The sequence below is a fragment of the Schistocerca nitens genome, chromosome 4 (assembly GCF_023898315.1).
Source record: "Schistocerca nitens isolate TAMUIC-IGC-003100 chromosome 4, iqSchNite1.1, whole genome shotgun sequence".
Classification (NCBI taxonomy): Eukaryota; Metazoa; Arthropoda; class Insecta; order Orthoptera; family Acrididae; genus Schistocerca; species Schistocerca nitens.
This window is the reverse complement of record NC_064617.1, coordinates 263,246,396-263,390,574: the sequence shown is the minus strand read 5'-3', so window position 1 is coordinate 263,390,574 and position 144,179 is coordinate 263,246,396. Positions and strand designations below refer to the sequence as shown.

Here is a 144,179-nt window from a genome sequence, read left to right as displayed (position 1 = left end):
AAGATAAAACTTACTCTTTCTGTGAATTGTAGCCGCTGTTCCCTTATTACGAGTTTTGTAAAGGCCTCGTCGCTACTGCTGTGGAGGTCTACAGTTGTTACAGTAGGCCGAGTTTGCGAGTTCGTGAAACGGCTTCTGGTACAGTACACCGCTAAGACAATTTCTCCCCGCCACTATTACACAGCTATGCTCCAGAGTCAAGTAACAGGATAGGAGAACGAAGGTTCTACAACACTCCAACAAATTAGTAACAAAGTAAGACCAATGATTTAAAAAGGTTTACTTATCTTTGAGGCTTGTTGAACAATAAAGTCTTCAACATTGCTCGTAATATAGCACAAAAAAAGCTCTCAATGGTTAAGTGCACATAATCGTCGGTACACTTCACAGTACATAGCAAATGCAATTTACAGCAACTATCTGTTCAATTCTAAGACTTCACTAAACGACGTTCACTGTCTAAGCCAGCCCTAGATGATGATCTATAACCAAGTGGGCGAGAGCTGCTCTTCTGTCTCACCGAGTAGGCCTCTGTCCGTTGTCGTCCGGTCATTGGCGGACTGTACTCGGCCGGCAATTGGCCGAGGGGAAGTCGATATCTTCATCTTCAGCGCCGCCCGTGGCGCTGGTGGAACTTGCGCAAGTGGCGAGTCTCTATGCACTGACACCAGCTCGCATCTTTGCACCTGTGATGCTTTCGCCCTGGCTGTATCTTGTTTGAACGACACAACAACGAGTTACGTTCAAATTCTAAGGTCTCTGACTTTCTTGCTCACGACTAGGAGTAAAAAGAAAAAATGTGTGTGTTTTTTTTTTAAATATGCAAACTCTTGGTACTCGTATATTCGTGATACATGCGTGATACAGATGTCAGCACTGCATGGCACACAGAACTCTTTGTGGCTCTGACGATAGTGAGGAATGACTTTGATATTATAAATGGTAACGTTTTTATTATACGAAAAACGAGTGATCATACGCGTCCATAAAGGAGGGTAAATGGGGGCGCTTGTCCCCTCCTGGATTCTGGGTACAGACTTCTTCTTAAATACAGAATTCTGACGTATTTCTAAAATTGATTCTCTGTGACGCTATTAATGTTAAAGTTTTTGTATTTCTGAATGTAGTGGGTAGCGCAAAGGCTTCATCGAGCACAACATTACATGGGAGGGGTTGTTTAGGTGTCAGTCTGTCACGATAAATTATACCGTTCCCTTGTTGTGGCGTCGTTTTCGGCACTGGTTTGCTGTCATGTAAACACTTACACTGCCGAAACAGTCCCCAATCTTTCCTCTGTCACTTCATCATAGAGCCCTTCACGAGCTCCACAGAGGGGCAGTTCGAACACCGAGCATGAAATAAACAAGTTACGGAACACCTGACAGACATATAACCTCAGTTTCCAAACAGGCTAAAGGGCTTCAGTTTCCCTACAACACACCTTAATGGCAAAAGCAACTTACCCTTTGTATGGGGGGTAAAAAGACTTCTCAAGGCTTTCTGAGAATATATTAAGTTTTATGCACCAGAGAAATTGTAAGAGGCTCCAAAGAACACAGCCATCTAAAACTCCAGTTGTTTTCATATTGTAGTGTCTTGGGGGTAGGACGCTACTGTGGGTGCTGCCTTGAGATCTGGAGACTGACCGAGTCCCACCCCCAGACATATGGGTTTGCCTGCTCAGAGCATAGCTGCCTGGCTGACGCCTGAAGGTATTATGTAACAGTATTACACTATTACACATCTACTGTCCACCAGCTGATGCTACGGTGCTCAGGCAACCAACTTGGGCAGGCTGGTGGCAGCGTACCGCTGTGGATTGCGCTGGTCCACCCTCGACACACAGACGGCAGCGTTTTGGCTGAGCGGCCACGACATCACGAGACTGGTCATCTCACCTGCAACAGCCCTCAGCTGTGTCCACGCCAAGTGCAGCTGGGACATGTTGGCCAGGGCACCCATGAGCCTGTGGCAGGCAGCAGACAGGAAGGGCGTCTGCCAGCTCTGCTCAGAGTACATGAAGTAGTGCAGAGTGGTGCCATGGCCTCCTGTCAAGAGACAGAGCCTGGCGCCATTGAAATCTGCCACATGAAGGGAGGCAAGCGACAGCAGTGGTTTGCTCACATGATGATGGCTGGAGATCTGCTTCTGGGACCTGCTGGTAAGGTCTCCAGAAGGACTATCAGATGGTGACTGCCACAGGTCGCATCAGTCTTGGTTCGGTAGTTGGCTCTGCAGCTCACAGCAACCATATCCTCCAGACAGGACTTGTTGCTGCATAAAAAATTGAAGGCAGAGGGTCAACCGACGTAGGCCCTCCCTCTCAACAGAATGACTACGAACTGAATAGAACTCCATGAGAACAGAACTACTGTTTATGCAGGATGGGTTCATGTACTACCATCAGGTGACAATGACATCATTCATTCTAATATGTCAAAAATCCGCCTCATCTGCGAAATGTTACTGGTCTCTACCCAGGTCTCAGCTAGAGTAATCTAGCCTTCTTCAGAAGCATAAAATAAACTAGTACATGCCAGAATAAGGCATCGTCAAACATAAAAAGCTAAAGTACAGTGGTACCATGTTAAGCTACATTACTTAGCTGAGGAACAGCCCCGGCCCCACTTCGTGGAAAGCGGTCGGTTAGCCGCGGACGCTACTTTGAGTTCCAACGTAGCGTCAGCGGCTAACCGACCGCTTTCCACGAAGTGGGGCCGGGGCTGTTCCTCAGCTAAGTAATGTAGCTTAACATGGTACCACTGTACTTCAGCTTTTTATGTTTGACCGTGCCTTATTCTGGCATGTATTAGTTTATTTTATGCTTCTGAAGAAGGCTAGACTCTAGGTGAGACCTGGGTAAAGACCAGTAACAGTCCGCAACTGAGGCGGGTTTTTGACATATTAATTTATCACAGTTGCTAACAGGGCTGCAACATGTTAAAAAATTTTATCATTCATTCTAGTTTCCCGGTTTGTCAGCTCTCTTGGTCGCTTCAGGATTTCACAACTTCGCCTTTCAAACGTTCTTTTCTGCCACGACAGTACACTGAAAAGTTCCACTTGCATTGAACTTAAGTTATCTTGTGACACTTTCTGTAGTCACCTTTACGTTGACTTCCTTTGTTTCCATGATTTCATTTTGATGTGTTGTTTGCTCGGTTGCTCAGCTCAGTCAGTGTGTCGTAATAGCTTCTGTGTCGAGACTTACAAGAAAGACAGGCCGCGGCGCGTACGTCACGAAGGTAGTCCTGCGCTCGCTCGCTCAAATCAGCAGACAAACTACATTTCTACACCTGTTAACTCGCAACTAGGCGTGTCCGTATAAACGAAAACTGAATCTTCTACTGGAATCCGCTGTTATGGTATCTTACTGTTTTTAGTCCAATAATGATGTGAAGTCCATGGGCCCACTTATAATTTGTTACGGCTGTACTGACGTACAATAAAATAAAATCATGCTAAAATGATGATCAGTTGCATAAGGCACGACTTCCAACATGTAATGAGTACTGTTAAGCAGAAGAGACTAAATGCTATAAACAAGCAGTTATACCATTTATATCGAGTATTGACCTTAAATTAAATTTTGCTGTAGTACTGTTAATCAGTAAGACTTCATAATAGCAGATTCCAGCGGAAGATGCAATTCTCGTTAGTACTTACACGCCCAGCTGTCAGTTAACAGGTTTAGAAACGCATTTTGTCTGCTGAGCTGAGCGAGCGAGCGAGTTCAGGACTACCTTCGTGACGTAGGCGCCGCGGCCTGCCTTTCTCGTGGGCCTCGCTTCTGTGTTTGCTGCGGCACTATCAGTCATTCTTCCTTGCTGGAATTCTGCGTGCCTATTAACTCTTTCTGCTCTGCCTCTGGCGTTGTTGGGAAAGAATTTTGAAATTTTTTCTGGCTGCACCAAGTATACAATTCTGATTTGCAATCGTCTATACACTACTGGCCATTGAAATTGCTACACCAAGAAGAAATGCAGATGATAAACGGGTATTCATTGGACAAATGTATTATACTAGAACTGACATGTGATTACATTTTCACGCAATTTGGGTGCATAGATTCTGAGAAATCAGTACCCGGATCAACCACCTCTGGCCTTAATAACGGCCTTGATACGCCTGGGCATTGAGTCAAACAGAGCTTGGATGGCGTGTACAGGTACAGCTGCCCATGCAGCTTCAACACGATACCACAGTTCATCAAGAGTAGTGACTGGCGTATTGTGTCGAGACAGTTGCTCCGCCACCATTGAACAGACGTTTTCAGTTGGTGAGAGATCTGGAGAATGTGCTGCCCAGGGCAGCAGTCGAACATTTTCTGTATCCAGAAAGGCCCGTACAGGACCTGTAACATGCGGTCGTGTATTATCCTGCTGATATGTAGGGTTTCGCAGGGATCGAATGTAGGGTAGAGCCACGGGTCGTAACGTATCTGAAATGTAACGTCCACTGTTCAAAGTTCCCTCAGTGTGAACAAGAGATCACCGAGACGTGTAACCAGTGGCACCCCATTCCATCACGCCGGGTGATACGCCAGTATGGCGATGACGAATACACGCTTCCAATGTGCGTTCACCGCTATGTCGCAAAACACGGATGCGACCATCATGATGCTGTAAACAGAACCTGGATTCATCCGAAAAAATGACGTTTTGCCATTCGTTCACCCAGGTTCGTTGTTGAGTACACCATCGCAGGCGCTCCTGTCTGTGATGCAGCGTCAAGGGTAACCGCAGCCATGGTCTCCGAGCTGAAAGTCCATGCTGCTGCAAACTTCGTCGAACTGTTCGTGCAGATGGTTGTTGTCTTGCAAACGTCCCCATCTGTTGACTCAGGGATCGAGACGCGGCTGCACGATCCGTTACAGCCATGCGGATAAGATGCCTGTCATCTCGACTGCTAGTGATACGAGGCCGTTGGGGTCCAGCACGGCGTTCTGTATTACCCTCCTGAAACCACCGATTGCATACTCTGCTAACAATCATTGGATCTCAACCAACGCGAGCAGCAATGTCGCGATACGTTAAACCGCAATCGCGATAGGCTACAATCCGACCTTTATCAAAGTTGGAATCGTGATGGTACGCATTTCTCCTCCTTACACGAGGCATCACAACAACGTTTCACGAGGCAACGCAGGTCAACTGCTGTTTGTGGATGAGAAATCGGTTGGAAACTTTCCTCATGTCAGCACGTTTTAGGTGTCGCCACCGACGCCAACCTTGTGTGAATGCTCTGAAAAGCTAATCATTTGCATATCACAGCATCTTCTTCCTGTCGGTTAAATTTCGCGTCTGTAGCACGTCGTCTTCGTGGTGTAGCAATTTTAATGGCCAGTCGTGTACTTTCTCTAGGGACTCAAATGTATTAGTCGAAATACCATTTCCTGTGCTGGAATAGAGAGTAAAAATATAGAACAAAGAAATATTGCGTGGATAACCATAAATCGTTTCAAATTCAGTACCTTTTCTATTCTTCTTGGGAAATTAAGTTCTTAGGACACGACTCAGTTGTGTGAAAAATGCCAGTTTTGTAATCTTGCTTCCACTTGGTTGAATTTCTGCAGGTGCCCATTCAAGTACTCATTCGTTTTCTTTACTTGCGGTATGTGAACCCATTGAAATTCTCGCCAGTTGAGTGAGACGTGTGTTGATGGTGTTGTGAAGGTTACGAATGTGCATTCATGGGTGCGACATTTCAAAGGCTGAATGTTACTATACGACGAAACGAAATAACAGCCTCTTCACATCATCTGGTCTGATATCATACTTGCTTTATGCAGACATTTATTTTTGAGAATCTCCAACTGAGTCTGGAAGTTATCACCTCTGTAGTTGGCATTTCCATAAGATCAGTAATACAGCCGTCCGTGATGATCAGAAATTGTGGAAAGTGTCATCCAGGTTGATGCCATGTATGCTGATTGATGACCTCAAGGCTGAAATTCCAGGTGATATTGACACTTGATGACGGCATGAATGGGACTTCCTTTTCAAGTACTGTGCCAACGGTTGAGGCAGGTATGTTGTTTTTCAATCCGAAAATGAAGGCACAGTCAATTTAGTGTAAGTACGCAGACTCAGCACCAGCAATTTGGGTAAAGTCTAGTGTTGAAAAAAGGATGGTGGGCTTGTTTTGGAACAGCGATGGTGTAATTCTTATACATTGTGTAACAAAGGGATCTACGTTGACAGGTGTGAGATAACAAGGTTGTTTTAAGAACGAGCACGTTCCAGCATGGAGAGAGAAGCGGCCAGAAAAGCTTTCATGTTAGCTCTTACATCGAAACAATGCACCAGCGCATTGGGCAAAAGGGACGCAGTAGTTCCTTCGTGAAAACAACTTTGAAGCGGTTTTTCATTGTCCTTACACATTTGACCTCATTCCTACCGATATGTGGCTTTTCCAGCTATGGGAGACACACACCATAACCGAATGTTCTCCCTTTGTGCCGCTACTGCAACAGCAATTTTCCAGTCGTCAAGATACAATCCTAAAGAAGCGTTTGTAACGGCCTTGGAATCATGTCGGCAACGTTGTGAAAGTATGCATAGTTGCAGGAAGATAACAGTGAGAAATGATGAAAGTTTTGAAATTTGAGTTCGACTTTTTTGTGGAATTGAAAATCAGAGATCTCGTGTTTCATCCACAATACTGTTTGCGACACCCATCCCACGTACTGCTGATAAAAGGTGCTGATCGACGGCCATTCGAGACGGCTACTCGATTGTATTCTTCAGCTCACAAGCAAAGACTGCAGTCTTATAAATTCATCCATCATGAATATCATAGCGCTGAATACATCAGTCCATCCATAGTGTATTAGTGGAGTTTCTTGCCACCACCAGTAATGATGTATACTGATGACCGTCTATGAGGGGCGTTCAGTAAGTAATGCAACACATTTTTTTCTGAAAGGATGACGGTTTTATTCAGGATTCCAATACACGATATTATTCTCCACTCTTTTGGCTACAAAACCCTATTTTTCAATACAATCTCCGTTCAATGCGACTGCCTTACGCCACCTACTATGAGATGTTGTATGGCAACATGGCACCTATCTACTGGTCGACGCCAGAGCCAATGTCTTGCTGTCCCCATCATCCATGTACTGCTTCCCGCAGAGTGCATCCTTCATTGCGCCAACTCTTCGAGTAAGTCTTTGTGGTCTTCTATTAGGCGGCAAGGAACCCAGCACACACACACCTTTGAGTACCACAATCAGAGGATGAATATGACATCTCTACCAAAACAGAGGTCCAGTTGAGCAGTGAGGTGTTTGATTGGTATCCATCAATCACGTCGAAAGAGTGCCCGCAAATTCCAACGCTACAGGAGTCACAGCTGTGTACGGCCAGCCACACCTATTCCGGCAAGCGGGAGATCTGACAGGTTTGTGCGACCTTGTTGTGACAGTCGCCTCGCCCAACGACCCATCGTGCTTTTGTTCACCGCTAGATCTTCGTAGACATTCTGCAAGCCCTATGAATATTTGTGATGCTCTGGTACTCTAACAAAGATACTCAATGACGGCTCTCTGCTTCATATGCACCTCTGTTACAGACGCCATTTTGAAGGCTACATATAGTGCCGTTACCTATCGGAACTTCACGGAACTATAGGGGCTGAAACGGAAATATTTCACGATGTCTCACAACAAGTTTCGCATTTTTTCAACCGAAACTGTCGAGAAAAAATGTACCCATGGGACGCAATACAGCAACGATTCTGCATGGCATGTTTGAGAAGTCCCTCGCAGATTTCGGAGGTATGAGGCACCAGATGTATAAGCACAGGTGATGCAACTAACGTAAATTATGGACCAGTAGTTTTTCTGCACGGAGATAGTGCCGATGGCATCGCAGATGTGTTCCGTCAGGTTCAGATCAGGCGAATTTGGTGGTCAAGACATCAGTTACCATGCTCCTCAAACTACTGTATCATAGTTATTGTCTTGTAACAAGGACAGTTATCCTGCCGAGAAGTCCTGTCACTGTTGGTGAAGACATAAATAGATGCAGGTAAGTCCACAGTAAAGTTCACGTAGGCCACAGGTAGTTCCCATGGTACCTTTGATTGCTCCACAGATCCTATGGAAGCCTAGGTTTCTCACCCATAGCACAAACTCCCATTGGCCTGAGTCCGTGGCACGACGCATGTTTCGAGCAGCGTATCCAGGCACGACCATCGACTTTACGTGACAATAAGCTTGAGTCATCCGATCAGGCGATATGTATCCACTGATTCATGGTCCAATCTCATTAGTCCCAAACCCATTGCAGTCGTAACTGATGATGTCATTGGTTCAACATGTGAAGATTCCAGTGCTCAACAGTGTGCACTATAAAATGTACGAGTATTCTTAAACACATGTGTCTGAATGAGCACTGTACTCTTTCGTCAGATCTGCCACAGATGTCTTCCTATCCTGGTTTACAGAGTGGGCTAGCGTCCGTCCTCCATGTTCTGTGATCAGATCATCTGCTCATGATTTCACCTTCCTTCATCCAATTTCCATAGATGCTCACGACAGTAGCGCGTGAACAGCCGACTATCTTCGCTGTTTTCGACATGCTCGTTTTCTGACGCCGGCCCATAGTAATTTGCCTTTTGTCAGAACTCCTTCTGTCAAAGAACTTCCGAATTTGCAGCCTGAATCGTCATTAAAATCATTCGTCAGCCGACTCTGCTCTGTTTATACATTTTCTTTCCAGCATCACATTCCCATAACACCAATACAAGCCGTTCAATCCGGTGGTGTACAGTGGTAATAATATGTTGGCTCATCAGTGTATGAGGGTCGTTTATGCCTGCCCTACGATGTTAGTAGCGATGTACGTAATAAATCAGTTCATTACATCATAGGAACAACGCTTCATAATGTGCTCATATTACCTGGCTCAGTTATCCCACAACACATTTACCTTCCAACTCAGTCGCGACCGGAAGAGGCTTATTTCTAACGGGTTCTGTTTGCTAAGAAATCTTCCATTCAATCGTTAATTTTATCTGAAATTCCATAAACGGGGATATTGTTTACTAGGTAGCAGATTGAAAGAGTGTCGAAGACTCTCTGGTAGTCAAGACACACTGCAGTAATTCGGACTCCACTGTCTAAGGCCTTTACGGTCTTTTGCATCTTGCGAACAAACAGAGATATCGTCACAGTTTGGTTGCAAATTTCAAGAAATTTTAAAAAATTAAACTAAAAATCAATAGGTAAAGGCCAAAATTATGATAATAAACAAATCAAAAACGAAAGGGACACCTAATGTCAAAACTGAAAGAAATAAAGCATATTTGTGTTTCCCAGTATTTAGATACAGAAAATGTCTTTTTATTTTCAGATTCACCGATGTTGAAAATTAACTCTGGTTACTTGTCATTTATTTAAACAGATTTCGCTTTCTTAATAATTACGATTCTGTTCGTTTTCTACGTTCATAATATGTGACCGTAGAGGAACATCAAGTTTTTGACGACTCATTGCGATACTGTAGACCTACCACTTACCTATGCTAATTAAAGAATCTTGTACCACATTTACAAGTTCAATATTTCCAATAAGATTTGTGTGTTGGAATAGCATCATCAATATATTTCCCAATCCTTCCAAAAATCGTAAGTCGTGGATTACAAATGCTTTACTAATAATAGTTTTTCTTGTTGCAGTACTCCTGCCCCGCGTATACGGAGTTAGAGGTCATCGTTCATGATTGGTTCGGTAAGACTTCAGCAGGTTAATTGTTTATAATACCGTTGCTGGCATTGCTAAGGTATTACTATATCGCTGAACCAACACAGCCCAGGTAAAATGACTTGATGATCTATCTCAGTGTTCTGCATGTTCCACTATGTGACCAAAAGGTCCCTGGCTTCCTTCTGAACGCCAGGTTTTGGAGCCGAGTGTACTTCAGTACAAGCACAACGTAACGTCATCCAACATGTGATTTATGCCAGCATTTCTTGGCTTTCGGTAATCATTTTACTCGGTACCACATCAACGCTCATTAACGATCACATGGGGTGTAAAGAGAAATTTGTGACTGGATTTCGGATTTCTTCGTATGGAGGACGCAACATGTTACTTTGGGTGGAAAGTCATTTACATAGCCTATATGTAGAAGTAACTTCTTAGGTGCCCAATGGAAATATGTTTGCCCCTTTTTGTTGATGTTGTATATTAATCGTCTGGAAAGGAAAGCCAGTAGTAAAACTCAAACTTTTCGGCGATGGTGCTGTTATCTATAATGATGAAACTGCACAAGTACTGACCATATCAAGTTACCGCTAGAACATACGCAACACCTCTACCAAGTGAAGCTCGATGATAGAAAGAAAAGCTTTCACAGTGGTCTGACATCTTCCATCTCTTCACTAATCTCTGCAATAGACTGCAAAATACTTCGAACCTACAACTTTCTGCTTAATACATCTCATAACTGAGATCCTGCATCACACAGATGGATGCTACGTAACATCAAATTCTCTTCTTCCCAAAATTCCTCTCAATCTTCCATTTTTTCTGCTTGAGTCTCCTCGACAAGATCGCCGTTTAACAATCAGAGCAGTGTCTGAGTTAACAGGAGTTGACAAGGAAAGTGTCGAACAAGTTTACCAATTTTTTCAATGTTTGCATCAGTATTTGCTGACAATGGTCTGCCAGTGCGAGTGTCATCACTGGTGTCTTCGGGGCCATCTTTAAATTGTTTAAACCACTCAAACACTTGTGTTCGCGATAAACAATCATCGCCGTACACTTGTTGTAACATTACAAACGTTTCACTTGCAGATTTTCCTAGTTTGAAACAAAATTTGATGTTAACACGCTGTTCTTTCTGTACACTCAACATTTTCCGACGCACAGACAAAACGTCAACTACTTAAAACAGACGCCACGGGCAGACTGAGTGCAGGAGGCAGATGAAACTCGAGCAGTAGGCGGAGCGAGAGTCACGTGACAGGCTACGCGACTTTCAGCCTTATTGCATTCGTTTTATTGTTTCACCAGTACTAGTCCGGTTTTTTTCTAGCCACACCTCGTAGATGCCTGTTAGCGAAGATCTCGTTTTCGATTTTACATCTGTCATGAGCGAAAAAACTGCTCACAGATGTATGTGCTTCCGAACAATGACACCTGTTGAAGCGCTAATGTGGACAGGTTGGGATACTGATTGGGTCTGATACGAGGGTCGTTCTGAAAGTAAGGCCTCCTATTTTTATTCGGAAGTATGTAGTAGGGTCTTATGGGACAAAACTGCTGATGTCATCACCGCGCGGCCTATTTTTATTCATGGAAACTACAGGAGATATATAAATCACAACATCACAGCTAAATAGAGCAATATTTCAGCTACAGGCTGCCATTTTTCCACATAGTCACCACCATTCGTTATGCTCTTTTACCAACAATGAACCACAACCTGCATGCCGCGCTTGTAAAAGTCAGAACCAGCGGAGGCTAACCATTTCCTTACAAGTTTGACAACAGCATACGAGTCTTGAAAATGTTCGCCACATAGTCCATCTTTCAGAGGTCCATAGAGATGGAAGTCTGAAGGCGCTAAATCGGGTCTGTAAGGTAGATGTGATAAGATAATCCAACCGAATTCTGTAGTGAGTTGCGTGGTCGCAAAACTGGTGTTAGGCCTGGCGTTATCATGTTGCAGGTGAAATTTGCTCTTCTTCTCTTGCCTTACCCAGGAAATTCGAGCTTTCAACTTACCCCATGTCGTCTTTTAGCGTGCAGAATTGACAGTTTCTCGATGTTCCAGGACATCCAAAAGAACCACACCCTGCCTATCCCAGATGACTGTGCACATCACTTTGCCTCCAGATGGCTACGTCTTGAATCTCTTCTTTGACAGAGAATTCGCGTGTCCCCATTCTATGGACTGTCTTATGGATTCCAGCTCGTAGTAGTAACACCACGTCTCATCTCTGGTGACGATTCTATTCAGAAAATTATTACCTTCAGCTTCATATTGGTCCATCAGAACCCGACAAATTTTCATTCGTTGAGTTTTTTGCTCTTATGTAAGCATCCGCGGGACGCATCTCGCACAGACTTTGCGAAAACCAAGATGTTCCAACATTGTTTACAATGCATTGCATCTCTGGTCGTTATCCGCCGATCATCACGGATGAGCTGATCAAGACGGTCTTCATTCCGAGGAATGATAGCTGTGCAGGGTCGACCGGGCCGTGGCTTTTGATGCACCACCTTCAAAATCCTGTACTCATCACTTCACACTGCTCACGTCTATTGTAGCGTTTCCACGCACCTTCAGCAAGCGTCGATCGGTTTCAACCTGTGCAGTTTCTTCAGCAATGAGGAATTCAGTCATACATCGCTGTTTTATACTCGCGTCCATATCAGATTCCATTTTGGAACTCTCCTCTGCTGGCGCCAGCTACTTAAGAACAACGTAACCACCTGATAATGAAAGAGGAAGGTTCAAGCGTTAGTACTACACCAACGACATCTGGCACTGACATCCAAAGTCACCATAAAAAAATAGGAGGCATTACTTTCTGAACGACCCTCGTATTATCATTCCTCTATGCAGGCAACTATGATAGGCTGTTTTAACATTTTCATTACTTTTAAGTTCAGTCAACTCCATTTGTAGGTGTAACATGGAACACTTTCATATAGGACTCTTGTTTTTTTTTTTAAATCTGTGAATCTTTCCTCACATTCATTCCTCAATTTTGCAGCAAAGATACGATAATGTCGAAATACAGTATCTCTTGATTTCCCATAGGCGTGGTCTCCCAATGACCCAACTGTCTTTCTCCTATCTGTTTCTCGAGCAAGATAACCTTTTTTAATAAATGTGTGAATATGTCCACAAATTTCTACACATCATTCATTTTTATATTGGAGTTTTAGATTTAGGTCGGCGAGATATTTAGTTATGTCAACCGAAAAACCCATACCATTCAACCTTCGTTCATTTTCCAAAACTCTGATAATTTGTCCTTCACCGATCATAAAGGTTTTATTTCTCACAACATAGAATAAAATCGTGTGAGATTCGCTGCTCTGCTAAACCAGCGAACTCGACTGTAGTATACAGGGTGTTACAAAAAGGTACGGCCAAACTTTCAGGAAACATTCCTCACACACAAAGAAAGAAAATACGTTATGTGGACATGTGTCCGGAAACGCTTACTTTCCATGTTAGAGCTCATTTTATTACTTCTCTTCAAATCACATTAATTATGGAATGGAAACACACAGTAAGAGAACGTACCAGCGTGACTTCAAACACTTTGTTACAGGAAATGTTCAAAATGTCCTCCGTTAGCGACGATACATGCATCCACCCTCCGTCGCATGGAATCCCTGAGGCGCTGATGCAGCCCTGAAGAATGGCGCATTGTATCACAGCCGTCCACAATACGAGAACGAAGAGTCTCTACATTTGGTACCGGGGTTGCGTAGACAAGAGCTTTCAAATGCCCCCATAAATGAAAGTCAAGAGGGTTGAGGTCAGGAGAGTGCGGAGGCCATGGAATTGGTCCGCCTCTACCAATCCATTGGTCACCGAATCTGTTGTTGAGAAGCGTACGAACACTTCGACTGAAATGTGCAGGAGCTCCATCGTGCATGAACCACATGTTGTGTCGTACTTGTAAAGGCACATGTTCTAGCAGCACAGGTAGAGTATCCCGTATGAAATCATGATAACGTGCTCCATTGAGCGTAGGTGGAAGAACATGGGGCCCAATCAAGACATCACCAACAATGCCTGCCCAAACGTTCACAGAAAATCTGTGTTGATGACGTGATTGCACAATTGCGTACAGATTCTCGTCAGCCCACAAATGTTGATTGTGAAGCCTCATCCGTAAAGAGAACATTTGCACTGAAATGAGGATTGACACATTGTTGGATGAACCATTCGCAGAAGTGTACCCGTGGAGGCCAATCAGCTGCTGATAGTGCCTGCACACGCTGTACATGGTACGGAAACAGCTGGTTCTCCCGTAGCACTCTCCATACAGTGACGTGGTAAACGTTACCTTGTACAGCAGCAACTTCTCTGACGCTGACATTAGGGTTATCGTCAACTGCACGAAAAATTGCCTCGTCCATTGCAGGTGTCCTCGTCATTCTAGGTCTTCCCCAGTCGCGAGTCATAGGCTGGGATGTTCCGTGCTCCCTAAGACGGCGATCAATTGCTTCGTACGTCTTCCTGTCGGGACACCTTCGTTCTGGAAATCTGTCTCGATACAAACGTACCGCGCCACGGGTATTGCCCCGTGCTAATCCATACATCAAATGGGCATCTGCCAACTCCGCATTTGTAAACATTGTAATGACTGCGAAACCACGTTCGTGATGAACACTAACCTGTTGATGCTACGTACTGATGTGCTTGATGCTAGTACTGTAGAGCAATGAGTCGCATGTCAACACAAGCACCGAAGTCAACATTACCTTCCTTCAATTGGGCCAACTGGCGGTGAATCGAGGAAGTACAGTACATACTGACAAAACTTAAATGAGCTCTAACATGGAAATTAAGCGTTTCTGGACACATGTCCACATAACATCTTTTCTTTATGTGTGTATGAGGAATGTTCCCTGAAAGTTTGGCTGTACCTTTTTGTAAAACCCTGTATACGACATAATCGTGCCCTGGGCCTGCTTCAGACATGAAGATCTGAAACTGTCTATGATTCAGTCCTCTGTCACGTACTAATCTGACAGTCCATATTACCTTTCCGATCACATTCTTCAAATCAGGGAAATTGGCACACTGCTGTTCTTGGTGAATAATGCAGTGGCGTTTTACAATCGTGTGTCATGCTATTACTCATCAAAGTCACAAATCCGTTTGATCTTCCCATCATCGCTGCCGCACCATCTGTTTTTAAGCTGGAAAAATTTTCGCCCAGAAGATCAAACTTTGCGATTCAACTTCTTACGTCTTCATATATGTCTCGTCCTGTTGTTGTACCTTCCATCGAACTCAAGTCGAGCAATTCCTCGGTGAGGGTGTAGTTCTCTGTTACTCCTCTCACAAAGACTGACAATTGGTCTGTGTCTGAAGTATCAGCGCTTTCATCGAGCGCTAAACTGTAAAATACACATTTAGTTAATAGTGCTTTAAATGCAATTTCAATATCTTTTGCCATGTCGTCAACTCGTCGTGCTATGGTTCGATGTGACCAGCTTGCTTTTTTTCATTAATGATATCCGTTCTGGACTTGCTGCCAGTGCAAATATTTGCAAACATTCTTTGATGATAAAAGATAAAGTTTTCCACTTTTGGTAGTAGCTTCCGCTATCTTTAAACTTAGTTTTGTTAGTCTGTGAGTTTTCTTTAGTATTTTAAACGTGATATGCCTACCGATCCTTCTTTCTTCTCTCTATTTTTTTTTTTCTCAATGAACTGATTTGGTCGTTCCTTATTTGGCCACTATATTCATCGTACTTAGAAACATGTTTCGTATAATAATGGCACTTTATGTTGCATACCCTGCAAAGTGATATTCTTTAATTACAGATGAGACATAGTATGTTTCCATTTATTTCAGTCATAAAATATGCTTCAATCTAACTCTGTTTAATACACCATATTTTGTGTCAACTTTCTGTATTTTCATGCATGACATGACTGCGTTAACATTCCTGGATTATTGATTGGTGATTAATACATCCAACAAATATACCGATCTTCGTAATCGCGTGCGTCTTCTGGAATAAAATTATAATTATTTCCATAAGTCTCATTGGTCGATCAAAAATCAAAAAAAATACGGACAACTTAGTAGTGAAGGGGCAAAGCCGCATTTTAGAAACCTGGATTATAATACTCGTAAAACTGAATTCTTCTTCCCTAACCCTACGCACGTCAGATAGGAACAGATATATGTACAGTTTGACGTCAGATCATACGATTACAATGCACTATCAGTTTCCGAGACTTTGGAGCTTGTACACATTCGCGCAACGTTGGTGCCATCCATTCCAAGTCAAATCATGGAAGTCAACGCGAAACATCCACGGAAGAAACAAACGAATTTGAAAGAATGGATAACAAACAATAGTCGCTGTGCATGTTCACCGAACAAGCGATATATCGGCAATATCGCCGTCATTCCAGGCATGTCGGCAGCTCACATGAATCCCGGAAACATTTCGAGCATAGGTCAGGCAACCCAATCGTACTGCCTACCCCTAAGGCCATATTGCCGGTCAAACATTACCGGAAAACTTATGCTCGTCTACGACCCCATTACAAGTACACAAACAAGTGACCACACATACAGCCATCCACACTATGCCACACGCAAGTGTCGCTTTCGGGAATAGTGTGTTGACTAATTAAACTTTGTGTACATATCTTTAATCACCCGCACGCGAACGGCAGGAAATACGCGACCTTGGGAGCTAACTGTTAAGCAACGCCCAACCATTGCAACAGCACAGAGTTGGTCTGACTGATTGACTGAACTGAAAAAAGGAGCGAGCGCGGGTGATGACGCCATCGCGTGTCGCCGGTGTGCCCAACGTAGACAAAAAAAAAAGCATGCGCTGGAATCAATGGCGGAGAAACGCGTGGCTGACAACATATATGGAAGAGAACGGCTAGTAGGTTAGCAGGAAAGCAACCAACCCATCGTCCCATGTGCATGTTTGCACCCGCACACAAGACAAAGCAGATTAATTTTAAAACTTTTTGCTCAGTTGCTAGAGTGTCTGAAAAAGCAACAACCTCATCCCTCATCGGGCTACGGCGGGCCAGATTCAACGCGACTGTGGGCCAAGTTGTGGGCGGTGGGCTGTGCGTTGAACAGTCTTGCACTATAGGGTTTAGCTACGGTGAGTACTCAAGCCATTCCATACGTTAACTTTCCAGTATGTCCGACACCTCAGGGATCCTCTGTGGGTGGGCTTTGTTGTCTACAAACAGGAAGTGGGGGCCTACAGCAGCGCTAAACAGGGCGACATGATACAGAATAATCTTCCTGCAATACCGCTGTGCTATAACAGTACGTCGCACAAAGATATTCAATAGTGTTGGGCCATTGTGCATAATACCTACCTGCACCGTAATGACTAGGCCATATCGATGACGTACGTGAGCAGTCTGTGGTGTGTAACGTGTTCCTATCTCTACACACTGACTGGTGCTCAGAATCACTTCCCACGGTGAAACGGTATTCGCCTGGGAACATCTGTCTGACCCCCGACCAACATGCTCCTCTCACCAACGAACTCTGTCCCGATAATGTCGTGGTTGAAGTGGGTGTTTTAACAGGCTTCCAAGCATACCAGCTAGCCTGGTTAAACACCGTGAGATGGATTTGACAAGAGTCACTATACTGGTAATGGTTGCATGATCTGCATCATGAGTGAGATGTGTCTTCCTTTTTGCCACTAGGGCTAAGCATCGGCCCTCTTGCGGCGTGGTGGTCCATCTAAGACAGCCAGCATGTTTTCGCATAGCATTTCGACTTCCAGTGGGCTTTTTTAATCGCGATATGAGACTTCTGGAAACACCCATTAATGTGGCCACATTAGTGACACACTGACCGTCTACGAGCAGTCCAACTGCTTGTCGACGATCGTAAGCACTCAAACGACATTTTGCAGACATGTTGCAGTACCACACTGAATATAATCGGTTAAACAACAACAATTGTCAAACAATGTACTGCGTGTACTATCGAATGCATACAGAGCAGTCGTGCACAGGCTTCACTACAGTTAACACGTCCCGCTCTCCACATTTCCTTTTACTGTGATTGGCCTGGTTTTCTGTAGTAGTTACCGTTTGTTCTGTAGGAATTGGCAGTTGTTCCTTAGTAAGCATCAGTTGTTTCTTTGCAATTGTCAAGCAGTGTATTTGTTCACAAGGAATGAATAAAGCCGGCGAACAGATGGCAAGTATAATGCGACAGTAGTAGGCGGAGCAACACTAAGATGCAAACCATATAACTCAAATCCGTAAAATAAATGCCTACAAACAACGTCTACAATCACTGTGAAATGCATGGTAGAGGTTACGTGCCGTTGTACCTATTATTTATGTGCTTTTCTGAACCATTCACATATGGACCGTGAAATGTAGCAGTTAGGACCTTACTGCTTCTTTAAAAAGTTTGTTGTCAGCAGTGTCTCACTCGCATTAATTAACTGAAAAGCTAATAGCATGTCAACAACAATCCTAAGCATAGCCAAATATTAGCAATATCTGTAATACTATAATTTGGGAACGGTGATCACGAAATAAACCTACACAATATATTTATTTTACCTCCAATAGACACAGTTATAAGTAAGAATACTTAAAACCATTTTATTCTCTTAATATAGCTAAAATCCTGTTACCATCATTGATGATAATACATTTCAAACATAAGTGGTGTGAAACTAATCAAAATCAGTCAAATTAAGTTATAATCATTATCGGTGACACATAGTATAATATTAATGTAATTCAAAAAACAAAGGTCAGAATCCAAAGTCGCATGAATGATTTGTAAGCAGTCTCCTTTTGTAGAGCCTTATACCATAGGAAACAAGGGAGAGGATGTTGTTTGGTGGCCAGTATCCTCTTTCTACAACACAACTGCACACATGGATTAACAGGGTTCTTTATATACATGAACAGAAAGCTACTTATCTTGATAAGTGTCCATGTGTTGTGGTACAAGCTCTTCTTTAATAGAGAAAGTCAGCCTCACTACTGGTGAAGTACAACTTCCGCTACGCGATGGATGACAGACGCCAAACTGGAATATGGGTTGGTGCATCAGTGACTGAGCTAGTGACTGAGCGACTGTGCTACTGACTGAGACTGAGCTAGTGACTGTGACTGACTCTCCAGTCAGTGGTGGCGATCTAAATACTTGTAGTCGAGAGGGAGTTGGCGGATTGCTGCTTGCGAGTCTGTCTTTGGCCTCTCCTCCTGACAGGCGCGCTTGATTCAGCGCCTATTGTCTGTCTTCTTGCAACATCTTGGCCCCCCAACCACCCCCCCCCCCCCTGAAATATTGAAATGCTGCACTGTTGTCATGTAAAGAAGATGCGAATGACAACAGGGAGGGAGGCAGGGTGCTGGATGTAGAGATGAGCCAGGAGCTATGACTGTGGATGACGGTGTCTGTACCCCTCCATCTGGCTTGCGAGGCAACAGGAACATCCTCTTGAAAACTGCTGCTAGGGCACACGTCCAGGCCTGAGAGTGTGTCCTGGGGTGATGACGGCGACGGCAATGCCGAGGGCGGGTCCAAGTCCATCGGGTCGGCGAGCGGGGACAGCGGGGGCGAGGGCGCATCATCCATCCGCTCCTCCTGGGGTGCCCTGGTGGCACCAGCGGGCGGCTGCGAAGGCCGCGCGGTTTCTTGAAGCCATGAATCTGGGCGAAGAAAAGCAGCAGAATCTCGGGGCAAATGACACGAACGAATTTGGTTCTGGTGGCAGCGCTGCAAACCATCTGGACCTGCAATTAAGTACATAAAAGAGCCAATGCGTTCCTGGATCACGCCTCTTTCCCAGCGCCCACGGTTGCTTTAACCCTACGACGTGCATTCAAGTTCTGAGGCCTCCGATTTTTTTTCTAATTAACTACTCACCCGAAATCGATGAAACTGGCGTTACTTCTCGATGTAATCGCCCTGCAGACGTACACATTTTTCACAACGCTGACGCCATGATTCCATGGCAGCGACGAAGGCTTCTTTAGGAGTCTGTTTTGACCACTGGAAAATCGCTGAAGCAATAGCAGCACGGCTGGTGAATGTGCGGCCACAGAGAGTGTCTTTCATTGTTGTAAAAAGCCAAAAGTCACTAGGAGCCAGGTCAGGTGAGTAGGGAGCATGAGGAATCACTTCAAAGTTGTTATCACGAAGAAACTGTTGCGTAACGTTAGCTCGATGTGCGGGTGCGTTGTCTTGGTGAAACAGCACACGCGCAGCCCTTCCCGGACGTTTTTGTTGCAGTGCAGGAAGGAATTTGTTCTTCAAAACATTTTCGTAGGATGCACCTGTTACCGTAGTGCCCTTTGGAACGCAATGGGTAAGGATTACGCCCTCGCTGTCCCAGAACATGGACACCATCATTTTTGCAGCACTGGCGGTTACCCGAAATTTTTTTGGCGGCGGTGAATCTGTGTGCTTCCATTGAGCTGACTGGCGCTTTGTTTCTGGATTGAAAAATGGTATCCACGTCTCATCCATTGTCACAACCGACGAAAAGAAAGTCCCATTCATGCTGTCGTTGCGCGTCAACATTGCTTGGCAACATGCCACACGGGCAGCCATGTGGTCGTCCGTCAGCATTCGTGGCACCCACCTGGATGACACTTTTCGCATTTTCAGGTCGTCATGCAGGATTGTGTGCACAGAACCCACAGAAATGCCAACTCTGGAGGCGATCTGTTCAACAGTCATTCGGCGATCCCCAAAACAATTCTCCCCACTTTCTCGATCATGTCGTCAGACCGGCTTGTGCGAGGTTGTTTCGGTTTGTTGTCACACGATGTGTTCTGCCTTCATTAAACTGTCGCACCCATGAACGCACTTTCGACACATCCATAACTCCATCACAACATGTCTCCTTCAACTGTCGATGAATTTCAATTGGTTTCACACCACGCAAATTCAGAAAACGAATGATTGCACGCTGTTCAAGTAAGGAAAACGTCGCCATTTTAAGTATTTAAAACAGTTCTCATTCTCGCCGCTGGCGGTAAAATTCCATCTGCCGTACGGTGCTGCCATCTCTGGGACGTATTGACAATGAACACGGCCTCATTTTAAAACAATGCGCATGTTTCTATCTCTTTCCAGTCCGGAGAAAAAAAAATCGGAGGCCTTAGAACTTGAATGCACCTCGTAGAACAAGATCGCGCGGCACAACGCGATACTTGCGGACCATTGGCGGCGCCGGATGCTGCAGTGGGTGTAGCAGATGCATCAGCGTCCGATGGCGGCGGCCATGCAGAAGTACCGTCGGTGATGGTCTGTCTCTTGGGTGGGAGCATAGGGGGCGAGGAATAGTTGAAGCGCCTGTTCCCATGTGAGGCTGGTGTGAAGCTTGACCATCTGTTGATTAAAAGTGCGTACGAATCGTTCTGCTTTTCCGTTGGACTGTGAGTGAAACGGAGCACTTGTTAGTTGACGAATGCCATTTCGTTTACAAAACTGTTCAAAATCCCGTGAAATGAACTGTAGTCCGTTGTCCAACACAAGTATTTCTGGCAACGAGCAAAGCTTCGATGCAAAATATGGAGGACAACGTTTTAATGGTGCTACGTGACGTATTAGAGTTCATAAACACCACAAATGGGAACTTGCTAAAAGAGTCTACCACTATGAGCCAACGAGTGTTCCGAAATGGTCCTGCAAAGTCAGTGTGCACTCGTTGCCATGGCTATTGAGTCTTAGGTCAAGCTGAGAATGTCTGGCGGAGCGGAATGATTTTCTGCACGTGCGCGACATTTTGAGCATCTATTAAATGTACACCAGGAAGCAGGAAATGAGCAGGTGTACGAAATACATACAGCAGATACCTGAGCCAACGTTAAAGGAAGTAAGAGATGCAATCAACAAATTGAAAAACCATAAAGCACCAGGATCAGATTGCATAACTGCAGAATTAGTTAAAAATGGGGGACAGAAATTGGTGGAAGTAGTTCACAAAGTGATAACTAAAGTATGGAACTCAGAGATGATACCTGAAGAGTGGCAGGAGTCGATTCTGATCCCAATTTTTAAGAAAGGTGACAAAATGGATTGTAGTAATTATAGAGGGATATCGCTATTACCAGCATGTTCCAAAATTTTCTCGAATATTCTGCTAAGCAGGCTTACACCATATGCAGATGAAATTGTGGGGGATTACCAAGCCGGCTTTCGGAGGAACAGGCCAAGCTGAGAATGTCTGACGGAGCGGACTGATTTTCTGCACGTGCGCGACATTATGCCGTCATCGGTTCAATGTGGGCGTCCATGCACTGCCAAGTACAGTGCCGTCGCGCTAACTGTTTAGTGTGTTTCCCCAATGTCCTCGGTGGAGCAAAGGCAACACATCCTTCACAATACTTTGGAAATAAGCACACGCGATTGTCCACTGTCATTTTCAGCTAGTATCACCCTATTGAACTGAAAGGTTATGCGTGAAAAATATCGGCGCACAACTGAGTTCTCGATACTCTTCAGTGAACGAGGCCAAGACGTGCGAATGTAATGCAGCAAAATCTTGAGATCTGGGTCTGCTTCCGTGGCTTGTACAATTTTTCTGTGGTGCAAGGGAAAATATTCCAGCAATTCAGAGTCCTGCGCATCGATTTGTGCAACAAGATGCGGAAGATGCATCAAAATCAGTGTATGGGCCAATCGGAAAGCGAGGTAAGGCATTTGCATTGCCACATTTTGCGGTAGATTTGTACACAATTTCAAACCGATACTGTGAAAGCAACAAAGCCCAGTGTTGCAATTTTTGAGCAGTGTGTGTAGGAACCGGCTTTGACAGATGAAACAAGAACTGCAAAAGCTTGTGATCTGTTACTAAAAAGAACTAGGGACAATAGAAATAGTGACGGAATTATATGAACAAAATGGCACTTTTGCAGTCGGCTGTTCCAAGTAACGTTGAAAAATGAATGGTGCGGAAGGGCAAACGCAAATACCTGAACAGTCCTGATGTGTATTTGCAACAAACAGTTTATGTGATTTTCAAATGGTTCAAATGGCTCTGAGCACTATCGGACTTAATATCTGGGGTCATCAGTTCCCTAGAACTTAGAAATACTTAAACCTGACTAACCTAAGGACATCACACACATCTATGCCCGAGGCAGGATTCGAACCTGCAACCGTAGCGGTCGCGCGGTTCCAGACTGAAGCGCCTAGAACCGCTCGGCCACAGCGGCCGGCTATGTGATTTTCATCCAAAGGAATTTGCAAGTAGACATCATGCAAATCTATCCTAGAAAAGTAACGTCCTGCACCAGGCACCATGAGTTCTTCAGGGCGAGGTAAAGAATAAGTATCAACTACGGCTTGAAGTCAACACAAATGCGAATGCGACCAGATAGCTTACCCAACAAAACGAGAGGACTTGCCTATTGTCTAGCTTAGATGGGCGCAGTTACACCATTATCTTGCAATTCTTTCAATTCACTGCATACTTTGTCTCTTAAAGCAATTGGAACGGGGCAGGCCTGGAAAACTTAGACTGTGCATTGTCTTTCAATGTAACATGCGCTACAAAGTTATTAGCTTTTCCCTTTCCTTCTGAAAATAGTTCAGGGAATTCTTTAAGCAAGCTAGTTACATTGTGTATTGGATCAAGAGCAGACACTGAAAGTGCATTGTCTTGGATGCTAAGTCCAAACAAATCGAAGGCATCTAAGCCGAATATGTTCTCACTGTCTCTTAATTTCAAAACACAGTAAAATGTACTGTCCTAGTGTGAGATTTGTAAGAGGCAGGCAAACTACACTGTCCAAAGCACTGTAGTTTCCTGTCGGTCGTAAGCTGTGAGGTGCTTGCTAGATCTACGAAGATCGTAGAAGGGCGTCGTGAGCCTAGCTGCTCGTACGTGGCACGATTAAGCAAAGTTACTGAGGCACCTCTATCTAATTGAAAGTTCACACGACGACCAGCAGTTCGCAATGAGACAAATATAGAATCCTTTGTAGATTTTGAGAACACAGCATTCACTGCATGTGCACGAGCCTGTTTTTTCTGGGAGCGAGCAAAATTGACGTTGTTGTGCCATTGCCAAAAAAGTGCTAGGACATGGCCTTTTTTCCCACACGTGCAACACGTTGCGTTACGTGATGGGCAATCCTGTCTTTTATCGGGAGCAAAACATCTAGGGCAAGATTTCACTAAATTCACAGGTCTGTTCACATGTCTATGTGGCTGTCCACGCGGCTGTGAACGTGCTCGCTGTTGTAGTTGCTTGTGGCGGTCGCGAGCAAGGGGCAACTCGACCCGACAACTCGGGGCCTAGTCAATTTTATCGGCCGCTATGGGACCCGCTGCAAAGAGACCAAGAGATGAATACACTAAGCAGATTCAGAAGGATGTAGGCTGCAGTACGTACTGGGAGATGAAGAAGCTTGCACAGGATAGAGTAGCGTGGAGAGCTGCATCAAACCAGTCTCAGGACTGAAGACCACAACAACAATGGGACCCGAATCATATTGCTCTATGATTTGCAATACTTGGGGAAGGCGATGGACTTAATAGTGTGCTTGGAGCTGAGTCAGGTATTCGTGCCATTCTTCTTCTGTGTCAGTAAACTGCCGGAACGTTGGGATGCTGGTGATGGCACTTGTTGGGCTAGTTTATTGGTTTGTTGTGCGGTCGACGCAGCTTGTGCAGCCAATAGTTGTACCGTCGTCAGGAGGGTAGCAATTTGATGGTTCTGAGATTGAAAATCTTGTGTTAGATCTATCACATTGACCGTCTGCGACTGAGGCGCGGGGGCAGGGAGTGGAGGGGGCGGGGTAGACATGGTTTACACAAATACGCTATAGCAGAAAGCAAACAAAGCCTCTGAAAAAAGAAATTTGATTAGTTCTGCGGCTCCCCTCCTGGAATACATGCAAGAACACCACAACAATTGAGCATGTAGCAGTGAGCACCCCTGCAAGTTAAAACACAAGAGAAGGAAGCAAAATCGTCGTCCAAATTGATTATGTTGGATCTGCACAGAATTAGCAAATCCTCGATGACACTGTAGTCTTGTACTGTAGGAAACAAGGGAGAGGACATTGTTTGCTGGCCAGTATCCTCTTTCTACAACACAACTGCATACATGGATTAACAGGGTTCTTTATTTACATGAACAGGAAGCTACTTATCTTTATCAGAGTCCATGTGTTGTGCCACAAGCTCTTTTGTAATAGTCCATGTTAGCCTCACTGCTGGTGAAGTGCAAGTCCCACAACACGATAACTAATAGACCCCAAACTGGAGTGCGAGCTGGCACATCAGTGACTGAGCTAGTGACTGAGCGACTGTCCTAGTGACAGACTGAGCGAGTGACTGAGACTGAACCCTCCAGTCAGTGGCGGCGATCTAAGTACTTGCGGCTGAGAGGACGTTGGTGGATACTTGCTTGCGAGTCTGTCTTTGGCCTCTCTTCTGACAGGCGCGCTTGATCCAGCACCTACTATCGATCTTCTTGCTACATCTTTGAAGACCGATGTGCTGGCGACAGCTTCCGCCAGCACACTTTTGTAGACTGACTGCATTTCCCCAGTATTCAACCAATAAACTGAAGTCCGCCACCTGTTTTACACACGATTGAGCCTTTGTGATCATTGCATTTTATATCCCTAAAAAAATGTAGCATCCAGGTATTTGTCGATTATAGCTATGGTTCACTGATATTATAGTTAGACAATAATTTTTTTTTTATTTTATGAAGTGCACTATTTTACATTTCTAGACATTTAAAGCAAGTTGCCTATTCTTCCATCACTTTGACATCTTATCAAGATATGGATGAATACGAGTATTTATGCAGCTTTTTTCAGATAGTTCTTCATTATAAATAACAGTGTCATCTGCAAAAAGCCTGAGATTACTATTGATATTATCCGCAAGGATATTAATACACAACATGAACTGTAATAGTCCCAAAACACTTCCCTGAGGCAGACCCGAAGTTACACCTGCATCTGTCGATGACTCTCCATCCAAGATAACTTGGTGCGTCCTCCCTACCAAGTAATCCACAATTCAGTCACTAATTTGGCCTCATACCACATACAATCGTATTTCTGATAATAACTGTAGATGTAGTACTGAGTCAAATGCCGTTCAGAAAGAGCTAACTGTCTTAATCCATGGCTTTCAGTAAACCATGTGGCAAAAGTGCGAGTTGGATTTCATATGATATGTGTCTTCTGAATTCATATCTGTTGGCGTGCAGGACGTCATTTTCCGAGATAGCTTATTACGTTTAAGCTCGAAATATGTTCTAAGATTTTACAACAAATCTATGTCAAGGATGTTGGATGAAAGTTTTGTGGATTACTTCTACTACCTTTCTTGTGGACAGGTGTGCCCCGTGCTTTCTTCCAACTGCTGGTCATGGTTTTTTGTTCGTGGGATCTTCGATACATTATAGTTAAAAGAGAGGCTAACTCAACCTCAAATTCAGTATAGAATTTGATATGGATTCCATCAGACCATGGAAATTTCTTCACTTTTAACTATTTTAGCTGTTTCTCAACACTACTAGTACCTCTTGTTCTACAGTGATAATTAAGTACGCGTATTAGCATACAATAATATTAATAGTACATAAAATATTCAGACTCATTAAAATTGTTCATCCAGTAGTTTTTCAAGTTTTTTAGTCTCTTCTCAAACTTCCAGCTTCTGTGTACAAATATTAGCGAATATAGAATATAAGTAAAAAATAAACCTAATTAGTGATGCAGTGTGACACACAGACGGAAAAAATCGCAGCACCAAAAAATAATTAATGTAGAGTAATGAAATTTCCGGACTATAATTGTCTAGGTAACATATTTAAGTCTGTCTCGTGGGTCCCTGCCACCACGGCACAGCGCGTCCCGAGGTTTCGGATAGGGGATACGGCCTTCAGATATGAAGGGTAGCTGCGAATACAAAAAATAAGCAGTCGCGGACAGCCGGTGGGGAGCAGACGATGGCGTGATGAACCATCCCTGTTTCTTCTTCTCTTACTATCAAATCTATTCATTAAGAATCAGCAACATTAATGGGCATGGTCCCTTTGAAGTAAAATATTCCGGAGGTAAACTAGGTTCCCATTCGGATCTCCGGGCGGAACCTACTTCGAAGAGATTCAGGCCGAAAGGAACTTTCAGGTTGGGAACATGGTACATTGAAAGTTTGAACAGGCCAGGGACATTCCAGACATTATTAGACGAATTAGATAGATATGATGTAGACATTACAGCTATTCAAGAAACCCGGTGGCAGGGGGAGGGTAGCATAAAGAGAGGGCGTATTTTGAGCATCTATTAAATGTAAACCAGGAAGTAGGAAATGAGCAGGTGTACGAAATACATACAGCAGAACCCCAGATACCTGAGCCAACGTTAAAGGAAGTAAGAGATGCAATCAACAAATTGAAAAACCATAAAGCACCAGGATCAGATTGCATAACTGCAGAATTAGTTAAAAATGGGGGACAGAAATTGGTGGAAGTAGTTCACAAAGTGATAACTAAAGTATGGAACTCAGAGATGATACCTGAAGAGTGGCAGGAGTCGATTCTGATCCCAATTTTTAAGAAAGGTGACAAAATGGATTGTAGTAATTATAGAGGGATATCGCTATTACCAGTATGTTCCAAAATTTTCTCGAATATTCTGCTAAGCAGGCTTACACCATATGCAGATGAAATTGTGGGGGATTACCAAGCCGGCTATCGGAGGAACAGATCAACTATAGACCAAATATTCACCCTGCGTCAAATTTTGGAAAAGAAATGGGAATACAATAAACCAGTTCATAATCTTTTCATAGATTTTACAAAAGCATATGATTCAGTATTGCAGCCAAAATTATACAGAATTCTTTTGGAACTTGGAATACCAAAGAAGTATGTTAGACTTATAGAAGCGAGTTTGAAAAACACAAAAGGTAGAGTACGCGTGGGGAAATTGGAGTCAGGAGAATTTGTAATAAAGAACGGACTTAAGCAGGGAGATGCCCTGTCTCCGCTACTTTTTAATTTAGTCCTAGAATATATTGTACGAATGGCAGCAGATAATTCAGAGGGTGTGGAGTTAAATGGAAATATTAAGATATTAGGGTATGCAGATGATCTAAACATCTTTAGCGATAGGAAAGAATCTGTAACAGCAAATGCGAATGCGTTAATCAAGGCTAGTGAAGATGTAGGTCTAAGGATAAGTGAAGACAAAACTAAATACCTGGTTGCTACTAGAATGCCAACAGCAGCAGATCAGGAAATATTAGGAGTTGGAGACATGCAGTTTGAAAAAGTGAACACATTTAAGTATCTAGGCGTGGACATCACTTCGAGAAATGAGATTGAATCCGAACTGAAGAAGAGATTACGGGCGGGAAATGCGTGCTACTTCTCACTGAATAGATTACTTTCATCACGGATAGTGTCTAGGAATTTAAAGATTAGAATATACAAAACTATTATTCTACCAGTTATGCTGTATGGGTGTGAGACTTGGTCTCTCACTGTGCAAAATGAAAAGCCGTTTCGATTATTCGAAAACAAAATTTTGAGGAAAATTTTCGGAGCAAAAAGGGATGACATTAGCGGAGAGTGGCGGAAACTGCATAACGAAGAGGTTCACGAACTCTATTCAAGCCCTGACGTAATCAGTATTATTAAATCACGTAGGCTGCGATGGGCGGGTCACGTAGCTCGAATGGATGAGGGCAGGGCAGCGCGCAGAGTACTGATAGGGCACCTACAAGGAAAACGTCCTGTGGGGAGACCGAGACGTAGATGGGAGGACAATGTGAAGGCTGATTTGAGGAGCCTAGGTATTGAAAGTGAATGGAAGGAAATAGCCCAAGGCAGGGACAGATGGCGAACATACGTTGCTACGGTAATGGACTCTCGAGTCCGGTATGACCAGTGAGAGAGATAGAGAACATATTTAAGTGATTAACATTGCAAGATCACAGGTTAATGTAAGCGCGACATAAGCCATTGCAAATGTGAAATCTTGGTACACTAATAAACGGTGTAAATGCCAAAATGTTGAATGTAAGCACGCAAACGCGCACGCATTGTTTTGTACAGATGCCGGATATCAATTTGTGGAATGGAGTTTTATGCCTGTTGCCTTGGTCGGTCAGTACAGGGACGCTTAATGCTGGTTGTGGATGACGATGGTGTTGTCAGCCGATGATGTCCCATATGTGCTAGACTGAAGACAAATAACTGATCGAGCTGGCCAAGGCAAGATGTCGACATATTGTAGAGGATGTTGGGTTTCAATAGCGGCGTGTGGGCGAGCGTTATCCTGCTGTAAAACACCTAATCACAAGGCTGACGTACAAATTTGCAGTCAGGGTGCGTGGGATAACCACGAGAGTGCTCCTGATATTATACGAAAACCCATCCCAGACCATAACTCCAGGTGTAGGTCCAGTATGTCTACCTACATTCTCGTGACCACCGCTGCCAGCAACCATGCACTGTAGCTACATTCCTGCCAAGTCTTTCTGCAGTATAACAGAAGTAACATCCAGCTTCTCGTAGTCCTATTACACGACCTCATTTACCATCAGTGAGGTGTTGATAATGGCATCTTTGTCGAGTTAAAGGCATTCTTGACTAACATCTACTCACGAGGTCCAGTCTCAAAGATAATTGACCTTCACTCCCATTACAGCGTGTGCAAACCCGATTTTCATTCTCATAGCGGCGCTACTAATACCACTCTTATGCGACTAGCGCGAAATTTGAATAGAAATCCTCTTTCAGACATAGAAACACGCCTACCAACTTTCATTTATGTTGCACGACTCCTTCTTGGTATTGTGATTTTTTCCGTCATTGTAGATCTAATTTATAAAACTTTTTCTTCGTATTATATGCTAAACATTGCCAACATGCTATCTTCTTCAGAAAATGTCACTGGCGAAATGAAAAATGTCATTCAATTATTTTTGTTTGGCAGCTAAAGCGCTTGGATTTCCTCCAAAGTTCCTACATTCTACGGCTCCAAAAAAAGGAGGGGGTGGCTTCCAGGTAAGTGACCTAGAATATATTTGTAGAATATTTTGCCATTTGTCTGAGTACTCGTTGCATAGAATATCTTTCAGACTTTCTGACTCGACTCGTTACGCAACACAAGTTCCAACAGTTAACACACCGTATAGTATAGAACACATGTGGCCCTTTTTGACTACGTACATTACCATCAATCGATTGCTTAATTAATATGATACTAGCTTAATGAATTTCATAAAACTTCTCATCCCCTATTTCAGTCCGTTAGTGGGTGGGTTGAATCTTAAAAAACATTGAAACACGTAATTTTTTTTATTTCTAACCAAGGAGTGAAATACCAGTTTTCATGAATGAAGCTTTAAACTGCCCTGGTAGTTATCTCATAATGATATGTTTTCAAAATTACTTCCACTCATTATTTTACCCCTGTACAGGTTGAATGTCCAAAAATGCTGAAGCACGTATTATTTTTGTTTCTGACTGAGACACCAAACACCAATTTTCGTAGTTCTAGCTTCAAAATTGCCTTCACAGTGGCATATTTTCTAAAAGACTTTCATTTCATCCTGTATTCCCCCCCCCCCCCTCTACTCCATTAGTACTGGAATTTCGTACAATCTAGTCCGTAGCTCGAAGTCTAGTGGCTAGCGTTGCTGCCTCTTGATCACGGGGTCTCGGGTTCGATTCCCGGCCGGGTTGGGGATTTTGTCTGCCTGGGGACTGAGTGTTTGTGTTGTACTCATCATCATTCGTGAACGTGGCGAGATTGGACTATCTAAAGACTAGGGCTTTATACGGGCGTTGATAACCGCGCATTTGGGCGCCCCACAAACCAAATATCATCATCATCATCGTAAAATCCTTTCTTAAACGGTGCCTACTGTATAAGATTCATATCATCTCCAAATTTCAAGTTTCTCTCATTAGCGGTTTGGATTGGGCGATGATGAGTCAGCGAATCAGTCAGGCCCTATTTCACCCCATTAGGGTTTGAATTTCCAAAAGGAATACAACATATTGTTTTCATTTCTAACTGAGAAGCCAAATAGCGATTTTCGTAGATTTAGTTTTAAAAATGCTTTGACAGCGAAATATTTTTATAAAACTTTTCATCTCGTGTTTCATCAACTCAGGGGCTGAATTTCCAAAGGCAAGGAAATGGTTTTTTTTTTTTTAATTTCTAACAGAGAAGCCAAATATAAATTTTCATAGATTCGGCTTTGCGTATGCTTGCATAACGAAATATTTCTGTAAAAACTCTCATCCCCTTTTTCACCCCCATAGGAGGTGAATTTCGAATATCAGTGAAACTCGTATTTTTTAGTTCTAACAGGGTGCCCAGATTCAAATTTTCACAGATTTATCTTTAAAAATGTTTTAATATCAAAATATTTCGTAAAAGAATTCATCCTGTAATTCTCTCTCTTAGAGGTAGTATTTCCAAAAACACTGAAACACTTGTTTTTATTTGTAAATGAGAAGAGTCACCTAACGTTACCGCTGGATATATTTAGTAAACTACATCAAATACTGACGAATCGATTCCACAGACCGAACGTGTGAGGGGCTAGTGTAATTGGTTAATACAAAGGGAACGGTGATGGACCTTAGGTACAGAAGAGACTGGAACAGCACATTACGTCCACATGCTAACACCTTTTTATTGGTCTTTTTCACTGACGCACATGTACACTACCATGAGGGGTGAGGTACACGTACACACGTGGTTTCCTTTTTCAATTACGGAGTGGAATAGAGTGTTACCCGACATGTCTGGCCAATAGATGTTCAATGTGGTGGCCATCATTTGCTGCACACAATTGCAATCTCTGGCGTAATGAATGTCGTACACGCCGCAGTACATCTGGTGTAATGTCGCCGCAGGCTACCACAATACGTTGTTTCATATCCTCTGGGGTTGTAGGCACATCTCGGTTCACATTCTCCTTTAACGTACCCCACAGAAAGAAGTCCAGAGTTGGAAGATCAGGAGAACGGGCTGGCCAATTTATGCGTCCTCCACGTCCTATGAAACGCCCGTCGAACATCCTGTCAAGGGTCAGCCAAGTGTTAATTGCGGAATGTGCAGGTGCACCATCATGCTGATACCACATACGTCGATGCGTTTCCAGTGGGACATTTCCGAGCTACGTTGGCAGATTATTCTGTAGAAACGCGATGTATGATGCAGCTGTTTGGCCCCCATGCAATGAAGTGAGGACCAATGAGGTGGTCGCCAATGATTCCGCACCATACATTTACAGTCCACGGTCGCTGTCGCTCTACCTGTCTGAGCCAGCGAGGATTGTCCACGGACCAGTAATGCATGTTCCGTAGATTCACTGCCCCGTGGTTTGTGAAACACGCTTCATCGGTAAACAGGTAGAACTGCAAAAAAATGGTTCAAATGGTGCTGAGCACTATGGGACTTAACATCTGTGGTCATCAGTCCCCTAGAACTTAGAACTACTTAAACCTAACTAACCTAAGGACATCACACACATCCATGCCCGAGGCAGGATTCGAACCTGCGACCGTAGCAGTCGCGCGGTTCCGGACTGCGCGCCTAGAACCGCTAGACCACCACGGCCGGCAGGCAGAACTGCAACGCATTCTCTGTTAATGCCCATTGACAGAATTGCACTCGATGATTAAAATCATCACCATGTAATTGCTGATGTAGCGACACATGAAACGGGTGAAAGCGGTGACGATGCAGTATGCGCATGACACTACTTTGACTCAGTCCACCGGCTCTCGCAATGTCTTGTGTACTCATGTGTGGGTTCATGGCAACAGCAGCTAACACGCCAACTGCACCCGCTTCTCCTGTGACGGGCCTGTTACGGACCCGTTTGCGTGCTACGACCATATCTGTTGCATACAGTTGGCGGTAGATGTTTTGCAATGTGCGGTACGTTGGATGCTCTCTGTCCTGGTACCATTCTGCATACACCCTGCAGGCTTCAGCTGCATTTCGTCGACACTCGCCATAGATGAGTATCATCTCCGCCTTTTCAGAGTTCGAATACACCATGGTCACAGTTCCTAAAACACTGCACTATCACAGACGTCTGGTAACACGGTGTACTACAGTTGGTCTGCGTGCGGAGACGAATGCAGAATAACAATAGCAGCAAGCGCTACATGCGGACACTGCGACAGCTAGATCAAACCACAACAGTGCACTACAGCCACGCTCATAAACACGGTCGTCAACGTAAACATGTCCTTGCAGATGCTGCTCGCCGACCGTGGCCCGTGTTTGTTACAACACGCAACTGAACGTCGGAGGTTTCAAGCGTCAACTTTAGGTTACAATATCTCCGGATGTAATTAACATTTTACAATGCAACAAACGGCACTGATTACGTATTCGTTTATATGTTCAGATGTGCTAACAAAACTAACGGGGTTCCATTTAAAAAAACGTAGGTTTGTGTTAAAATCATACTTCCGTGCATTTCTGTATGGTTTGTATTAAACAGTTACACTAGCCCCTCTCCTCACGTTCGGTCTGTGGAATCGGTTGGTCTTGATGTGGTTTACGAAATATATCCAGCGGTAACGTTAGGTGACTCACCCTATATATATATATATATATATATATATATATATCAATTTTTATAGATGTAGGTTTAATAATGATTTATTTTTAAAAGGTATTTTCACCTACTATTTCACCCCCACAGGGGTTAAATTTCCAGAAATGCTGAAACACTTACTTCTTTATTTCTGACCGAGGACCAAATACCAATATTCGTAGGTCCACCTTCAAAATTGCTTTAGGAGCGACGAGTTTTCAAAAAATCTTTCATCCCCTATTTTATCCACTTGGGAGTGAAATTTCGGAATACCCCTTCTTAAACGAGGCCTTGTATACTCCTCCCTCCTTCCTTCTTTCATCTTTTGTCCACATTAAACAATGTCCAGTCCAAATAATTGATAAGTAAAGGCTTTTATGGAGATTTGAGAGGAGCAAAGGTTACAATAAACTTTCAAGTTTACTTAGCTCGTCATGTTGAGATGGCTCCAGTTCGTCTTGCCTGGGTGTCTGATTATTGAAGCAGAAAATTTCGCATCAGATCCTCACGTTTGGTTTGAACGAAATAAATCTGAAGACTGTTGTTGCAAAATTTTTTCAGTAAATATATTCTCTCACATTTTAGTACATCATACAGAATTTTGATTTTTCACATGAACAAAGCCGAAATTACTTCGTTCCAACAAAAATACAAAAATATGTCCGATCACATCACAGGCAAGCTTACGACTCCCACACTCTGCGGAAATAACAATATTCCAAAGGGCTTACAATTTTTCTTAACAAACTGCATGCAGTTTATGGAGGGTCATGGTCCATCGAACATAGGCCGGTTTGAGGTGGAGCGTACACCATTAAGTTAAGTAGTGGTTTAGACTTTGTACATATGTACTGTTTGTGTTTTCCTTTTTTTCATTTATAAATGTATGCTATTGTGTTCTTTTAATCATTGACAAAGGTCTTCTTAGGCACTTGTGGGTTTTATTGTTCTGAAGAAGGTGTAGTTATCTACGCCGAAACCTAGGTTAACACTAGGTGCTTTTTTAGCAATCGAGGCGGGTTTCTAGTTTTTTAATAAATTTAAAATTGGTTACTGAAGTTACTTTCGTTGAGATTTACCTCTGAACAGCAAACAGGATACGAACTGACACAGTGTTCTCTGAACTGTGTGCAGCAGCAGTTACCAATAGCGCACACACCAATAAATTATAGGAAGTAAATTTGCACCAAGCTCATACTAATGATAGCTACACTCAAGAGCATTACTTAATCAACAACTGAAATGTTACTGCATGAAGTGCAGAACTAAATTTGGACATGGGGGGGGGGGGGGGGGGAGGGGCTTTCGTCTTAAGTGACATGAAAAAAAAATGAAGATGAATAATGTCATAAATACACTGTTTAAGCTCCTGCGTGCTGGCTGCTACTGAGGCCACTGCATCTCTGACTGTTCACGAAGCAACAGCATTGTACAGACAGCCATGCTTCACTGTAATTGAAGATACAGAAGCATCTTTATACTGTTGTACATATCTTTTAGTTTAGGTTAGCCTGCGGGAGTTACGACTCCCGGGGAGGTGGGTGGGTACTTATTTTTATCGATGATTTATTACATTTTAATAAATATAACTACACATTGATCTTGCCAAAAGCCGAGAAGCGATTCTTGTTAGTGTTTTAGTCTCTGGGGCACTCTGGGATGCTCTCTTGGGATCTCTGGGATTCTCTGGGTACTCTAGTATTCTCTGGGCACTCTGGGAATCTCTGGGTATACTCTGTGGTGAGATTAGTTCGTTCTATCTCGTGAGATTTTTTTTAAATAGCTTAAAAAGTGTGATTAGTTCGTTCTATCTCTTATATGGACGACGACATATGGAAGTTTGGGTCATGCTCGGATAGGCGAAGCGCTTAAGGCGACCACTCGCGTAAAGCGAGAAATCCGGGTTCCTGTCCCGGTTCGGCACAAATTTTCGTTGTCGCCATTCCACTATAAAGCTGGAGCTGGTTCATATTCGAAACTGCGAATCCATTTCTCGTCTTTCATAGCAACTGTAGTCGCCGCAGTGCCTGTACCTGCGTGCCCGAAGGAACATTGCCCGTACTTCGCAGCACAAGCACTGCAGTTTCGTATGAGTTATGGCATTTGTAATTACCCTCTAGCTCCGTGTGCGCGAAGCTTTTGTGTGACGAGAGATGTCAGTTACGAAACGTATTAATACATTTGTCTTGACAGAATGGTAATTTCTCTATATCAGTATCCCAAAGTGAGGAGTAATACAGAAAACGGCACGCTTTACTATAAGTATCTGGCTTATGTGAATATGTTGTCCGAATCTTCCTGAAAAGTGCTATCCCGAAATTTAAATTGTAAATCTCTCTGTGATGCACAATGCCTCTCTTGTAACGTCTGCCAGTGGAATTTATTTAGCATCTCCGTAACGCTCTCTCGCCAGCTAAACGACCCCTTGATGAAACGCCCCGCTCCTCGTTGGATTCTCTCTATCTCCTCTACCAGTCCTACCTGATAGGGACCCAGATATATGAAAATTATACAAGACTCGGGTGAACAAGCACCTTATAAACCACTTTTTCGTGGATGAGTTACATTTCCTTAAGTTTCTTTCGATGAATCTGAGTCTGGTGTCCGCTTTTCCCACTATCTGTTTTATGTGGCCATTCCACTTAAGGTCGCTCTGGATAATTACGCCTAAATATTTTACGGCAGACGCTGTCTCCAGCTGTTTGTCATCAATAGTGTTGCTGTACAGTAGTGGATTTCTTTTCCTATGTATGCGCAATATGTTACATTTATTTACGTTCAGGGTCAACTGCCAGTGCCTGCACCATTCATCAGTCCTCTGGACGTCGTTCTGCAAATCGTTACTATCTTCTGGCGTTGCTACTTTGTTACAGACAACTGCATCATCTCCGAACAGGCTTAGAGAGCATCCGATTCTTTTTATTAGATCATTTATATATACACTCCTGGAAATGGAAAAAAGAACACATTGACACCGGTGTGTCAGACCCACCATACTTGCTCCGGACACTGCGAGAGGGCTGTACAAGCAATTATCACACGCACGGCACAGCGGACACACCAGGAACCGCGGTGTTGGCCGTCGAATGGCGCTAGCTGCGCAGCATTTGTGCACCGCCGCCGTCAGTGTCAGCCAGTTTGCCGTGGCATACGGAGCTCCATCGCAGTCTTTAACACTGGTAGCATGCCGCGACAGCGTGGACGTGAACCGTATGTGCAGTTGACGGACTTTGAGCGAGGGCGTATAGTGGGCATGCGGGAGGCCGGGTGGACGTACCGCCGAATTGCTCAACACGTGGGGCGTGAGGTCTCCACAGTACATCGATGTTGTCGCCAGTGGTCGGCGGAAGGTGCACGTGCCCGTCGACCTGGGACCGGACCGCAGCGACGCACGGATGCACGCCAAGACCGTAGGATCCTACGCAGTGCCGTAGGGGACCGCACCGCCACTTCCCAGCAAATTAGGGACACTGTTGCTCCTGGGGTATCGGCGAGGACCATTCGCAACCGTCTCCATGAAGCTGGGCTACGGTCCCGCACACCGTTAGGCCGTCTTCCGCTCACGCCCCAACATCGTGCAGCCCGCCTCCAGTGGTGTCGCGACAGGCGTGAATGGAGGGACGAATGGAGACGTGTCGTCTTCAGCGATGAGAGTCGCTTCTGCCTTGGTGCCAATGATGGTCGTATGCGTGTTTGGCGCCGTGCAGGTGAGCGCCACAATCAGGACTGCATACGACCGAGGCACACAGGGCCAACACCCGGCATCATGGTGTGGGGAGCGATCTCCTACACTGGCCGTACACCACTGGTGATCGTCGAGGGGACACTGAATAGTGCACGGTACATCCAAACCGTCATCGAACCCATCGTTCTACCATTCCTAGACCGGCAAGGGAACTTGCTGTACCAACAGGACAATGCACGTCCGCATGTATCCCGTGCCACCCAACGTGCTCTAGAAGGTGTAAGTCAACTACCCTGGCCAGCAAGATCTCCGGATCTGTCCCCCATTGAGCATGTTTGGGACTGGATGAAGCGTCGTCTCACGCGGTCTGCACGTCCAGCACGAACGCTGGTCCAACTGAGGCGCCAGGTGGAAATGGCATGGCAAGCCGTTCCACAGGACTACATCCAGCATCTCTACGATCGTCTCCATGGGAGAATAGCAGCCTGCATTGCTGCGAAAGGTGGATATACACTGTACTAGTGCCGACATTGTGCATGCTCTGTTGCCTGTGTCTATGTGCCTGTGGTTCTGTCAGTGTGATCATGTGATGTATCTGACCCCAGGAATGTGTCAATAAAGTTTCCCCTTCCTGGGACAAGGAATTCACGGTGTTCTTATTTCAATTTCCAGGAGTGTATTATAAACAGTAACGGTTCTATCTCACTTCCTAGGAGTACACCAGAAATTACCTTTACATCTGTCGATTTTGTTCCATTACGAGCGACGTGTTGAGTCCTGTCTGCAAGGAAGTGTTGAATCAGTCGCGAATATGCTCCGATACCCTATTAGCTCATATTTTTTTCACTAAACGGCAGCGCGGAAGGTGTCAAATGCCTTCCTGAATTCAAGGAACACGGCATCAACCTGAGCGCAATTTTCTGCGGCACTGTGGATCTCAAGGAGGAGCAGAGCGAACTCAGTTTCGCAGGGTCTCTGTTTGCGGAATACATGCTGACTTTTATAGAGGAGATTTTCCTTCTCCAAGAACGCCATAATTCTTGAGCATAAAACATGTTCTATAATTCTACAACAGATTGATGTAAACGATATAGGTCTATTATTGTGTTCATGTGCCCTACGGCTCTTCTTCAAAACAGGAATGACATACGCTTTCTTCCAGTCGCTAGGTATCCTTCGTTGCTCAAGTGATCTACGATAAATACCTCCCTCTATGTTAACTGATTCGACAAGTTCAGGTCTGTTTGTTGCCAGGAGGTCTAAGACGTTATCCTCATGAGTTGGCTCTCTAACTATCTAGTCAAAGTAATTTTCACACAAGACATCCAGAACAATGTACACAAATCCCTGTCTCTGGCACCAGTTTTGATAGCATGATACTCGCAATCTATACCTGCAAGTTGAAGCCACCCCTACTACAACGGCACGATCAGGAAAATTGCTAACAATATTCTGCAAGCTCTATCTGAAGCGCTCTACCACTATAGCTCTTGATCCAGGCGGTCTATAAACGCATCCGATTACTATTTTTGACTTATCTTTGATACTTAACTCTAACCAGATTAATTCACATGATCCATGGTAACCTTGCTAGATTTTACCGAACTCTTTACTGCAATAAACACGATGGCACCAACTAATCTGTCTTTACGATAAATATTCTAATCTGAACTTAGGATTTCGTCGTCATTAACGCCCGGTTTCTACCAACTTTGTATTTTTAATGCCATCTGTGCTTTATAACCTTTGGCAAGCGATACTAATTCTGGGACCTTTCCTTGGACGCTCCTGCAGTTTACTGAAATCGTATTAACCTTTTCCACCTCTGATCTGCGACGACGAACGTTCTCTGAGGACAATTGTAATTTATCAGAAAATCGTCTTTGATGCCGAGAGAGGGTTTTTCTAACCTAAAAAAGCCCCATGTTCACGCCGCACGTACTGTGCTGCCCAAGGAGCCGCTTCCTGCGTGTAGTGCAAGTCTCATCTATTAAGGGGAATACTGCAATTCTGTGCCCGATAGCGAAGATTGAGAATTGTCCAGTAGTCTATCGTTCCTCAAAGTCACAGATAAGCTCACAAATACGACTGCATATTATATAAAACAATCCTCATAATTTGATTCACCTCTCAGGTGAAATAGCTATTGTCAGTTATGGTTCAACATCGCGAATCAGATATGATTGCATTAAGACCAAATGATCAACTTCACAGCTGACAATCCCATAGAATAAAGCCCTGGAACCAGACATCGTCGACAATAAGAATGGCGCTGTAGTACTTGTAACAATAGTTCAGTGTTTATAGGTGTATGTCGCTGCAATTCCGGGTGGCCAGCTTTGATTCTCCACCCAGCTTTGCTCGTCGGCTTCTGCCTTCGAGCCGCTTTCTGCTCCTCTTCATAAAGCTAAAACACATTTTATTTGTGAGGTTTACATATGAAACAAACAATATACTTAAAATGCAATTATATATTAATCACTTCCTATGAATCTGTAAGAGAGATCACGCGACGATCTCCCTTACGGCGACGCTTACGCTACGTGGCCCGTGATACAGTTAAGTGGTGTGTATGTGCCAGCAGTTTTTTATTCATTTATTTATTTGTCAGTCAGCTCGTCTATGAAATTCTTTCAAGCCTTGAGAGGCGCATAAGCCTTTATTTCTCTTCGATTGTGGATATCAAGGCAAACCGTCACAAAAGTTTGATATTATAGCAATTCAATTCCGTACAAAAATGTGAACAGAGGGTGCTACTTGTTCAGTATCTTTTTCAGCAACGATGAGCTAGAGTGATTGCTTATTAATTCAAGTCCCTCAATGTGGTATTCTAAACTCCTTTATTCTTTTATCAAAGTGTAATTTCCATTATGTTGCCTTCTCAGTGAATGAATCATAGCACAGTCCACTTTCTCTCCGGGGCTGTATCATCCTCTTCTTGTTTAGGGATCGACTTTCACCATTCTTCTCTCCCTTTCTCACAAACGTCAATTTATACGGCGTGCAACCAGCGGAAGAATGTGGTATGTTGTCCATTATCTGTCAGAAACTGTGTTTGTCTTTTTGATCAGCACGGAAACATGCATTTGTACAGTTCTCGGGATACAAGTTCCTGGAAGCTACATAGAGATTAAAATTTTTTTCCCCCATTTTTGACTTGATATTGTTTCCACTTTTTACCGATAAAGTGTATGCCGTTATTGAGAGTCTACCCACATTAAGAAAATAATTTTCAGGAATGTGTTTCATTATCGACGTGTTTAAGCTTTCTTCTGTCTATAGACTGTTGGGTACTTCGCAGATAATCTAACCAGACAAAATATTTACATGAAACGTATTGGCAATTGCGAATATGGGCAACCATCAGCTGTGTAATGGAATGGTGAAAATGGAATGGCTAAAAAATGGTTCAAATGGCTCTGAGCACTATGGGACTTAACATCTGTGGTCATCAGTCCCCTAGAACTTAGAACTACGTAAACGTAACTAACCTAAGGACATCACGGACATCCATGCCCGAGGCAGGATTCGAACCTGCGACCGTAGCAGTCGCGCGGTTCCGGACTTAGCGCCTAGAACCGCTAGACCACCGCGGCCGGCTGAAAATGGAATGGAACGGTGAAAATTTGTGCTGGGTAGAGACTCGAATACGGGTTTCCTACTTATCGCGAGCAGTCGCTTACCGTTAGGCTCTCAGAGTGCACTTCACGGCCAGACCCAAACTTTCAAATGTCGTCAACAATGTGCCTACAACCTCCACTCGTACGTCCATTATGTATATTCCCGTACCGGAGAGACATTTTAATTTAAAGGCGCTTGCCCGGTGTCGACTCAGAAATGCAGTTTTCTGTGCCTGTCTTGTTCAGAGTAGTATGATGTTGCATCCCATCTGGCCTGGATGCATGCACTCATTCAGTTAGGAACGGTGTCATTAAGCTTTTGTATCCCCTCCTGAGGCAAAATGGCCCACAACTGTTGTAACTTGTTGATATCCTGGTTATTTATACTGTAAAGGAGGTGACGTCCGATCTGGTCCCACAAATGTTCTATCAGGGACAGATCTGGGTGTCTTACTGGCCACATGAGTACCCACCATCACTCAGACAGTTCATAGAGACACGTGTCATGTGTGGACGAGCATTGTCCTGTTGAAAAACTGCACCTCGATACTGTCACATGAAAGTTAATACATGGGACACAGGATGTCCTTGACATATGACTGTGCCGTCAGAGTTCCCTCAATCATTATCAGCCGTGACCTGAAGTCATACCCGATGGCTCCCCGCACCATGACACTGTTGAAACTCTCCACAGCACTGTAAGAATAGGACCTCTCCCAAAGTCACTGCTACACTAGCCGACGATGGCTATCAAGAATAGTGCACAACCACAATTCATCGCTCGATATAATGAAACGCCATTCATCGGTAGTCCATGCTTCTTGGTTGTGGTGTTAATGGCAACTGAAACTTCAAAATATTAAATTTTTACTTGCTGGAATAACTCAGAAGGTGAAAGTTCACCGTTTTTAATTAAATTGCTTAATGCAACTGAACCTTCTAAAACTGCTGAGTGAAACTGACGTACTGTCATTTTGCTTGTCTTTATCGTTTCAACACTGATCTACCGATTTTTCCCTGACAAATACAGCCCAAACTAAGTCAAAGTCATCGTGACGTCGAGTCGCAAATCGGTCTTTCTTACGTCGTGTCAGCGGTTCCATCTAAAGGCTCGCTGCACCTTGCCACATCCATATAAAATCTCCGAAATACCCTATGTTATTACTTTGTGACTTTTCCTTATTTCTAAATTCCTCTTCCGTGTTGGAGCGCGAGTATTCTCTGAAATATGTAATTCTTGTATCATACGAGCCAACTGATCTTGTACTTCCCACATTTCTCTTTTATGTTGCGTATTAATCTGATTCTGACTTTATTTAAATTCCCTAATTTCCTTGTACTCCTCTGTGTCAGTAAGGGCTACCGGTCTTGTATCATTCATATCATCAACCACCTTCAGAGATACATTTGTTAACTGATCCGGAAGTTCGGCTACTTTTTCCGATAATGAGCTAATTTTCTTCGTGTGTTTTTCTGAAACAAATTTTAGAGTGTCCATTGTGTCGTAATCGTATCTACCATGTCCTTCAAGTTTTCCTGATTTTTTACAAGTTGCGTGACCGTATCGGTAGATGCAACTGAGTCAATTTTAGCCTGCAAGGTGTCGTGATTTTCGATCTGCAGTTCTTTGATGGCTGCTTCATGATTCTGTAATGCGTTTTCATGTAGCGAAAAAATAGGCTGAAAATGCTCACAAAATTGTGTTATTACGTCTTCAATTTTTTTTGACATTTCGATTTGATTTAAGTAACTCAGCAGTTAAACCTCCACTTGTTTGGTTAAGCATTTGCTCAATTATGTCTAACTTCTGGAGTTGTTGCTGTGTTCATTTTTTATTTTCTTCCATTTTTAGCTGTGTTTGTTTCTGATTTGGTTCCATTTTTTGTTATGTTTGTTTCTGATTTTGTTCCATTTGTTGAATTAATTCCAGTAACAATGTTTTAGTGAATGAACATGTTGCTTTGTGCTTTACGGCAGCGCATTTGCACCAGCAATGTTCGGATTCTGAAGAGAAAAAAAATGAATCTTGACTTATTTGAGAAATCTACGGTATTTTTTTTAATAAAAATCTTTATTTGATCATTCTCACGATACAATTTAACCTACTACCTAAATACATTAGTAGGTCCTATTTTTAACTACACTCCTGGAAATTGAAATAAGAACACCGTGAATTCATTGTCCCAGGAAGGGGAAACTTTATTGACACATTCCTGGGGTCAGATACATCACATGATCACACTGACAGAACCACAGGCACATAGACACAGGCAACAGAGCATGCACAATGTCGGCACTAGTACAGTGTATATCCACCTTTCGCAGCAATGCAGGCTGCTATTCTCCCATGGAGACGATCGTAGAGATGCTGGATGTAGTCCTGTGGAACGGCTTGCCATGCCATTTCCACCTGGCGCCTCAGTTGGACCAGCGTTCGTGCTGGACGTGCAGACCGCGTGAGACGACGCTTCATCCAGTCCCAAACATGCTCAATGGGGGACAGATCCGGAGATCTTGCTGGCCAGGGTAGTTGACTTACACCTTCTAGAGCACGTTGGGTGGCACGGGATACATGCGGACGTGCATTGTCCTGTTGGAACAGCAAGTTCCCTTGCCGGTCTAGGAATGGTAGAACGATGGCTTCGATGACGGTTTGGATGTACCGTGCACTATTCAGTGTCCCCTCGACGATCACCAGTGGTGTACGGCCAGTGTAGGAGATCGCTCCCCACACCATGATGCCGGGTGTTGGCCCTGTGTGCCTCGGTCGTATGCAGTCCTGATTGTGGCGCTCACCTGCACGGCGCCAAACACGCATACGACCATCATTGGCACCAAGGCAGAAGCGACTCTCATCGCTGAAGACGACACGTCTCCATTCGTCCCTCCATTCACGCCTGTCGCGACACCACTGGAGGCGGGCTGCACGATGTTGGGGCGTGAGCGGAAGACGGCCTAACGGTGTGCGGGACCGTAGCCCAGCTTCATGGAGACGGTTGCGAATGGTCCTCGCCGATACCCCAGGAGCAACAGTGTCCCTAATTTGCTGGGAAGTGGCGGTGCGGTCCCCTACGGCACTGCGTAGGATCCTACGGTCTTGGCGTGAATCCGTGCGTCGCTGCGGTCCGGTCTCAGGTCGACGGGCACGTGCACCTTCCGCCGACCACTGGCGACAACATCGATGTACTGTGGAGACCTCACGCCCCACGTGTTGAGCAATTCGGCGGTACGTCCACCCGGCCTCCCGCATGCCCACTATACGCCCTCGCTCAAAGTCCGTCAACTGCACATACGGTTCACGTCCACGCTGTCGCGGCATGCTACCAGTGTTAAAGACTGCGATGGAGCTCCGTATGCCACGGCAAACTGGCTGACAATGACGGCGGCGGTGCACAAATGCTGCGCAGCTAGCGCCATTCGACGGCCAACACCGCGGGTCCTGGTGTGTCCGCTGTGCCGTGCGTGTGATCATTGCTTGTACAGCCCTCTCGCAGTGTCCGGAGCAAGTATGGTGGGTCTGACACACCGGTGTCAATGTGTTCTTTTTTCCATTTCCAGGAGTGTATTACAATATTCTATCTGCAGCTATTATTATGTTTAACACTACAGGTTTCTACTATAAATTTTCACCACTATGGGGGTTATTCTATTATACTACTGTTAATTAGGATACTACTTGTAAATGGTTATTATTATGACTACTCTGCCTGCAGCGTTACAAGTGTGCCAGAATAAGATACAAACCTAATTGTTGGCCATTCCCACTGAGCTAATCCCAGTAGGAGTGCCCCTGGCACTGGGCTGGCCAGTGACGTCACCTCTGCAGTTCTATACTGTTTCAACTATCCTAGTTTGAACCTATAACTAACCTTATATCTAATGTCATAATTGGTGTGTGGTCAGGTCCGGTGGTGATGTACTGCCCCCCCAACCTATTCCGAAAACCTGGCGGATTCCAGCCGTGAGGCGGCTGGCCAAGTCCAAGTCCCGGCGGAACAGGGAGGGTGTACGTGACAAGTCTATTATTGATTATTTCTTAAATATTCTTTGAGGACTTTTTCGGAGATTACATCTGCTAGATGATTCAAAACATTGAAAGTGTTTTCGTGCCTGAGCAGATGGTGCGTGTCGTTATTCGGCAATTGTTCCCTAAGTTGTTGTGCTACATCGTCGAAGAGGGGACACTCGTACACCACATGGTCTGGGGTCCCTGCACTGCTCCACAGTCACACGCTGGTGTTGCCCTTTTCCCGAACCGACTCAGATATGTCGGGTAGGGTCCGTGCCCAGTAAGAAAGTGCAGCAAGCCTCTAGTGGCTTTGATGTAAGTGAGTTTTAGGCGTTCCTGTATGTTTGGGAGCAGCTCGTAAGTTCTTCGGCCAGTCTCATCATTATTCCAGAGTTCCTTCCATAATTCAATTCCTCTTCTTTTGATACTTTGTTTATCCCCTACATATACCCCCATGATTGCTTCAATTTTTTCTCTTTTGTTGTTCTTTATCCAATACCAGGTGGCCTGTTCCCTAATTTTTATGTCCAGTGGACATAACCCCATCAGTACTAAAAGTGCCCCTCCTGGAGTTGTTCTGTATGCTCCTACTGACCGTAGGAGCATATTTCGCTGCACTCTTCTTACGGCCACGGCGGGCATGACCCTCGTGAGCCTGTGTGCCCAGACCGCTGACCCGTAGCCTACTATGGATGTGAGGATGCTGTTATGGTACAATTTGATTAGATCAGGTGGGAGATGGAATCTTTTGTGTCCTATTCCGATTAGGTTGTTTAGTACTGTTAGTGATCTCTGTGTTACCGTGTCAGTGTGTGATGCATAGTTCCACCTCTCGTCGACGATGACACCAAGATACCGGGCTTCTCTGCGCCTGAGGACTGGCAGGCCATTTATTCTAACTGTAGGATTTCTTATAAGTTGACCTTTAAGCAACAGGTAGGTTGATTTATTAGGTGCAATGGTCATTTTTGTTTTATGACACCATGTGGTCAATATTGTAATGGCTCTTTCTACTTTTGGTTCTAAATCTTCGCGGCTACGGCCGCCGACCAGCAGGAGGAGGTCGTCTGCGTAGGCTATGACCTCTAGCACATCTTCACTGCTCTTTAGTTCTTCTAAGAGTGGTTCCATGTTTATGTCCCAAAAGAGTGGGCCCAGGACGGATCCCTGGGGACACCCCTTGGTGATTTTCTTGCTGACTTTGCCGCTAGGGGCCGATAGCTAGACCTCCCTTTCTTCACAATAGCTCCTGAGACAGCCATATAGTGGCCCTGGGCATTCCTTCTCCCGCAAGCAGGAGAAGAGCGAAGGCCACCACAGGCTATCAAAGGCGCCACTGATGTCCACCATGATGCCGACTATGTACTTGTGCGGGGTAGAGTCGCAGACATCCGCAGCCAGGGCGATTGCGTCAGACGCCGACCGTCCTTTCCGAAAACCGAATTGTCTGTCACTCATCCCGCACAGGACTCGGTGTGCAGCCAGCCTGTCTGCCAGCAACCTCTCAAAAAGCTTGCCCAACAAGTCCAGTAAACATATAGGTCTGTATGACTTGGCCTCTTTGGGGTCTTTGTCTGGGCCTTTTTTGATTACAACTACATTCGCCTTCTTCCATATTGAGGGGAATGTCTGAAGCCGTAAACACTCATTGTACAGCTGAGTGAAAGGTGCCACCATCTGGGGGGCGAGGTACTGTATCACTTCCGCAGTAATGCCGTCTGGGCCAGGAGCTTTGCCTTTTTTAAGAGCTTTTATGTGGGAGCTTACCTCTTCTTCGGAGAAGGGGTAAACCACTAGGTTGTTTTCGTAGACCCGTTGGTTTTCTCTTCTTATTCTCTGTTGTTTATCAGAGTCATCATCCTCTCTATCGTCAGGTATCAGGGCACGGAGTAGGACCCCCGCAGTTTCCTGCCAGGTCTCCGTCATCCGGTCCCCGTCCCTGACGGTAGACAGCACCATAGATGATTTGATTTTTTCCCGTACTATTTTGTAAGGTAATCCCCAGGGGTCTGTAGCCAATTGGCTTTGTACATACTTCTCCCAGCTCCTCATCCTAACAGCCTTGAGTTCCTGTTGGAATTTTTCTCTGACTTCTCTGTATACCTGCAGGCAGCGCTGCTTCTCGTGCCAGACGACACACCGCTGGTAATACCTCCTCGCCCTCCTTACTGCCTGGCGCATTTGCCCCAGTTCGGCTGACCATGGTGAGGGGGAGGCCGCAACTGCCCTCCTCCTGGTTGGTACAGCTGCCTTCACTGCCCTGGTTATCGCACTTGTAAGATCTCTGGCATACTCTTCTACGTTGACATCACCCTCCAGCAATGCAGGAATGTCAAACTCCACCGCCATGCGGTCCCAGTCGGTTTTATTATAGTTTAGCTGCGTTTCCCACCCCATGTCCCAGTGGCACTCGCTGTCTCCAATGATGAATGTTATTAAGTTATGGTCACTAGTGGTGATTTGGTCCCAAACTGTCCAGTGCGATAATTTTGTTGCGAGGTTTGGCGTTACCAGAGTAACGTCAATGTTTGTGCCCTGTCCTTCCCCCCCCCCCCCCCCCCCCCCGCCAAGTGTAGGTGGGAGGGTTTCCCTGTTTGTTAGGAACCATTAATTGTAGTGACATGATTGTGTCAACAGCTTTTTCTCCTCGGTCGTCCTGGGTGCCACTGAACCACAGGGGAGATTTTGCATTGATGTCCGCAGTCACGAGAATTTTTCGTCCCCGCAACGCCGTGGCTATTAGGACAAGCTTGTCCAGGAATTCGTCTATTTGTCTTCCGTACTGGAAGTACATGTTGACCACATATAGTACTCCTGTTGGTGAATGAAGCTCCACGACGTTGCAGTGGTCATCTGAAAATTGTGCTAATACAGTGGCTCTCAATGCTTTGTTTGTGATTATGACCGCGGCTCTCGGTTCCGCTCCACTATAGATATGTTGCCAGTTGACTGCGGTGAACGGGATCCGTCCAGCCAGGGAGTATGGCTCCTGCATGCAGAGTACATCTAGACTCTTCTCCTCCACCACTTTCCGGAGTTCCTGCAGAACCAGTTTGCTATTATGTGTGTTTACCTGTCCCACTCTTAACTGGCTCACGTGGGAAGTATGTGTGTATATGAGACTCAGGCCAGTTTTTGCGCCAGTCGTGTGCTATCCTGCCGTTAGTGATGACAGATTGATTGTACAATTCATTAAGGTCAAACTTTTCATTTCGCCTTTCGAATACTTTCTTAACTAGGTCTCGCAGGGCTCCGAAGTCTGTGGGGAGATTCATTGTCTTAAGCTGTATTCTGTCTACAGCCTCCATCACTGGGAAGGCGATGTCTCTGCCATATTCATGGCCGACACGCACCACATGCCTTAAGGCTGTTGTGAGGGTGGCCGGCTCTTCCAACCTAGACAGCTGTAAAGCGTGCTCCAGGTTGGGGTAAATCCTAGCAGGATCTATTCGTAGCCCTCGTTCGGTAGGTGGGCTTATTGGTGTACTTGTGTTTGTCGGTACACTTGTGCTGCTTATTGTGTTAACCTGCACTTGCTCTTCCTCTGTTAGTGATAATGTCCCTACCACAGAATGCCCAAGTGGTCGTGCTTGATCTTCAGGCGACCTTTGTCCCCGTTTCGGAGTAGAGGGGGCATCATTCTGATCACAAGGATCTGTTTGGATGCAGACATCTTTCATTGTGATTGTGTGATGTTGTGGACTGGTGATCTTCTGAATAAATTCTTTGAATTTATTGGCCCTTATTGCGTCCCTCAGCCTCTTACTTGGAGACTTTCTTTTGGGCTTCCTGTTCCCATTTAGGGACTCAGCCATAATCGATTCGCGCTTTGAGTCTCTGTTGAAGCATCCTGTAGGTAGGGCAATTTCTGCCAGTAGTGTTGCATGACTTTTTGCCTCTCTTTATACAGGGTATGCAGATTCCAGCTTTGCTGCAATTCTTTCTTGTGTGATCCTCTGCCCCACACCTGGAGCAGGCCGGCTTCCTCTCACAGTTGTGGCATCTGGGAACCACTAGGTAATCCCTTACATTTATTGCGTGAAAGCCTATGTAGACTCTCCCCATGGTGGTGATTCTGCGCCACATCTTTCCAGAGACCTCGGCACGTGATGTACGACGTCACGCTCCCGGGGTCCTGTTCTGAAGCGTAATTTAAAATCGTTTTTGAATGTTTCCCACTCCATGTCATCAAAATTTTGATTATATAGTGTCTCATATATGTCTACTTCTGTTAATGCTGTTGGTACATCATAAAGGATCACTAGCGGATTCCGCTTTTTCGGTGGTTCACATTTGACTGCTGTGTTAAGTTTGGTGTTTTTTAGGATCTTGTCTCTGTCCTCCTCAGTTGCCACATCAACTACTACTACGTTTTTAGTTGCTTTGACTTTATTTATTTTTATTTTGTCTTCAGCAGGGTCAATAGTAGTGGTGAATATTTCTTGTACTTTTTTAACTGTCTGTCCGGGCAGGGGTCTTAAGAAGACCGCCGTGTCCGGCCTTTTTGATACCTTTGCAATTGTTTCCTTGGTGGTTTGTGGTTTTGTGACTGCTTGCGCAGCCACTGCAGCCCAGGTTTTGGTTGGTTGCTGCCTTAATCTATTGTTTTCTTTTTCCAGTTCTTCGAGTCGCCCCTCAAGCTTTGCACTTGCAATGGCCCAGGCGGCGAGCTCGTTTTTGATTGCCAGGACTGCAGCCTGGCTGATTTTTCCGTTTTTCACGCTTGAGTCCAAAATTTGATTAATTTTGGTATGTCTTTCGAGCGCGTTTTGCTCATTCTGTTCCGCTTCCTCCTGTGAGGCAGGAACAGTCGCCATCGACGCCCTCGAGGTCGCACGAGAGTCACTCGTCTCTGAGTCAGCCATGTTTGTAGTGTTTGTAGACGAGTGAAAAAAGGATGGGAGCCCGTCTCTTACCCCGGACCGGCTCCTCTGGCATGGGGGGGGGGCGGGGGGGGGGGGGGGACTTCTGCAGCTCGCCCACCGACCTCGCCCCTAGATCAAGGGCATTCCAGAGCTGCCGGATTCAGCGCGCCGTCGCCAGCGCACTGGTCCCCATCGATGGCCTCGTCGTCGACGATTTCACACGACGCTCCTCGGCAAGTGCACCCCGCACTCCGGAGAGGCGGATGCACCCCTCGCCCTTCGCCGCCTACTTGCCCGAGCTTCCGCCTGAAGGCCAAGGACCCACTCCTACTCAGGTGGTGGATCGGTCCCCCAGTAGTTCGGCGGTCTGGCCCCATCTAACCTAGCCCAGGCGATGTCACCACCTCCTGGGTTTGGCAGAACACGCCCCGGTTACCCAGGGGCGCGGCGAAGCACCCTTGCCGACTCGCACCGTGATCCCACGCCGACAAACGAAGTCGCCGGCATGCAGAGCACCTGCTGGTCTGTGCCCTGCGAACAGAAAGGGACTGATGTTCGGTCACTCGACACAGCTCCCCCTGTGCCACGCACCCTTCGCTTTCGCATCGGGTTGGGTCGCAGCTCTCCCTTTTGTCGCAAGGCCGAATGCCGAGCTTAACATCTGGCACCACGGGAAGGCGGAAAGAGCCACTTGGGAAGGAGAGGCTATGAGAGACGCGTCACTTCCCCGAGTGAGGACTGCCGCGGCACGCCCGACTGGAAGCGATACGCCCCAGTGCGAGCTTCCGTGCCTTACGGCGCGCCGGCAACGGACGGGCCCGCGCCGAAACGCGCCGTCAGGTGACTGACCTCACGCCAGACATCTACGGTATTTGCAAGATTTTGTTGTGTTATGAAACTTCCTAGCAGAGTAAAACTGTGTGCCGGACCGAGACTCGAACTCGGGACCCTTGCCTTTCGCGGGTAAGTGCTCTACCAACTTTCTTTTTTTTTATTTTTTAAATCTCATTTTGTTCGTTTTCGTTCGTTATGTCTGCTCTAGGCGGACGTCGAAAGACACCCGTTTCAGTTCGATGTTGATCCATTAACTCAGTTTTTTTTTATTACAGAGGGCAGCTGGCCCTCTGACCGAACACGCTGAGCTACCGTGCCGGCTAGCAGCTGAGCTACCCAAGCACAACTCACACCTCCTCCTCACAGCTTTACTTCTGCCAGTACCTCGTCTCCTACCTTTTGGTCTGTTGTTTCATGTTCCTTTGTGCTTTTCGGCAGTGCATTCGCACCGGCAATACTCATATTTCGAAAAGCAGAAAGTGTGTCGTGACTTAAGTGAGGAAAATGTAATGACACAAAACCTGAATCCAAGGTATTTTCAAGATTTTGTTCTGTTATTTCGCATCCCTGAGGTGAAATCTTACCGACCGATCGATCGACAATAGTTCCTTGTTCACTTATTGTTTCACTTTCTACACCGTTGTTTTCTGCCTGGCCTATGCCCCTATGCACTATTGTCAAATTATTGTCTCGAACATTTGTCACTTCATTACAAGGTGGTGCTAACAAACTACGCTCATCATCACTGTCATTTCTCAATTTGCTTTGCAGCCTAGTTACGCTTTTCACACGAAAAAAAAATTGAAGAGCAAAATACCCACTAATATAGCACTGATAATAATAAATATCTAATTAGTTGCAAAAGCGAGTGCAAGATGCTTGGTGCAAATTCACATGCATGTCACAACTGCTTTGCTCATTACAATACAGTACAACAATAAGAAACTACAACTACAAAAGAAATCCTCCATATACAATTACACGCTAGCAGTAGGCAATAACTAATTTCTAATCATGTACTAATTATTCAAACTACAAGAAAATCGGAAGATTCGGCTAAGCATCGACAGGTGAAACTTCTTTATAAGTGTTTTACCTAAACTGCAGTAACTGAGAAGGTGAAACTTCTACGTTTTTACTTAAATTACTTAATGCAACTGAACCTTCTAAAACTGCTGAGTGAAACTGACATACTGTCACTTTGCTTTTCTTTATCGTTTCGACACTGACCTGCAGATTTTTCCCTGACAAATACATCTCAAACTTATTCTATTCATTTATGACCCGCAATATACAAACGCAACGCAATCTGACTATTAATTAACACCAAAGAATGGCCATGAATTAGATGAATTCCTAACAATAACCCATAGATTTCATAAGTCACTTCTAACAAAAATCTTCATTAGACGAACTACAGCAAATACAGCAAGTACACAGCCAGCTAAATAAAAACGTTCTAACTACTGTAGGCTCTAACTACTAATAGGCATGTGGTTAGGAAAGGCAAGATTTTGTTGCAGAGCAAACAATGTATTTAGCAGATTTTACCTCAATCATGTGACATCCAGTTCCAAAAATTATATTATCGTCTGTGACATCCAGTTCCAAAAATTATATGATCGTCAATAATTCCGTTACCCACATTTTACAATTTATGTCCAACGAATTTTAAATCTCCATGACGGACACACGTCCAGACCGTCCACTCTCACTAACACTGCTTCTAACCTCCATCACTGCTAACTATTAACTTGTAACTGCGATTCCGACCAGCCACAAAGTCTCTTACAGAGGGCGCACAGTGCTGTCAGTGATATTAATGCAGTCTATAGCGCTACATAGCGCTGCCAACATACAAACACATAAACACGGTACTTACACAGTGTATGCATGGAACGGTAATACCCTAGTCTGGCTGCTGCTAGATTGTGACCAATTGTGTTGGATGACACAGGATGTTGCAGGAAGTCCATCACTTGTTCTCAAATGGCAGGCTCAGACGTGAACGGGGTTACGATGTGCCTGGTGCATCTTAGTGTGAACCTTCCTTCTGATGGTCAGGGGTGGCCGACCAGAACCTAGATGGTGGGTATGCCTGCCCCCTGATTCTGATGTAGTACAACATCTAGGTACTGTCATGTCCAAATGCTCCTTAAAATGCATATTTCACAATTAAACCAGCTATCAATATGAAGACTCACAATGAGACCCTTTCAACATCTGTCAGGTGCTGATAACACTGTCTCACACGAGTACTCGTACACGGCATCTCCATGTCCTTCACCGTGATCACTCAACATCTGATACTATTCGCGCCCCACATATCCTACCACGCCTGCTAACAATACCAAACATGAACAACACTAATGGATTGTGGTGAATTTCCTACGTGCCACAAAGAATGGAAAATTTAATAATTTACAAACACATCGATGGTCAGTGCTTGTACGAAGTTACACTGACATCCGACAATATCTTCTGGATCTTTCACATTTTTGTCAGGGAGTGTACATCGATGAGCCAACAATTTATGAGCACCTGTTTAATAGCGTGTACTTCCACTTTTCAAACACAGTACAACACATATTCTGTTTGGCATGGATTCTACAAGTCCTTGACAGGATTCCAGATGTATGTGGCTCCAGATGTCTCAGCACAGAATGGTGGTTTACAGGCACACAGCTGGCTCCCTATATGTGTTCCAGTAGGTACAGATCAGGGACATTTGTTGGCCAAGACATCAATTTGAGTTTACTATAACGCCATTGAAACCACTGTAGCATGATTCTGATCTTGCAACATGGACAGTTATCTTGCTGGAAGATGTCATCACCGTAAGAGCAGACTTCAAGCGTGAAAGTGGCTCGCGATAATATTCATTTAGTTCACTGCTGTCATGACGCCTTCGATTACCACCACAGATCCCATGGAAGCCCAACTCCATATTCCCCATAGCATAATTCTGCCCTCACCAGCCTGCATCTGTGGCGCTGTGCACGTTTCGTGTAGCCATTCACCTGTATGACGGCGTGTAAGGACCTAACCATCGTCCTGGTGTAACAAGAAATGCAATTCATTCGACAAGCGACACGTTTATATTGCTCCACATTGAAAACTCAGAGATGCTGTCCCCACTGCAATCACGACAGTCGATGTAATTGGGTCTACTCAGGAACGTCTAGAGGTCGTGTGATGAGGAGTTCCATGTTCAACAATTGCCTTTGAACGGTGTGCTCCGAAACACTTGTGCCTGCACCAGCATTTTACTCTGTCGTCAGATCTGTCACAGAGCGCTGCCTATCCTGGATTACACAGTGGTGGATCCTCCGACCTCGACGTTATGTGATGAGACGAGGTCGTCCAATACCTTATGGCCTACTCGTTATTTAACCATCCTTCAACGACTTTCAATAGGTGCTCACGACAGTAGTACACCAACAGGCAAACAGATTCGCCGTTTCAGAGATCCTCGCTTCCAGCCGCAGCGCCACAACAATGTGCCCTTTGTCAAAACCGCTTATATCAGTGGATTTCCGCATTTGCAGCCGTATCTTCGCTATAATGACTGCCCATTCGTCTCTCTTCCGCTTACATTCTTTCCTTACTTCGTCACGTGCCCGAAACACCAGCAGGAGGCATGCATCCTCGCAGAGGGCAGTGGTCACCATGTTTTGGCTCATCAGTGTATATCTTCATCGATCTTAAGTTTTATCGACTGCGTTTTAAACGCTGCAGTTGCCCTGTGTGGAACAATTGTTCAACTACCACATTCCTCGGTTTGTAAATTTGCTTTTAATTAATAGTTAAATGCACCTACTTGTCTTACGTGACTTGTAGATTCAAACGTACTATGCTATTTGAAGACAGGTGAAGCGCATCTTAGCGTAAATAAAGCTACATAAAAAAGTGTTGGGTTTCCGTTTTTCTTAAATTAACGGGTAATGTCATCCAAATTCATTTCTTTATGCCATCCTGCTTCCTTATGATACGAATAAAGTGTGCTGGATGCACGTAATATACAGTGATAATCACTATAACCGAGACCTGTGCTCACACCAACTGTTGCAAGTACACCAGGGACTCTCCTCCTTGTGTGCCATGAATGTCTCATGTTTTGCCGGCCGGAGTGGCCGTGCGGTTCTAGGGGCTACAGTCTGGAACCGAGCGACCGCACCGGTCGCAGGTTCAAATCCTGCCTCGGGCATGGATGTGTGTGATGTCCTTAGGTTAGTTAGGTTTAATTAGTTCTAAGTTCTAGGCGACTGATGGCCTCAGAAGTTAAGTCGCATAGTGCTCAGAGGCATTTTTTGTCTCATGTTTTCATACTGACCCACCCATTTTCTCCACGCTGCAGTAGGCTTTCGTGTATCTTAATTTATGTGCACGAATATTTTTGTATTTTTATCTGATTATTGTTTAATTATATATCAATTTTTTCGTCTATCAACATTAATGTATGAAAGGACGACAGCTGGATTGTGACTTACTCGTCACGATTTCATCTTCTAAAGCCCTCTGAAAGCGACGCGCTGCTGATCTCGATGCTGGCGGCGCGCTACCAGATGACGAAGGGCAACCCCCGTCAGCGCCCTCCCACCGTTCCGACGCGGACCAGCCAGAGGCCGTTGGACGATATCGACGAGACGGTGGACCGGATGCGCATGCTGACCGCCTACTGCTCCACAGAGGCGCACTGCAGCGTCCAGAAAGCCGCGCGCCTTTGTATGGTGCAGCTGCGCGTTCTGGACGCCGACCGAACCGACTGCCTCAGCGCGGAGAGGCTCAGGCGGGCAAGTCACTCTACTGTTCTTAAAGCGAGGCGCTCAACACGAAGACATAGGGAAGCTGCACTCCTTTTATGTCCACAGCCTGTGGCGTTGACCCGAGCAACTAACGAGTAGTCAACCACGAGTCCTCATATAGGTAATCAGCAGACTGGAGCAGGTCGCGTCCAAACAGGCCCATTTTTTAACTGTTCTACACATTTACCTCCACCAACCGCTGCAGCCGAAGTTTTAATATCCTTTCACTCACTTTACAATGAGGAAAACTGGATGCCAATTTTGCTTTACCTCACGTTGCCTCGTAACCATACTTCAGAGGGATATAGTTTTGTTCATTGTAGTTCGTAGATGTCTCCCCTTACCTATCTCGTAAGCTGATCCTTTCCCCTCAAGCCTTCCCTATTGTTAGATCTACCTATCTACACTACTGGCCATTAAAATTGCTACACCAAGAAGAAATGCAGATGATAAACAGGTATTCATTGGACAAATATATTATACTAGAACTGACATGTGATTAAATTTTCATGCAATTCGGGTGCATAGATCCTGAGAAATCAGTACCAAGAACAACCACCTCTGGCTGTAATAACGGCCTTGATAAGCCTGGGCATTGAGTCAAACAGAGCTTGGATGGCGTGTACAGGTACAGCTGCCCATGCAGCTTCAACACGATACCACAGTTCATCAAGAGTAGTGACGAGCCAGTTGCTCGGTCACCATTGACCAGATGTTTTCAGTTGGTGAGAGATCTGGAGAATGTGCTAGCCAGGGCAGCAGTCGAACATTTTCTGTATCCAGAAAGGCCCGTGCAGGACCTGCAACATGCGGTCGTGCATTATCCTGCTGAAATGGAGGGTTTCGCAGGGATCGAAAGAAGGGTAGAGCCACGGGTCGTAACACATCTGAAATGTAACGTCCACTGTTCAAAGTGTAGTCAATGCGAACAAGAGGTGACAGACACGTGTAACCAATGGCACCCCATACCATCACGCCGGCTGAAACGCCAGTATGGCGATGAGGAATACACGCTTAAAATGTGCTTTCACCGCTATGTCGCCTAACACGGATGCGACAGTCATGATGCTGTAAACAGAACCTGGATTCATCCGAAAAAATGATGTTTTGCCATTCGTGCACCCAGGTTCGTCGTTGAGTACACCACCGCAGGCGCTCCTGTCTGTGATGCAGCGTCAAGGGTAACAGCAGCCATGGCCTCCGAGCTGAGAGTCCAAGCTGCTGCAAACGTCGTCGAACTGTTCGTGCAGATGGTTGTTGTCTTGCAAACATCCCCATCTGTTGACTCTGGAATCGAGACGTTGCTGCACGATCCGTTACAGCCATGCGGATAAGATGCCTGTCATCTCGACTGCTAGTGATACGAGGGCGTTGGGATCCAGCGCGGCGTTCCGTATTACCCTCCTGAACCCACCGATTCCATATTCTGCTAACAGTCATTGTATCTCGACCAACGCGAGCAGCAATGTCGCGATACGATAAACCGCAATCGCGATAGGCTACAATCCGACCTTTATCAAAGACGGAAACGTGATAGTACGCATTTCTCCTCCTTACACGAGGCATCACAACAACGTTTCATCAGGCAACGCCGGTCAGCTGCTGTTTGTGTATGAGAAATCGGTTGGAAACTTTCCTCATGTCAGCACGTTGTAGGTGTCGCCACCGGTGCCAACCTTGTGTGAATGCTCTGAAAAGCTAATCATTTGCATATCACAGCATCTTCCTCCTGTCTGTTTAATTTCGCGTCTGTCGCACGTCATCTTCCTGGTGTAGCAATTTTAATGGCCAATAGTGTATCTACCTACCAGATGGCTATAATTAAAGTGCAGCTATTCACAGAGTTCCAGAGTGGGCTGTAATTATTGTATGACAGCGAAACTTGGTAAATATTCTAATATGTTAATGCGAAGCCGATTTATGAGGAAAGATGTTAGTTCAAATATTTAGATACAGGTGGAAATCTGGATCTGTGAATACGAGAAAGGTGCATAGAAATGTTTCCACCTGTAATGGATTAGGAATGGGACGAAAAGGCATAATGTTGATTTTATTACTAACCACCACTTACAGTCTGTTCAACATGAGCACTGGAGACGTCGACGAAGTGCTGTGCAGTGCCAGATGTCACCTGTTGGCCAAACCTGAAACTAATTTTTCTTCAGCGTAAGTCGGATCTGCATTAACGCATTAGCGTATCTAACAAATTTCGCTGTCATATGATAATTACAGCTCCACGAGTAGCTGTACTTCGATTATAACCACCTGGTATCTATCTATGTAGCCGGCCGCTGTGGCCGAGCCGTTCTAGGTGCTTCAGTCCGGAACTGCGCCGCTGCTGCGCTCGCAGGTTCGAATCCTGCCTCGGGCATGGATGTGTGTGCTGTCCTTAGGTTTAAGTAATTCTAAGTATAGGGGACTGATGACCTCAGATGTTAAATCCCATAGTGCTTAGAGCAATTTGAACCATCTATCTAAGTACAGACCACTTTCCTACCCTTTGCCTCCTCGTTTCCCTATCAGTCTCTCTTTCTATCTCTCTCTCTCTCTTTTTCTTTTCTCTGTACAAACCACTTTACAACATGATGCGCATTGCAATACTGTAATAATGGTATTTTTCACTTTTTGTCGTGAATTGATAAAATTAAAACAGCAGAAGTGGAAAGTGCCACCTTCTTTTAATAAATTCATTGTTGTCGTACCCGCTGTGAAGAAAACACATGAAACTGTCTCCGAACTATCTTCGGTCGCAATCGAAATATTATTTCCATAAGTGTTTGTAGCCTGCGGACAAGCTATTCACTTCTAGCGTTTTTCGAAGCGGCTAACTGTTGAAAGTTGAGTTTACAGTTCACTCTTCATATAGTCAGACATCCTGATACCTCCTCAAAATACTGTTGTAAGTGGAAGTGAAATAAAAATGAGGCAGGTCGAAAAACAATAACTAACCTGTTCATTACTTCAAAAGTAATCGCGACAGCTGTTAACATATTTGTCCCACTATGAGACAATGAGGCAACACGGTCAATACCTTCACCGAAAGATGTTCGTGTTTGCTTTCAGAACCGTGATAGTACCCAGGCATGCACCTCGTCGTCCGAAACAAATCATCAACCACGAATATCTTTCCTCAGGGATCCAGAAATTTGGAAATCGGATGGGGGAAGATCGAGACTGTGTGGAGGACTTGTAAGGGCTTCCCAGTGAAAGTCCTGCACGGTAGTCGAAACACGCACGCCAGCTCCGGGAAAGTCATGGTGACCTTTTCCTTGAACTGCAATGGCCCACTGCTCATTTACTTTCTAAGACAGGATTCCATAACTAACGCACAGTGATACGTAGGCACTTTGCAAAAACTGAACTGCTCCATCAAGTCCAAATATCCAGGAATGTCGACGGATGGCATCATTCTGTTGCAGGAAATACCCACATCCATGTTGGCAAACTTGTTTAATCACGTTGATTAAGAATGTATCTGCATTTCTCTCCTTTACTCTAATGTCTATGGATCGTCTTTTGTGTTTGTCGAAGTTGATGCATCACAACCGAGGCAACTATTAGACTGGTTTACGCTCTTACAGAATGTCTGCCTGGTCGCTTTAGATCAGGCCGTGGCGTAAGTGAGTAGCCTTTACCTGAGCATGTGTTATCTTAAATACAAACCTGGGAATGTGAACTGACAACCTAAATGTGCTACTAAGCTGAAATCCACATCACTTACATGAATTTGAAAAGAATCCTGTGTGTTTGCAGTTGGTTTGTTGATTTGGGGGAGGGGACCAAACGGCGAGTTCATCGGTCCATCGGATTAGGGAAGAATTGGGAAGGAAGCCGGCTGTGCCCTTTCAAAGGAACCATCCAGGCATTTGCCTGAAGCGATTTAGGGAAATCAGGGGAAACCTAAATCAGGGTGGCCGGGCGCGGGTTTCAGCCGTCGTCTTCCCGAATGCGAGTCCAGTGTGCTAACCACTGCACCACCTCGCTCGGTCTGTGTGTGTGTGTGTGTGTGTGTGTGTGTGTGTGTGTGTGTGTGTGCGTGTGTGTGTGTGTGAAAATCGATCTCATTCATAAGCAAATAAATAAGCAAACCAATAATTTCACGTTCAATAGACTTGGTCAGTGCGAACTATTTGGAAAAAAAACGTAACTGTAGAGAAAAAAACTGTAATGTCTATCTGTATAAGAACGTAACCTGAAGCACTACGCTGACATATGGCCCTGGTAAATTAAAGAAACTGATAGTACATACATTGCGCAAAAGAAACGAAACAATCATGTATTGTGAATCTCACATGCAAAATGAAGTACTGGCAGAAACAGCAACACTGCAAGGCTCAACAACAGATAAAAAAATACTGCTAAAAACTAACTACAGTTGGTCCAGGGAAATTGGGTTCATAATCTTGACACAGATTGCCAATGTAACACATGACTCAACCCTTAAGTACTGATGTTTCAGTTAGGAAGGAACTTATCAAAGAAAATAATTATAAGCGCTAATATGAAAATTCATTTATCTAATAACTTTCATGGTACAGTAAATTAACTCAGAAGATTAATCAGTGTTACACTAGATTATTCATGCTAGTTTTTCCAGTCCTGTAGATATAAGAACTACACTGCAAATGATGTGCCTTGAACATTTTAGGTCAAAGTACTAGCAATTCCCTTGATTTAGCAGCAACTAGTTCAGATAATTATCTTTCTGTTTTCTTTCTCTGTATGGAGCAGGCAATAGAAGCCGACGTGGATAAAGGATTCGTGCCGTTCTATGTGGTGGCTACGATCGGCACGTACGCGACGGCTGCTTCGGACAACTTGAAGGCAATCGGCGCCGTCTGCCAAGAGTACCCAACCATCTGGTTCCACGTGGACGCCTCGTACGGCGGCAACGCGCTGCTTTGTCCCGAGATGCGCCACCTCAGCCTGGGGATCGAATACGCCAATTCCATTAGTGTGTGCCCCGAGAAGTGGGCGCTCGTCAACCACGACTGCACGTGCTTCTGGACGAGCGACTACCTGCGGCTGATCGAGGGCCTCGTCGTGAACCCGACGTACCTGCAGTACGAGCAGCAGAACGAAAGCATAGACTACCGGCACTGGGGGGTGCCACTGTCTCGCCGCTTCCGAGCCCTCAAGCTGTGGTTCACCCTGCGCAGCTACGGGCTGCACAACCTACAGAAGCACATCCGTAACCACTGCCTGCTGGCGGAGCGCTTCAGGGCATTCATCAACAGCGAGCGCCGCCTGCAGCTAATGAATCTCGTCGAGGTGAGTTGCACACTCTATGCCGAGTCCAATGTTACGTTACAGCCCTCTCTCGCACAAAGCAAAAACCTCTGATACGACTTCTATTGTAGTCTGAGTATCCGGTAGGGATCAAAAGCTACGTTTTATCTCATCTCAAACGTACCTCGGAAAGCTCATTTTACGTAAGTAACTCTATTGTCTCACATTTACATACAAACTGCGCAAGCCACCATAATCTGCATGATGGAGGGCATCTTGTACCACTATTAGTCATTCGTTTGCTACTCCACTACCAAATGGACAGAGGAGATGTACGACCATCTTCATGCCTCCTTCAAGCCCTAATTTCTCTTACCTTGCCTTCGTACACCTTACAGGAAATGTACACTCTTTGACACAAAACCTGGCCGGCGGCTGGACGCCACGGAGTCTAACAAGGAACCCCTTGAGTGCGAGGTAGGAAAAGGCCAGTGACGTTTATAGTATTCGACGCACCACATACTGTCTACCATGCAGTCACAATATTGGCTGATAAGGGCAACGTGGAACAGGACTGCAGGGATTCAGTGGTGACAACAGCATGAAACTACTAAGTCCAGTCGAACTGCTTAGTCGACGAGTAACTCACAATAGTGCTACAGTGCTAGTGAAGTTGATATAAATCAGAGTGATGGCAATGATAGACAGTGCTAACATTTCATTATGTCTAAAACAACAGCTGCCGGAGTTGACATTTCGTCAGTAAGGAATCCAAGGAATTTCGCAGAGAAACAAGTTTCAAATGAAATATTAGCGTTTCTGCAAGATGAGTCGGTGAAATGTGTAGTGTCGTATACGCTCGACTGTGCGGACAATGTACATGAGGAGCTGGTTGGTTAGTTTTGGGAGTAAAGGGACTAAACTGCTTGCTTCATGAGGAGTACAATGATGACGATACGTGCTTAACAAGTGAAATTAGTACTGAAACAGGTGTCGTTCCATGTGGTCCATCCCCCTTGTCAGACAGGAACCCACACATCGCGTCTCCAGTGAAACTTAGTAAAGGACAGTCGTTGTCAAAGGATCGGGCGCTAAACATAATTAAGTACATGCAGGATCATCCTACAATAATAAATATCAGTTATGAACATATTTAGAATAAGTGCGCAACAATATGAACGTGTAGTACTTAATAAAAATTACGGATGTCCAAGAGAGGACAAGGAGCACTTGTCTCAAGGATGCTCGTTACAATTTACCGGATGTGCATGATAATGACCTATTACATTATGCACATCAGATTGCGTGAGGCATAGATTACAGTTATCTCAATGGTAGCAGTGGACAGTTATATAACTTCAAACAGTGCTAGACAACTGAAAGACGTAAGATAACGAAATTTAAAACAAACTGTCAACTGGACAATGCACAGCAAATTGCGGAATCGGGGCGAAAATTTGTAGATGAGATAATCAAACTAATCCCGTCATTTTGTAAGGAATTTGTTTTCAGCTCCGACCAATCGGTATTTGAAAGGGATATGCATATAAAACGAACCCTGGAAATTAGTGGTACCAAGACAGTGGATCAACTATCATCAATGCCTTAACGCATCCGCATACAATTATGCCGACTGTTAATCTGGATTGTAAATTGACTGAAAAGTTATTTATTGTGCTGCGAGAAGTTGGAAATGCTTTGCCTCCTACGATTCTTCCTCATGTGCGTGACCTTGGAAGCACAGTAGGGAATATTTACGCCATACCAAGCAAAATTGGGAAAATGGGTGCAAGAGAACAATAACTGTAGTAAGAGCACTGATTTTGGCAGGAAGCTCGTCAAAATAACTTGCTTTTGGTTGGTTCCCGGTCTGAGTAGAAAAATCATACTCCTTTAGAGCAATTATCCCTCCTGAAAAGGTGTGTAACATTGCAGTTCTTAGCACCTTGAACCACTGAATAAATTCGACGTCTGGATGTTTGTTTTTTCCGTGCCTATGAAATACATTATCGCACTATCTGCAGCTACGCCTTAGGATAGCCAGTTTCACGATAAGCTCCACAACAGACTGTTTCGCATTCGGTTGCATGCCATCACATTCCATCAGTTCTCGTCACCTCGTTAATCTAATATGATTCTATATCAGTTCTTTAAGAGCGGATACCGATCTGAACGTTCTGCACCATTTCTAACTCCCAAGGTGTTCGCCTTCTATCTTGATCACTATTGCGCGCTATTTTTCATTCAGCGTTCGTAGTGCAAGTTAACGATTTGCTTTGAACATTTCTTGAATGTCGACAATGTCAGTTTTGTCAAGTGTAATACATACGTCCCGTAGAAGGTTGACCTCTGTACTTCCCAGACACTCATTTTCTGTCGTCCTCCTGATATACATGATGCATCATTAGCAGCTAATATTTTTCCTGTCATAACTGTTAACACAACACTTTAAAGTGAGCCGTACTAAAGACTGAACTTGTGACCTCGTACCCAGGGTTCCTTGTAAGTCAACACCGATCGTGACGTGGGACAAATAGCATGGTCACGAAGATATTTTTCTAAATACAGCTGTCTACACAGTCTGGTAACAGTGCAGTCTGCGGCAGTTCCTGGAGAAATTCTTGTCTTCGGGTCGAGCTGTTATGGTACGTCTACTAGCGGTAAACAGCACCTCATTTGAATGCAACGCCTCACAATCGAAACCGCTAGTTGCCTACATTTCCATAGCGCTTTTCGTCTTAACGCTGAACTATAGTGGCAACTATTTATTTACAGCTCATACAAAATAGCTACGTGTTTCAAAGTTTTACAGGGGAGTGCAGTAGGTGGTACAGCACTTAGCAGCCAGTCTCTAAGCATAGAGACAGAAGTGATGACACTTTCTGCAGGACTTGACCATCATTTTGCAGGACAATGATCAAGCACGTACAATGCAAGATGTTACTGAATTGACTGATGGGGCTGCTAACTGCTATACTTAAGAACTCATAAGTTCAACTCGATTTCTAAACTGCAGGAAACACTTCACAGCATTCACTTCAGAACTGCTACAAATTCGCCGACCGAAGTGGCCGTGCGGTTCTAGGCGCTGCAGCAGTCTGGAACCGCGAGACCGCTACGGTCGCAGGTTCGAATCCTGCCTCGGGCGTGGATGTGTGTGATGTCCTTAGGTTAGTTAGGTTTAAGTAGTTCTAAGTTCTAGGGGACTAATGACCTCAGAAGTTGAGTCCCATAGTGCTCAGAGTCATTTGAACCATTTTGCTACAAATTCGTCGGGCAATAGACCACGCCACTCGTACTGTCAACACAACCGGCACTGCTAAGAGTATCCTACGACTTTCACATCACTGGTAGTGGGTTATACACAATGCTGGTGACTACTCTGAAGGTCTGTAAAACTTTGAAACGTCTATTTTGTACGAGCTGTAACTAAATAGTTGGCACTATTAAAGTTCCAACCTTCGTACAAATGGTTCAAATGGCTCTGAGCACTATGGGACTCAACTGCTGAGGTCATTAGTCCCCTAGAACTTAGAACTAGTTAAACCTAACTAACCTAAGGACATCACAAACATCCATGCCCGAGGCAGGATTCGAACCTGCGACCGTAGCGGTCCTGCGGTTCCAGACTGCAGCGCCTTTAACCGCACGGCCACTTCGGCCGGCAACCTTCGTACAATTACAGTTCAGAAATTGTACTGTGCTCGCATCAGCTCTATAAAATGATCAGCAGCAGCAGAAAATGCATGAAACAACAACATCTTATGAGGAAATAGACAAATGCATAGCAGCAGTGTTTGACATGTGAAATTACACACCATGCAGCACTAACTCCATGAACAGAACACAGTCTGTTGCACACAAAACAACTGTCAAGCAAATGTATACACAGGGATTGCAGTACCTCAAAAATCCATATCTCTGACTTAGAATCATTGAAGTTATGAAAACGAACACTCGATTTATGTCCAAGTTATGGTAGGGAAATGGAGTACTTCATATACATCTTTGTTCGTCTACAGGAGGCTTCAGAAAATGGTTTTTCATCGGATTCATCACACACGCATTCAAAGTCCTCTACTCACTATGGTATGAGACTTGCTGTTAACGGTAGCAGGTAGATAGTGCTCCAAGCCACACCCAGAACATGCAGTTATATAGGAGTTGAATGCAGGCTGTACCACACAACTCATACAGCCCAATAGAACAATGGAGAACAATGGTTAAATATGTGTGTGAGTGTATGTGTATCAGTGTGATGTGGGAGTCCCTATGGCATAGGGTTGATTCTGGAAAGAGCTTATAGGTGGAACCGCCACATGCTATGTCCAGGATGTAGTTGGAAGATAAATTCACCATGTGTCTTTGATAAGGTTTAAAGGTGCATTCAGCATACATTATGGCTGTCATAGGGTTTGGAGGTCTATTTCCTCATAAGATGCTGTTGTTTCATGCATTTTCTGTTGCAGACGATAATTTTATGGGGCTAGTGTGCACATAGCATAACTTCTGAACCATAATTGTATGTGAACCGTGGGTGCTATACATATCTGGAAATGCATATACCCCTACAGACCAGTGGTCCTCAGCAGGATCAGTTCAGGAGCAATACAGGAAGTCTAAGTGACTTACTTCCACTGGCTTGACAAGACAGCCACGCAGAGTGGCTGCGCAGTTAGAGGTACCATGTCACACAGTCTTAGGCCCCTCCCACCAGAGGTTCGAGTCCTCCCTTGGGCATGGGTGTGTGTGTTGTTCGTAGCATAAGTTACTTTAAGGAGTATGGACGGATGTGATGGTACGTCTGCCATGTAAGGGAATCCTGCTGTGTGTAACCCCACTTTGTGGAGCGTCACAGAAGCATCTGTAAAGGTTATCACCGAATGTAATCCTACTTCATGAAAAAAATACTCACCATGCAAATGGACTCTCTAATTAGTTAGTCAAACAATCTGATGTCACTGATGTACTGCCGGGTGGAGGAGAGGGCAAGAGTACCATGGATATGATTCGCGAGTTGGAGCGGTAATCAGACGTTTTTACGTTGTGACGAGATCTTTTAATGAAATTTCAATATCCCACAGACACAAAGAGAAATGTCCATCGTAATAAAATCAGCTATATAACCAAATTTAGAAAGTGATATGCAGTATTAATCTGATATTTACAACACCTCTGTGTTGCTACCTTAAGAGACTTTATAGGTGACAAGGCACTTGGCTACTTTAAGAGAGTTTGAAAGTGAGGAGACATCCTGTGAGAGTGGTAGAATATGCTCTTAGCACTCTGTCATAAGCCAAAAATGAGTTTAATACTCTAGTCTTGTGATGCAGGACATAACAGATATTAAAGTGATAAGAATAGATCTTTTTTACGTTATGGGAGAATACTTTGAGGCCGGCCGAAGTGGCCGTGCGGTTAAAGGCGCTGCAGTCTGGAACCGCAAGACCGCTACGGTCGCAGGTTCGAATCCTGCCTCGGGCATGGATGTTTGTGATGTCCTTAGGTTAGTTAGGTTTAACTAGTTCTAAGTTCTAGGGGACTAATGACCTCAGCAGTTGAGTCCCATAGTGCTCAGAGCCATTTGAAGAATACTTTGAGGAAATGTAGCCTATGTCATACAGTTGTAAAGGATTTTCACAAGTACAGATACTTTAGCGATGTGGAAACACGAACATGCTCCGATTTCTTCTCTCATCGAAAATAATTTGTATAAAAGGGAGGAATCTACATTTCGCCCTGTCTCTGTTGGGTAAAGTGGATTTTTTGAACTGGGTTGAGTCATGTCCGAGGTGGAAATGCAGTTAGAACTATATGTCCAAGCCACACCTGTTTGTCTCGCAGTGTGCACACTGCGAGTCAAGCTTGTCTTGGATGTATAGTTCTAACTGCAATTCCACCCCTACCATGACTTCCACTGCAGGTGTGGGCACGAGGCTTGCTTGACCAGAAGCCACATCTTAGACTGTGATGACTAATTGGTTACAGACAGTGCTCCAAACTGTCAGGTCTAGCCTGCAGGTGTGCAGACAATTCCCAGTGATGGCACCCTCTGGATAGCTGAACAGTGAATTAACCAGTATTCTGGTTGAGTGGCAACACAAGTGGGTGTGTGCGTTGCGTGAGAAGATTCAGTATGGTGATTGTCTGCACTGGACGATTATTCCCCCCATGTAAATTGATTAGTTGACTGCTTGGCTGTCACAGGGACTGTCTGTCCAGCTCCTGAGTGTGTGGTACAATTAGAGGTACATGCACACAACTGCCATCATGGCCAATGCATGTGTGGGCTTCTCTGACCAGTGTGGCCAAGGCTCCTCAGCAGTCAGAGAACAGCACACGTTTCGTGATAGCGAGTTTGTGCAGTCAGAAGATTTTCTTCACTGGAAGTGTTTAGTGGAAACATTGTTATGGAGGAGTGTGCTTGTGTTTCCAAACGTTGGCGCATACAGAACCTGAGATATATTTGGCGCTATACTCTATTTGCGGTGGAAATGTAATTACCTGATTTGCAAAATGTCTGCATGTGATTTCCAGAGGTTCAAAATATGTTTTGTTCCGAATAAACATCGTTGTGACGTAGTGGTGAGCATTTTGAGCAATCTATTTGACTCCTGTAAATGATTAAACAACTAATTTTATAGGTTAGTGCAAATGGACTATTTCACGACATTTCTGATATTGCAATTGTGATGTGATAGAAGTGGACTATTCTTCCCACCCAAAATATAAGAGAATGACAACCCAATATTTCCCTCCAATTTAACTGATTAATTTAATTAATGTTTAAATAAATAAACGACATATTGCTCGCATCTACCGCCCATTTTATGTCTTGAGATCCTTCCCCTCCAGCATCTCAGCACAAATGACTCTTTTTCCAGCCAATTTCCAAATGTTGGAGAGGAAGGAGAAGTGGGGGATGGAGAAAAGCAGCTGAGAACTGAACTTGCGAGGAACTGACAGAAAACATGTCCCTTTTCCCAGATGGGTGTGAGAGGAGGAGGGAGAGAGAGAGGGGGGGGGTAGGTTTCTCAGAAGGAGGAATTATGCCCATGGGGTCATAAATCAACCCAATTAGCATAACAATAGGTTTATGGGAAGGGATGAGGTGTGGTAGAAACCACTTACCGGAACAAAAAGGTAAGGCATTCCTGGGGCGAGGAGTGTCATAAATCAGTCAGCTGTGGCAATTTAATTAATTTGCTTATCAATTTGATAGTGTCCTAGAACGAGCTTTATCCCACTACTTACAACTGTTAATTCAACTTACTGAGTCGAGCATGTAAGAAGACTTGCTGCGTAAAGGATTCCTTCAGATTTTGTTAAAGAATTTTTTCTAGCAATTTGCAGCTCCATTAAATAAAACAGAGAATAGGAGGCACAAACTGGTCTACACCATCAGAAACTAGGGCTCACTGCACCCTTGCATCATAAGACACGCATGGAAGCACTTTTCTTATGCCAAAAGAACCTTCCTAGCGCCCAAGGGGTTGGGGGACAAAGTGGGCCGGTGTCACAAGCCAAAGACTGGCCACCATGTCCTGTTCCCTTTCTCAGGAACCAAGGAAAGCATAGGGAACGTGAAGTAGAGGTAGACAGCGCACCAATGATTTTTTATTCTTATCTTTAATTTTATTTATTCATTTTAATGCCACCATTCATAGCAAGGAACTGATGTCCCAAGGAGGAGGGAGTGGCAAGTGGCCACACTCGGTGGGACTATTGATGCCTCGTTTTTTGGAGAAGAACATTCCAACGAACAGAGAATAACCAGTACTAAGAGTGGAAAAGGCGTGCATCAACTCCTCATTGCAGTAACAGCCCAGTTCCAAGCTGGGTTAAGAGAGACAACAAGGCAATTGGAGAAAAATTTGGGATTGTGGGCAACTGCACAATTTTGTTCATTAAGGAAGCGCAAAAAATAAAGGACATTTTTCTCGCCATTGGCAAACAAGTAGTGAACTGCATGTCCACAAATCCACTTCATGGAGTTTATCTTCATTTGCGAGAAGTGACCCAAACCCAGAAAGAGGGGCAGGTGACGAGGTATCTAATGAGGAGTCATACTGGTAATTAAGGCTAGCATCTTTCGTACCAAGAACCAGACATCTAGAGCCGATCTGCACACAAGGCAATGCTCGTTCATGTCCAGAACATTACAGGTGACACCCATTGGGGTATCTTCAAGGTGAATCCCGTGAAGTTGTGACTCACATACTTGCTTCCCACTAACTGGACGTTAGTGGCACGATACAGAGTGCACACTGATCGCCAGACAACATGCTGGTCGACTTGGGGATACTTCGCCTCAACCACATTTAGTGACATATTCTGCTGACGAAAGCTGTAGATCGCCTTTGTAGACATCGAGCGTGTTGGCATATCACACTATGGATAAAGCTCAGTTTGAGGAAAAAAGAAGTAAACAAAGGGCAGCGGGACAGCCGAAAGTTGGATAAAAGATGAGAGAGAGCGAGGTGCAAGGGGCACCAGCAACAAGCTCGTAAGGCACCTGAGACAACGGCGCCACAGCATCATTTGAGAGCTGACGAAAAGGACTACCGTTCTGTCAGCGATTTGATACAGATCTGAGCCGCCCCTGTAACTATAGGAGTGTGAGGATCTCATACCGTATCTTGAACAGCAAGCTGTGGCAAACATATAGAACCAATACCACTGCCGGCCAGTGTGGCCGAGCGGTTCTGGGTGCTTCAGTCTGGAACCGCGCGACCGCTACGGTCGCAGGTTCGAATCACCCTCGGGCATGGATGTGTGTGGTGTCCTTAGGCTAGTTAGGTTTAAGTAGTTCTAAGTTCTAGGGGACTGACCTCAGGTGTTAAGTCCCATAGTGCTCAGAGCCATTTGAACCAACCCAATGCCACTAGTATGCGGCGAACCATGTTCGGTGGAATAGAAAGTATTTGAGTCGTGTGGGGGTACGTGACGTCAAATATACATTTACCTACTGTGTCCACGGCAACAGATCGAGGGCTCGTAAACAGTGACCTGGGAGCCCAGTAGTGACAGTAGGCGCCGACAGTTGAAGGACATCGCTCCATGAAGGAGACGTATGACGACATCAACGGAAGTGTCAGGGTATCCCGTAATGCGGAGCACGCCTTCCAGGCAGTCGTGATCGACCCACTCGAGCGCCTGGCTGAAGTCAAGAGCGACCAAGAGTTCAGGCATACAGCGAGCGTGAGCAAGATTGATTATGTCTTAACAACGATAGAGGGCACTGCAGATGTTATGGGCACCTCCCAAAGATGTTTGATCAGTGGAAACCATGTACCAAGCCGTCTGTTTAAGCTGTGCAGCCAACAGCCACGTAAAGACCTTCGTGTTGCTGACTAGCAACGTCAAGGGGTGGTAATCACATATCCATGATGTAGTCCGAGGCTTGTGGATGGGAATGAGAAGTCCCTCGAGGAAACTGAAGTATTCCTCATTCGGAATATTTCCACAAGAGCACAGGTAGATGTAATTAAACTCCGTTTATTTGAGCAAGTAAATTTCGTACACAAACAGTCTACTTTTCCTGATGCAATGGAACAAAAGAAAATAAAAGTTCTCCCGAAATTCTTCTTAGTAATGTGAAGGAAAAGATCGTCACAAGCAAAAATAGATTCTTGTGAGCGTAGATTAGGTTCCCCTCACCAATTAAAAGTCTGTCTTCAAAACAAAGTACTAAAGTTCTATCTCACGAGCAGCACGAATTGTACATGGCGCAGCACACCAAGTATTGGAGCACAAGTCGCAGGATCACAGCCATCCAGGTGGCGAAGGTAACGTCTGATCCGAGACAGCGTCCAAACGGTGATAGTACATCAGTTGCTGGCTGGCAAAGATGGAACTGGCTTAGCCAGTTCCCCATGGGCAGAATTATTCGCAAGACGGAAGGTTACAATTTCCCTATTGGCCTCCGAACTTGCGGCGGATGCAGCAAATGTTGCATGTCTAGAGCGACACCTTTTGCTATATTCTGCACCCTTTGGCTGGTTACCAGGAGACCCTCTGGAGGCTGAGACAGATACTGCAGAAACCATCCTGAACGCAGATATCGAGCTGACGACAAGCCGCAAAGTATAGATGCATTGCGGATCAGTAGCACCGATGGTGAAGCTGAGAGACATTACAGAAACTGTCTGCGATGTGCATGATAGGTAGCGTAAGGTCCCGACAAATTTCCGTCCACACCCGCGCCAGCAGGGGACGAAGTGTCCGATAAAACTGTAGTGGGAGACCGTCAGGGTCAGGCGACTTTTTTGTGGAACCCACCTGGATAGCATCATGAAATTGATCCTCTCTGACGTTGGCAAGCTGATGCATAATAGTATCCCCAGAAACAAAGCCAGAGGAGAGTCGGGAGACGGCCATAATGTTGTCAAGACAGTGAAATTGTCAGAGCACAGCGTAACATAATGCTTTTCTAGAACAGACCCTATACACTATGTGATCAAAAGTATCCGAACACCTTGCTGAAAAACACTTACAAGTTCTTGGCACCCTACGTCGGTAATGGGTAATGCTGGAATTCAAAATGGTGTTAGCCCACCCTTAGGCTTGATTACAGCTTCCACTCTCGCAGACATACGTTCAGTCAGGTGCTGGAAGGTTTCTTGGAGAGTGGCAGCCTATTCTTCACGGAGTGCTGCACTGAGGAGAGGTATTGATGTCGGTCGGTGAGGCCTGGCACGAAGTCGGCGTTTCAAAACAATCCAAGGTATTCTATTAGATTCAGGTCATGACTCTGTCCAGGACAGTCCATTACAGGGATGTTATTGTCGTGCAACCACTCCGCCATAGGCCGTGCATTATGAACAGGTGCTCGATCACGTTGAAAGATGCAGTCGCCAGGCCCGAATAGCTCTCTAACCATGGTAAGCAAGAAGGTGCTTAAAACATCAAAAAATGGCTCTGAGCACTATGAGACTTAACATCTGTGGTCATCAGTCCCCTAGAACTTAGAATTACTTAAACCTAACTAACCTAAGGACACCTCACACATCCATGCCCGAGGCAGGATTCGAACCTGCGACCGTAGCGGTCACGTGGTTCCAGACTGAAGCGCCTAGAACCGCACGGTCACACCGGCCGGCGCTTAAAACATCAATGTAGGCCCCTGCTGTGATGGTGTCACGCAAAACAACAAGGGGTGCAAATCTACTCCATGAAAAACGCGACCACACCATAACACCACCGCCTCCGAATTTTAATATTGGCATTACACACGCTGGCAGATGACATTCACCGGGCATTCACCGTACCCACAACCAGCCATCGGATCGCCACATTGTGTACCGTGATTTGTCACTCCACACAACGTTTTTCCACTGTTCAATCGTCCAATGTTTACGCTTCTTACACCAAGCGCGGCGTCGTTTGCCATTAACCGGCGTGATGTGTGGCTTATGAGCAGCCGTTCAACCATGAAATCCACATTTTCTCACCTCCCCTCTAACTGTCATAGTACTTGCAGTGGATCCTGATGCAGTTTGGAATTCCTGTGTGGTGGTCTGGATAGATGTCTGCCTATTACACATCACGATCCTCTTCAACTGTCGGTGGTCTTTGTCAGTCAACAGACGAGGTCGACCTGTACGATTTTGTGCTGTACATGTCCCTTCGCGTTTCCACTTCACTATCACATCGAAAACAGTGGACCTAGGAATGTTTAGGAGTGTGGAAATCTTGCGTACGGAAGTATGACACAAGTGACATCCAATCACCTGACCACATTAGGAGTCCATGAGTTCCGCGGAGCTCCCCATTCTGCTATTCACGATGTCTAACGACTACTGAGGTCGCTGATATAGAGTACCTGGCAGTAGGCAGCACACAATGCACTTAATATAGAAAATGTATATTTTTGGGGATATCCGGATACTTTTCATTACAAAGGATATCACGTTGAGTGTCTAAAAGTCGCCCATAATCTATCATAAAAACATTAATCAAAGTCGTCTGATTGTGGCGCCATTTCACTATTCCATGGTATATAGACAGACACACATGCGCTAACTCAAACATATGCCCTGACCATAGTTCCTTCAAAGTGGCGTCGAGAGGGGCGGTGAGCCATGTCTTGGCATCGTTCACCAGCACCTGACACTCTGGTGAATATGGTGCCATAGTACATTCCTGGAGAATCCTGGATTCGTCGCCGCCATGCCATGACCTTCCTTCCGTAATAAATCAAAACATTGCAGAGGGAAGGCTTTGCACAGAGAACTCGTGATGACATGGAAAACTAATTTGCATCACAGCGTCGACGACAGGCTGTCAACGTAGTCTCGATGCGTTGCTGGCAGTCTGGTGAAGTAAGATGGATCTTGTTCAATTTCCATGGTGCCACGCCACACCTATTGGCAGCAGAGATTGATTGATCAGACATAGGCATCATGGTCAGCGAACGCAACAGGCCAGACTTCGGCAGCCTGAACCCCATCAGCAATATTACAGGAGATGTAAACACAATCGAGGTGACTGGAAGAATAACTAGTTGCGTAAGCCCCAAACGATCATCATGAATGTGCTCCCAAGAATCCACAAGGTTGAAGGGCTGGACAATTCCTGCCGTCACAGCACAAAGAGAGTGATGCAGCACTTGGCCTTTGGACGTGTGGGTGGAAGTGAAGTCGCCTCCCATGATTTAGGCATCCGGTCAACCCAGGAAGAGAGGCGTAACCCTCTTGGAGAAGAAAGAAGAGCGTTTGCAGTGGTGGCCCGAACCAGATAGTACATGGACGTTGACGAGCCTGATACCATTAAACATTGGAATCATACCCATGGCATCAGGGAGATAGCCATCTATACGAGCGAGGATACCATCATGTAAGAGGATCGCGACCCCACTTCCAGTAGGGGAAGCATGGGAGATATGTGCCATAAAACCATGGGGAGCACAGAAGTTTGGAACATTCACGTCCTGAAGGAGGGCAACGTCAGCGTCTGCATCATACAGCATTTCATGGACTAATGCCAGATTATGGTGCGTGAGAATGATATTGACCATGGCTATGCTATAAGTCTGAAACGCTGTCGTTGCTAGTAGGGTGGGCAACGGGAAACGTGGAGAGCTCCCCATTAGGTCCCCATGGAAGGGGACATCAGTGTGACAGTGAGGGAGCTGACCCCAACAAGGGGGCTCCACAGCTCTGTACACCTCCAGAACATCCATCCTTAGCATCAATGGCGTTCACCCAGGAGATGGATGTCTCACTGAGCAGTTCAGTGCAACACTATCAAAGGTGCATCCACAATTAACGTCCGACACTGAAATAGGTGAATACTGACTGGTGACGAAAGCGGATACAGATGTTGTGGCTTCCAGTGCCAGGGCGTCGGAGGACAGCGCATCATCAGCAAGAGGGTCGTCATTCTGTGCACACATTCGATGGAGGCAGTCATGAGAAGAGGTAGGGCACTGCCTCTTCGTTTCCTTGGCAACCGTTACTTCCTAACACGTTGTTCTGTGTCGGATGGTGGACGGCTGTATTCCAACATGCGGCCACACAACAGAAAAGCAGCCATTGATACAGCTCCATAATTAACAAACAAGGAGTCTGAACAGATGGCTTGCGTCTGCTGATGGCCATCTTCCGTTTGTACTGCCTCTGGCTGCAGTGTAGGAGAAACAGTCAAAACATCCATCGTGTCATCTAGAGGAGTCTCCGCCATTGCCGAGAGATTCAGATGGGGCACAACAGGCAGGCCCACTGCGGACATGTAAGATAGAGATAATACAGTGGGCGCCACAGTTCTACACATTCATGTGTGTTCCACCTTGAGATCTATGCATCTAACGGATACTAACTAGCCTGGCCATTGCTTTAGCAACAATCTCTTCCCGTTTGGTCCTTATGATGGTTCCTGCAAATCTTTCCAGCAATTTTTATGTGTTCTTGCTGGACGCTTGTAAAGCATACCACTATTCCTGATCCCAAAAGGTAATGAATCGAGGTTGCCAGAAGGGAATGGAGACTGGAAATCAAATGTCACAAGTGCAACAGCACAAAATTACCCATAATTTCTATGTTGGATTATGTAGCTGTATAAATAAAAGCTGTTTCATGACAAGTGATCTCCAACTACTTTTTATTCCATTGAAATACGTTTCTGCTACAGCCTATGAAAGTGAATGTTTTATTCGTTTATATCTTGAGGAAGTTGTAATCTCGATGAAAAATTGTATATCTAAATATTTCAGCTGCCGTGTGCAACATGACAGGAAACTAATATCCCTGCACTGAAATTTTGTAACACCAGCGTTAACAGGCCCCTTCCACGCCGGAAAGCCTAAAAAATGGGGAATTCTAGATTAAATTTAATTGAATGTCGTAAATATCGATTGCCTCAAACGCGAAATTAGAGAATATCAGGAGATAACGCTTCATAAAAACAAAACTCCCTCGCGTCTCCCCTTTGAGAGCCTATATAAGATGAGCACGCAAACATTTCGTAACACAGCTGCCTTTAGCATAGCTAACACTTGGCAACATGGTTGCAAATATTTGGCAACCTTGTGACAGTGCTTTTTCTTACTCATTGATTCTGAATTGTTGTGCTGAATTCACTTGGCTTTGACTTTCCACTTCGGTGACTTATGCTATGATGAGACACTGAGACAGAAAATATAATTTTTGCCTCCAGGAAACCTGTACTCTACATAATTAACAACTGTTCTTATCTTTTAAGTTATGTTATGAGGCTCAGTGATTAATATTATGATGAGAGAAACCAGCACCCAGCATTGTCTTCTTGGCTCAGTGATTCCATACATGTCTTGTGATGCAAGGGTGGCATGAGTTCTCAGTTCTAATCACAGTGCAGACCAGCACATTCTAAGTAGGTATTGTCTTATGTTTCATTTACTGGAGCTGTAGATTATTGGAAGAAATTCCGTAGCAAAACCTGAAGAAAACCTTTAGACAAAGTCTTTTCACAAGCCCAACTCATTAAACTGTGTTAATACTCAGAGATGTGTGCTTTGTGAATACAAATGTGGGGAGAAAGAGGGGAAGGGAAAGGGGTCGTAAATTTCTCAGAAGGACAGATTATCATTATGGTGTCATAACTCAAACCGCAGGGTGTCATAATTAGCATAACAATAGGTTAAGGAGGAGGGGTGAGGGGGGTGGGGGAAACCATTCAGCAGAGAACAGTAGGTTAAGGAACCCCTGGGGTGAGGAGGGGTGGTCGTTACATGAAGAGCCACTTAGCGTAACAATAGGTTAAGGTCATAAATCAATCAGCTATCACAATTTAGTTTATTTGCATATCAATTAAATACCAAACAGTCCCAGAACGAACTTTGTCCCACTACTGTTATAGATATTTGCTTTGTGAATACAAAGCTTCTTCACTATACAAACAACTAAACAAACATCTCTGAAGAACTTCAGATCGACTGTCAAGGATACGAATTCGAGTTTTGTTTATCACGTATGATCCATATGTCAGGGGATGGTTATGAAGTGAATATAGTTCCTCAGTGCTAAATCTGTGTAATGGCAGACACTCCTGGAGACGTTTGCGCACATTGGCATTAGCAACTTCCTTCCACTCATAATAGCTTCAAAAATGGGCAATTCTGTTGATTTAAATATAATTCTATACTATAAATATCACTTTCGACCAGCGTTTAGTTCTTCATGAATCCATTTGTGGACCTCAAACTGTGCATTATGCCTGAGTTGCTATAGAGCATACCCTGCAAGTTATTCACACAGTTTATCACATGCATTAACACTAAGAAATTAAACAATGATAGTAAAACTCATTACACTACAGTGGCTACACTGTGGCTTCATGAGAACATACGAATTCCTGACGAAAAATTGCATGAAGAGTGCTTCTAAAAGGAAATGGAACTAGATAAAGCGTTAATAATAACAATAAACAACGCAGAGGGATATTCTGATTGGATCACAAACTATAAAATTAGTTTTGAGCCATAGTCATATAGATCTTGCCTATTAGTGTAATACCATTCTTATCATAAAAATATAGGCTGCTTGCTCCGTTGTTATCGACCATGCAATGCTAAACACAGACATTTCTTTTGAAGCATCACTCAACAACAGCAAAGCATTTTATACTCTAGAGGTCGCCCACTCCCAGGCTGTAACTCCTACTGCTTTGTCAGGGCATGTCGCGTGATGATATGTGGCGAATCATTTGGTGCCAATAAAACAATATTAATTACTACTCAATTTGCTGTCAAAGTACATCTCACAGCTGTGGCCTCAATGATAGCTAGTTGTTACATAGGCCGTAGCGGAATCAGCTGTCATCAGTGGCAAACTCAAGACTGTCAGAGGTTGCTGCATCACCTGAAGCATGAGCTGGCAACTCATATGCTGGTAGGGCCCGTGCATGCTGATACGTTAGTGAAGAAGGTGTGTGACCATGGTGTGTGTGTGTGTGTGTGTGTGTGTGTGTGTAACTGATTCACACGCTGCCCTGACAGTGCTCATTCCCTCTCTGGTCATCGCTCACATTGTCCCATCAGATGGACCATAGTACTTGATGCTGTGAAGTCTGGTGTGGTGCACACTGATCTGGCCCACTAGTTATGTAGGCCCTCAGGTCCTTACGAAGCTGAAGTATCAGAGCAGCTCATGCCCTAAACTGGAAAGACCGTGGTGGACCATGGACAGCCCATCAGTGGCTGCTATTGTCTGGGACTCTGGTGTCGTTTACCCATGGTTACCGAACTGCTGTCATTACGCCTTGCAGCGAGGGTATAATCGGCACAGTGCCACAATACTGGAACAATCTTACACAAGATGTTAAAATACAACAATCAGAGAATCGAGTGCAAACAATATGGACGTCATGGATCCTATTGATCGACTGCCTGTAAGATAGCTGGTTGGGGTATTTATATTGAACTGAAGAGAGGTTTTATTGTGAGACATCGTTTCTAATGAAGGAAATGGTCCAGTTTATTGCGAGCAGTCAGCAGTGGCTTCCTTTTACATTTGCTCAATGGGTTTGTTTCAGTACTGCAACTGCTCCGTCAATCCTTGATAGGCGTTCTTGTACTCTGTCTAGTAAATCTTACTTAACGTTATGAGGGCAATGAAGGCAGTTAGGTGCGTGCTTATCTTTTCTGCTGAGCCCACGGGCATTTTCACACAAAAGTATTAATGTTGCACTCTTGGCGATTAACTATGTCGAAATGTTTATGCCTCGTGGCTGGATTGTGTTGACACACTCCTACGCTGAACCAGTGCTGGAACGTGGGGACTTAAAAAATTTTTACTCTCTCGTTTCCATACTATCTCGCTGCATAATTGTACTATCCAGAGTGACGAGCGATAACTGATACTTTTGACAGAGAGCGAGGGAGCATGGCTCTGCTGCGGCTGTTGCTGCCGGTTGCCAACAAGTAGGTCCTGCAGAGGACTGACGCATGCGGCGTTCACTGCCAGGAAGTCTGCCAAGAAATCTGTCTCAAAAATTTTAGTGGATGGAACTATTACTACCTGCGTGTCAGGAAGTGTAGCTGTGCTACCATTACACTCAGGACTTCGGCATTCAGACGAAATATACTATAAAAATTTAGGTATCGTGCAGTTTCTACCACTACACTTGTATTCAGATGACACACTGATTACTGCTAGACCACTGCCGTAGACATAGTATAACAACTCGAACAAAAGACAAGAATTCCTCCAGGAACTCCAGCAGATAAAAGTGTTGCCAGATTGTGCAGACACTGGACATTGGGTATTATCTGCGTGGCCATGGTATTTCTCCCATGCCACAAATGGCGCTGACAGAGACTCAGCAGCGATCGTATACCAGCCAGGTTTTATGTCGAAGAGTGTACGTTGGTGATGGTAGAATCTTTCTGTGGTCAGCTGCAAATGGCGGTTCTCTACATTCTCTCAATAGCGTTTTACAAGAAGAACATCGTCTTCCCTGTTGGGATCCAATTTTTACATGAAGCACTAACATAATACTCACGTTTTGACAGACGTGCTGGAAACAAATCTAGCAGCCCATCTCTGATTTGTTTCGATGTCTTCCTGTAATCTGTCCCAGCAGGGATCCCAAATGCTCGAGCAGCACTCAAGAAAGGGTTGTACCAGTGTTCTATAATAGTATTCTCTATAGATGAGTTAAACTTTCCTAGAATTCATCCAATAAGCTAAAGTCGACCATTCGCCTTCTCTACTACCGCTTTTCCATGGTGGTTCCATTTTGTAGGCCTCTCACTTTTCGATATTACGTCTAGATATTTAATCTACGTGACTGTGTCAAGCAGCACACCACTAGTACTGTATTAGGCTATTACAGTACTCTTTTTCCTACGTATCTGCATTACACTTTCTTACATTCAGTACAAGCTGCCCTGCATCATACTAAATAGAAATTCTTTCTTAGTCATCCTACACCCTCCTACAGTCACTCGGTGACAACTTTTTCCCATACACTACAGCGTCATCAGCAAACAGTTGCAGACTGCTGCTTACCCTGTCTGTCAGATCGTTACGTATACTGGGTGTCAGAGGAGGGATGATCATATTCAGCGATATGACAGGTACGCTCATTTGAGGCAAAAAACTTCATAGGAGCATAAGGCCTGTTCCAAATGGTTTCTCAGCTAAAACGCGTTTAATGTATATTTGTGTTCAGGCTAATGGCGCGGATTATGTCTGGTACTTACCCAGTTTCGTTGAAGTTTTATTCCAGCCCAAGCTATCTCAATGCTTTCAGCTTCTTCGTGCGGGATGTCTTCCATTCATAGGAATAGCAGTCACCCTAAATTGAACCCTGTGGGACTCCCTTTGTGATTCCTCCCCAGTCACCAAAATGTTCTACCTTTCCAACATTGTCTGAATTATTAAGCACAATGTTTTGTTTTCTATTTGTTAAGTACGATTTAGTCCGCTTGTGTGTAAAGCCAACAGCTCCACAAATAACAATGTACAATAAATGTGTTGTGTCTCAGAAACCATTGGGAAAAGCGTGCATGTCCATGCGGCGTTTTGCAGTCCAAATCTGCGATGATCCTATACGCTAAATATTGACGGTTCCTCCTGGGATACCCTCTACAGATAACAAGAGCTGTCCTCTTCACTTGGCCGGCCGAAGTGGCCGTGCGGTTAAAGGCGCTGCAGTTTGGAACCGCAAGACCGCTACGGTCGCAGGTTCGAATCCTGCCTCGGGCATGGTTGTTTGTGATGTCCTTAGGTTAGTTAGGTTTAACTAGTTCTAAGTTCTAGGGGACTAATGACCTCAGCAGTTGAGTCCCATAGTGCTCAGAGCCATTTGAACCATTTGAACCTCTTCACTTGCCTTGGGCACTCCTGACGACACCCTTGTCTGTGATGAACAATCCCTGTCCAGGCATCGTAAAGGATTCGAGCCACTCACATGTCTGGGAAGCTATTCCGTATTACGAACTGCTCTTTTCTCGATTTTCTTCATAGTTATCAGGTTTGCAACTCAGAATCTGGATATCGATTTCCTAAAGCAGCACGACACAGTTCTCAAAAAAATTCTTTGAAAATTGGAAGATTTCCGAGCGTCGTTGGATACAAAATATTTCAAATTAAAAATACAGTCGACAATAGCAAAGTGCGTAATATAAATGTCTTGTAACCTAAGCCGCTGTTTCAAAACTCGCAGGTAGTATTTTTTTCTTTCATTCAAAGTCCACATTTATTAATAAGAGGATTTATTAACTAAAGAATGTAGAATCATATTTTGAATAAAACAAACATCATTTTATTTTCAATTAATAACTGCATAAAAATTTGAGTACTGACAATAAATTAAAATACAATACAAAAATGTAAAACATTAGATTGAAAGTAAAATACTTTTTTATTTCTAGAGGTTGGACAGTGTTATCGACAGTGTTTAATAAAGCGATATTGAAAACATGTCTATATCAAATTTTAATTTATTTTCCATGATCAGTAATTAATAATTAAATATTATATCTTTATTAAAATATAGTAATTCAATACTCGATCACTAACATTTCCATTTACAATAAAAATATAATTTAAATAACTGCAAGAAAAGAGTTGGCACTAATGTAAAAAACAACTTCATGGTTGCAAGACTAGTGCATTACGAACTCAGCTCCCGGCGGCTACGTTAATAAGCTTGAAATGCGTTGTGTTTGACATGCTCTCACTACTTGTAAACGTGAATGGTGACTATTTCGTGGTTTTTTTTCATAATCACGCATACTACTTTAGAAAACCGATTTACAGGCAGTGTCCTACAAGTCTTCCGTATGTCCCCTCGTCAATCAACTACTCGTGGCAAGTGAATTTACTCCGGCACCCCTTGGTCGTTGTTCTATCCTGACAAGGAATCCTGTGACTGCGAGGTCGCAAAAGGCCAATAAAATTTACGGCATTCGACACCCCACATTTTGCCTAACATGCAACCATAATATTGGCTGCTAATGGCAACCGCGGACGTGCGACTGGAGGTATCTATTGGTAAGCCACTGCGTGAGGCTTCAGAGCGTAGTTGAACCTTATTCGACGAATAATTCATAACAGTGCAACAGTGCTAGTGATGTTTGTACAGAGCAGAGCAATGGCAACGATAAACAAAGCAAACATTGCATCATATCTACAACAAAATCTGCAGAAGCTACATTTCGTCAGAAAGAAACCCAAGAAATTTCGCAAAGTGAGAAAGAAATGGCAGATGAAATATTAGCGTTTCTACAAGATGAGTCAGGGGAACGTGTGGTGTCAAATACGTTCGACTGTGCAGACAATGTACATGAGGAGTTGGTTGGTTGGTTGGCTTAGGGAGTAAAGGGACTAATCAGCTTGCTTCATGAGGAGTACCATGATGATGATACACGCTTAACAAGTGAAAGTGATACTGAAACAGTTGTCGAGTCATATAGTTTATCCTCCTTGTCGGGCAGGCAGCCACAAATCCCGTCTCCAGTGAAAGGAGTGAAGGATAATATTTGTCCAAGGAGCGGGCACTATATAATTAAGTGCATGGAAGATCATTCGCAATATAATAAAAAAATAATTTTGAACAGATTTCGAATAAGTCCGCAGCAATATGATAGTGCAGTGAATAAGAAAAACTACAGATATTCAACTGATGACAACGCACCCTTGTTACGAAACCTGGTGATTGTGTGTTTCAAGGATGCTCGATATAATTTACAGGATGTGCATGATGGAGAGCTATAACGTTTTGCACACCAAATTTCGCACCCCATTGATTACAGTGGTACAAGAAAAGCAGTGAATGTTTGTATAACTTCAAACAGTGGTACAGCATTGAAAGATGTAAGATAACGAAATTGCAAACAAACTTTAGGGTTGTAATTTTACAAAACAGGCAAGAAAATCTGTAGAAGAGTTAAACAAACTTATCACATCGTTCAGTAAGGAATTTGTTTTCACCTCTGACGAAACAGGATTTGAAGGGAAAAAACATGTAAAACAAACCCTGAAAATTGGAGGTACCAAGAGAGTTGTACCAATATCATCTAACATCAATGCCTTAACGCATTCGAATACAATAATTATACTGGCTATTAATCTCGCTGGTAAATTGGCTGGAAAGTTATTTATTGTGCTGCGAGAAACTGGAGGTGCTCTGCCCCTTACGATTCTTTCTCGTGCACTTGATCTTGCAAGGGCAGTAGAAAATATTTACGTCACAGCGAGCAAGAGTTGGAAAATGGACGTATAAGAACTACAGCTATAGTATGAGCCCCACTGCTTTTGGCCAATAGCTGGTCAAAATAACTTGCTTTTGGCTGATTACTGATCTTTGTATAAAAATCACACTCCTTCAGAGAACACAATCCCTCCTGGAAACTGTTGTGACATTGCATTTCATAACACCTGGAACCACTGGATATATTCGTCCTCTGGATGTTTGTTTTTCTGTGAGTGTAGAACGTATTATCTCACTATCTGCGATCGAGCGAGGTGGCGCAGTGGCTAGCACACTGGACTCGCATTCGGGAGGACGACGGTTCAATCCCGTGTCCGGCCATCCTGATTTAGGTTTTCCGTGATTTCCCTAGATCGCTCCTGGCAAATGCCGGGATGGTTCCTTTGAAAGGGCACGGCCGACTTCCTTCCCCGTCCTTCCCTAATCCGATTAGACCGATGACCTCGCTGTCTGGTCTCCTTCCCTAAACGAACCTTCACTATCTGCGGCTACGCCTTGAAGAATAGCCAGTTTCACGATAAGCTCCACAACAGACTATTTCGCATTCGGTTGCATGCCATCACATTCCATCATTTCTCATCACCCCATTTCAACAATGTGATTCTATATGCCTTCTTTAAGAGTCGATACCTAACTGAACTTCGACACGGATTATAACTCCCAAGGAGTTCGCCTTCGGTCTTGACTGTACAAACCTTTGTTGCCACTGTGACGCACTATTTCCCATTAAGTCTTCATGGTGCAAGTTAACATTTTGTTTCGAAGATTTCTTGAAGGGTTATGATGTCCATTTTGTGTAATGTAATACATACATCCCATAGAAGGTTGATCTCTGCATCTCCCAGACACTCATTTTTTGTCACCCTTCTAATGCACACGGTGAGTCATTAGCAGCTAACATTTTTCCTGCCATACTTGTTGACATAACACTTTCAGACGACGTCACACTCGAGGTGTTACTGGAATATCGCCTGTCAGGAGTGATCGTACTCTTTTATATGTTAGCGCCAAAACTGTGTGCGTTGTGAGAACTGCGTGCCGTGCAGGCTTGCAACTGAACTGTGAAAGTGACTTTATGAGGGACAAATCTTTTTACAAAGAAATCGAGCTATAGTAACAGAATGTAGGAACTAGCAATAATAATAGTGCTTGTTAATAACCAAAACAAAATTCATACTGAATGTTCTTAACAAATATGATATGGCAAATTCCCTACAATTTTAAAAACTCAAAGAATAGGTAAACTGTCGTCCAAATATTTCAAAACATCCATATTTATTTGCTTAAAACAACGTGTACTCATAAAAACATCAAATGGTATTTAGAAGGAAGTAAACAGGGCCTTTTGCTTTATCAGCACTCCTAGCTGCAGCAACAGCAGCAGCAGCAGTGCGTCAGTGTTCTGCGAGTTGACACAGATTCTCATAAGAAGTAACTTACTTGATTTTCGTCTGTGTACTTCAGCTTTAACTCCTTTATTTCTTGCGTGTTTTCTTATATATCAGGCACAGTTCTGAGCTTTATTAACTGTGTATTGCGTAGAATTGCTGTTTGCATCGCTCCAGGCATTTGTTATGTGTTTCAAGAGCCGCTTGTAGTAGTTACATCCCCCAAGTCGAATGATAGCACTCGTAGTAGCAGCAGTGCGTCTGAGTTCTGTGAGTTGACTCAGGTTCTCACAAGAAGCGACTTACTTTAAATTTCGTCATTATTCTTTAGCTTCAACTCCCGCATTTCGTGCTTGTCCGTGTATTTATTACGCCGTTTTAGTTTGGATAGGACATGTGATTGCTGCGTTCAGATGCGAGCCGAGTTGATGACCCTTTACTCACACCTCTAGGTGGTGTTGGCTTCGGTCAAGCAGCGTGACGCTGTTGAATGTCAGAATCACTGTGGGAGGGAGGGGGCTATCTGAAGGACGTCCAGCATGACCCACATGTCCTCTTGGGAAAGCGCAGAAAGGGCTGCAGTCTCAAAGGATGCAGGACGAACACAGGATGATGGTAGGCACATCAACAATCAACATTGGTGTCGTAAACTTTCGTAACTGTGTTGGAAAATAACCAAGGCTCCAAGCGCTAATCGAAAGCACTGATAATGAAAGCTTGAAATAAGTTACCTTATAAAGGATCTAACTATGTTGAGAAAGGATAGATTAAATATAGTTGATGGTGACGTGATTAGTCTTGTCAGTAGTAGTTTACCTCGTAGTGGAATTGAAGAGAATACTTCCTGTGAGTTAGTATGGGTAGAGGTTATACGTGATAATCGGAATAAATTAATAATCGGTTCATTTTACCGGCCCTCTAACACAACTGCTGAACAGTTCAAAGAAAACTTGAGTGTTGTCTTCAATGAATAGATTTTTCAAAAGACATGGATTTCACATGAAAAGATTAGGGAAAGCTAAGCTCTGCGTAAGTTTATTGAAGATGCTAACAAACAGTAGGCCTACTATCAAATGTCTGACCCCTCCCATCAAAATATTGTATCTCCACATGCCCTAAGTGGAACCGTAATCCAAACAAGACGGGAGCCTCAACGGTTCCTGCAAAACCAACATAATCTGCAGAGGTGGAAATACAAGCTGGACTCTCCAAGAAGACACCATTACCATGTGCAGAAAAGAAGAAAGTAGCCGCAGTAAGTACAGAATCCACATCACCTCCTGCTGAAGTGGTACCAAGTGCTTCAAAATTGTCTGGTCACATAAATCCTGCAGACGGTCATGTAAATCACACAAATCAAGTCTCGCAGAACGAAAAAAATTGAGAAATTAAGTTTAGACCAAGAAAAAATTCAGCACCAGGATGTTAGATTATTAGCTGACAAGAATATTGACACAAAAACTAGTAGACTGGAATAATGTCTTACTTTTTTTCAGCAGTTTTGAGGAAGCCTTCAACAAATTCGTGAAAATTATCTCGAAAAAATTTAATATATGTTGCCCAGAGATCAGAAAACAATATAATAATAAAGTCAGAAGAGCCAGGCACCCAACAAAAACATATCGTTTACGCTTGGCTTAAACTAAGGCTGTTGCTGATTATTTGCTATGTAAAAGTAAAAAGCGCTATTTTGGACAAGGCACTTATAATAACCTCAGAAGATAGATCACAAATCACAACCAAATGTAATGCAAGTGAACATTACATTGAAAACTGAATTAATAGATGTAAGGCAGCATGGAGGATTATAAAAACAGAGCTGAGTACAGGTATAAATCGAAAACAAACCATAAGTGCTGTCTATATCACATCAGATGAATTTAATCAATTCTTTATCAAGGCAGCAAACCCCATTACCAACCCAACGTCTGGTGAGCATATTACCAATTCACCGTACACTCCTAATCTATACCCCATTTCTGGCAATAGTTTCTTCAAAATTGTGCAAAATCTTTCATGTGACATGGTTAAATCAATAACATAAGTAGAAAATTCAAAATCTGAAGACATTTATGGCCTATTAAATTTTGTGATTAATAAAATAGTAGATATCATACCAAACCCTCTTTGTACACTAATAAACTCGATGTATGCTAGTGACCATTTTCCAGAGTGTCTAAAAATACACTTGTCATCCCTGTCCAACTAGTCATGCACGAATAATTATCGTCCGATTTCGCTGGTAGGTATTCTCTCCAAAATAATAGAATACTGTGTATATCAGGATATTTGCAGACATTTATCTATAAACTATAATAGGACTTAATCTCAATATCATTTTAAGTCCAAATTATCAGCAGTGAATGCAGTTGAGGACATCACTTCTTTTATACTCATTTAAATCAAAGTTATCTGCTGAGGCCATTTTAGTTGACCTAAGAAAGGCATTTGATTCAGTGAACCATACAATGCTACTGGAGAAACTTTGGTGTTATGGAGTCAGAGACCTAGAAATCTCCCTCGTAACTCCTGTCCAGTGACAGGAAACAAACTGTAGTTTACAATAACCAAAAGTCCCAACACTTAGATGTAAATTGATGCATTCGTCGTCGTTCCATGCTTGGCCCTTTACTGTTTATAATATTTGTGTATTATCTTCCCAGTAAATGCTCTGTAAATCTGTACTTTGTGCTGATAACACAATATTCATTAGTTCTGTCAAAGACATAAACAAATTGAAACTGGAAACTCTAATACCTCCTGCAGACCACTTTTTAGAGATTTAAAGTACTGATAGTCCCATCACATTTTCTATACTATTGTCTACTAAAGATTAAAGAAAACTTAAATAACTACATCTTAAGGGATGCTATACAACAATATAAAACTAAGCAAATGAAAGAAATAGATATGCCCACAACTAGATAAAAAACAGTCTAGTTACGAAAACCTGAGCTTAAAATTATTTAATACTTCATCTTTACATGCATATCATACCTCACTTAATGACTGTAAAACAAAAACTGAAAAATGGCTGAAAAAAGGCTTTCTACAATATTTCAGAATTTTAGAACTGTTCTAAGCATGACCTGAGATACTAAAGTAGTTCTAACTATAAACCATGCTGTATGGCCTTAGTGTCTCAACAGTTTATTTGATACTTCTGTAATTATTTTCTATGTAATGTAAAAATAAGAAATTGTTCTCTGGGGTATATTTTATGTGCCTTATGTTAATATTAGTATGTGTACTTTAACTACGTCAACAAAATGTATTTGAGCAATATACAGGGTGTTTCACTAAATGTGTTTGCCTCTGTAAGTTACGAAGTCATAGGCGACGGAAATATTTATTGCGGTAGGTCACCATAAGAAACGTTACACTGTCTGCAGAGCTATGAACATAGTTCATTGTGTTATTATCCAAAGAGTTACAGCAAAAAGATAAAATTTTTTATATGAAACAGTAGTTGTTTCTATCATGCACCTGAATCAGTAACATCAGCTGTGTATACGTCAATTTAAATTACATTCCTATCATTTTTAGTTTGGAAGCTACAACCCTTCAAAGTTTCAGGGGCAGATTCCACACACGCTGCGCATAACGCAATGCGCCTTCTAAATGTGGTGCGGCCGAGTTGTAGCGTCGTCGGTGTCACGGAGCGAGAAGCTCCCTCGAAGCGCTGTTAGACTGCACAAGGCCGTATACCCGACAGTTCGAGCCCCACAAACAAACGGGGCTCAATATACCACAGTTACTGACATCGGATGAAGATGCCATACACGAACAACGAGTACGTTGACATGTTGCTGATGCTCGGCGAGTAACGACACGATGCCACTGAAGCAGCCATGGCGTAAGCCGTGAGATATCCTAGGCGAAGAGCTCTGGCAGCCATTACGTTCTTACGTGCCAAACAACGACTTCGGGAAACAAGCAGTTCGTAATGCGCCGCCATAACAGACGAAGAACTGCAAGAAGTGAGGAGACGGAAATGTGTGTTCTAGCTGCAGTACACCACGATCCTCATGTCAGCTTACGAGCCGTTGCTGCAGTCGCTGGTGTCAATCTAACATATGTGTGGCGTATAGTACACGGCCACAGGTTTCACCTGTACCGCCTTTCACTGACCCAGGAGCTGTAAGGGAACGATTTCCTTTCGAGAGTTTAATTCTGTGAATGGGCCATGCGTAATTTCACGTGTGAGTCTTTATAAGATGTTATGTTCTCTGATGAGTCCACGTTCACAAATTATGGTGCAGTGAATCGCCATAACGTGCACTACTGCGCCGCAGACAATCCTCGGTGGATGCGACCTGTCGACCGTCAACGTAGATGGTCTATTAAAGTATGGTGTGGAATCGTTGGGGATTAAATCATCGGTCCACACTACTTCCCAGGTACACTGATAGGTGAGTTACATCGCGCGTTTATAGACGACAGTTTGGGTAGTCTCCTTGAACATGTGTGTCTACACACGAGACTCCATATGTGGATGCAGCACGATGGTCACCCAGCCCATTCTGCGCCTTCTGTTGTGGAAGAACTAAACAACAGGTTTGCAGGAAGGTGGTTGGGGCGCCATGGTCCTCATTCATGGCCCACAAGGTCGCCCGATTAGATTTGAAACTTTCTGGCAGATTAAAACTGTGTGTCGGACCGAAACTCGAACTCTGAACCTTTGCCTTTCGCGAAAAAGTGCTCTACCGACTGAGCTACCCAAGCACGACTCACGCCCCGTCCTTACAGCTTTAATTCCTCCAGTACCTCGTCTCCTGCCTTCCAAACTTTACAGAAGTTATTCTGCGAACCTTGCAGAACTAGCGCTCCTGAAAGAAAGGATATTGCGGAGGCATGGCTTAGCCACAGCCTGGGATTTCTTTTTGTGGGGATATCTAAAGGATCGTGTTTATGTCACTGAGCCCACATCATCAGATGATCTAAAACGACGTATCGTGGACGCATGTTGCTCCGTGACACCGGCGATGTTACATTTCGTCTGCATATCCTTTAGAATGCGCATTGCATTGTGCATTCAGGAATATGGACACACATTTGAACATCTCATTTAAATCAATTTCCCACCACCAGAACATCCATCACCCACCACACAGCCATGTATTATGTACAGCGTGTGGTATCTGCCCCTGAAACTTTGAATGGTTGTAGCTCCCAACTAAAAGTGATAGGAATGTAATTTAAATTGATGTATACACAGCTGGTGTTACTGATTCCAGTGCATGATAGAAACAACTATTGTTCCATTTAAAAAAATTGTATCTTTTTGCTGTAACTCTTTAGATAATAACACAATAAACTATGTTCAAAGCTCCGCAGACAGTGCAACGTTTCTTACGGTGACCTACCGCAATAAATATTTCCGTCGCCTATTACTTCGTAACTTACAGAGGCAAACACATTTAGTGAAACACCCTGTAAGTAGACTCCCTATGACGTCATGGATTGCGTAAAAATGCTCAAATATGGATAAAAAAAGAAAAAAAATAGGTACCCCATTCATACAATAATATTTGGAGATGACTTAAAATCTACCCCGATATATTGACGAAAATACATGATTAAAGTCGGCGGTAGGCATGAAACTAAATCCGAAATCATACTGAATGCCTTCTCAGGAAATTATTTTGAGCAGTTAGTTCAGGAGCTCATTCAAAGGGTAAATGGTTGCGACAACAAACTTAACGTGTTAGCAACAAATACAAAGGGCGTTTAAAAAGTTTTGCACAGTCGTCTCTAATTTTTTGTGGACGTACTTGGAACATTTAAAAGTTGGTATATAAAAGTATTTTCTTTTATTTACAGGCGAGCCATAATGGCCCGTGCAGTAGATGTCACGTTGCGATAATGGTCGGTGATGGAGTTCCTCTTCAAGACCAGCAATGACTGCCACATCGATTCACAGGAAGTTGCTCCCTGTTTATGGGGAGGACACAGTGTATCGCAACAGTATCCAGCGTTGGTTGCAGTGGTTTAAAGAAGGAGATTTCTCTCTGCTGGACAATCCATGATGCGGTAGACCATCGACGGCAGTGAGTGATGTGAATAAGGAGACCATTGATCAAATCATCCAAAATGACAGATATGACAACACGACAGCTTCCTGAAATGACTCATTTGTCATTGGGTAGTGTAGTATCACTGGTACAGTCACTAGGGTACAGAAAAATCTGTGCACGTTGTGTATCTAGATTATTGACAAGAGAAATGAAAACGAAGAGGAAGAATGTGTGCGAGGGTCTCATGAAGACCTTTACTGAAAGTGGAAACAGTGTTTTGACAGCGTTATTACCCAGGATGAAACATGGTTGTTTTTGTCCGAACCTGAGAGCAAAACCCCATCCATGGAGTGGTGTCATACGGGTTCCCCTCAGATGAAGAAACCAAGACTTTCACGAACAGCAGGCCGAAAGGTGATGGCCTGCTTCTTCTGAGATCAGTGTGGTGTCATTTGCATTGACTTTTTGGAACCTGGCTCCACAATTAACTGGGGCCGTTACTGTTTGTCACTGGACAAGCTGCGACGTGCCATCAAGACCCACAAACCAGGGCTTCAGGGTCGGCTCATCAGATTACACCACGACAATGCCAAACCCCATACAGTCCTTATGACGCAGTAGAAAATCAGGAAAATAGGTTGGAAAATTGTTTCTCATCCTCGCTACAGTCCGAACTTCGCTCCGTCTGATTTTTACCTCTTTGGTCGTCTGAAGGCCCACCTGCACGGTAAAACATTTGATAGTGAGAAAGACCTTATTTCCTGTATCAAACGATGGTGTAAAAGTCAATCCCCAGAATTTTACCAAAGTGCATCTACATCATGGAAAGAACGTTGGGCCAGATGCGTCACTGCTGACGGAGGCTACATTGAGTAAGCTCAATGTATAGCTAAATGTTCCAAGTATATTCACAAACAAATTCATTCTCCTCCTGCAAAAAATAAAAAAAATAGAGACGACTGTGCAAAACTTTTTGAACGCCCTTTGTGATTCTGACCAAATAGGGAGCATCATGACGGACACAAGGATTAGTGACCACAAGGATGTTGCAGTTAGATTGAATACCGTAACATCCAAAACCACCAAAAATAAACACAGAATACATTTATTTAAAAAATCGAATAAAAATCAGCTTGACAGTCTTCCCTCCTTCCAGTCTGACTATGTAAGAGTAGATCAGATGTGGTTTAAATTCAAAGAAATAGTATCGACGGCAGTTGAGAGACTTATACCAAATAAATTAATAATGTATGACTCTGATCCGCTACGGTACACAAAACAGGTCAGATCACTGTTTACAGAAGCAACATAAAAAGCATTCCAAATTTAAAAGAACGCAAAATGCTCAATATTGGCGGAGTTTTACAGAAGCTCCCAATTAAGAGCAAACTTCAGTGCTACATGCTTTTAATAGCTTCCACAACGAAACTCTGTGTCGAAATCTGGCAGAAGTCCAAAATATATTCTGGTTGTTTTTGGTTGTATGTTAAATACACTACTAGCAATACGCAGTCAATACCTTCACTGCGCGATAACGATGGTGCTATTACTGATGACAGTGCCACTAAAGCAGACTTACTAAACACGGTTTTCCGGAATTCCTCCACAAAGGAAGACGAAGTAAATATTCCAGTATTCGAATCAAGGACAACTGCCAACATGAGTAACTTAGGAGTAGATATCCTCGGTGTACCAAAGCAGGTTAAAACACTTGAGAAACGCAAGGACTCCTAATCAGATTGTACCCCAATCAGGTTTCTTTCGGAGTATGCTGATAAAGTAGCTCCATACTTAGAAATCATATACAACCGTTCGCTCGTAGAAAGATCCGTACCCAAAGACTGGAATATTGTACAAGTCACACCAATATCCAAGAAAGGAGATAGGAGTAGTCCGCTGAATTACAGACCCATATCACTAACGTCGCTTTGCAGTAGGATTTTGGAACATATATGATTTTCGAACATTATAATCACCTCGAAGAAAAAAGATAGCCAAGACGGATTCAGAAAATATCGTTCCTGTGAAACACAACTAGCTCTTTATTCTCACGAAGCAATGAGTGGTATCGACAGGCGATGTCAAATTGATTCCATATTTTTAGATTTCTAGAAAGCTTTTGACACCGTTTCTCACAAGAGACTTCTAATTAAATTTCGTGCCTATTAAGTATCGTCTCACTTGTGTGACAGGATTTCGTGATTTCTTGCAGAAAGGTAACAAATCGTAATAACTGATAGAAAGTCATCGAGTAAAGCAGAAGTAAATCTGCGGTTCTCCAAGGAGGTGTTGTAGGCCCTCTGTTGTTCCTGATCTACATAAACGATTTAGGAGACAATATAAGCAACCCTCTTATATTGTTTGTAGATGATGCTGTCATTTACCGTCTTCTAAGGCCATCATTTACCATCTTGTAAAGTCATCAGATGGTCAAAACGAATTGCAAAATGATTTAGACGTGATATCCGAATGGTGTAAAAAGGGGAAATTGACTCTAAATAATGAAAAATGGAAAGGATATGCTGTAGAACAAAGCGGGAATTATATCAAAATGTTAGAAGTAGTCACAATCAAGCTACAGTAACCCATAACAGACAGTATTGTAAGGTGCTTAAAATGTTATTAGGAAGGCAAAGAGTATGTGGTATGCAAATAGAATAGCTAATTCACAAGAGAAAATTAAAACCATATAGTCAGTTGTGAATGAAGTGTCTTGTCAGCAGCACAAGGTCGACGATATAAATTCAGTTCGTAGTTAAAATATTTCTGCTACTGATAAATCAGATATATGCACAGTATTTAACCGTCATTTCCTGATCATTGCTGGTGAATTAAATAAAAATTTAGTCTCTACGTGGAATCAAATAACATCCTTGGCAAATGCCTTTCCGAGATTGGTGTCTGGAATACTCCTCTATGACACAGACAAGAGAGAGAGTGAAGACTAAGGACTCTCATGGATATGATGGAGTGCCTAGCAGAATATTAAAGTATTGTGCTGCACATGTTAGCTCTGTATTTAGCCATATTTGTAATCTTTCCTTTAGGAATGGTCAGTTTCCTGAACGATTAAAGTACTCAGTAGTAAAGCTGCTTTATAAAAAGGGAAGAAGGGATAATGTAGACAATTTTAGACCTACTTCTATGCCATCAATGTTTGCTAAAGTTATTGAAAGGATAATTGATCATATTATACCACAAGATTTGCTATCATATGTACACTTCGGCTTTAGAAGTCGTTTAACAACTGAAAATGCTACATTCTCTTTTCTCTGTGAGGTACTGGATGGGTTAAACAAAAGGTTCCAAACGCTAGGCGTATTTTTTTGATTTAACTAAGACTAATTGCAGTAAGACTCAGATTTTACAGTTTCTAACACACAATTCAACAAAACCTGACGTTTTAATTTCACGGAATGGGCATATGATTAGTGAAACTGAACAGTTCAAATTTCTAGGTGTTGAGGTAGAGAGTAAACTGTCGTAGAAAGCCCATATTCAGGATCTTGTTCAAAGACTTAATGCTTATTTCCGTTCGCATATGTCATATGGTATTATATTTTGGGGTAACTTTTCACATTCTAAAAGGATATTTTTGGCTCAGAAACGGGCGGTTCGGGGAATAAGTGGTGTAAGTTCACAAACCTCTTGTCGACCACTGTTCATTTGCCTGGGTATTTTGACATTGGCCCCTCAGTATATATATTCCTTACTGTCATTTCTTGTCAACAGTGTTAGCTTATTCCCAAGAATAAGCAACTTTCACTCAGTTAATACTCGGCAAAAATCGAACCTGGATTTGGATCGGACTTCCTTAACTCCTGCGCAGAAAGGTGTGCAGTGTACTGCTGCATCCATTTTCAATAAGCTACCACTCGAACCCAAAAATCTCAGCAGTAATCCACGCGCTTTCAAATCGAAACTGAAGCGTTTCATCATGAGTCATTCCTTGTATTCTGTCGAGGAGTTCCTTTAAAAATTAAGCTGATTCTTGTTGTATTAACTTATGGATTGACTTTTTTCGGGTTCATAAGCATTTTATCTTTATCTGTTATTATTTTTATGTTGTAATTTCATGTTCTGACACGTTCCATGACCTTGGAGATTTGCTCCTCAATTTGGCCCTACGGAACTTGTCGTGTAAATAAATAAATCAGTACTAAAAACAATCCGCTAAATTTCAGTTACACAATAAATCATTCAAATCTAAAGGCTGTAAACTCAACTAAATACTTAGGAATTACAGTTACGAATAACTTAAATTGGGACTGTCACATAGACAATGTTGTGGGGAAAGCAAACCAAATACCACTTACAAAATGTAGCAGGTCTACTAAAAAGACTGCATACACTACGCATGTCCGCTCTCTTCTTGAGTACTGCTCTGCGGTGTGGAATCCACATCAGATAGGATTGACGGAGGACACCGAAAAAATTCAAAGAAGGACAACTCTTTTTTATTACTGCGAAGTAGGAGAGAGATGCCACAGATATGGTATACTAATTGGGGTGGTTGTCATTAAAACAAAGGTGCTTTTCGCTGCGGCGCGACTTTTTCTGAAATATCATACTTTCTCCTCAGAATGTGAAAATATTTTTTTAGCTCCCACCTACATACGGAGAAATGATCATCATAATAAAATAAGAGAAATGAAAGCCCACACGGAAAGATTTAAGTGTTCGTTTTTTCCGCGACATGTTCGAAGGCGGAACGGTAGTGAAACAGCTTAAATGTGGTTCGATGAACCTGCTGCCAGGCATTTAATTGTGAATTGCAGAGTAATCATGTAGATGTAAATGTAGATGTATCCTTTGTATTTTGTTTCAAAATCGTTTGTCTACACATGCTCTTATTCATGAATAGTGAAGGCTTTTCCTTTCTCCAGATGTTGTAAAACGTAAATACCTATTTCGTCTCTGACCTCAATCTACAACTAAATCTACACCTACATATATAGTCTACAAACGGTTGCACCATTTATCTGGACGTTTTCTCGTATGGAACGTGGAAATAATGATGGATTTAACACCTCTGTGTGCGCCGTAATTGAACTAATCTTGTCTTCACGATCGCTATGTGAGAGACACATAGGAGGTCATAGTATACTCCTAGATTCATCGTATAGGGTTGAAACTTACTAAGTACGCTTTCACGAGATAGTTGGCGTTTATATTCAAGCGTTTGCCGGTTCAGTTCTTTGAGCATCTCCATGACACTCTCCCATGCGTCAAACCAACCTACGACTATTCGCACTGTCCTTATTTGGAAGTTCGAATTCCCTTGTTGACCCTATTTGGTAGAGGTTCTACACACTTGAGCAATATTCTTGGTGGATCGCATGAGTGTTTTGTAGCAATACCTTTGTAGACTGACTGCATTTTCTCTTGTGAAAAAATTCTAGTAGGAAAAATACCAAATCCTCATGCAGTCTTTGCAATGTACAGGGTGATTCAAAAAGAATACCACAACTTTAAAAATGTGTATTTAATGAAAGAAACATAATATAACCTTCTGTTATACATCATTACAAAGAGTATTTAAAAAGGTTTTTTTTCACTCAAAAACAAGTTCAGAGATGTTCAATATGGCCCCCTCCAGACACACGAGCAATATCAACCCGATACTCCAACTCGTTCCACACTCTCTGTAGCATATCAGGCGTAACAGTTTGGATAGCTGCTGTTATTTCTCGTTTCAAATCATTAATGGTGGCTGGGAGAGGTGGCCGAAACACCATATCCTTAACATACCCCCATAAGAAAAAATCTCAGGGGGTAAGATCAGGGCTTCTTGGAGGCCAGTGATGAAGTGCTCTGTCACGGGCTGCCTGGCGGCCGATCCATCGCCTCGGGTAGTTGACGTTCAGGTTTCATAACTAACCTTTTTCGTAGGACTCTCCATACAGTTGATTGTGGAATTTGTAGCTCTCTGATAGCTCTGCGAGTCGATTTTCCTGGGCTGCGAACAAATGCTTGCTGGATGCGTGCTACATTTTCATCACTCGTTCTCGGCCGTCCAGAACTTTTCCCTTTGTACAAACACCCATTCTCTGTAAACTGTTTATACCAACGTTTAATACACCACCTATCAGGAGGTTTAACACCATACTTCGTTCGAAATGCACGCTGAACAACTATCGTCGATTCACTTCTGCCGTACTCAATAACACAAAAAGCTTTCTGTTGAGCGGTCGCCATCTTAGCATCAACTGACGCAGACGCCTAGTCAACAGCGCCTCAAGCGAACAAATGTACAACTAAATGAAACTTTATAGCTCCCTTAATTCGCCGACAGATAGTGCTTAGCTCTGCCTTTTGTCATTGCAGAGTTTTAAATTCCTAAAGTTGTGGTATTCTTTTTGAATCACCCTGTATTATGAAACAAAGTGTACAACAAAATAAAGATTAAGTAAACAAAAATATTTTTTTCAAGGTCCGATCAACCAAGAAATGACCACAGTGAAAAACAAAAATGTTTTGTTTTTCAACATTTAGCCACTCCTAAAAACTACTTCCGTACATAGTCGTGGCTCTGGTTTAGACATTTGTGGTAGCGTGGTACAAAATTTCTGATACCCTCGTCGTAGAAAGTCGTCGGCTGTGCTTTCTGCCATTTGTTTATGCGGGTCTGCAGGTTGCTGTCTTTGCCAAAATTCTGTCCTCGTAGCCAGCGGTTCATGTGAGCAAAGAAATGAGGGAGCCAAGTCCAGAATGTACGACGGGTGATCCAACAGTTCTCACTGAAAATGCTGCAGGAGCGCCTGAGCTGCACTTGTATGGCAGACCATTGTCATGAAGGAGGACAATGCCTGGAGACAACATTCGTCTTCGCTTGTTCCGAAGTGCTCTGCGTTGCCGATTCTTTCGAACCGCGTGGTTCACTGGCTGAGCAAGATCGTCGGTCGACACGCGCTTTCTTCCCTGACCGGCTGCATCATGAACGTGTGTACGTCCTTTGGCGGGAGACTCTATTGCTTCATGCACCTTCAAGTCCTGACCTTGAACTCAGAACTGAAAAGTGTTACGTGACACGATCAACGAGCACACTAGAGACACTCTGCAAAAGACTTGTGCAAAAGGTCATCGGATTTTCACTGTGGTTTTCATTTCGCGACCGATTGGGCATTATAATACACTGAAGAGCCATAGAAACGGGTACCGCTGCCTAATATCTTCCAGGGCCCCCGCGAGCAAGCAGAAATACTGAAGTGGCGTGGACTCAACTAAAGTCTGAAGTAGTGTTGGAGGGAACTGACACCATGAATGCTACAGGCCTGTCCTAAATTCGTAAGAGTATGACGGGGTTGAGATCTCTTCTGAACTGCACGTTGCAAGGCATTCCAGATATGCTCAATAATCTTCATGTCTGGGGAATGTGGTGGCCAGCGGAAGTGTTTAAACTCAGAAGAGTATTCCTGGAGCCACTCTGTAGCAATTCTGGACGTGTGGAGTGTTGTATTTTCCAGCAATCATTAAGAGTTCAGTTTCAGACAAGGCACAATTTAAACATAATTTAAAAGAATTTTTGGCGGCCAACTCCTTCTATTCCATCCATGAGTTTCTCAACAAGTGCAGTAGACCACATTAATAAAAATTTATTATACTTTAATTTTTGACAATACTTGGTTGTAACAGCCAAGTAACTACCTACTGTCTGAATCATGGATGTATGGAAAGCAGATGTACGTCTTAAGTCTGTAAATAGTGGAAGTTTAATTTTAAATCTTGTACATAATCTGACTGTTCTTAACTGAGGATCACTGAAATGAACAATTTACTTTAATTTTGGACAATACTTGGTTGTAGTAGCCAAGAAACTATTAAATGTCTGAATGATGCACTTAATGAAAGCAGATGTAAGTATTAAACCTGTAAATATTAGAAGTTTAAATTTAATTGATGTACATAATTTTACTGTTTATTGACCGAGGATCATTAAAATTAATGATCACTGAAATGAATAATTTACTTTAATTTTTGACAATACTTGGTTGTAATAGCCAAGAAACTAGCAAATGTCTGAATGATGGATTTAATGAAAGCAGATGTAAGTATTAAACCTGTAAATATTAGAAGTTTAAATTTAATTCATGTAAATAATTTTACTGTTTATTGACTGAGGATCATTAAAATTAATGAAGCTCAAGTTTTCCTAATTACATTTTGTAATGTGTTTATCTGACATGTTCCACACCCAGGAGGATTCCCTCTTTTATGGGTCTATGGAATGAATAATTAATCTAATCTAATCTAATCTGATCTGCTAGAATTGCTCAAGTCCATCGGTATGCACAGTGGAAATGAATGGATGCAGGTGATCAGACAGGATGCTTACGTACGTCTCACCTGTCAGAGTCATATCTAGACGTATGCGGGGTCCCATATCACTCCAACTGCACACGCCCCGCACCATTACAGAACCTCCACCAGCTTGAACAGTCCCCTGTTGACATGCAGGGTCCATGGATTCATGAGGTTGTCCCCATACCCAAACATGCCTATCCACTCCACTCGATACAATTTGAAAAGAGATCCGTCCGACCAGGCAACATGTTTCCAATCATCAATGTCGTGTTGACGGGCCCAGGCGAGGCGTAAAGCTTTGTGTCATGCAATCATCAAGGGTACACGGTTGGGCTTTCGGCTCCTGAAGCTCGTATACATGATGTTTCGATGAATCGTTCACACGCTGACACTTGTTGATGGTCAAGCATTGAAATTGCAGCAGTTTGCGGAAGGTTTTCATTTCTGTCAAGTTGAACGATTCTCTTCGGTCGTCGTTGGTCCCGTTCTTGCAGGATTTTTTTCCGGCCGCAGCGATGTCGTATGTTTGATGTTTTATCGGATTCCTACCATTCACGGTACACTCGTGTAATGGTCGTGTGGGAAAATCCGCACTTCATCCCTACCTCGGAGATGCTGTGTCCCATCGCTCGTGCGCCGACTATAACACCACGTTCAAACTCACTTAAATCTTGATAACCTGCCTTTGTAGCAGCGGTAACCGATCTAACAACTGCGCCAGACACTTGTCTCACAGAGGCGTTGCCAACCGCAGCGCCTTATTCTGCATGTTTACATATCTCTGTGCTTGAATATTCATGCCTATGCCAGTTTCTTTGGCGTTTCAGTGTATATACGGTTCTACTTGCTAAATGTTACTAGTAATTTCATTACTATGTCTAATTTTCAATCAAGTTCTCTTGCTTGCTAATTAATATCTTTACCTTCTTACAAATAATATGTGCTACTGTCTCAGATTTCAGAGTCAAGTAATGTCTTAATACATAATGAATTCTCATGGTCTCTTTACATCTCACGCATAATCTTTGTTTTTGTTGTGGTCTTCAGTCCTACAACTGGTTTAGTACAGCTGTCCACGCTAATCGATACGTGCAAGCCTCCACATCTCTGCTTGACTATCACAGCCAACATCCATGAGAACATGCTTACTGTATTCAAATCTTGGTCTCCCTCTGCAGTTTTTATCCTCCACACTTCCGTCCGTTATCGAACTGACAATTCCTTGATGCCTCACGATGTGTCCTACCAATTGTTATGCCAACATCCTTATGGACATACTTCACAACCCACGGCCAGGCGAAGCAGCTACCAGCCTGTGAAATTCACTACCAGGACTAGAATATAGCTGAGTCATCATGGAGTAACACCTCAGTCTTCCACAGTAGCGAGCTCAATTACCTCACGCCATGCCCTGATGTATCACCTCCATCCCCACATGACTAAAGCAGGAACTAGCCATAAAATCTCTGGAAAAAGCTACCATAAATACTCGCCGCTCGGACCTTGCATATGCTCCCTTCGATTGCTACCGGCGCTGATGTGTACTCTGCACCAACCGATAGTCTGATGTAGCTCACCAAGCCTTTATCTATATCTAGCTGCTACATCCGCTACATGCCCTGATGCTGTAGGGACTTGAACAATCGTTATCCAACTGGAACCACCTCCCACATGAGGATGATACCAACGGGCCTCTGGGCATCTCCAGGACATTAGAGAAACGTCGTGTGTAGGCAGTGCAATTTACTGAATGATAGTCCTCTGTGTTCTCAGTCTTCACCAGTGTCTATAATCCAGAGAATGTGAACAGTGTCCTTACTTAGCACTGAGGTGTAAGGATTAAGTAGTGTTTGTAAAATTGTAACAGTGTCATGAATATTAATTATTTCCCTGTATTTGTCCTATTAATTTAGCCATATTGTTGTTAACCCAGACGTTACAATGAGCAAAATAGGGGAACAAAGGGTTACCGCCGCAGGGGCTGTTCACTCGTTGCCAGATCAAGTAGCTCAAATGACAACAGACTACATAGACTTGCGTAGACAGTTGCTTTCATTAAAAGAGGATTGGGCCCCGTCCAGTTTATCACTACCCATTATAGATACTAATGCCACTATCCTAATCTCTCCTTTTTTGGTTAAAGCAGAAAAGGATGTGTTCTCATTTTTCAACAACCTGTTGACAACCACGAAGCTGATATGATGGTCTGAATGACAGTTGTTACAAATGGCTGAGTTACTTTTAGTAGAAGATGCGAAAACATATGTGGTGTATCATCAGGAATTAAGGAATGCTTAGACACTTGAAGTTCTGAGGAAAGGCTTATTTTGCATCATTATAGGAGAATCAATAGCCATGAGCAATTAAAAGTCTGTCACAAAGACATAGTGAGTCCATCGAGAGTTACGTGGACAGTATTAGGAAACTTAATGTCAGTAACTACGAGATGAGGGAAAATGATGACTCTACCATGGCTCTACTGCAGGAAGCAGAAAAGAGAGCTTCAGATGAGTTTTTCGCATTTTTCCGCCTCATATATTATGCACGGTACGGGTAGAATTGCCGAAAGACTTAGCGAGAGCCATAGGAATAGTACCGGCATTAGAAGAGATAGCTACAATGACCCTTATCCACAATAGAAAGGGGATTTCTTCTGCTAACGTCAAGTGTTAACAGCGTGGTCGATCACGCCACATACGGAGGGATTGCTGTCAGACACAATGTAGCAAAAAGTTATGGCATCAAGGGACAGTAGGCAGAATAGGGAGTAGAATAGGAAGGAACAAAATGAAAATGGCAACCTAGCGTTAAACAACATCAGGAGTTCGAGGTGCTTCCGGTGGGGCTCACAGCAAATTTTAGCAGAAACGGAATTTTGCTTGGGTGGTCTAGTGGATGGAAGGTAAAGTAATTTTTTATTGGTCACAGTTGCGAACATGACTGTGGCACTAATGGGTAAGAAGCGGTTGGGCCCTCCATGAAAGAAGTTAGGTGAGGTTTGTGGTAATGAAGTGCATTCGCTGGATCGAAGAAGTTTTCGGGTGTGTGTAAAACATTTCTGGGAATGAATGGGAGTTTTGCCTCGGATATCAATGGTTACTGGGCAGTCTTAGGATTAGGTTTACTATACAGGCATCACGGTAAAACTGATCCTGGACAACGTAGTAGAATGCGTTGCGACAATGCCTCAACACTCAACCCTGGTGCAAGGGGGGATCAACTGATCTGCGTGCAAAGCCACAAACGAATAATTCACGTGCTAAAATACCGAAAAGTACGAGAAAATGCTTTGGGTGAGCACAGGAGCTGATTTGCCAGTAAACGTGTTATGTGCAGTTGTATCACTGAGAGAGACTGATGAATTAGGCCTACATAAAGAACAATGTATTGTATGCAGGGGCGTTGTATCCATATGGGATAAATGATGAGCAGGTAGTACACATAGGTATAAATAATTTCGACATCAAAGACATGGACTTGTCTAAAGAGTTTTGGTTGCCAATTTGGAGGTTTTTGGAGAAGATAATCTGTATAGGATGAATTGGGCTCTTAAGCATAAGCAAGCCATCAGTATAGCTGCATTATGCAAAAATTAGCAGTGGACAAGTTGTTGTTGGAGTTTGATACCCTGTTTAATCATCAAGGGTCTTCACCGGTGACCCCAATATCAAAACATAAAATTCCAATCGAGAATGAGCCACTTGTGTATCATAAGAAATGCCATATACCTAATCACCTACAGGCATCGATGGAGGAGTTCATTAATCAACAGTTATGATACAGCATTATTGAGGAGACTGCTAACCCTCGAGGGGCACCGATGGACCAAAGCTTACTGTTTCTGCTGTGACAACAGATATCTTAATAATTGTGTGATTACAGATGATTATCCAACGATGTCCCTCCATGAACCATGGACCTTGCAGTGGTGACATGGCTTGCATGCCTCAGCGATACAGACAGCCATACCACGAGTGCAATCAGAATGGAGGGGTATCTGTTAATAGGCCAGACACATGTATGGTTCCTGAATAGGGGCGGCAGCATTTTCTGTAGGTACAGGTCCAACAGTGAAGATGACTGACTGATCTGGTCTTGTGATACAACCAACATGGCATCTTGTGCTGGTATTGGAAATGGTTGAAAGCAATGAGAAACTACAGCCATAATTTTTGCTGAGGGAATAGTTCTACTTTATGGTTTGAATGATGATGGAGTCCTCTTGGATAAACTGTTCTGGAGATAAAACAGACCTCCATTCGGTCGCTGGGTAGGGACCACTCAGGAGAATGTCGCCATCAGAAGAAATAAAACTAGCATTATGTGGGTTAATATTATATATTACGTTAGATCCCTTAATCTTCCAAGTAGGTTAGAAAATTTAAAAAGGGAAATCGATCGTCATACCAAGGTGAACTGTCAGGTTCAAGTCTGATCATTCCATTGCAGCCACTGGACTACAACTCCTCTGCCCAGTGCCTGATAGGTGGCCCAGCTGCGTATCTCTGGAAGAGATGTCGTAGCTAGTTGCTGGGGGCCACTTAGCACGGTGGAGTGGGGTCTGCACATCAGGTCCTGGCTCAGGCTATATACACTCCTGGAAATGGAAAAAAGAACACATTGACACCGGTGTGTCAGACCCACCATACTTGCTCCGGACACTGCGAGAGGGCTGTACAAGCAATGATCACACGCACGGCACAGCGGACACACCAGGAACCGCGGTGTTGGCCGTCGAATGGCGCTAGCTGCGCAGCATTTGTGCACCGCCGCCGTCAGTGTCAGCCAGTTTGCCGTGGCATACGGAGCTCCATCGCAGTCTTTAACACTGGTAGCATGCCGCGACAGCGTGGACGTGAACCGTATGTGCAGTTGACGGACTTTGAGCGAGGGCGTATAGTGGGCATGTGGGAGGCCGGGTGGACGTACCGCCGAATTGCTCAACACGTGGGGCGTGAGGTCTCCACAGTACATCGATGTTGTCGCCAGTGGTCGGCGGAAGGTGCACGTGCCCGTCGACCTGGGACCGGACCGCAGCGACGCACGGATGCACGCCAAGACCGTAGGATCCTACGCAGTGCCGTAGGGGACCGCACCGCCACTTCCCAGCAAATTAGGGACACTGTTGCTCCTGGGGTATCGGCGAGGACCATTCGCAACCGTCTCATGAAGCTGGGCTACGGTCCCGCACACCGTTAGGCCGTCTTCCGCTCACGCCCCAACATCGTGCAGCCCGCCTCCAGTGGTGTCGCGACAGGCGTGAATGGAGGGACGAATGGAGACGTGTCGTCTTCAGCGATGAGAGTCGCTTCTGCCTTGGTGCCAATGATGGTCGTATGCGTGTTTGGCGCCGTGCAGGTGAGCGCCACAATCAGGACTGCATACGACCGAGGCACACAGGGCCAACACCCGGCATCATGGTGTGGGGAGCGATCTCCTACACTGGCCGTACACCACTGGTGATCGTCGAGGGGACACTGAATAGTGCACGGTACATCCAAACCGTCATCGAACCCATCGTTCTACCATTCCTAGACCGGCAAGGGAACTTGCTGTTCCAACAGGACAATGCACGTCCGCATGTATCCCGTGCCACCCAACGTGCTCTAGAAGGTGTAAGTCAACTACCCTGGCCAGCAAGATCTCCGGATCTGTCCCCCATTGAGCATGTTTGGGACTGGATGAAGCGTCGTCTCACGCGGTCTGCACGTCCAGCACGAACGCTGGTCCAACTGAGGCGCCAGGTGGAAATGGCATGGCAAGCCGTTCCACAGGACTACATCCAGCATGTCTACGATCGGCTCCATGGGAGAATAGCAGCCTGCATTGCTGCGAAAGGTGGATATACACTGTACTAGTGCCGACATTGTGCATGCTCTGTTGCCTGTGTCTATGTGCCTGTGGTTCTGTCAGTGTGATCATGTGATGTATCTGACCCCAGGAATGTGTCAATAAAGTTTCCCCTTCCTGGGACAATGAATTCACGGTGTTCTTATTTCAATTTCCAGGAGTGTATTATGCAGAATAAAAGTACACGACGATTTGTCAACTGGGATAGTGGTTTCCAACTGAGCCCTGCATTGGTTGTGGCGTTAGCCAGGATACATCAGGAATCCTCTGATAAGCAAGTGGTGGAGGCAGAATAGATAGTCAGGACCAGGATTCGAAATCTGGACCCCTCCTACGTGCCATGCCCCCTCCCTCCACAACCACCAGCCACGAAATCTCTTCTGTTGGCAAGCGGCTGGCCCACACGTTGGGCTCCCGGCAGATGAGTTTGCACTCCAGCAGCTAAAAGCAAGCGAACCAAACATCAGCTCGACACTTCTCCTAAAAATTTCGAGTAGGAAAATTGTCAAAGTGTTGTGATGCGACAACGTGACACCAAGATTCGGTTCATAATCCGAGAAGACTTCATCGGTGAAATTCGCTTAGAAAGGCTACCTTACCATTAGTAAATCAGTTTTCCACGTGGCTTATTATCACCCTTGTAGCTTCCAGTCGCTTTGATACATATTAAGCCCTTGATATTAATCGTCATCAAGTGACCATCGTGGTCTGAGAGAACATTAACAATGGGAATTTATCGTTCTGCAATCTAGATGCCTCTTTAACAATGTTGTGAGTAGCAAAGATTGGTTGATCCTTTAACACTTGTAAATTATATGAGGGGAACTAAGTTACATAAAATGGCAACGGACCCAGATGCAGCTCTTTAACAGTTATAAGTTAAAAAATTTATTTTCTAATCTACACTTAACATTACCTCAGTTTGCTCGGAAGTTGAGAAGTGTAATAACATTCAATTGTTTCTTATAACTCAAAAATAACCAGACGGATCCCAATATTTTGTGATTACTATTATTAACTTTCAATGAAAATATGTTTGTGTAGCAGAAGGCTCAATAAGCTTACCACTGCAGAATCTATGTGTACGAATTTTTTATATGCGTATCCATTCTTAATGTAAGTGGCAACTCCTCTTTTCTCCATACCTCGTCTGCAATAACTGGAAGCTAAATTATTTCCATCCATATTCAGTATTCCCAAATCAGTGCTGAAATGATGTTCAGAAACATATATTACATTTACAGAATTTCACAATAAGGGCACAATAAGACGTATTGTGAAATGATGTTCAGAAACATATATTACATTTACACAATTTCACAATAAGGGCACAATAAGGCGTATTGTTATACCTGTTGATTTATAATTTACACATTTGGGACTTATGTATGATATAATACATCTGATAAATGGCTGCCACAACTTTGATGGCAGACGTGTACTCCTCTGGTGATATTTTCAGTAACGGTTGTACATAAATGTCGTGGTATTTCGGTAATACAGAGTTCAATTTCGACCTTAAATGCTCAGGTGGTCGTGGGCTTATTGGCTCAAACTGCACAGAAAAGGGCCATAGGTGTTAAACCGCAAGACAGTGGAGGCCAATTCTGGTCACAAAAAGAAGAGATGACAAGGCTCTTCATCGAGCATGGCCTGTTGGCAGAAGCAGTTGAGTCAGCTGGATTCTATGTTCATGGAGACGCAAATGTTTAGTGAGAACGCGGTGAAGAGTGGTTGATGAATTGCTCAGTAGTGGCCAACAGCGGCCCTGTTTGTTTCTGAATGGCCACTGCGAGCTTATGTCGTGTGATTTACATCAACAACTACACTAGTGCTTTTAGAGTTTTCCTCATATCCCTTTTACAGTTGGATTTGGAAGATAATTCCTACCGAAAATTAAACATACTATAGGAATCGTAGCAGCAAAACTTTCGCCTTTTGACTGTAACGCTTAACAACAGGGACGCGTTCTTTTATCGTGTAGCGCTCCGTGTTTACTAACTCCTGTCTTCTATCGAGTTGTCACAATTATAGAGCTCTTCGTTAATGACAGCCAAAATCTTGCCCTCTTATTGTAACACACTGTACATGATTTACAGACTGAAATTCAGCTAACGAAATCAGAAGTTCATTTATTTATTTGTAGCCCTGTGACTTTTTTTTTTTTTTTTTTTTTTTGCAATTGGTATACTTTTGCTTCCTTTTTATCTTTACATAGTCCAGGTGCTAAATTATCTGTTAGATTTTACTTATAGACACATCTTATTTTCAGATACGTCGTAAATGTAAGTGTCGACCTTCAAACGAGCAATTCCCGCAGCTAGGCGTGGTGTGCTTCCGTGTCCTGAGAACCGGCGAATCGCAGTCGCTGCCTGCGGACCAACTGACGGAGCTGCTACTGGCCTTCATCAACCAGTCTGGTCGAGCATTCATGTCACCTGTGCGAGTTGGCGACAACTTTTGCATCCGTTATTGTATCACCGCGGAAAACTATACGCATGAGGACGTAGGTGAGCTGCACTATACTTCGTTAGATGTTCGAATACCCCGAAGAAATCGTGCATTTTCACATCGCATTTCACGACCTTGAAATCAGCATATGTCACGCAAATGATTAAAATTGCAGAGCATTAGTATGCACCTAAGTTGAGCAAATGCCCTTGAGCGCCCTTATTATATGTTTACAGGGTGTTTCAAGAGAAGTGAAACATACGCCAATGTTTCTTATTAAAATTGTCTTAAGTTCTGAGCCTGTAATTGATTAGTTCGTTATTTATCTTTCGTGAAATTACTTCATTTTTCTGTTTCGTTTTTCCTGTCTTATTTTTTACAGTTTTCTTAATATTAGGTTGGTGCATATATTAGTAGCGTTTTTCCTTAAGTTTAATAAACACAACAGACACACATAACAGAGAGTTTAGTCATCAGTAATATATTTTCATTCACTATTTACAACAATCTGGCAACGCTGGGGTAACTTTTCCACTCCGCGACTGCAGCAATCGCGTTGTTTCGAGGCAAAGAACTCATCGAGCCATTTTCGAAGCGCATTTTCATCCGGAAAGCAAGTTCCTTGAAGGCTGTTCCATGGAGGGTGGAAAAGGTGAAAGTCTGAGGTGCAAGATCAGCTGAATATGACGCGTACGGAATTATTTCCCAACCGAACTCCTATAACGTGTAGCATCACTTCACGCAAATGTTCAAATGTGTGTGAAGTCTTATGGGACTTAACTGCTAAGGTTATCAGTCCCTATGTTTACAGACTACTTAACCTAAATTATCCTCAGGACAAACACACACACCCATGCCCGAGGGAGGACTCGAACCTCCACCGGGACCAGCCGCACCACTTCACGCAGTCTTCCTTGTTGTTGTTCTTGGATTGCATCTGCAGGACGTCTCAGTGTTGGCAATAAATGTCAGCAGTGATGGTGATACCTCGGGGAAGCAATTCGTAAAACATCACGCAGTCGTTATTCCACCAGATGCATAACATTTTCTTTTGTGAATACGCACAGGTCTTTGCACGGAGAGCTGTTGCTTTGTTTGGGCTCAACCATTCCTCTCTTTTCCTTGTGTTAGCGGAAAGAAACCATTTATTATCACCAGTCATCATGTTTTTCACGAACAAAATGATGACGAGCAAGCAGAGATGCACATAATGGGCATCGCTGATTTTTGTGATTTTGACTTAGAGCATGCGGTACCCAAACATCCGATTTTTGAACCTTCCTCAATGCGTGTAATTGTCGTACGATTGTGGAATTATCATAGTCCATCGCATGTGACAGTTCTCGACTACAGTGACGTGGATCATTGTAGATTAATGCGTTTAACCGATCTCCATCTAATTCCAAAGGTCTTTCTGAACTTGGAGAGTCACTAACGTCAAAACGATCCTCCTTAAAACGAGGAAACCATTTTCTTGCCGTGCTCTGTCCAATGGCATTATCCCCGTACACGGCGCAAATGTTTTTCGCTACCTCCGCTGCTGTCACCACTGTATCGAAGTCAAAGAAAAGAATGTGTTAGGAATGTTACAATTTCTCCACTTGGCACTCCATTTTCTAGTGTCCACAGCTCCATTCACTACCACCAAATGACAAAATGACAATTCGTAAACTCAGAAAGAAACAATGAAGTATAAATAAAAAATGATAGTCGATAAGTATACCCATATCAACCAGAATACCCACATGCAAAACAAAAACGCTACGAGCTGTTGCACCGACCTAACAGTTCTTAGCTTGTTGCTGGAAGAGCTCAAATTTTGATGAAAGTATATATAATGTGGTGTTATGATGACTTTTTTTGTTCGTTGCTTTACAGCCACTCAACCACAACTCATCTGCCGAGGGCCAAATGGTTGGTCCAGTTGTGTACCTCCGGAAGAGACGACGCAGCAGGTGGTGGGGGCCCTCTTAGTGCGGTGAAAGACGGTCTGGGCTTTGAGCCATAGCTCTGTTTATAAATTTTGCGGAATAAGAATACACGACGATTTGTGAACCGGGATAGTAGTTTCCAGCTGAGCTCCGCATGGGATGTGGCGTTAGCAAAGATACGTCAGGAATGCTCTGATGTGAGAGGCGTGGAGGCAGTCACCAGAACGGACAGAACAGGCAGATGGCACCAGGATTCGACACCTGGATCCCTCTTCTCCGGCCACGACATCTCTTCTGTAAGCACGCGGTTGGCCCATCCGTTGGGCCCTCGGCAGAGGAGTTTGCGTTCCTGCGGCAAAAAGGAACGAACCGAACGCGAACTCGACGTTTCACCTGAAGATGTCGAGTAGGAAACTCGTCGAAATATTGCGACAACACGACGCCACGACTCGGCTGATAACCTGAGAAGGTGTCATCTGTGAAATACGCATAGAAAGCCTGCCTTCCTATTAGGAAATCAGTTTTCAATGTAGCCTATTATTATATTTCTTATTAACATCGATGGTGCTATGTACCGGGTGATCAAAAAGTCAGCATAAATTTGAAAACTGAATAAATCACGGAATAATGTAGATAGAGAGGTACAAATTGACACACATGCTTGGAATGACATGGGGTTTTATTAGAACTAAAAATATACAAACGTTCAAAAAATGTTCGACAGATGGCGCTTCATCTGATCAGAATAGCAATAATTAGCATAACAAAGTAAGACAAAGCAAAGATGATGTTCTTTACAGGAAATGCTCAATATGTCCACCATCATTCCTCAACAATAGCTGTAGTCGAGGAATAATGTTGTGAACAGCACCGTAAAGCATGTTCGGAGTTTTGGCGTCGGATGTTTTCTTTCAGCATCCCTAGAGATGTCGGTCGATCACGATACACTTGCGACTCAGGTAACCCCAAAGCCAATAATCGCACGGACTGAGGTCTGGGGACCTGGGAGGTCAAGCATGACGAAAGTGGCGGCTGAGCACTCGATCATCACCAAACGACGCGCGCAAGAGATCTTTCACGCGTCCAGCAATGCTTTTTTTTTTTTTTGTTCTAATAAAACCCCATGTCATTCCAAGCATGTGTGTCAATTTTTACCTCTCTATCTACATTATTCCGTGGTTTATTAAGTTTTCAAATTTATACCGACTTTTTGATCACCCGGGACATCTTCCCAGCCTGTATTTCGCTAATTCTTTTTGAAGTCCTTTACCTTTTATCACTCTTGTCATGATCCAGTCGTTTTTATTTACGTTACGCTCCTTAATATTAAATGTCAGCAGCTGATCACCGTGGTCTGAGAGACCATTAACTAAAGGAATTACTTTATCACTTTGCAATCCCGACGTCTCTTTAAAAATTTCGTCAGCTTGTTCCTGTAACACTTGTTGTAGATTATATGAAGGAAGCTAAGCTATATAAAATGAGAAGGGACTCAAGTACAGTTCTTCAACATTTATACCCTAAAAAATTTAAATTTTAATCTGTACTTAACATTTCTCATTCTGCTTGGAAGTTGAGAAGTATAATAACGCATTAAATCTGTTATGTTTAACTTCATACACAGTGGTAAGGAGAGATGGCTACAGAGTGGTGTGGCAAATGTTGTCGTAGGAAAGCTAGACAGGAGCAGACGTGATTAGCGACCAAGGGAACACAAGAAACATACGATTTACTTAACTCGTATTTCTCAAAGCGAGCGAAGACTCGCGGAAAAAAAGAAGCAGGAACTAGAGTCCAGCAGTCACAATGTCCACAAACAGAAGTCTCTTAGTACTAAAGCACGAACGATGAAGATGCGAGTCACGACCAGGAATCATCTGCGTAGCATCACTTTCGAAGTGGCTCCGAGCGCGAGTGGGTCAAGTCGCTGCCGCCTCCCATTCTATATTGCAGTAGCAGGGGGCGCTAGTACTGGAGGTGTGCCTCAGCGGGCGCGCACGATTGGGTTCCCCAGAGGCCGTATAACCACCATCGACGTCTGAAGGATACTTGCAATTCCGTTGCTATGACGCCCTTGGGGTGGTATCGACATATGATTCCACAAAACTGTTTCATAAATGAAACTTCCAGGAAGATTAAAACTGTGTGCCGGACCGAGACTCGAACTCGGGACCTTTGCCTTTCGCGGGCAAGTGCTCTACCAACTGAGCTACCCAAGCACAACTCACGCCCCCTCCTCACAGCTTTACTTCTGCCAGTACCTCGTCTCCTACCTTCCAAACTTTACAGAAGCTCTCCTGCGGACCTTGCAGAACTAGCACTCCTGAAAGAAAGGATAGCGCGGAGACATGGCTTAGCCACAGCCTGCGGGGTATTTCCAGAATGAGATTTTCGCTCTGCAGTGGTGTGTGCGGTGATATGAAACTTCCTGGAAGATTAAAACTGTGCAGGACCGAGACTGGAACTCGAGATCAAAATGAGCTAGATGGAAACTTACACTTTGTGACTATTATTATTAACTTTCCATGAAAACCTGATTCCGCAGCACAAGCTTCAAAATGCATGCCACTGAAAAATGGAAACTCAGAGGCAGCGTAGTACAGTTATTCAGCATTAAATCATTAAGGCTGCAGACAGACAGCGTACAGATAGGCCCTGCAACGTCTTGCAATTGGAAAGGACAGTTTTGTGCAAAACAGTTCATGAAGAGCCGTCGAACGAATTAGACAAAGGAAACAGAGTAACAGTATATCTCATCAACATGAAAATGGTGCATATCTGTAGGTAAGAGAGTACGACCAGAACGGAAAAATTGGTACTAGGAAAATGGGATTCTCCTGCTGAGACGTTTCAGCTCGTACAGGACAATACACAGGAATCCACGTATAATTTTTCCCCTTCATCAGAATATGCAGTCTGTTAAAAATAAAGCACAGTAACTTGAAGTTGAACTATAAGGTTTGAATAGCGCAAGAGTGTACTGCTTCAGAGACTCTATCGTATGGTGCTGTTCGTACAGTGAAATGGTAACATTTTTCAGCAGAATGACGGAATGGCTATGGGGAGCGCTTTATCGCCCATAGTCCCCAATTCTTTTATGGAAAGACTTCGAGAATAGGGCACTGAGGGCTTCACCTTTGCTACGAATGTGTTTCTTGGAGATACACTGACGATTTTTTTTTTTTTTTGTCTGGCGTCATGGACGCAATGTTCTTAAACGTTAACGTTTTCTTTTTGACCAATTCATCTGTCTTCATCCCCACATTAAATCTACTACAGACGTTGAAAGTGATGGGCAGTTTCCATGTTTGGACGTCATGGTTTACAAAAAACATGATGGTACTCGGGGACATAGTGTTCACCAGATGCCAACACACACCGATCGATATCTTGATCCCAGCCACTGTACCAATGTGAGAGCGTCCTTGGAACTCTGTCACATATCATACGCATGGGCTATTTCCAATGCAGACAGCTTAAACCAGAAACTTGCACACTTGACGGCTTTGGTTGAGAAAAATGGATGCTCTGAGAGGCAGAAGCGTTTCGACAATCATAGGAGGTGCTCGAAAGGCGAATGGGTCTGTAGCCTTTATTTCTTACGCTGAGGCTGGGAATCTAGGAACATGGGATCTCAGATCGATTCCATATTTCTAGATTTCCAGAAGGCTTTTGATACCGTTCCTCACAAGCGACTGTTAATCAAATTGCGTGCATATGGAGTATCGTCTCAATTGTGTGACTAGATTCGTGATTTCCTCTCAGAGAGGTCATAGTTCGTAGTGATGGACGGTAAATCATCGAGTAGAACAGAAGTGATACCTGGCGTTCCGCAAGATAGTGTCATAGGCCCCCTGCTGTTCCTGATTTACATAAATGATGTAGGTGATAATCTGAGCAGCCCCCTTTGATTGTTTGCAAATGATGCTGTAATTTACCGTCTAGAAAATTCATCAGACTATCAATTCCAGTTACAAAATGATCTATAGAGAATTTCTGTATGGTGCAAAAAGTAGCAATTGGCACTAAACAAAGAAAAGTGCGAGGTCATCAACATGGGTACTAAAAGAAATCCGATAAATTTTGGGTATACAATAAATCGCACAAATTTAAGGGCTGTCAATTCAACTAAATACCTATGAATTACAATTACGAGCTACTTAATTCGAAAGATCACATAGATAATATCGTGGGGAAGGCGAAACAAAGACTGCGCTTTGTTGGCAGAGCACTTAGAAGATGCGACAAACCCACTAAAGAGACAGCCTATATTACACTTGTCCGTCCTCTGCTGGAATATTGCTGCGCGGTGTGGGATCCTTACCAGGTAGGATTGACGGAGGACATCGAAAAAGTGCAAAGAAGGGCAGCTCGTTTCGTGTTATCGCGCAATAGGGGTGAGAGTGCCACTGATATGATACGTGAGTTGGGGTGGCAGTCACTGAAACAAGGGCGGTTTTCTTTGCGGCGAGATGTATTTACGAAATTTCAATCACCAACTTTCTCTTCCGAATGCGAAAATATTTTGTTGACACCTACCTACGTAGGGAGAAATGATCATCATAACAAAATAAGAGAAATCGGAGCTCGAATGGAAAGATTTAGGTGTACCTTTTTCCCACGCGCCATTCTAGAGTGGAATGGTAGAGAAGCAGTATGAAAATGGTTCGATGAACCTTCTGCCAGGCACATAAGTGTGAATTTCAGGGTAACCATGTAGATGTAGATGTTTACAATAAGACTGGAAGAATTTTTATAAGATTTGACATTAAGGATATGTTCCGTCCACTTGTCAAGATTAGGACACTATTCGGCTCTGTGAAACACGATTTGGGGCTTCGAAGCCTGGCATATACAAATTTGCCTGTCATTGTTGGAAAACTCACATCCACAATTCAATTTGCACAGTTCAGGACAGGTACGTGAAACTTCGCTGTCATATTAGCCTACAACAGCCTGAAAAACCTGTGGTAGCGGAATATTGCCTAGCCGAAGGACACAGAATGAAATTTGATGATACTACTTGTGATTTTGGAAAAAAATTTCTAAAGATGCAACTGAAATTAGGATGACACACAATTTAGTAATAAAGACAAGGGTTTTCCTCTCGGCAGGGTGTGGGACACACTCAGTCAAAACACAACGTTCTGTAGCGCGGCCGGTCAGAGTGTCTGCAGATAATATTTGAGTGGGTTATGTCGTTGCCGCCTGTGTTCTAGTAAGGGCGGCGCCACGAACCCAGCGGTGGGCGACGCGTACGCCGTGTACACTACGAAGATCTATATAAGACAACGATTTGCAGCCTTGGCATTAGTTTTCAGCGGGGCTCAGCATCAGCGTTCTGCTGAAGATGGCGGATAGGCGGTTAGTAGAAATGTCGGGTCGTGTTTATTTTAGGATCCGGCGGCAAACCCGAGGGGACTACCAAAAATTAGAGACATTTGGGTACACACGGATGCTTAACAGCAATCGTTCATCCCGTGAACCATGCACGACTGGAACAGAAAAAAGGGGCAATGGCAGATGTATACATAGTACCCTCGGTCACACATCAGACGAGACAGCGATTTAACGTTGCATTGTCATCGCTTTCTGAGCTAAGTTCAAAATTTCAACTCCTTAACTCATCGGGAATTTGGGCCCACAGAAGGAGCCTCCTAGAAGATCGAATAAAGATCGAGCGTCCCTAGAAGTGGCATTTAGTCGGCTACACCTTCTAAAACCAGCACACCAAGGAGAAACTTTACTATGAAACATGGCAGGTATTCGTCACCCTCTAGACAGACACCAACAACAGCCCAGGTGGCTTCGCCCAAGAAAGAGCTTTCTTTGGACGTCACAGCCAAAAAACGTCTCCATTGAAGAGATGATACCTCAACTGTGGAAGGAGGAAACACCAATTTCCTGTCGAGGAGGTGAAGGAAGAACTTATGGCTGGAAGTAACAAATACTTCACAACCTGGAAGCTCTCAACAGGCTGAGGACTAGGGTCTCAAATTGCAAGTATAACCTTCTCTGATGAGTCTTCTTCGATGGGGAACCTCTTTGTAACCTTGGGAATGTCCAAATGGGCGACCACTTAGTGATGTTCCCAAACCTCGTCACAAGCTGTATCCCGCTAGATTTACAGCTAGCTAATGATAAGGCTCTCTCTGCAGCTGATGCTTGGGCAAAACATATTTAAGCTTTAAATTTTATTACAGTAGACTTTTACTGGATTTTAATATATGATGTTCTGAACACAGAAAATAAATAAATCAGGAAGTTTACTTTAAAATCAATTCCAATATTTCTATCGTAACAGACAGACAGACGACAAAGCTATATCCATCTTCCCTTCCCCCCCCCCCCCCCCTCTTTCTGCTCAGATATTGCTACCCTCAGTAAAAGTGAAGAAGAATTACAGGACTTGTTGAATGGAATGAGCAGTCTAATAACAACAGAGTAAAGATTGAGAGTAAACCGAAGAAACACGAAACTAATGACAAATAGAAGAAATTAGATTAACGAAGAACCTAACAACAGAATTTAGGACCACGAAGTAGACGAAATTAAGGAATTCTGTCACCTCGGAAACAAAATAACATGTGATGAGCGAAGCAAGGGGGGACGTAAAAAGGATTCTGACACGGGTGAAGAGGGAATTTCTGATTAGGAGAAGGCTGCTAGTATCAAACGTCGGCGATAATCTGGGGAAGAGATTTCTCAGAATTTATGTTTAGACTACAGTATTGTGATACGCGAGAGTGGACTGTGAGGAAACGCGAAAAGAAGAGAATCGAAGCTTTGAGATGTCGTGCTACAGAAGGATGTTAAAAATTAGGTGTACTGATAGTAAATGAGGATGTTCTCCGAACAACGGCCGAGGAAAGCAACATATTGAAAATACTGACAAGATGGACCAAGATGATAGGACCTTAGTAAAGACATCAGGGAATAACTTCCATGGTGTCAGAGGGACCTTTAGAGGGCAAAAACTGTAAGGGGAAGACAAAGATTAGATACAGTGAACAAATAATTCAGTGCTACTTTGAGATGAAGAGGTTGATACAAAAAAGGAATTCGTAGCGGGCCGCATCAAAGCGGTCAGAAAATCGATAACTAAAAACTAAAAAAATTCAGATTTTGCAAAGAAACTACAACAAAATTTCCTTAATCCTCTCGCAAAAATCAAGAAATACATTCACCAGAAACTATGACATTACATCTAGAACGGACCATTCTTACTGAATGACAGCAAGTAATGTCGTATTACCTGATCTTGTATTCTCTCAGAGCACACGTTCGTCAAGGATCGCTGCCAGTGATCCGATTTTCGTCACTGCAAAGATGGCTGTTGTGCCACTTGCAAACACCATCACGGTTGAAAGAGGCCTCATCGGTGAATAAAATCAACTATAGGAAATGTGACATTGTAATATTTCACCGGATGATTCAAGTACAGAATAAAACTCTACGTTGGGCTCACTGTTTGCTCACGTTGTTTATGATTGGAGTGTAATTGTTGCTCTGTCATAACTCTCCACACCTTATTCTTTGGATTGACATGCTTATTGATGAATCCCTTCCCACCCGAGCCAATACCATATCCTAAATTCCTGCTGTGTAAACAAGTCTTTGTTGCGAGCCTTGGGCGCCACTATGTTCTTGGAATAACCATCATGGCAGCAAATTTCTTCCAGTTATGAAAGACCTTGAGAGCCTCCCGCTTCTTTTCTGAACTAAACTGAATACATAAAAGAGAGGACTTCAGTAAAATGCTTTAAAAGCATTTCCCAAGTCTTTCACAAATCTTTCACAAGATTTTGACCCAAGAATAATCATTAACGCTATCTTCAAAAAATGTGTGTGAAACCTTATGGGACTTAACTGCTAAGGTCATCAGTCCCTAAGCTTACACACTACTTAACCTAAATTATCCTAAGGACAAACACACACACCCATGCCCGAGGGAGGACTCGAACCTCCACCGGGACCAACCGAACGCTATCTTACCTCGCACTAATTGATATACTCAAGAGCAGGAAATGCTTTCACTGCTCACCAGATAGTAAAAAGAGGAGCTCGAATAAATAGTTGAATGTATGCAGCACTACGATTACATTCTCCAACTTCTTGGCATTACCTATAAGTGGGATTAGAATCTGTCCTGTAGACACATCATGCGCAATGAGGATGTGAGACTTCACTTTATAGTCCTAACGCCTATTGACAGCAGGAGCATGAATTACGCTCTTAAGAATAAAAAAAGATGCACCGAAGTGGAATAATGCGAATGAGACAGAAATCGGTACATGTGATGTACATGTACAGATCGACACATGATTAAAATTTCAGAGGAACTTGACGATTTATTTAATAGAAAGTGCTCCACAAATTGAGCAAGCCAATAACACGTTGGTCCACCTCTGGTCCTTATCCAAGCAGTTATTCGGAGTGGCATTGATTGAAAGAGTTGTTGGATGTCCTCATGAGGGATATCATGCCAAAGTCTGTACAATTAATGCGTTAGACCGCCAAAATCCCGAGTTACTTGGAGGGTTCTGCCCATAATGCCCCAGATGTTCTCAACTGTGGTGACATCCGGCGACCTTGCTGACTAAGGTAGGATTAGACAAGCAGGAAGACAACCAAAGGGGTCTTGCTATGAAATGAAATGTCACCCCATACGATCACTCCTGGTTGTTTGGCCATATGGTGGGTGACAGTCAGGCTGATATCCCACCGCAGACTGAAATGTCTCCAGACACTTCTTCGCTAGTCATTGGAGCACATTTCGAAGTGGGACTCATCACCGAAGACAATTTTACCACAGTCAATGAGATTCCAGACCGAAGACGTGTCTGGAGACGCCTCTGACAGTGATGGAATACCAACCTAACTGTTGCCCGCCATACGGCTCCACAGCCATAGGTGATGGTGTGGGGTACCATTTCATTTTATACCAGGACTCTTTTGGTTGTCATCCGCGGCACCCTTGCAACACAGCGATACGTCGACGATATTCTACGCCACATTTTGTTGTACTTGATGGCAACTTACCATGGGCTTACATTTCAGCAAGATAAAGTGCTCCTCCACATGGCGAGAGTTGCTCCTGCTTGTTTCGTGCTTGTCAAACTCTATCGTGGCCAGTTAGGTCGCATGGTCTCTCCCCAGTTGAGAACGTTTGGAGCATTGTGGGCAAGGTCCTCTAACCAGCTCGGGATTCTGACGATCTAACGCTCCAATCGGACAGAATTTAGCACAATATCCCTCAGGAGCTCATCCAACAACTCTGTCAATACCAAGGCAAATAACTGCTTGCTTAATGACCAGAGGTGGACCAACGCATTACCGACTTGCTTAATTTGTGAAGATCTTACTCTGCGACAAACCATTCAATTTTTCTGAAATTTCAATAATTTGTCTGCACATGTTCATTACATCAACTGATATCAGCTCCATTCGGATAATTCCCTCGTGGTGCATCTTTTTGTTTTAGATTATATAATAGTCACGTCTAGAATAATCAGGATCTGCAGGAGGTCTCGAAGTTTTCGACAACTCCGGCTTACCTTACTAGCTGCAACATGCATGCAAAGATTTTAAAATATTTCTGCTGATGGCAGTTCGTGCTCGAATAAAAATTCCGATGAAGGAAGAAAGCACGTGATATCATGTACTGCTTCACGTGGAAATATAAGAGCAAATAGGAACAAAACAGAAATCGAGCGAGTTTTATGAATGACAGTGGAGTGAGAATAAATCGAAGACACTTCAGAATAATTGCATGTTATTAATTCGGTAAGCAGTGGTAACAACTAAATTACATTTGTCTCATGGTGGATCAGGCCAACGGCCTTGCCGCAGTGGTAACACCGATTCCCGTCAGATCACCGAAGGTAAGCGCTGTCGGGCGGGCCATCCGGTCTGCCGAGCGCTGTTGGCAAGGGGGATGCACTCAGCCCTTGTGAGGCAAACTCAGGAGCTACTTGATTGAGAAGTAGCGTCTCCGGTTTCGTAAACTGACACAAGGCCGGGAGAGCGGAGTGCTGACCACATGCCCCTCCGTATCCGCATCCAGTGACGCCTGTGGGCTGAGGATGACACGGCGGCCGGTCGATACCGTTGGGCCTTCCAAGGCCTTTTCAGACGGAGCTTAGTTTAGTTTATTTCATGGTGGATGAATTGTGCATCTTTTTGTTTTAGATTATATAATAGTCACGTCTAGAATAATCAGGATCTGCAGGAGGTCTCGAAGTTTTCGATAACTCCGGCTTACCTTACTAGCTGCAACATGCATGCAAAGATTTTAAAATATTTCTGCTGATGGCAGTTCGTGCTCGAATAAAAATTCCGATGAAGGAAGAAAGCACGTGATATCATGTACTGCTTCACGTGGAAATATAAGAGCAAATAGGAAAGTTTCGACAACTCCGGCTTACCTTACTAGCTCCAACATGCATGCAAAGATTTTAAAATATTTCTGCTGATGGCAGTTCGTGCTCGAATAAAAATTCCGATGAAGGAAGAAAGCACGTGATATCATGTACTGCTTCACGTGGAAATATAAGAGCAAATAGGAACAAAACAGAAATCGAGCGAGTTTTATGAATGACAGTTGAGTGAGATTAAATCGAAGACACTTCAGAATAATTGCATGTTATTAATTCGGTAAGCAGTGGTAACAACTAAATTACATTTGTCTCATGGTGGATCAGGCCAGAGGCTGAGGAGACAGAGGCAGAGAGAGGAAATCCATGAAAAACGAGAATCAGAACAATAGGAAACCCCATACACTCTGCAATACCCGAAGCAATGTTAAAATAGTGGGAACGTAATTAGTGGCACACCTCTAATCGTATGGATGAACAGCTGGAATACAGATATTGTTCCGTGAACGTGGAACAAAGTCTCTAGCTTAGGACAGCCGATGTTAAGCATGAACATGATGGAGGGTACATCTGTAACATTGAAAGCTTTCCAAACAAAGTATTACGTAAAGCTGCCCTAGCGTAGACACAATCTCGCCATAATTCTTGTCACTTACAGCATGGAAACGATAATCGAAACTTAACATTGACTTGGTACAAGCAGCGTCTTCATGCTCCATGTGGCCGCAATGGCTCCAGAAAAACGTGCCAGCCCGGAAGCGCATGAATAACCAGCACGACGAAAAGTACGAAATAGTGTGTCCTTGTCAAGGGTTTAGAGGTAAATGCTGCCTCCGAACATTGCCACATAGACACGTGATTAATCAGTTACCCTAAGATATATACTGCATGCAAACCTTCGTTTTCCCACCCAAAGAGAGTAGAATGCTTAACATGCTTAGCAGTCGAGAACCCAGGTTCAGAATGTCTTTGCAGTACTTTTGCGACTTATTGCTATGGTGAAAACGAATGGTTTGAAGCACAGCTTTTAATGTACGACTTTCAGTCTGTTGTAATGCAGTTCTCTGCATATGTTTTAGACTTTCCGTTTGATGCACCCGGCTTCGTCTTATACCTGTTGGATGTTCGCCATTTCTTGTAACGAATAACACTCATCTTCGACAGCCAGTCATTAACCGTAAACAATGGCGAACTCAATTGGGAGCACGTTTTGCAAAGGTAGCGCCATCAACGTCATCGACGAGGACTCTAAGAAAGCTCATGGGGGGAGTGGCTGACGGGAGTAGCTGTGTTTCGATAGATATCGGAAGACTTCAGCCTTCACTTGTTTCCGTTCGCTACTACCCTTAACTTTAAATACTATATGCAAATAGTGCCTTCTTTGAAATATCAGTAGGCTGAAATCATTTAAAACTCAATTACGTATAAATTTCTGTGATCTTTAAATCTGCGTATTATGTCCGTTTTCATTTACAAGTACGTAAACGCAATGAAAGCATAGTCGTCTTCTAGCTAAGGCATAACGTGTTGGCTGCACCGACATATCTGTCAATACTGGCTGAGGTCATTCACTCCTATCGATACTGGCACTCCCATCAGCCACCAGGCTGAGAGGTTTATTAAAGTGAACAATTGACAGACAGTAGTTTATTACGAAATATTAGCTGTTTACAAACACATTCTCTGAGCGTGTTGCTCATTCAAGACCTCACAGTGTGTAAAACAATCACATCCGGCTGTTTGTTCCGCACGTCAAAGTACTCAATTTGGAATCCCCCACCAATTGTATAATTTTGACCCTAAAAGTTTGTGTCACCCTATATAATTCAAAAGATTTTATACAAAGCGTTAATATGCATTTATGTTTTCGATGATAAAAATTGGTCACTCTAGTAACCCATTTGAGACATTTAACTTCTTAGCGAGTTTTTCTAAACATTAATCCATGGAACATGAAAATTATTAACAAGGGAACCTCCCCATCGCACCCCCCTCAGATTTAGTTATAAGTTGGCACAGTGGATAGCCCTTGAAAATCTGAACACAGATCAATCGAGAAAACAGGAAGAAGTTGTGTCGAACTATGAAAAAAATTTGTAAAATATACAAAGTGAGTAGTCCATGCGAAGATAGGCAACATCAAGGACAATGGAAATCTAGGAGCGCCGTGGTCCCGTGGTAAGCGAGAGCAGCTACGGAACGAGAAGTCCCAGGTTCAAGTCTTCCATCGAGTGAAAAGTTTAATTTTTTATTTTCAGTTTATGTGACAAACTCTTATGTTTTCATCACTTTTTTGGGAGTGATTATCACATCCACAAGAAAACCTAAATCGGGCAAGGTAGAAGAATCTTTTTACCCATTCGCTAAGTGTACAAGTTAGGTGGGCCGACAACATATTCCTGTCATGTGACGCACATGCCGTCACCAGTGTCGTATAGAATATATCAGACGTGTTTTCCTGTGGAGGAATCGGTTGACATATGACCTTGCGATCAAATGTTTTCGGTTCCCATTGGAGAGGCACGTCCTTTCGTCTACTAATCGCACGGTTATGCGGTGCGGTCGCAAAACACAGACACTAAACTTATTACAGTGAACAGAGACGTCAATGAACGAACGGACAGATCATAACTTTGCAAAATTAAAGAAAGTAAAATTTTCAGTGCAGGGAAGACTTGAACCAAGGACCTTTGGTTCTGGAGCTCTCACTCTAACCACGGGACCACGGCGCTCCTTGACTCCCATTGTCCTTGATGTTGCATATCTTCACATGGACTACTCAGTTTGTATATTTCATTAATTTTTTTCATGGTTCCACACAACTTCTTCCTGTTTTCTCGATTGATCTGTGTTCAGTTCTTCAAGGCCTATCCACTGTGCCAACTTATAACTAAATCTGAGGGGGTGCGATGGGGAGGTTCCCTTGTAAGCTCCCTGGTCGCTTTGGAGCACTGTATATGGTGTAAACTAGTGCAAAACAGTAATGTGGCCCCACCGCTTAAATAAGTCCTGGCAGTCAAGTGCCAATCTGTTGTATGGAAGCAGAGCAGTGAAGTGGGTCGACTTGGAGTCGTGACAGAATGGCGGTAAGGGGTTATCGTGTTGTGTATCGTCCCAGGGTGTCCACCTGCCTCCAAGGAGTGATGTACCGCTCGCAGCCACGTACAAGGATTGCCCAGAAAGTAATGCACCGCATTTTTTTCTCACCCGAAAACAATGCTACGAATGCGAAACGTTACGTATGTATTATTTGAAGTCTCCAGACTTTCGATAGATAGCGTAGCTGCAAGACAGTTTCAAAATGGTGTCTGTAGCCGATGTACGTGCCGTCATTGAATTTCTCATTGCAGACAAAGAAGCTGTGGGGAATATTCACAAACGCTTGTGCGAAGTCTGTGGAGCATCTGCTGTCGACAGAAGCACAGTTAGTCGCTGGGCACGGAGGTTGAGGTCATCAGAAGGCGGTTCGGCGGAGTTCCACGATTTGCAGCGGTCAGGGAGACCATCCACGGCTGTCACACCTGACGTTTTGCAGCGAGCTGACGTTGTCATTCGCGAGGACAGATGCATTGCGACTCAGCAGTTAGCTCTGCATCTGTCAATCAGCAAAGGAAGTGTGGATGCAAGTATCCTCGCTCTTGGATATTCAAAAGTGTGTGCAAGATAGGTCCCGCAGTGTCTGACGGTGGATCACAAATCGCACAAAAAAACATTTGTCTTGATTTGTTGCAGTGTTTTGAAGCTGAAGGGGAGGCCCTATTGTCCCGGATTGTGACATATGATTAAACCTGGGTTCACCATTTTGAGCCGGAAACAAAGCGACAATCGATGGAACGGCGGCATTCCCAAGCAAGGCCAATACTTCCGCTGGAAAGGTCATGATCACCGTGTTCGGGGACTGTGTAGGTGTAATTCTCATTGATGTGATGCCAAGAGGCGGTATCATTAATTCAGAAGTATACGTCAACACATTAAAAACAAAGACGCGCTTCCGGCGACTTTGGCGCCACAGCAGCACAGGAGATGTTTTGCTGCAACACGATAACGCTCGGCCCCACACAAGTCTGAGGACTACTGAACACATCGCAAAATAGGGTTGGACAGTGTTACCCCGTCCAACCTACAACCCTGACCTAGGCCCCTCGGACATCCACTTGTTTGGGCCATTAAAAGATGCCATTCGTGGACGACATTTTGAGGACGATCAGGAGGTGATTCACACAGTGAAGCACTGGACAAGGATTGTTGCCGACAGGCCATACACGCCCTCGTTTCTCGCTGGAGGAAGGCCATAGAACTGGATGGAGATTACGTAGAAAAATATGGTGTGTAGATAAAACATCGTTTTTCGTGTGTGTAATTCTCCCATGAACCATGGACCTTGCCGTTGGTGGGGAGGCTTGCGTGCCTCAGCGATACAAATAGCCGTACCGTAGGTGCAACCACAACGGAGGGGTATCTGTTGAGAGGCCAGACAAACGTGTGGTTCCTGAAGAGGGGCAGCAGCCTTTTCAGTAGTTGCAAGAGCAACAGTCTGGATGATTGACTGATCTGGCCTTGTAACACTAACCAAAATGGCCTTGCTGTTCTGGTGTTCGGCTGAAAGCAAGGGGAAACTGTGGTCTCACCGCCAGACACCACACTTGCTAGGTGGTAGCCTTTAAATCGGCCGCGGTCCGTTAGTACACGTCGGACCCGCGTGTCGCCACTATCAGTGATTGCAGACCGAGCGCCGCCACACGGCAGGTCTAGAGAGACTTCCCAGCACTCGTCCCAGTTGTACAGCCGACTTTGCTAGCGATGGTTCACTGACAAATTACGCTCTCATTCGCCGAGACGATAGTTAGCATAGCCTTCAGCTACGTCATTTGCTACGACCTAGCAAGGCGCCATTACCAGTTACTACTGATGCTGTAAAACATGTACCGTCAAGAGAGATGTTCACCAATTATGGATTAAAGTTAAGTATTCCAGAAGCTACGTACGTTTTTTGCTAGTCTCAATTCCTTGTCCTGTTCCAGACCTCACGCCAGCCTGCGTGAGCTTAAACGCGTGCCTTTCGGCTTCCTCATAGTGGGTTGGCGGTCTTGCCAATCACCAACAGAAACTACAGCCGTAATTTTCCCCGAGGGCATGCAGCTTTACTGTATGATTAAATGATGATGGCGTCCTATTGGGTGAAATATTCCGGAGGTAAAATAGTCCCCCATTCGGATCTCCGGGCGGGGACTACTCAGGAGGACGTCGTTATCAGGAGAAATAAAACTGGCGTTCTACGGATCGGAGCGTGGAATGTCAGATCCCTTAATCGAACAGGTAGGTTAGAAAATTTAAAAAGGGAAATGGATAGGTTAAAGTTAGGTATAGTGGGAATTAGTGAAGTTCGGTGGCAGGAGGAACAAGACTTTTGGTCAGGTGAATACAGGGTTATGAATACAAAATCAAATAGGGTTAATGCAAGAGTAAGTTTAATAATGAATAAAAAAAATACGAGTACGGGTAAGCTACTACAAACAGCATAGTGAACGCATTATTGTGGCCAAGATAGACAAGAAGCCCAGGCCTATTACAATAGTACAAGTTTATATGCCAACTAGCTCTGCAGATGATGAAGAAATTGAAGAAATGTATGATGAAATAAAAGAAATTATTCAGACAGTGAAGGATGACGAAAATTTAATAGTCATCTTGACTGGAATTCGGTACTAGAAAAAGGGAGAGAAGGAAACGTAGTAGGTTAATATGGATTGGGGCTAAGTAATGAAAGAGGAAGTCGCCTGGTAGAATTTTGCACAGAGCACAACTTAATCATGGTTAACACTTGGTTCAAGAATCATAAAAGAAGGCTGTATACATGGAAGAAGCTTGGAGATACTTACAGGTTTCAGATAGATTATCTAATGGTAAGACAGAGATTTAGGAACCAGGTTTTAAATTGTAAGACATTTCCAGGGACAGATGTGGACTCTGACCACAATCTATTGGTTATGACCTGTAGATTAAAACTGAAGAAACTGCAAAAAGGTGGAAATTTAAGGAGATGTGACCTGGATAAACTGAAAGAACCAGAGGTTGTACAGAGTTTCAGGGAGAGCATAAGGGAACAATTGACAGGAATGGGGGAAAGAAATACAGTAGAAGAAGAATGGGTAACTTTGTGGGATGAAGTAGTGAAGGCAGCAGAGGATCAAGTAGGTAAAAAGACGAGGGCTAGTAGAAATCCTTAGGTAACAGAAGATATATTGAATTTAATTCATGAAAGGAGAAAATATAAAAATGCAGTAAATGAAGCAGGCAAAAAGAGATACAAACGTCTCAAAAATAAGATCGACAGGAATTGCAAAATGGCTAAGTAGGGATGGCTAGAGGACAAATGTAAGGATGTAGAGGCTTATCTCACTAGAGGTAAGATAGATACTGCCTACAGGAAAATTAAAGAGACCTTTGGAGATAAGAGAACCACTCGCATGAACATCAAGAGCTCAGATGGAAACCCAGTTCTAAGCAAAGAAGGGAAAGCAGAAAGGTGGAAGGAGTATATAGAAGGTCTATACAAGGGCGATGTACTTGAGGACAATATTATGGAAATGGAAGAGGATGTAGATGAAGATGATATGGGAGATACGATACTGCGTGAAGAGTTTGACAGAGCACTGACAGACCTGAGTCGAAACAAGGCCCCCGGAGTAGACAACATTCCATTGGAACTACTGACGACCTTGGGAGAGCCAGTCCTGACAAAACTCTACCATCTGGTGAGCAAGATATATGAAACAGGCGAAATACCCTCAGACTTCAAGAAGAATATCATAATTCCAATCCCAAAGAAAGCAAGTGTTGACAGATGTGAAAATTACCGAACAATCAGTTTAATAACTCACAGCTGCAAAATACTAACGCGAATTCTTTACAGAAGAATGGAAAAACTAGTAGAAGCCGACCTCAGGGAAAATCAGTTTGGATTCCGTAGAAATGTTGGAACACATGAGGAAATACTGACCCTACGACTTATCTTAGAAGCTAGATTAAGGAAGGGCAAACCTACGTTTCTAGCATTTGTAGACTTAGAGAAAGCGTTTGACAATGTTGACTGGAATACTTTCTTTCAAATTCTGAAGGTGGCAGGGGTAAAATACAGGGAGCGAAAGGCTATTTACAATTTGTACAGAAAGCAGATGGCAGTTATAAGAATCGAGGGGCATGATAGGGAAGCAGTGGTTGGGAAGGGAGTGAGACAGGGCTGTAGCCTATCCCCGATGTTATTCAATCTCTATATTGAGCAAGCAGTGAAGGAAACAAAAGAAAAATTCGGAGTAGGTATTAAAATCCATGGAGAAGAAATAAAAACTTTGACGTTCACCGATGACATTGTAATTCTGTAGAGACAGCAAAGGACTTGCAAGAGCAGTTGAACGGAATGGATAGTGTCTTGAAAGGAGGATATAAGATGAACATCAACAAAAGCAAAACGAGGATAATGGAATGTAGTCGGATTAAGTCGGGTGATGCTGAGAGAATTAGATTAGGAAATGAGACACTTAAAGTAGTAAAGGAGTTTTGCTATTTGGGGAGCAAAATAACTGATGATGATCGAAGTAGAGAGGATATAAAATGTAGACTGGCAATGGCAAGGAAAGCGTTTCTGAAGAAGAAAAATTTGTTAACATCGAGTATAGATTTAAGTGTCAGGAAGTCATTTCTGAAAGTATTTGTACGGAGTGTAGCCATGTCTGGAAGTGAAACATGGACGATAAATAGTTTGGACAAGAAGAGAATAGAAGCTTTTGAAATGTGGTGCTACAGAAGAATGCTGAAGAGTAGATGGGTAGATCACATAACTAATGAGGAAGTATTGAATAGGATCGGGGAGAAGAGAAGTTTGTGGCACAACTTGACTAGAAGAAGGGATCGGTTGGTAGGACACGTTCTGAGGCATCAAGGGATCACCAATTTAGTATTGGAGGGCAGCGTGGAGGGTAAAAATCGTAGAGGGAGACCAAGAGATGAATACACTAAGCAGATTCAGAAGGATGTAGGTTGCGGTAGGTACTGGGAGATGAAGAGGCTTGTACAGGATAGAGTAGCATGGAGAGCTGCATCAAACCAGTCTCACGACTGAAGACCACAACAACAACAACAATTCTTATTATGTTCAATAAAGAAATGTTGATGAAAGAAAATGCGGTGCATTACTTTGTGGGCAACCCTAGTAACACGGCGTAAGAACAGTTGTCGTAAAAAAATCCCTACCGGCAGGGACTGGAGATGAGTGTTGCTTCTTATAAATGACAGTCTGCTTAAAACAGAATAGAAAATGCTGCTACCAGTTTCCGAGCGACCATGCGAAAGGAAGTGCATGTAAAGGAAGTGCATGCAATGCACACTAGACATCAAGTATCTCGCAGGAGGCCATTGGTCTCAGTGATGCATGAAGCTGCGCCTTTTAAATGGGCCAAACAACACAGAAACATTTCGAACACATAGCAAGGATGGCTCAGCAACCAAGACTGACTGTTGCTTTAACACAGAAACTGGTCGGTAGCTGACCGGAGGCGAGTAATGCGATCCGACGACCCAAGATTTTGCCCCTTTTCCAAATGATGCAAGGTTTCAAGTGCGGTGACGATCAAATGAATCGTTTAGCTGCCATGTGTGTAGGGTTTAGTTCCGAGTGGAGCTGGTTTTGTAATGATTTGGGGATGTTTCTCATACCATGACTTGGATTTGTTCATTCAGGTTACTATTGACCGGAAGGAGGATGTTTACCTCAACATTTTCGGTAACCGAGCGTTGCCCTTTCTTCTACATCCTCAGGATAATTGAACTGTGGTCACTCTTGTCTTGAAAATGACAGTAGCGGTGTTGATAATGCACTTGTCCCTCGTTTGACGAACAGTCGGATACGCAATTACACGTCGTCTGGCCAGCTAATTGACCTGTTCGTAGTCCATAAAAAATGCATGGGACTATTTGGAACAGCGGATGAAACATAACAATCGTCTTCCCACCAATATGGTACCTCTGCGGTATTTAAACATCAATGAGTGGGTTCACATGGGCACACCGTACCCGAAGAAACCTGCAAACGCTTTTCCTTGCATAACTGAAGCCTTTACCAAGGCTAGTGACAGTGCTTGATATCTCCTGAAGGCGACTAATTTCTGGTCCTGTGTATAGGGTGTCCCAGAAGAAATGGTCGATACTCATGGATATTCGAAGCATAAACGTCTGCTATACCATACTCTTAAGTGCACACCTTAAGAGCTATGAGCATTTCTTTATCTTCAATGCTGTGAAACAAATCACTCCTACTACATGCTTTTTGTTTTACGTATTTTGGTAGGTACTAGAGACCAAAAGTATTATAAACTGTCTAGTAAACATGGGGTCTAAAATACACACCTTAAGAGCTATGACAACTTGTTCACTGAAAGAAACATGTTTCACAGTAGCGAAGATGAACAAGTGTTCGTAACTCTTAAGGGATATATTTTAGAGCCCATGTTTACCAGACTTTTTTGCTTCGAATGATTGTTCGTGTCATAGCGCTGAATTAAACTTCGTGGCAGATTATAAGTGTGTGTGCTGTTTCATATCAGCACACACTTTGCGGCAAAGTGAAAATTTCATTCGGTCCCCAGGCTGTGGCTAAGCCACGTTTCCACAATATCCTGTCTTCCAGGAGTGCTAGTCCCTCAGATTTTGCAGGAGAACTTCTGTGAAGCTTGTAAGATAGGAGACGAGGTACTATCGGAAGTAAAGCAATGAGGACGGATCGTGAATCGTGCTTGGGTAGTTCACTTGATGGAGCACTTGCCCACAAAAGGCAAAGGTCTTGAGTTTGAGACTCGGTCCATCACGTAGTTTTAATCTGCCAGGAAGTTTCATATCAGCGCACAGTCCGTTGCGGAGCGAAAGCTTCATTGTGGAAATATCGCTGAATACTGAACATTCCTCCTGGGGCACCCTGTAGACTCGTACGCAGGTTCTTTAGTGGACAGAGACCGAGTGAGTGGGGGCAATGGTTAGCACACTGAACGTTCATTCGGGAGGAGGATGGTTCAGATCCCCATGCGGCCGTCAATATTTAAGTTTTCCATTATTTCCCGTAATCTCTCAAGGAAAATGCCGGGATGGTTCCTTTGAAAAGGGCACACCCAATTTCCTTCCCCATCCTTCCATAGTCCGAGCGTGTTCTACGTCTGTGATGACCGCTCTGTCGACGGGACGTTGAACTCTAGTTTCCTACCTTCCTTAATGAGGAGAAGACAGGTGGGCGACCACAGCTTTGGTGAAGGAACCATGGGGATTTGCCTGAAGAGGTTTAGAAAAACCACAGAAAATTTAAATTTTAAAATAATATCCATGCTCATTGTTAAATGATCTGACCAATTTCTGTAACGAAACCATTTCTGTAGTACCTTCTGACTTGTTCGGATGATTTCTCTCTCTCTCTCTCTCTCTCTCTCTCTCTCTCTCTCACTCTCACTGTCTTCCTCTCTCTCTTTGCCTTCGGCTTGGTTGGGGCTCCTTCCTCTGGCGGAGAATGATCAAATTTCTGACTTGGACCTTATCCACCGCACCTGTACCTTAAAAACTTCAGTCAGTAACCTAACACATATGTAGAGAATATGGATCTCCAGTGTTCCAGAACACACACTCTTCCACTGTCACGTCCTCGGCAATGATGACAGCTGCACGTGACACATGAAAACATTGTATTAACACTAAAAACGGTAGAAAATGGACTCAACGAAATACTACCGCAGACGATATACACAGAACACCACATATATACACTCCTGGAAATGGAAAAAAGAACACATTGACGCCGGTGTGTCAGACCCACCATACTTGCTCCGGACACTGCGAGAGGGCTGTACAAGCAATGATCACACGCACGGCACAGCAGACACACCAGGACCCGCGGTTTTGGCCGTCGAATGGCGCTAGCTGCGCAGCATTTGTGCACCGCCGCCGTCAGTGTCAGCCAGTTTGCCGTGGCATACGGAGCTCCATCGCAGTCTTTAACACTGGTAGCATGCCGCGACAGCGTGGACGTGAACCGTATGTGCAGTTGACGGACTTTGAGCGAGGGCGTATAGTGGGCATGCGGGAGGCCGGGTGGACGTACCGCCGAATTGCTCAACACGTGGGGCGTGAGGTCTCCACAGTACATCGATGTTGTCGCCAGTGGTCGGCGGAAGGTGCACGTGCCCGTCGACCTGGGACCGGACCGCAGCGACGCACGGATGCACGCCAAGACCGTAGGATCCTACACAGTGCCGTAGGGGACCGCACCGCCACTTCCCAGCAAATCAGGGACACTGTTGCTCCTGGGGTATCGGCGAGGACCATTCGCAACCGTCTCCATGAAGCTGGGCTACGGTCCCGCACACCGTTAGGCCGTCTTCCGCTCACGCCCCAACATCGTGCAGCCCGCCTCCAGTGGTGTCGCGACAGGCGTGAATGGAGGGACGAATGGAGACGTGTCGTCTTCAGCGATGAGAGTCGCTTCTGCCTTGGTGCCAATGATGGTCGTATGCGTGTTTGGCGCCGTGCAGGTGAGCGCCACAATCAGGACTGCATACGACCGAGGCACACAGGGCCAACACCCGGCATCATGGTCTGGGGAGCGATCTCCTACACTGGCCGTACACCACTGGTGATCGTCGAGGGGACACTGAATAGTGCACGGTACATCCAAACCGTCATCGAACCCATCGTTCTACCATTCCTAGACCGGCAAGGGAACTTGCTGTTCCAACGGGTCAATGCACGTCCGCATGTATCCCGTGCCACCCAACGTGCTCTAGAAGGTGTAAGTCAACTACCCTGGCCAGCAAGATCTCCGGATCTGTCCCCCATTGAGCATGTTTGGGACTGGATGAAGCGTCGTCTCACGCGGTCTGCACGTCCAGCACGAACGCTGGTCCAACTGAGGCGCCAGGTGGAAATGGCATGGCAAGCCGTTCCACAGGACTACATACGTTCATACAGATGCATAACACAATCATCGTCTCCATGGGAGAATAGCAGCCTGCATTGCTGCGAAAGGTGGATATACACTGTACTAGTGCCGACATTGTGCATGCTCTGTTGCCTGTGTCTATGTGCCTGTGGTTCTGTCAGTGTGATCATGTGATGTATCTGACCCCAGGAATGTGTCAATAAAGTTTCCCCTTCCTGGGACAATGAATTCACGGTGTTCTTATTTCAATTTCCAGGAGTGTAGTATAGACAAAGACGTTCATACAGATGCATAACACAATCAGCAGCAGCTTCAGGGAATCCAGTGAAGACACTTCACATGAGAATAATGCTGACGCTCCAGACTAAAACGAGCAGCTTTTAAAACAAACGATGAACAATGAGCAAATCAAACGACACGACCATACTAATAGCAAAAGCTATCATAACTACAAGAATTCACATAGACCAGATGTACAACCAAACTAAGCGTAAACCAAACACACACAGGTCACAACAAACACCTGCCGTCTGGGCACAAAGGGCTCGATGTTTTTCTACATCTACATAGATACTCTGCAAATCTCACTTAAGTGCCTCGCAAAGAGTTCATCGAACTACGTTCACCGTAATCCCCTACTACTCCAATCTCGCACAGTACGCGGAAAAAATCGTACACCTATATCTTTCCGTGCGAGCTCTGATTTCCCTGATTTTATTACGATGATCGTTTCTCCCTATATAGGTTGGCGTCAACCAAATATTTTCGCATTTGGGGGAGAAAGTTGCTGATTGAAATTTCGTGAAAAGATCCCACCGCAAGGAAAACCTGCTTTGTTTTAAGTGATGTCCACATCAAATCCTGTGTCATGTCGGTGACACTGTCTCCCCTATTTCGCGATAATACCAAACGTGGTGCTCCTCTTTGAACTTCTCGATGTACTCCGTTAATTCTATCTGGTAAGGATCCCAACCGCGCAGCAGTACTCCAAAAGTGGACGGACAAGCATAGTGTAGGCAGTCTCTTTAGTAGATCTGTTACATTTTCTAAGTGTTCTGCCAATAAAACGCATTTTTGCCTTCCCCACAACATTTTCTGTGTGTTATTACCAATTTAAGTTTTTCGTACTTGTAATTCCTAGGTATTTAGTTGAATTTACGGCGTCTAGATTCGATAGATTTGTCGTGCAACCAAAGTTTAACGGATTCCTTTCAGCAATCATGTGCATGACCTCGAACTTTTAAAAGTTTAGGGTCAACTGCCAGTTTTCGCAGCATTCAGGTATGTTTTCTAAATCGTTTCGCAATTTGTTTTGATTTTCTGATGACTTTACTAGATGATAAACGACAGCATCATCTGCAAACAACCTAAGACAGCTGCCCAGATTGTCTCCTATATCGTTTATATAGACAAGGAGCAACAGAGGACCTACAACACTAACTAGGGGAACACAATAAATTACTTCTGTTTTACTCCATGACTTTCCATAAGTTACTAAGAACTGTCAGCTCCAGTCGCATAACTGAGATGACATTCCATTAGCACGCAATCTGATTACAAGCCGCTTGAGAGGTACGGTGTTAAAAGCCTGCTGGAGATCTAGAAATACGGGATCAATCTGAAATCCCTTGTCGACAGCACTCAACACTTCGTCTGAGTAAAGAGCTAGTTGTGTTTCATAATACCGATGTTTTCTAAATCCGTGTTGACTCTCTGTCAATAGACCGTTCTTTTCGAGATAATTCATAATGTTCGAAGATAATATGTGTTCCAAAATCCTGTTGCATATTGACGGTAATGATATGAGCCTGTAATTTAGAGGACTTCTCCTATTGCCTTCCTTGAACACTGAATACTTGTATACTCTTTGATATGGATTTTTCGTTTAGCGAGGGGTTGTACGTGATTGTTAAGTACAGAGCTATTGCATCAGGATACTCTTTACCTGGACTATGTTGGTGGCAAGACTCTCTACAGCTTTTACCTTTCCTGTATTCTTTATCTTCTCTTCTTAACACCAATTACGAGGGGCGTTTGAAAAGTCCGTGCAAAGACCGAGAGATGGCACCAGCGGCGCGTATCAAGGTCATGTTAGTAGCATCTTTGGAAAGAACGCACACCAAGTTTCAGCCATATTGATCTATTTCTTTGTGTTTGGCATTCGTGTGAATGAAGGAAGTCGAGTGATTGTCAAAAAATGGACGAAGAAGACTTTCGTGTGGTGATTAAACATTACTGTATGAAAGGCAAAACGCCTCAGGAGACTAAAGAGAAGCTTGATAAACATTACGGTGACTCTGCACCTTTGATTAGAACAGTTTATAAGTGGTTTCAAAATTTTCGGAGTGGCCATATTGGCACAAGTGATGCTGAACGTTCTGGACACCCTGTGGATGTTAGGACTCCAGAAATCATTGATAAAATCCATGATATGGTGATGGGTGACAGAAGAGTTAAGATGCGTGAGATTGCTAGTGCTGTGGGCATGTCGAATGAACGAGTACATAATATTTTGCAAAAACATTTGGACATGATAAAGCTATCCGCAAGATGGGTTGCGCGATTACTCACGCTTGACCAAAAACGGAATCGTGTGAAGTGTTGCAAGGATAGTTTGCAGCTGTTCAGGAAGAATCTGCAGGACTTATGCGTCGTTTTGTCACTTTGGGTTAAACATGGATACATTACAATACTCCTGAGACTAAACACCAATCTAAACAATGGGTTACCTAGGGAGAACCTGCACCAAAAAAGGCGAAGACCAGTCCTTCGGCCAGAAAGGTTATGGCGACTGTCTTTTGGGAATCACAAGGGATAATCCACATCAACTATCTGGAAAAGGGTAAAACTATTACAGATGCATATTATTCATCGTTTGAAATCCGAACTGCAAGAAAAACGCCGGCGGCTGGACCGCAAAAATGTCCATCATGACAATGCACCAGCACACACCTCAGCAGTTGTGGTCACAAAATTAATAGAAATAGGGTTCCAACTCGTTTCACATCCCCCTATTCTCCAGACTTGGCTCCCTCGGCCTACTATTTGTTCCCCAGTTTGAAGAAATGGCTGGCAGGACAAAGATTTTATTCAAATGAGTAGGTGATTGCAGCAATTAATAGCTATTTTGCAGACTTGGACAATTCCTATTAATTGGAAGGGATCAATAAATTAGAACAGCTTTGGACGAAATGTATAAGTAGTTTTTATTTTTGCATGGACTTTTCAAACGCCCTTTGTACTATTTTTAATTGAGTAGATTTATTGCTTCTCATTTATAGGTGACGGCCAAATAATAACGAAACCGAGGGAAAAAAGAAAGTAAAATGTTTATTATTTCAAAAGTAATTGCCATAACTATTAATACATTTATCCGACTTTGAGACGTGACGGTCAATGCCTTCATGGAAAAATGTCTGCTGTTACCTACAGAACTACGATTGTAACCAGGTGTGCACCTCTTCGACTGAAACAAATCGAAGGCCAGAAATGTATTTCTTCAGCGCTGCAAAAATATGAAAACTGCATGGGGAGAGATTAGGACTGTGTGGAGAATGCAGTGTAGTCGAAACAATCTTGGCAGCACGTCGATGGGTCCACTAAGCTACAGAAGTTTCGCTGGGAAGCCATTACGCAGCTGCCGTACAGTTCCAATTCCTCACCATGCGATTTACTTGTTTTTGAACCCCTTAAGAAAGACATTCGTGGCCGTCTATTTAATTCGAACGAAGAGGTGCACGCCTGGGTACAATGATGGTTCCGTAGGTAACTGCAAAGATTTTTCCATGAAAGTATTGACCTTCTTGTCTCTCGCTGGGATAACTGTATTAACAGCTATGGCGATTACTCTTACTTACTTTTTTTCATGCGTCGTTTTCATTTGACTGCCTCTTATAGTATGACTTTCAGTGTTTTTTATATAAACCTGCAAACAAAATATTGGCTTTAAGACATGATAATTTTAAAATGAACTGTGAATCAATACACTGATCAGCCAAAAGATAACGACTGTCTGCTTAACAGCGTGTTGGTCGACTGTTGAAACGCTATACAGCAGTGATACTGCGTGTTCAAATGGTAGCGGTCGCGCGGTTCCAGACTGTAGCGCCTAGAACCGCTCGGCCACTCCGGCCGGCGATACTGCGTGTCATGGATTCGATAAGTCCTTTGTAACTTTCTGAAGATATTTGCTACCAGATTCATACACACAGGTCACGCAATTCTCGTAAATAACGGTCCACCCAACAGCGTCCCAGATGTGTTCCATCAGGTTGAGGTCAGGAGCATTTGGTAACACACATCAACGTGAGATCACTGTCATGCTCCTCAAACAACTGTAGCGTGATTCTAGCTACTGGAAAACACTGTCACTGGTGGGAAAGACTTCAACCACAATGGGACGTAGGTGGTACTCAACGATGTTCACGTGGTCCACAGATGTCATGGTGTCTTCGATTGCTACCACAGGTCCCATGGAAGCCCAGACGATTGTTTCCCGTAGGATAACGCTGCCTGCATCCGTGGCATGGTGCATGTTTCGAACAGCCATTTGCTTGGATGGCGGCTTGTCTGGACACGAGCATCGAGCCGATGTAACAATAATCGTGACTCATCCAACCAGGCAAAACGTTCCCATTGCTCCATGGTCCAATCTCGATGATCCCGAGCACACTGCCATCGTGATTGATGATGTCCTTGCGTCAACATAGAGGTCGTCTGCCGCGGAACCGCATGTTCAATAAAAGGCACTGTACGGCGTGCTCCAAAACACAGGCCTGCAGTGGCATTGTACTCTGTTGTCACATCCACCACAGTGGTCACCCGTCCTGCCATAAGAGCGATCAAGTCTCCGACCTCTTCGTTCTATGTCTTCTCGTCTTTCCACCATCCTGTAACCACTTTCCATGACCATTCATGACAGTAGTATTGGAACAGTCGATCAGCTTCGACGTTTTGAAGATGTTCGTTTCCAGGTGCCGGGCCATACGTATCTTGTCTTTCTCAAAGTCGCTTATTGCAGTGGATTTCCCTATTTGCAGCTCGTATTGTCGCTAGAATGATTCTCCACTTACATACAAGGTTATCCGTTAAGTACCTATGAGGTTTCAAAAATCGGCTATGTGAAAACTCCAATACATGCAGAAACATGGCTCATACTCGTACTGTGGATAACATCTCTACAAGTTGTTAACTCACATGACAGGTGCTTCATATTGAAACCAGTATGTACGTGCAGTTTATTAAAGTCGCCGACACTAATATTATTGCCCCGAAGGTCGCCATTTCAGCCTGCTTTGGAAATCTGTTCATTGGATCGCTTAGCTGCAGGCACAAACTAGTTGGATGTGATAATACAGAGCAGATGATTTGTCTACATGCTGCGACACGCGTGCCCCCCTGGTGCAAATATGCCACGACGGGTGTTACGTTTTGAAAGTTGGAATCTACTGATACCGGGTGGTTATAATTATAATGCAACTATTCACGGAGGTCAAGTGTGGGCTGTAATTATCCGAAGGCAGCAAAACTTGGTAGATAAGTTAACGCGTTAATGTGGACTCGATTTACACTAGGAAAACAAGTCTAATTTTGGCAAGCAGTACCCAGAACAACCACCTCTGGCCGTTATAACGGCCTTGATACGCCTGGGCATTGAGTCAAACAGAGCTTGGATGGCGTGTACAGCTACAGCTGTCCATGCAGCTTCAACACGATATCACAGTTCATCAACAGTAGTGACTGGCGTATTGTGGCGAGCCAGTTGCACGGCCACTATTGACCAGACGTTTTCAATTGGTGAGAAATCTGGAGAATGTGCTGGCCAGGGCAGCAGTCGAACATTTGCTGTATACTCGTGATCATACTATTGTAATAGGGGGAGACTTCAATCTACCAGGTATAGAATGGGATAGTCACACAATCAGAACTGGAGCCAGGGACAGAGACTCTTGTGACATTATCCTGACTGCCTTGTCCGAGAATTACTTCGAGCAGATAGTTAGAGAACCAACTCGTGAAGCTAACGTTTTAGACCTCATAGCAACAAATAGACCGGAACTTTTCGACTCCGTGAATGTAGAAGAGGGTATCAGTGATCATAAGTCAGTGGTTGCAACAATGACTACAAGTGTAATAAGAAATGCCAAGAAAGGAAGGAAAATATATTTGCTTAACAAGAGTGATAGGGCACAAATCGCAGAATATCTGAGTGACCACCATCAAACGTTCATTTCTGAGGAAGAGGATGTGGAACAAAAATGGAAAAAATTCAGAAACATCGTCCAGTACGCCTTGGATAAGTTCGTGCCGACTAAGGTCCAAAGCGAGGGGAAAGATCCACCGTGGTATAACAATCATGTACGAAAGGTACTACGGAAACAAAGAAAGCTTCATCATAGGTTTAAGAGTAGTCGAATCATAGCTGATAAGGAAAAGCTGAACGAAGCGAAAAAGAGCGTAAAGAGAGCAATGAGAGAAGCATTCAACGAATTCGAACATAAAACATTGGCAAACAATCTAAACAAGAACCCTAAAAAGTTTTGGTCATATGTAAAATCGGTAAGCGGATCTAAATCCCCTATTCAGTCACTCGTTGACCACGATGGCACCGAAACAGAGGACGACCGAAGAAAGGCAGAAATACTGAATTCAGTGTTCCGAAACTGTTTCACTGCGGAAAATCGTAACACGGTCCCTGACTTCAGCCGTCGCACGGACGCCAAAATGGAAAATATTGAAATAAACGATATCGGAATTGAAAAACAACTGCTATCACTTAGTAGCGGAAAAGCATCCGGACCAGACGAGATACCCTTAAGATTCTACAGTGATTATGCTAAAGAACTTGCCCCCTTTCTATCAGCAATTTATCGTAGATCTCTGGAAGAACGTAAAGTACCTAGCGACTGGAAGAAAGCGCAGGTCGTTCCCATTTTCAAGAAGGGTCATAAATCAGATGCGAATAATTATAGGCCTATTTCGCTTACGTCAATCTGTTGTAGAATAATGGAACATGTTTTATGTTCTCGTATTATGACGTTCTTAGATAATACAAATCTCCTTCATCATAACCAACATGGATTCCGCAAACAGAGATCATGTGAAACTCAGCTCGCCCTATTTGTCCAAGAAATTCACAGTGCCGTAGACACTGGCGAGCAGATTGATGCCGTATTCCTGGACTTCAGGAAGGCATTTGATACGGTTCCGCACTTACGTTTAGTGAAAAAAATACGAGCTTACGGAATATCGGACCAGGTTTGTGATTGGATTCAGGATTTCCTAGAAGAAAGAACACAACATGTCATTCTTAACGGTTCAAAATCTGCAGATGTAGAGGTAATTTCGGGAGTACCGCAAGGAAGCGTGATAGGACCTTTATTGTTTACAATATACATAAATGACTTAGTTGACAACATCGGTAGCTCCGTGAGGCTATTTGCAGATGACACGGTTGTCTACAAGAAAGTAGCAACATCAGAAGACTCGTACGTACTCCAGGAAGACCTGCAGAGGATTAATGAATGGTGCGACAGCTGGCAGCTTTCCCTAAACGTAGATAAATGTAATATAATGCGCATACATAGGGGCAGAAATCCATTCCAGTACGATTATGCCATAGGTGGTAAATCATTGGAAGCGGTAACGATCGTAAAATACTTAGGAGTTACTATCCGGAGCGATCTGAAGTGGAATGATCACATAAAACAAATAGTGGGAAAAGCAGGCGCCAGGTTGAGATTCATAGGAAGAATTCTAAGAAAATATGACTCATCGACGAAAGAAGTAGCTTACAAAACGCTTGTTCGTCCGATTCTTGAGTATTGCTCATCAGTATGGGACCCTTACCAGGTTGGATTAATAGAACAGATTGACATGATCCAGCGAAAAGCAGCGCGATTCGTCATGGGGACATTTAGTCAGCGCGAGAGCGTTACGGAGATGCTGAACAAGCTCCAGTGGCGGACACTTCAAGAAAGGCGTTACGCAATACGGAGAGGTTTATTATCGAAATTACGAGAGAGCACATTCCGGGAAGAGATGGGCAACATATTACTACCGCCCACATATATCTCGCGTAATGATCACAACGAAAAGATCCGAGAAATTAGAGCAAATACGGAGACTTACAAGCAGTCGTTCTTCCCACGCACAATTCGTGAATGGAACAGGGAAGGGGGGATCAGATAGTGGTACAATAAGTACCCTCCGCCACACACCGTAAGGTGGCTCGCGGAGTATAGATGTAGATGTAGATGTATCCAGAAAGGCCCGCACAGGACCTGCAACATGCGGTCGTGCATTATCCTGCTGAAATGTAGGGTTTCGCAGGAATCGAATGAAGGGTAGAGCCACGGGTAGTAACACATCTGAAATGTAACGTCCACTGTTCAAAGTGCCGTCAATGCAAACAAGAGGTGACCGAGACGTGTAACCAATGGCACCCCATACCCTCACTCCTGGTGATACGCCGGTATGCCGATGACGAATACACGCTTCCAATATGCGTTCACCGCGATGTCGCCAAACACGGATGCGACCATCATGATTCTGTAAACAGAACCTGGATTCATCCGAAAAAATGACGTTTTGCCATTCGTGCTCCCAGGTTCGTCATTGAGTACACCATCGCAGGCGTTCCTGTCTGTGATGTTGCGTCAAGGGTAACCGCAGCCATGGTCTCCGAGCTGATAGTCCATGCAGCTGCAAACGTGGTCGAACTGTTCGTGCAGATGGTTGTTGTCTTGCAAACGTCCCCATCTGTTGACTCAGGGATCGAGACGTGGCTGCACGACTCGTTACAGCCATGCGGATAAGATGCCTGTCATCTCGACTGATAGTGATACGAGGCCGTTGGGATCCAGCACGGCATTCCGTATTACCCTCCTGAACCCTCCGATTCCATATTCTGCTAACAGTCATTGGACCTCGACCAACGCGAGCAGCAATGTCGCGATACGATAAACCGCAATCGCGATAGGCTACAATCCGACCTTTATCAAAGTCGGAAACGTGATGGTACGCATTTCTCCTCCTTAACGAGGCATCACAACAACGTTTCACCAGGCAACGCCGGTCAACTGCTGTTTGTGTATGAGAAATCGGTTGGAAACTTTCCTCATGTCAGCACGTTGTAGGTGTCGCCACCGGTGCCAACCATGTGTGAATGCTCTGAAAAGCTAATCATTTGCATATCACAGTATCTTCTTCCTGTAGGTTAAATTTCGCGTGTGTAACACGTCATCTTCGAGGTGTAGCTATTTTAATGGACAGTAGTGTATTTCAGGCAGCGTTGCTTGTTAGCGCTGATAACTCCACGCAAACGCCGCTGCTCTCAGTCGTTAAGTGAAGGCCCTCAGCTACTGTGTTGTCGGTGGTGAGAGGGGCAATGCCTGAAATTTGGTATTGTCGGCACTCTCTCGACAGTGTGGATCTCTGAATACTGAATTCCCTAACGATTTCCGAAATGGAGTGTCCCACGCATCTAGCTCCAACCACCATTCCGCGTTCAAAGTCTGTTAACTCCCGTAGTGCAGCCATAATGACGTCCAAAACCTTTTCCCTGAGTACTAATGACAGCTCTGCCAATGCACTGCCCTTTTATACCTTGTATATGCGATACTACCACCATCTGTACATGTGCTCATGTGTGGTTCTCGTCGTCTCAGAGTGTATGACAGTCTAGGCGTGCTTATCTACATCTACATGTACATCCATACTTCCATACTCCGCAAGCCACCTGACGGTGTGTGGCGGAGGGTACTTTGAGTACCTCTATTGGTTCTCCCTTCCATTCCAGTCTCGTATTGTTCGTGGACGGTACGCCTCTGTACTCCTCGGTGAAGGTATGTTCTCGAAACTTCAACACAAGCCCGTACCGAGCTACTGAGCATCTCTCCTGCAAAGTCTTCCACTGGAGTTTACGTATCATCTCGGTAACGCTTTCGCTATTACTAAATGATCCTGTAACGAAGCGCGCTGCTCTCCGTTGGATCTTCTCTATCTTTTCTATCAACCCTATCTGGTACGGATCGCACACTGGTGAGCAATATTCAAGCAGTGGCGAATAAGTGTACTTTAACCTACTTCCTTTGTTTTCGGATTGCATTTCCTTAGGATTCTTCCAATGAATCTCAGTCTAGCATCTGCTTTACCGACGACCAACTTTATATGATCATTCCTTTTTAAATGGTTCAAATGGCTCTGAGCACTATGTGTCTTAACTTCTGAGGTCATCAGTCGCCTAGAACTTAGAACTAAGTAAACCTAACTAACCTAAGGACATCACACACATCCATGCCAGAGGCAGGATTCGAACCTGCGACCGTAGAAGTCGCTCGGCTCCAGACTGTAGCGCCTAGAACCGCACGGCCACTCCGGCTGGCCATTTTAAATCGCGCCTATTGCGTACTCCCAGATAATTTATGGAATTAACTGCTTCCAGTTGCTGACCTGCTATATTGTAGCTAAATGATAAGCGACCTTTCTTTCTATGTATTCGCAGCACATTACGCTTGTCTACATTGAGATTCAGTTGCCATTCCCTACACCATGTGTCAATTCGTTGCAGATCCTCCTGCATTTCAGTACAATTTTCCATTGTTACAACCTCTCTATGTACCACAGCATCATCCGCAAAAAGCCTCAGTGAACTTCCGATGTTATCCACAAGGTCATTTATGTATATTGTCCTACGACGCTCCCCTGCGGCACACCTGAAGTCACTCTTACTTCGGAAGATTTCTCTCCATTGAGAATGACATGGTGCGTGCCGTTATCTAGGAATTCTTGAATCCAATCACACAATTGGTCTGATAGGCCATATGCTCTTACTTTGTTCATTAAACGACTGTGGGGAACTGTATCGAACGCCTTGCGGAAGTCAAGAAAGACGGCATCTACCTGGGAACCCGTGTCTATGGCCCTCTGAGTCTCGTGGACTAATAGCGCGAGCTGTGTTTCACACGATCGTCTTTTTCGAAACCCATGCTGATACCTACAGAGTAGGAGATCCTATCACCTGTCCCAAAAACTGTAAACAGGAAATGTGTGCATATGTTTGGTGCAGATCGGACGGCGAGGACAGTGGAGCGGTGCCTGGAGAAGATCGAGCATGCGCAGTATGTGAGCATCACGAAGGCGTCGCTGGGCTCGCTGGACGTGGATTCCTTTGCGGGCCGTTTGAGCCGGCGCTCCAGCACCTTCGGCCGCACCCGGCGGTGCAGTGGGGACCGCCACCTGCAGCTGCGCGCCCTGCGCTACCTCACCCACACTGTGTCCGTGCCGCCGGCCCAGCTGCAGCAGATGCGGGAACGGCCGATGCTGCAGGGCGGCGGCTTGCCGTACTTCGTTCCCAGCACAGACGACGACATTGTCGAACACGTCGACCTCAGTGACCTCGTCGCGTCGCTAGAACTCTAAACGACTCGGTCGGTATTCTCCCTGACGTCGATGGGAACTGTGTGTAACTACGTAACTGACTGCTGTACTGTACTGCAATATTACAAGTGATTAAAATATTCTGTCACCGACTCAAAAAAAAACTAGTATATTTTAAAAGTTTCATTATATCAGTCACTAACAGTTAGTAAAATCCAGAATGAGATTTTCACTCTGCAGCGGAGTGCGCGCTGATATGAAACTTCCTGGCAGATTAAAACTGTGTGCCCGACCGAGACTCGAACTCGGGACCTTTGCCTTTCGCGGGCAAGTGCTCTACCAACTGAGCTACCCAAGCACGACTCACGCCCGGTCTCACAGCTTACTTCTGCCAGTACCTCGTCTCCTACCTTCCAAACTTTACAGAAGCTCTCCTGCGAACCTTGCAGAACTAGCACTCCTGAAAGAAAGGATATAGCGGAGACATGGCTTAGCCACAGCCTGGGGGATGTTTCCAGAATGAGATTTTCACTCTGCAGCGGAGTGTGCGCTGATATGAAACTTCCTGGCAGTTTAAAACTGTGTGCCCGACCGAGACTCGAACTCGGGACCTTTGCCTTTCGCGGGCAAGTGCTCTACCAACTGAGCTACCGAAGCACGACCCACGCCCCGTCCTCACAGCTTTACTTCTGACAGCAAGGTTCGCAGGAGAGCTTTTGTAAAGTTTGGAAGGTGGGAGACGAGGTACTGGCAGAAGTAAAGCTGTGAGGACGGGGCGTGGGTCGTGCTTCGGTAGCTCAGATGGTAGAGCGCATGCCCGCGAAAGGCAAAGGTCCCGAGTTCGAGTCACGGTCTGGCACACAGTTTTAATATGCCAGGAAGTTTCATATCAGCGCACACTACGCTGCAGAGTGAATATCTCATTCTGGAAACATCCCCCAGGCTGTGGCTAAGCCATGTCTCCGCAGTATCCTTTCTTTCAGGAGTGCTAGTTCTGCAAGGTTCGCAGGAAAGCTTCTGTAAAGTTTGGAAGGTAGGAGACGAGATACTGGCAGAATTCGGTTGCTCAGATGGTAGAGCACTTGCCCACAAAAGGCAAAGGTCCCGAGTTCGAGTCCGGGTCGGGCACACAGTTTTAATCTGCCAGGAAGTTTCAGTTAGTAAAATCTTTTCCAATCCATTGGCTGACTGGTACAGCAACCGTTTCGAATTATTCCAAAAAGAAACCAGTCTTGGTTGAAAAATAATGGTTATTTAATGACACATCTCACCCTTTGGGGCATCATCAGGTTATCTGCAACGAAAAGGTATTAAAACTAACTGGGTGTGAGTAGGACTCGCACACTCAGGGTTCTATAGAAACTTAGTTAGGTACGTGTACAGTTTATCCATTCTGGGAATCGATGATATTGAGATTTTCGCATGTTATCGACATTGATACTGGCAAGAGATCATCCCCGGGGAATCTAAGACTTTCGATAAAGTTTAATTTCAAGTTTGAAAACGGATAACAAATGACAAAAGAAATATTTTTTGTGTAATATTATTACATATTAACAATTCCGGATTTTTACTTTTGCTTGTACCGTGAAACCTCGCTTCTTGACAAATTTCATGATTCTAGGTCAACGAGGAGTAGCCAGTAGATTTTGGTGAGTGGCATAGATAGTAGTGGTGCTAGGCAGATTCTGGTGCAGCTTGCATTGTTGCCAAATGTATTCAAAATGGCAAATCCAAGATGGCGGCCATAGATGTGGCAATGTCACGGTGATGTCATGGTGTGAAAATCAAATTTCGATGGGAAAATACGTCAGTTAAACTATCTCCACTAACCTATCTCTCACACCCTTCCCACACTCCTATGATGTCACCCACTACCCAACCACCACCAGGCCACTGGAACTGGTGGTAAATGATCAGTCTTGTCCAGCTACCAGAAGAAATGTTAGGTTACTCTACTGTATTTATTTTTGTGAGAAATGGTAATTCTGTACTGGAGATAAAGGTAGGGTATTTAATTTATGATATCTATTTATGGCTCCATTGGAATGCCTCTAGTAACCTAACTCAGAGACGCGTGTGTTCGTCTTGACATGTAAGGACCGACTGAGCTAGTTTGCACTACATCCACCAGAGAGTACTGTTCGCCTCTATCACCCCTCCCATCCCCCATTTTCCCCTTCCTCCTCCACTAGTGAGATGCTACAGTCTGTGCTGAGCTGCCAGATAAGATGTACATGAGTCTTTACATTGTGTGATGTGTTCAATGGAAGAGATGTTTTGTCAGACAGGGAAAAGTTCAGCAGCCATATGGGTTGTAAAAATGTGCAGCGCCGATGTCTTCTGCTAGCACCAGACGCTTCTCTGAAGATTTCACTGCTAGGAAGGGGAAATTATCACTCTCTTGCTCTCTCTCTTCTTATTTAAAAAATACGCTACTCTTGGAATATCATTCTATGCACC

General features: G+C 44.0%; 1 protein-coding gene across 1 annotated transcript; it reads left to right on the top strand.

The window, feature by feature from the left end:
* The first annotated feature begins 54,863 nt into the window (after nucleotides 1–54,863).
* Nucleotides 54,864–141,758, top strand: LOC126252242 (tyrosine decarboxylase-like). The gene is made up of 4 exons (XM_049953115.1): nucleotides 54,864–55,112; nucleotides 59,856–60,395; nucleotides 105,881–106,118; nucleotides 141,406–141,758. Exons 1-4 carry the CDS (start codon nucleotides 54,864–54,866, stop codon nucleotides 141,756–141,758), a joined length of 1,380 nt encoding a protein of 459 aa, XP_049809072.1.
* The last annotated feature ends 2,421 nt before the right edge of the window (nucleotides 141,759–144,179 follow it).

Bases quoted from the DNA above. Each gene is read 5' to 3' on its own strand.
- LOC126252242 (XM_049953115.1), top strand. From the start codon at position 54,864: ATGCTGGCGGCGCGCTACCAGATGACGAAGGGCAACCCCCGTCAGCGC. The intron at 55,113-59,855 runs GCAAGTCACTCT...TGTATGGAGCAG, and splicing joins GCGCGGAGAGGCTCAGGCGG to GCAATAGAAGCCGACGTGGA. The intron at 106,119-141,405 runs GTGAGCTGCACT...TGTTTGGTGCAG, and splicing joins CTATACGCATGAGGACGTAG to ATCGGACGGCGAGGACAGTG.